This window comes from Drosophila innubila, chromosome X (genome assembly GCF_004354385.1).
Source record: "Drosophila innubila isolate TH190305 chromosome X, UK_Dinn_1.0, whole genome shotgun sequence".
NCBI classification, from domain to species: domain Eukaryota; kingdom Metazoa; phylum Arthropoda; class Insecta; order Diptera; family Drosophilidae; genus Drosophila; species Drosophila innubila.
In genome coordinates, this window is record NC_047626.1 from 31,874,315 (window position 1) to 31,994,370 (window position 120,056).

Below are 120,056 nucleotides of genomic sequence, written 5' to 3' on the forward strand. Positions count from 1 at the left end.
AAAACTAGGGTCTCAGCCCCTTGCTCGCTTGGCTCCCGTTGCTACAGTCGAGCATACTCTACTGTCGGAGACCCCGTACTTACTATGAAAAAAAGTTTTTCATTCTAAGACTTGGATTTCGCCCGATTGGTTTGATGACAGATATATGATATAGTGGTCCGATTTGAACCAACTTTGGTCAGGATATATAAAACCAAGTTAAATGCATATTGTATCAGTTTGGTTGAGATATCTCATAAAACCAAAAAGTTTTTAGAACTAAAACGTGATTTTCGACCGATATAAAAATTTATATATTCAGTTAACAGGTAATATCTTCAAAACCCCTCAGCTAAAATTTATGTTTCATATTCCAAAAAACGCATTTTACGTACTACAACATACTCAAATTTAGTAAAAATCGTTAAAGCCGTTTTGTCGGCAATCTTCAAAATGGAAGCTAAAAAACTTTATTTTACCTGAGTACTTAAGAAAAAAAATTTAAAGGTACGCCTAAAAGCCCTCAAACACACCTTCCAATAATATATAGAGCACATCTTCTATGGTTTAGAAACTTTTGAGGTTTCAATTTTAGCGGGATTTAGCTAAACTAGCGGCTTTTTCAAAAAGTCGTAGAGCAAACATTTCTTGATTTTTGAAATGGAATAGATCCCCATCATTACATCTAAGCTTTTTTTTTAGCGCTTTGATACAAACAGACAAACAAACAAACTGACTTTTCATTTCATTTTGAGAAGTCCACCAAAAATTTCAAATTTATTTATCTTTTGAACCAGTTATCGGATTTGGGAGATCGAGGTATCAATCGACGCGTATTTTTAATTAGAATAAAAAATAAAAAATTTTACCAAAAGACCCCAACAGCCCCATTAGCTGCAATCAGGACATTAAGGACAGTCATAGCAAATTTTCCAAATTAGCTGTATATTTTGCTAGTCGCCTTTCGCACCCTTCGTGCTGCTTTCTTCACTAGCGCGAACTGCCGTCCGCAGTGATCTTACGTTTTCAACACGGCGAACATGAGTAAAACTTAAACAGAAAAAAAGAGTTTTTCAATCCAAGCTCGCAGACAAGACAACAACAAATAACATACGGATTAGAGGCGCGTCGCTCGCGCAACAACAAAACCCATGAGAATGAGAGCGCGAGACAAAAACAAAATCGTTAAAGTTGTTGTTTGTCAGTTTGCTCGCGAGAGCAGCGACAAATAGAAAGAAGAGAGAAAGTTCTACGCAGTGCATACACACTTAATTCTTTGCATGTATTGGTATCTTGTATGCTGGGTGCCGTTCATGTATACGATCGTCGTTTTCCTATCTTCTGAGCAAATGAAAAAACCAAACGTGCCTGGTGGGCATAGGGCTGGGCATGCCTGAAGTACGGGGTCTCCAACAGTCCAGTATGCCCCCAAGCTTTTTTTTAGTTTGACCATGCCCTCACCTTTTTTGCCCATCATGCTGGAAAAACAGTTTTTATTGGGATAATTACACATTTGCAACATGTGTATTTTTAAGCAAACGGCAAAGACCGTCAAAAATTATGAATAACATAGTATTCTAGATGATTTTGTTAATAATTTTTTAGCTCAACTTTTTCTGTTTCTGTATAAAAGTAATAAACCACAGAACATGAATACAGCTATTAGTATTGAACTAAAATACACATCGATAACACGTGTTACAAAAAAAAAAATCAAATTTTTCAATTTTTTCATACTTGCGCTCACTAATACGCCCATAGCTTCGTCGAATGTCCACCGATTTTACTTTTTGGAAAGAAGAAACTTGGGTATTTAAAAGCATTATTTGTGCTTTTTTTTTTTAATTTTTGACTTTGGTGATGTTTTTTAACAATATTTTGTTAGAAACCCCCTAACCTTGTTTTACTATTAAAAATTAACACATTTTTAAGAGTAATATGTGTATATATTCTGAAATCGGTCAATAATTAGCAAAGTTATAATAGATTTTCGAAAGCTTTATGTTTCGCAATATGTTGATGAGCGCGCCATTATAACACTGTCGACTGTCGTAATATTGTTGAACACTTTATAGTAAATTCTTATGGAATTTTTTTAGAGTGAAAGTGTCTCTAAGAACTGTAAAATAAAAAATATATACGTCATTTATAATATCATTTATACTTTTCATACACACTTAAAATTGTTTACTAGATCTTTTTATTTTTTAAACTGATTACACTAGACAACAGTACAAAAATTAAACGAACGATACTTCCTTTTTTTGATAGATTTGGGGTCACAAACTACGATAAACATTTTTTTCCACAAGGAAGTCATTAAAATCGAAAAAAAACGTCGATACAGATAGCAGATACAGATTTTTGGTTTTATGAGAAATCCTAACCAAACTAATACAATATGCATTTAACTTGGTTTTATATATCCTGACCAAAGTTGGTTTAAATCGGACCACTATATCATATAGCTAGCATAGGACCGATCGGTCCAATATTGAGTCTAAGTATGAACAACTTTTTTGTTTTACGAGATATTGTAACCAAACTAATAGAATTTGCATTTAAGTTAGACTTATATATCCTGACCAAAGTTGGTTCTAATCGACCCACTATATCATATGGCTGTCATATGACCGATCGGGCGTAATCCAAGTCTTAGTATGAAAAACTTTTTTTTCATAGTAAGTACTGGGTCTCCGACAGTAGAGTATGCGAGCAAAGCGAGCAGGGGGCCGAGACCCTAGTTTTCTTTATAATACAATTTTTTTTAAATATGAAAGAAATTTAACAACTTAGTTTATATATTTTATTATTTGCCTGCATTAATGATATAGTAACAATGTTAAAAGCAAAAGCAATTCCAAAAATTGCTGATATCCCACAAAAAAAAAAACGGGGTAAAAGTCTAGTGATGAAAGCAATTTCAAGCCCCAAAATTTCTCATATCCAATTTAGTGACGAACAAAATTCAGTTTAATATACAAATTTTAAATAAAAATAATAATTAATAAAAAGAAAGCGAAAATTGGCATTTGGCACTGCGCAAAAAGTAATTTTTATGTACACCCTTTTTACTCACAGTGCACAATGCCAATTTTCGGTTTTTTTTATTTATTAAATTATATTTTTATTTAAAATTTTTAGATTAAACTGAATTTTGTTCGTCACAAAATTGGATATCAGAAATTTTTGGGCCGGAAATTGCTTTCGTCACTAGACTTTTACCTCGTGTAGAGGTTTTTTTTGTGGGATAAGTTCGTTACTGATATCTCAGAAAACGAAATAGTTTTTCATACTAACCTTGATTTCCGCCCGATCGGTTTTATGACAGCTAAATGATATAGGTCATGAATTAAAAGAACAACTCAGATTCATATGCTGTTAGTTTTGTTAAGATACATATCTCAAAGACTTGAATTTTCCCAAGCGAAATGTCCATTTTAAAGATTTATTAAGAACAAAATATAAAACACATTTGTAACAATGTTAATGTACATGAAAAAAAAAATAACAACAGAACAAAAAAAATTTTTTTTTTTAAAACCATAAGAAAACTAGTGGGCCGGTGCTACAGTCGAGCATACTCGACTGTCGGAGACCCCGTACCTACTATTGCAAAAACAAACACAAAAGACCCTTGTATTTTTTTAAGTACGGGGTCTAAAAAAAAACCATAAGAACCGACGACTCAATTTTAAAAGACAGCTCAAAACTTCGGTGGCTCGAGCAATTGAGCCACGCAGGGTGTTGAGTACATCTTGCCAAATTGTCATATTGGTTTATTAACATTAAATGTTAATATTATATGTCATCATAACATTAATAAATATAATATAATAAATACGTCCGTGCCAGGGTTCGAGCTCACGACCGGCTGGCCAACCATCTCCTGAGCTCTGCGACTCAGCACACTACGCCACAGAAGCCCACGGCTGATCGTACGCCAATTTGTTATATAATATGGTAACACAATTTTCATGTTATAAAGTTTAAATTACTGCCAACGCTTCATCATCAAATCAAACAGCAAAATTTATTATTTGAATATTAATTGTTTAAATTAAATACATTTTTATTTTTATTCTCAATTTTTTAGATAAAAAAAATATTAAGAACATCAAACCTTTGGCAAGCTTTCAAGCAGGGAGCAGGGGTGACCCCCTTGTTGAAGCTTGAATTTTGCGTCAAGTGCGAAGTAGGTTTTCTACAAAAACTGTTTTGAATTAGTAATATAAGTTAAAAATTTCAAAGATACAATCGTATCTAAAACTGTAAATTTAGACTATAGACCTGTCTCCAGCAGGCCCGGAAATAAAAATTCCTTTCGAACTTCATATAAAAAAAAAAAACGAGAAGAATTCCTGCAGTTTTTAGACCCCGTACTTTATTTTTTATATCTTGCAGTTTATATAGTTTGACAGGCATTTTTATTTCCTGGTCAGCTGGAGTCAGGCCTTATATAATAAATACTTTTAAGAAATTTGGGATCTGTACGCGAATCACGAAAATTACTTACTTTGTAGGGATAGGACGGGACAAAAGTTTAGTGTGGATGATTTGTTTATATTTACTATAATGGCTTAAGTCCAGGCCACAGGAAAGCAGTCGATATCTCCGCGGACTAGGATCCACGGTATAAAATTATATCCAGTGTCACGGGCACCTTTGACGTTAAGGAACAAAGAGCAATTTTACTAGCCGTTAGCACCTTTTCTATTTAGCTGACTTCTTTTTTACATGTTTACAAATTGGGTGTTCGTTAAATAATTTTTGTATAATACCGTCTAAATATCATTTCATCTTCTTATGCTTCTTCTATTTATTATATATGTATATTTAATTATGGATCAGTCAGTGAGTGCATGTGTAAATTAATAATAGCCCTTGTATACAAAAAAGTAGTTGTACGATTAAGTATTAAGTACCTAATTACTTATGGTTACAATAATTTGTATATCTACGTGTATGTATAAATATAAATATCAATAAAAAATATATGTAAATATATACGATTATATATGTATTTGTTTAAGAATTTTCTTCGAGCTATTTAATAATGACGGTTCAGGCCAGGCAGAAAAGCTTTCTCCAGAACGAGGGTGTGGGCGGTAATATTGTGGGAACTAATCCCTCCCAGATAGCTGCATCAAACACATCCTTGACTTTGTCCTATAATAAAAAGAAAAAATTAAATTCAAAAATTAATAGCTCTTTAACTACTTGCTTAAATCTTAGACTGTGTATTCATGAATTACAGATATATTCGTAAGCTTTCAGAAAAGTTAAATCTTATGAAAATCGGTTTATAAAAAACGGCACGAAAAAAAGCAAAATTTTAAAAAATTAAAAAAAAAAACTTTGCCTTAGAAAAATATTGGGCTTTGGCCCTTCTCGCTTCGCTCGCCAGCCCCCGGCTCGCTTCGCTCGCTTCAATTCAGATTTGGGCTGTTGCCTAGTGTTAGAGGTTGGCGCGGGCCTCATTTTTCAGGACCGACACGGCCCGAGCCCGAAACTTACGATTAAAAATGGGCACGAACCCGCATGACACATGTTTTGTGCGGCCCGAGCGCAGCACGGCCCAGCCCAATCGGCAAAAGTTTCAATAAAAAGTGATTGATAATTTTTCAAATTTCAAATTCTTATTTCAAAATAAAATTTTATCAATGTACGAACCTAACAATTTCGATCTTCTTTCGTTTAAAACATTTCCAGATGTCAAAAATTACATTAAGATTAATATGTATTCATGTAATTATTTCAAATTCTTATTCAAAAATAGTATTTTATCAATATTTGAACTTAACAGTCGAAAGTCAGACACGAGCCCGGCCCGGCCCGACCCGAAATAAGGTTGTTAGGCCCGACCCGACAATTTTTTAAAAAGGCCCATGGGCCACGACGTTCGGAACGGCCCTTTGAATCAATATGTAATTATATTTATTGGATTGAATAACTTTCTAGTTTTATTATTTTTAATTGAATCGAATAGCTTTGAAGATACAGGTACAAGGCTCGAAGGTATAATTTGTTTTAATGTGTTGCTTACGATCTCCAAAATCTGGTATATTCAAACAGACGGATAGGCAGGTGTTGATGTTGCTTAAGAATAAGCTTAATGGGGTCGGACATGTGGACTTCTGCCTAACAAGGAATTATACTTCTCTACCCTTGAGTGACGAGTTTAAAAAATTCATACACAGAGGGAAAAAATTAAGTATTTCGTGCTTGAAACTAGGGTTATTATCAACAACCCTAGTTTCAAGCACGAAATACTTAATTTTTTCCCTCTGTGTATCAATATATCGATATTTTTTCCAAAACTGATATATTTATATCGTAATATTTTTTTTTGTCCAAATATCGAATATGCGATATTTTTTGGCATGTTTTATGATATTTTTCCGTTAGTCACTCTGTAGTCCAAAAATAGTGAGTTGAAGTTATATCTCAGCTTGCCGGCTGCTTCATGGATAAGTGATCCCTTGAACCGCCTTTATAAAAACTTTTTTAACGCGATCTAACGTTAACAGTGATTCAGATAAGCTCGCTTTTTAAACTCGTCGCTAACTTTTTACCCCGCTTTAAATATACGTATAAACACTTATCGCTTGAAAAATGTATTACAAAACCAACTGTTACTCATATACAACTACTAAGTGCCATTGAAAATGCAACGATATGCTAAATATTTAATTAATACACAATAATAACATAATAAAGTCGCAAGTATAAACACTTTAAAAAAAATTGTAAGAACTTACGGCTTAAGTTAAATCAGGTTTATCTGCTCTATAAACATGGTAATATACTAAAATCAATGCTGTAAGCAATGTATCTTATTACATATTAAAATTAAACAATGTTATGTATGCTTTATATATATAATCTATAAATCGTATCATTTTTTCTTGTTGGCCAGAGTATCACTTTTTACCTGATTAAATTATCTAACTCATAAGCGTGGGTGTTATAAGCTTTCAGTTAGTGTGAAAGCAAGTGAAGACTAATAACAGAAAGTATTCTGTCATAGTCTTTAGTTCTTAGTGTCCGACAAACTACTCCTTATTGCTGGCAAGCTAGAACCAGTTGAGAATTCTAAGCAAGCGAACACAAAAATTATGTAAGAATAAATAAACTCAATTCAAGATTTGACGAACTTGATCTGTGTGTCGAGCCGGAGTCCGGATCTTATATTAAGATTTTCATACTCATTTCTAGTAATTTAAGAGTTTTGCTTGATTCAAGATTCCTTGTTCTTATATAAAGAAGGTTTGTCATTTGTTAAAGAATTTTTAAACTTATTTACAGTATTTCGTACTTAAATCAAGTAAAAACTTTAAGTATTGAAAATACTTAACTCGAGTTCATTCGAATTTAATTTCAGTACTGCTTTTTTTTCTCTGTGTAGTCAGTCAGTATTAACACCTCCTTTGGGAAAGCAAGCGACGAGTGCAATGCATACCTTACAAATATATGGCTTTGTTCTGCACTCACTCGGAAGTGCTAAAGCAACGGCAGCAGCAGAACATTTACAACATTGCCAGAAAGCCCTTGCTTTTACAGTTTCCAGGCCGAAAACCGCACATTTATGATTATTGTGTATACATATATATATATATGTATATACATAAATGTATGTGTCTACATGACTGAAAAAAACCGTGTAGCACATTGCCTCAAAGGCAAACACCTCCCAAGCATCATCGTCTTGCAGAGTTTTGCTTTTAAAGTGTATGCATACAGACAGCGACAAACCAAAGGATTTTTTTCAATTATTGTTTCTTCACACTAGTCGGAAATGCCGTTTTTTGTTTGCATAAATAACCTTATTAAATGTTTATTTTTAGACAGTTTATTATACTACCTCTAATTATATAGTATTTTTAACTATATTTATATTAAACATGAGTTAACATGAAGCCTTCAAGCCCACGTACTCAAGCAAAGGGTCTGATTCTTACTCTTCAATAAAAAAAACATGGCCTTTAATATTTTGGCAGCCTATTAAAAAGTCGATTTGCAGTGATAAACTAGTGGGGAAGGATACACAGTTGAGTAGATTTGCCATATTAGGAATCTCTTTGTCTTAAAATGTCCTTTAAAATATTTGTTTTATTTTCTTAATAATTAATTACTTCCTAGTCCTATTAGTTTGCATGATTATAACGTAAGGTACTAGTCATATTTCATTAACTTGAATAAACAATCTTTAGTATGCTGACAATTGATATTATATTGTTTAATTTTTATACCCTGTTCCCATCACTAAATTTAAGGTTTCTTAGCGCTTTGAAGCAAACAAACAGACAAACAAACTTTTCATCTCATATTGCGAAGTCCACTAAAAATGTGTGGCAGACCCCATAAAGTATATGTATATATTCTTGATCAGCATCAATAACCGAGTCGATATAGCAATGCCCGTCCGTCTGTCTGTCTGTCTGTCCATCTGTCTGTATGAAAACTTAGATTTCAGAGACTATAAGAGCCAGAGACACCAAGCTTGGTATGTAGGTTCCTCTTTATTGCAGGCAGATCAAGTTTGTTTCCTTTTTTGGATCGGACCACTATAACATATAGCGCCCATAGGAACAATCGGTCGAAAATCAAGCTTAAGTATGAACAAATTTTTTGTTTTATGAGATATCTCAGCCAAAAAAAATACGGTACGCATATAAATTGGTTTTATATATCCTGTTCAAAGTTGGTTCAAATCGGACCAACATATCATATAGCTGTCCTGGGACCGATCGGGCGAAAATCAAGTCTTAGTATAAAAAACTTTTTTGTTTTATGAGATATCGTAACCAAACTAATAGAATATGCATTTAAGTTAGTCTTATACATCCTTACAGAAGTTGGTTCAAATCGGTCCACTATTTCATATAGCTGTCATAGGACCGATCGGGCGAAAATCAAGTTTTAGTGTGAAAAAACCGAAGTTGGTTTATATCGGATCGGTCATAGAACCGATTGGGCGAAAATCGTAACCAAACTGACAGAATATGCTTTTAAGCTGGTCGTAGACGTTCTTACCAGTTCAAATTGGAGTAAGTAGTCGAAAATGTGATGAAGCGCTCTGTAAGGGCGTCGAGTGACCTTAATGTTTTTGAATATTTTACAGTCTTTGCTATTTTTCATAGTAAATACGGCAGGCATGCCCAAGCCCAGCATTTGGCTGGGCACACACCAAAACTCACAAACAAAAACACAAATACATTGAAGCGATCAGGTTTTTTGTTGCTCCGAAAAAAAGTTATCGCACAAAAAAAACCTCAACACGAGGTAAAAGTCTAGTGACGAAAGCAATTTCAAGCCCCAAAATTTCTGATATCCAATTTTGTGACGAAAACAATTCGGTTTAATACACAAATTTTAAACAAAAATATAAATTTATAAAAAAAAACTAGTCGGCCGGTGCTACAGTCGAGCATAGTCAACTGTCAGAGACCCCGTACTTACTTCGGCAAAAACTAATAATGGAAAAAAGTTTTTTTTTACTAAGACTTGATTTTCGTCCGATCGGCCCTATGACAGCTATATGATATAGTGGTCCGATAAGAACTAACTTCGGTCAGGATTTTTAAAACTGACTGAAATGCATATGCTATCAATTTGGTTAAAATATCTCACTAAACAAACAAGTTTTCATACTAAAACCTAATTTTGACAAGATCGGTCCTATGACAGCTATATGATATAGTAGTCCGATTTGAACCAACTTTGGTCAGGATATATAAAACCAAGTTAAATGCATATTGTATCAGTTTGGTTGAGATATCTCATAAAACCAAAAAGTTTTTCGTACTAAAACATGATTTTCGACTGATAGAAAAATGTATTTATTCACTTAACAGGTAATATCTTCCAAACCCCCCAACCAAAATTTATGTTTCATAAACCAAAAAACGCGAAATTGTACGTATTAAAACATAATAAAATTTAACAGAAATCGTTAGAGCCGTTTTGTCAGAAATCGCCAAAATGTAAGCTTAAAAACATTATATCACCTGTAAAATGTTACCTGAACACTTTAGGAAAAAAGTTTTAAGGTGCGAAAAAAAGCCCTCAATCACACCTTTCCAATGATATATAAAACATATCTGTAGCTTCTATGGCTTGATTGGGGTTTCAATTTTAGCCTTATTTAGTGTTTTCCCGCTAAACTAGCGGTTTTTTCAAAAAGTCGTAGAACAAACATTTCTAGATTTTCAAAGAGGAATAAATCCCCATCATTACATCTAAGCTTTTTTAGCGCTTTGATGCAAACAGACAAACAAACTAACTTTTCAGTTCATTTTGAGAAGTTCACTAAAAATTTCAATTTTATTTATCTTTTGAACCAGTTAACGTATTTGGGTCATCGAGGTATCAATCGACGCGTATTTTTGAAAGAAATTTTTAAAAAATAAATAATTTTACCAAAAAGCTCCAAAGGCTCCACAAACTGCGATCATACAAATTTTTCCCCTCCCACTTACATCCCCGTATCTCATGACCCAGGTGAAATAGATAAAGTTTTAGTACGCCATTTTGTAAGTTAGGACTAAACCTTTCGATCAATATATAACTTGATCTGATCGGACAGACGTAGCAAATTTTCCAACTTAGCTGTATATATTGTTAGTCGCCTTTCGCACCCTTCGTGCTGCTTTCGTCACTAGCGCGAACTGCCGTCCGCAATGAAAGCATACAATGAATTTGACACCGAATTTTTAATGATTCACATCACATCCTTCACATCACATCAGCATTAGCACATCGTTTATTTAGCAAACTTCAAATAAATTTCAACCACTTTCGATCATCAATTGGACAAGATAACTTAGCAGTCTCCGTTTGCTATCAACCGAATATCTCCAAATACGGGTAAAGTAATTTATGATTTTGCTTTCATAAAAGCTAACAATTAATACCTCAATTTGGGGGACCTTAAATCAATTTTACAATTTTAGAAATAACAAACCATTATAAAATTAAAGTTTAAAGTTCTTAATTTTATTATGTATTTTTAAAGTATGTATTCAGGATGTTATTGTTAAATTCAGACAATATGCGAATAAAATGGCAACGACACAGCATCTTAAAAGTCAAAGAAGTCTAAAATATTTGATTTAACTAAAAAAACATGGGCTTACGTGGGCCTGCCCAAAATTTAAAATTGACTTCCGATAGGTCAACATCCTAAGAGTATTGTCATCCAATTTTTTTCCTCTAGCTCGAATAGTCTCGGAGATAAAAGTGTTCAAACTGGTATACCATAATCTGTCACGAATCTAGTAGTACCCATTTTTATGTATGAGCTAATTATCATGTTATAAGTTTTTATTGTAGTAACATTTAATTCATTTTAGTTAACATTTTTGTCACTGGAGTTGTCAATTTAAAAATACGCGACGATTGATACCTCGGACACTCAAATCCGATAACTAGTTCAAAAGATAATTAATTTATTTGTGTGTTTGACTTTTTGTATCAAAGCGCTTTTATGATGAGGATTTATTCCTATTCGATAACCTAGAATTGTTTGTTTTACGACTTTTGAAAAAAAAGCGCGTGTTTAGCGGGAAAAAGCTATATCCCGCAGTTTCCAAGCGAAATATATGTACTACTATATGTAAGTTTTAGGGCTTTTAGGCGTGCCTTAAAACTTTTCTTTTTAAGTGCTCAGGTAAAATTTTACAGGAGAATAAATGTTTTTTGACTCACATTTTGGCGATTTTAGAAAAATTGACATTCAACATTTTTATCAAATTTTAATATGTTATAGTTAATAAATTCCGTAACTTAGTAATTATTGTTTAAAGTACGGTGAAGATGCACAAATCTGAAAAAATCCATGTATTTTTACACTTAGCTCCCTCAATTTTTATCCGAGTTTGCAGTGTAATACACCGTTGGAAAGGTGTTACTATTCTCTTTTCAACGAAGTATTTGTAGGATGCATAGTTTTAGACATAAAATTGCTTAACTCTATCATTCTCGAAAAAACGGTTTTTTTTACAGTAATTTAAAACTTCGATGTGCAACAAAAAAAACTTGTATGCCACAATGTTACATTTAACAATATCCACAACCTACACTATGTCGCATCCCAGAAGTTTTTAGACTGTTACACAGTGTTACACATTACAATATTTCGGAATTGCGCAAATGTGCGCAAAAGTTGATAACTCTATTTAGAAATATACATACACACTATCACTTGCTAGATCTACTCCACGAAACACAAGTTTGTTGAGGTTAGGTTTTACATAAAACGTGTGCCTACAAAAACACAATATTCAACACAAAACAAAAGCGTATCAGATCAAAGCACTCTGCATATTAATTATTAGTCTAAAAGACAGTAGTGATGTAAATCCAAACTTAAGATTGAGTTTAAAAAAATATTTTCATGTTAGGTAGACATTTATTTATATTAAATGAATGGTAAAGAAAATTTTAAAATATCAAAAAATAGTTTTGGGGTGATAGTGACAGACACCCGATTGAATGTTTGTACATTCAGCTAACTAAAGTCGACCTAAAATGCTATTTTACTAGAGTTTGTCATGGACAGTTTCTGGCCTGTTAACAAAGCTTATCCTTCTGCTAATAGCTTTCGCAGCCCGGCAGCCCAATATAGATCTATAATACAATTTCAGACTTTGACCCGGAACACAGGTCGAATTTTAAAAAATCCGTTTTATTGCTTGATATTATTGTCTCAGCTATGTTGTGAAAAAGATTCAGCATCATTGCTCTTACCGTTCTGGTGATTAGTGAGTTAATCATTGTCAGAACAAAAACTTTTTGTTTTTAAATTAACCCCAATCTTAAGAGTTTTTAATACTTTAGCTTTATCTAAGCTTTTGCTTTTGCTTTAGCGTTACTAAAGTGAATCCGGCACACTGTGCACCGTTTTAACTACAAGTACTTCGTTTAATGCAACGAACTTTTGCTGGGCAAATCTTTGGTAACATCCGTAGCCTGAGGTCCTTTTATTAATATGATGGTGTCCCCAAGCTGACCCGCAACAATCATATCAACCCAACTCATAACTCACCTGAGTGGCTGACGAAGTCTCAATGTATTTGGCGCCAATATTAGTTGCCAAATCCCAGGCGTCTGCATATGAAATTGGCTTCTCACCATTTGTCTGCTCATCCGTGAAAAGCAAAACAGCAAGCCCGAAGCCGATATGAAATCAAAAAAGAATTTCATAAATATTTAAACAATTTGTACACACGAATGCGAATAAGCTGACTAAGGTCTAAGGACAAGCGCTCATAAATTAACAAATCAACACATACGGCACACAACATGCAATAACTTACCTGCAATTTGTTCAGCATATTCGAATTACTTCTCAAATCAGCTTGGGTGCCAACTAGAATAAGAGCCACCTTTGTTTTGGTAAATTTGGGGGCCCATTTCGATTTAATCGACTCAAACGATTCAGGCTTTACTACCGAAAAGCACAGCAGAAAGACATCGCTATCCGGATAACATAGCTCCCTCAATGGATCCAATGTGTCCTGACCGGCGGTATCACAGAGTGTCAAATGTACGGGATTGTCATTCACATTTACATCAGCTGGAGATATACAAAATAAAATTGTTTGTAATTGCAGCCTAAAGTCGCTTAAAATAGAACTTATTAATATATTGTTAAGACTTCGTACTTAAAATGTACAAAGGTTCTATTGGGTTTGTCGAGACATCTTCGACCCAATTAAGTATATTATAATAAAAATGTGCGAGCATGGCTGCAAACCACCCACATTTCGGTTGTTCGAATCATAGAGCGGGACTAAGGTTCGGTTCGAGATCCGGCTTATATACCTACTGAGCCTAAGGTTTTGGAACCTTGATTTCATTAATAAAATTAATCAATTTTTTAATAAAAAAAATGCAAATTTGGTATCACTGCTGACGGCAGCTCGCGCTAGTGACGAAAGCCGCACGAAGGGTGCGAAAGGCCATGCAAATGTAATTATTGAATTAAATGTAAATTCCGAAATAATTTATCTATTTATGGGTCAATCGCTTTGTTTAATACGCACACTTCTCAACTGATTGTTCAGTCTACAGACGGTCTTCAGTATTTTGCACCTGGCGGTCGTTCCAAGCAGCGGAAAATTATGAAATTTAAAACTAAAGCTTGTTTAACCTATATCTACTTATAAAATAAATATCAGCTTGATTGAATGACTATTTCGATTTCGCCTGTTAGATGGTTAAGTTGTCATTTTGTTACAAAATTAAGTTTGTGTCAAATGTGTGAACACTTCACAATTTAATTGCATGCTAACCGAGTTTTGTACTAAGTCAGCATAGCCAACTATTTCGATGAGTTTGCCTATGACCGGCGACCAAAATGTAGGCCAAATTTTTTTATTTTGTAGAAACATCTGTTGTTTGATTTTGTGTTAAATATTTTGCTTGTCTGACCTTACCTTTAATCTAATGTTAATATTTTGTCGAAAACAAATTTTTTGAAAATGCCTGTCGATTGTTACTATATGGTAACGCTAGGATTATTCGGGTTAACGAACAATTTTTACTATGTGATCAATATGATATTGTATATGATAGTATTCCGATCTTGATATCTGTTAGAATTGATTTAGATTAATTTCACATATATATGTTTAGTCTGGCCGTATATATTAAAAAACAAGTTGGTTTTTATACAAAACGTCATATTTAACCGATAATTTCTAAAAGTCAATTATGATATACTTGTTTGATTTGGTTAATATTTTAACAACCAGTTAATAGCACAGTAACACGCCCAACCTGAAAGTTTGGTGCTGATAGCTTTAAAAACGAAAAATTTGAATATCACAAAATCAAACATAAGGGCGGTACAACGCCCACATTTCTAAACCATTTGCTTATTGATATAAGAAGTCGAATGCAAAAAACTAGACCACAATATCTTGTTTCGTTCTTGAGTTATTTATTTATTCTTAAAAAAAGTCAAACGGACGGTGTCACGCACTCTTTCCTAATTCTTAATTCTTTATAGACACATGAGCCGCAGCTTTCTTTGGCAACTAAGTATGCAACGTTTTTGAAGGGGGGTGTCTTTTCGTAATTATCATGTAGAATGAGTATGACATGCAGTCCACTTGCAGCTGTAGCAATGAGATACGTATACACCCACAAACATCAGTATTAGCTGCACACATGTGTAAAGTGCAAACAATGCATATTTAAAGCGCATGCACAATAATTCAAATGGCCAGAAAAGCAGCTTCTAAAGAGGCAGTACATATTAGCTTTGGCTTCACATGCCGCATCCTTTCTCCACCCACAATATCACTCTTTTACCACTAACTGTGGCTGTGCGCTGTCTGAAAGTTAATCACGACTACATACCTTTCAATGCCGCAGCAGCTTCTCTTATTATGTACTTCTCTTGACTCTTCTTCTGCTATGTAAATACAGTTTGTGCTACGTTTTTTTTATCAGCAGGTCATGAATAATAAATTTAATTTTTTAGTGCATAATTATTATGAATGCATTTGTTACAGCATCACTTCATGTTCCAGCGAGCTCTGTTCGCTTCAGACATTGTGTAATAAGTTCACAAATTAAAAAATGCCACATCTTACACTAAAAATTGCTTAATAAAGTGTGTTGAAATACTTTGGTATATTATATATTTGTTTTTTATAGGTGTTCAAAATATTGAATAAATAAATAAACAAGCCTCTTCCAAGGTGATAAGAACCTCATTTGTGTATGTGAGTGTAAGTACATGTTAGGGTATCCAAGGGTCAAGTATCTCGTAGTCATTCAACCTGAACAAAAGGGGTTTTTGCTTGCTTACATTTTTTCCTGTGGAAAACTAAGTGCTTGATTCCTCCTTCTCTTAGATTTTGACTGCACGGTGCAACTATGAAGGTGAAATGCTGCACAATGCAGATGAAAGAAATCAGGTACAAAAGATGTTATTTTTGAACACTTTAAGGCAGAGTAAGAAGGTTGTCTGGTAGTTTTATGTTCTGTTTTTCCTTTTATATATTCATCTATTGTTTTCACTGACTTTTGCCTTATGCAAACTAAGTAAAAGGCGTCCTTTCACTTCAAACTAAAATCCTCAATGTCGTCCGCATTGCTCTGGTAGGCTTTTTGCCATCGAACATAATGACAGTGGTGCAGTGTACAATTTACACTTCCCAAAAAAAACCCCTTTAATCCGAAGCGTCCTGAGCTACTTTTTTTTCGAGTTTCTTCATGAAACTCTCAGGACTGATAAATTAGAGGTCGCTGAATCCGAAAAAGACATTCATTTTGTTCGTCCTTGTCAGGATAATCGACAGGACCATTTTTTCGGATGTTACGAGTACCATATGGTAACGCTGAGAATATTCGGGTTAAGAGGTAAAAGTCTAGTGACTAAAGTCTTTCCATGACCCAATATTTCAATTTAGTGATGAAATTTGGACTTTTTTCTTCTGAACTGAACGAAAAACATTTCAATTGTTTTTTCTATGGCACAGTTTTTTATTAGAATAAGGGTCACTTTTCTTGCCGTTTTTTAGAGGTGCGCCCACATTTTTCATTATTACTTGTGAACGCAAAAACCGATTTTCTTAGCCCAACGTTTTCTGAAATCTAATGAATATATCTGTAATTCGTTTATACACAGTCTAGGATTTAAGCCAGTAATTTTAGAGTTATCGATTTTTGAATCAAGAAAATGATGATTTTTTTAAGCGGACTTTTTTTTTACTTTAGATCTCGTGGGAAACTTTAAGTTATAGTTTATAAAAATCTATGGAAAGACGGAAAAATTATTGGCAAATAAACAAACTAACAAATTTTAATTAAAAGTCAATTTTCGACAGATCGGTCCCATGGAAGCTATATGTTATAGTGCTCCGATTCCAACCAAATTTGGTTGGATGTAAAGGGCAATTTAATATACACATTTTATTATTTTTATTGAGATATCTCAAAAAACACCAAAAGTTTGCATACCAAACTTTGATTTTTTATAGATCGGTCCTATGGCAGCTATATGATGTAGTGGACTGATGTAGTGGACTGATTTAAACCGATTTTGGTGAATATGTGTAATACAACATAGAATACATAATTTGTGAGTTTGTTTTAAATTAGTGATGCAAATCCAAACATTAGGTCGAGTTTTATGTCGAAATCGAGTATCGAGTTGTCGAAATATGGGAAAATAGTAGATCGAGTTGCAAATATCGAGTTTTTTCAAAATCAAAGTTTTTAGTTTAAGTAGATTAAAAAAAAAAAAATAGTTTTTCATACTTAAGTCGGATTTTCTACTGATCGTTCCTATGGCAGCTATATTGAATACACATTACCAGATACACTACCTGTGATATTGGTGGATACTATATATCCCATGAAGTAACATAACTTTTTATACTAAAGATGGACCAATCGTTCCTATGTCAGCTATGTGATATAGTGGTCCGATTTGAACCAGAGAACTGCAACGGGTAAGAGATGTTCGATCATACTCGAACATACCCGTTGCAGTTCTCTGTTTTGAACCAACTTTGGTCGTAATGTGTAAGACAACAACAAATTGATCTGCTGTGAGATTGGTTAAAATATCTCAAAAACACAATAATTTCTTATACTAAAGTCAATACCGCTCCTCAGGGAAGTCAGAAAAATCAACAATGAATCATATCTTAAACGACGCTCAATTAATGCAGCTATGCAACAAGAAGTTTAAACCACAGATTTCATTTTCTTAATTTAAAAATTGATAGCTCTAAACCTACTAGTTTAAATCTTAGACTTTGTTTGAATGAATTACATATATATTCATTAGCTTTTTGGCTTTCTCGAGTAATAATGACAAATGTGGGCGCACCTCTAAAAAAAAATTAAAGAAAACAAGGAAAATTTAACAAAATTCTAAAAAAAACTCTGCCATATCTATATAAAAAAGTCGGTTTGGTTCACTTCAGACTTGTATATACAAAATAGCTTGACTTCACTCACTGATTGATCATTGCACAGCCCAAACCATAAGACCTAGTAGGAAATTTTCACACAATATGGATAGGACAATTTTATCGTGCAACTATTGGGCTCCGCCCCATTCTCGCTTGACTCGCCAACCCCCGGTTCACTTTGTTCGCCTGGGTCGCTGCGCTCCCTATGCTCGCTCCTTTTACCTGGCTCGCTTCGCTCGCTGCTTTGACACGCAATTTATAATTTATAATTTTTCTTTTTTTTTCCTTTTTCTGTATTACTCTCATTTCGTTTTTGTAATTTTTGTCAAGGAAATAAAGTCTTATTTGTCCTGAAAAAAATCTTAATTTTTCGGAATTGTCCACAGTAGGTTAAAAATTCGACTATGTTCCATTACTATTGATTCTTAAAGACGGTTCGTCTGTTTTAACGCTTTGATCTCAGAGACTATAAGAGCTAGGGACTTCAAACTTGGTTTGCACTTTTCTGGATACCGTACGCAGATCAAAACTGTTTATTTTTTGTATCTGACCCCTATATTTAAAGCTGTCATGGGATCGATAGATCGAAAACTAAGATTTGGTATGATATACTTCTTGGTTTTTGACATTTCTTAACCAATCTTACACAATGTACATTTGGCTGGTATTATACATCCTGAGCAAATTTTATTTAAATCGGACTACTATATCATACTCAGTGATGGGCCGCGTAGACTACACCATGTAGATTACACGATTGTCTACGTGTAAACAATTGAGTGACAACTATAAATTGTAAACGTGTAAACAATGTAAACAATGTAGACAATGTAGACAATGCCGACAATGTGAGAAGAGTGAGCTGGCGCACTCAAGGGGAAAAGTAATATAAAATTGTTGAATATAAATTAATTATATTCAATTAAAGTTGGGTAATTATCCAACTTTAGTGTTCATTATTATAATATTATGGTGCACCAAAGTGGAGTTGTATTAAATGGTTTGAAATTAGTTCGATTTGTCGCATGACAGAAGTAATCGAGAGTAGTGCATTTGAAACATATTGTCGAGCTCTAAAAGAATTTAATCGACATTATTAAAGGCGACAGAAATATTAACAAACAAGTGGGAAAGGTTATAGTCGAGATCCCGACTATAGGATACCCGTTACTTAACTTAAATATGTATAAAAGTATTTTTTTTAGAATTTTTTTTTAAGAAAAAAGGATTTTGTTATTTTATATTGCCTGAATCCAGTTGAGAATTCTTAGACACAAGAATGACAGAAAAGTTTGCTTGGCATATTGTGTTGCTGTTGTTACTTAGTTGTCGATTCAAAAAATTTTGAATTAGCAACTTTTTCAGGTTTATAATTTTGCTAAATGTCAATTGGTTAGCGACCTCTTTATATGGTAACCGGTCACTTGACACGCTCAACAACATACTACACTTGCATAAATGCAAGGAGTATGCTCAATACGATTCGATAGATGCCAGTTCCATCATCATTGAAGATTCATCGGTACCATTTGGGTTGAGTCGAGTAGCGATTCAAGCCGAATGTCATATTTGCGTTTGTTGTCTAACAATATTAAAACTATTGCATGCTCTAAGGAGCTAATTTTGCTTCAAGAGCTTCGGCACGTTAATACTGCTGTTCTACTTGTCCGATCTTGCTGCGATTTTATAGGATAATAGATAATAGCAACTTGCAACTCTAATACCCACAAAAACGTATTATCTTAAATACTGTGGGTGTGGTTTTTCGCGATTTGCGAGGGCGGAGGGGGGCGTGATAAAAATGTAAGACAAACTTGACCTGCGTGGTGTGTAGAGAAATCTGCGAGCCAAATTTGTTTATTCTATGTCTTTTAGACTCTGAGATCCGTTTGTTTAAAGAAATTACTTTGAAAACATTAAATCGCCATAACTGCCGTTCTACTTGTCCGATCTTGATGCAATTCAGTGGGATAATATATAATACTAATAGATAACGTTTATTTTCACAAAAAACGTATTATCGTAAAAACTGTGGGTGTGGTGGTTTTTCGCGATTTTCGGGGGCGGAGGGGGGCGTGGCTTAAATTTGAAACAAACTTGATCTGCGTAAGGTATATAGAAATCTGTCTGTCAAATTTGGTTACGCTATCTCTTATAGTCTCTGTGATCCCTTTGTTCAAACAGACGAGCGAAAGGTTTTTCGCTATTTTCGGGGGCGGAGGAGGGCGTAGCTGCAATTTGAAACAAACTTGATCTGCGTGGGGTATATAGAAGTCTGTGAGTGAAAGTTTGGTATCTCTATCTCTTATAGTCTCTGAGATCCTTTTGTTCATACGGACGGACGGACGGACAGACGGACAGACACACATGGCTATATTGACTCGGCTATTGATGCTGATCAAGAATATATATACTTTATAGTGTCGGAGATGCCTCCTTCTCCCTGTTACATACATTCCAACGAACACGATATACCCTTATACTTATTTTTTAAGTAACGGGTATAAAAATACCAAAATTATTAAGAAATATATAATTTTATATAAATATAAGTTAAACGTGTAAATTAATAAAATATAAATATTATACATAATTGCAATTGGGTGACACATTGCATTTAGATTTTTGTTTTTAATTTTTTTAGCAAGGGTTTCAGGCCATTTAAAAAGAGACAACAACAGCAAAAATCAACCAGCAAACCTATGAAGGATACTATTGTAGACATTGTTTATGCATTGTTTACATTAATTAAAAATTGCACAACACTGATCATACTAGGGGCTCCGCCCCCTGGTCGCTTCGCTCGCGAAATTGAATTGTGAAAAAGAGGAGCACTTCTAATATTTTTCTTGAATAAACATCTTTTACGCAAATATAAATTACTGTTCTACTTCAATAATTCGGACACTTGTTAATTAGGACAACCTGAAATTTCGATCACTCAATTTTTTATTTATAAAAAAAATATTTTGTAACCCGGGCACCACACAAATTTATTGATTCTGAAATCCGATGTTTGTATGTAAGAAAAGAATAAAAGTAAAAATATGTGGAAGAAAATGCATTTTAACTGCAGTTTCTGCAATTTAAGAGCAAAGGGTCGTTTTATCAACATTGGGTTTATTCGGCAGGTTTTTTTTATTGAGCAGTAATACCTTTTTTACTTCTGATGGATCAGTAATCAGTACCTGCTAAATGACATGATACCTTCTTATACAAATCAGACTACTACGTTTTTTCACCGTTCTTACAGTTTCCGATTGTTCCTATGACAGCTATATGATATATGTAGGCGGCGGTTCGAATCCCCCTCGTAACAAATTAAAATAACATTTATAAAATTACTAATACAGAATAAAATATAAATACAAGTAAATCAAAATTTAAAAATAAAAAAAATATAAAAATAAAAAATAATTTTCATTTATTTTATTTTTTGATTTTAATTTTAAGAACAGTTTATTCTTAAAATAAGAACTTGGTCTTATTTAAAATGTTCTTTAAATTAAGATGTGTTCTCTTAGACCAAAAATCTTAGTTCTGAGACCAAAATCTTGATTTTAGAACATTTTTTTATCAGTGTATGGCAGCTATATGATATATAGGTCCGATCCAAAAATAAAAACAAACTTGATCTGCCTATGGTATCCAGGAACCTACATTCCAAATTTTAAGTCTCTAGCTTGTATTGCTTCTGAGATCTACGCGTTCAGACAGACGGACGGACATGACTCAATCGACTCGGCTTTTGATCCTGATCAAGAAAATATATACTTTGGGGGGTCTGCCACACCCACTTCTGCCTGTTACATACATTCTGCCAAACACATTATACCCTTTTTTGCCCATTTTCAATGGGCTCAGGGTATAAAAAGACATGTATATCTACTAAAGCTGCATTATAGAAACGTTCATACTTACATCTGTTTTTCATCAAGCAACTTTGGATCAATATGCTATCTTATTTATAAGGTCTAGAAATTCCGGTATCTGCCGTTACAGGACAATTTTTCCTCTATGGTTGTTGCTGCTCTTGCTCTGAATATCCGCAAATTTCAACTTACCGTTCATTAAAATTCGTGAATAGCACACACAAACACATCCAAATAGACACAAAAAAAATACATCTACACTCACATGGCATAAGTGAGCGCAGATGCGGAAGCAGTGAAAGTCAAATGAACCTGCTTTCCTTTATGCCTATCGAGGTCTGTGAAAGCATTGGGCAGAAAAAAGAGATTGTGGTGAAGTTAAAACCCCTGCCTGCAGGGGTTTTAAAATGATTTTTACCTACTTCCGTCAGCTGAGGCAGGGCCCGCACGTCGAAGCAGTGCGTCGCATCCTTCACAAGGAAACTCAGTAAAGATTTTACAAATTGGTTTTCAACAAAATGAAAAATTCATATACGTGGCAGACAGGCCAGCAGCCAAGCAGGCAAGCAAGCAGTCAAACAGTCGAAGGTCGTGTTGGAGAGATGCTGTTTACTTTTGTGTGTGTATGTGTTGTGTGTGTGTGTGGTGATACGACGTAGTGTGTGTATACCGAAAAATACTATTAAATGAACCTGTTGAAAAGCGCAGTCGACGGGCGCAGGCAATCAACATTTTCACATTTTCACGAGTCGCAACTTACCGTTATAAATATCTGATGCCGTGGGCACATGCTGCGGATTGAATCGATTCTCCAGGTATGACAAGATCAAATTGGTTTTCCCAACGGCGCCATCCCCAACCAGTACACATTTTATTGAAGGCGAGCCTTGTTTTTCTAAATAGCCAAACGTAATAAAATAAAAGTTTAGATATGTGCATAAGACAAAAGGAACTAAAGGTGCAGGCCGAGGAAGAGATAAATGAAAACATTAATTGCTTGCAAATTGCAATTAATTAAAAACAAAATTACAGCATCAGCCAACAACAAACTAAGTATGGCAATTAAAAACTTTGTACTGTTTTCACTTAATGTTATTTTTTGTATTGTATTTGCAATTGCAACCATTGTGTGCGTCTTACTTTTGTGCTCGCCATTCGCTACAGCATTTGACACTCCTTCTGCTGCTGCTGTTGCCGCTGTCTTGCGCGATTTATGTTTTCGCAGTAAAAATTTTCCTCCTTTGCCGCTGTCCGCGCTTGTATCGCTCAGCGATTTTTGCTGCAATAAAAACAGATGCTCGTAGATGAAAAAACCAGGGTTCAAAAATAACAGTTATGAGTCAAAAATTTAACTATGAACAAGGTAAAGGATTACACCAAAGTTTATTTTCTTTGACAATTTTTAAGCCTACCAAAAAATCACGGCGGACAACGGCCCGCGCTAGTGACGAAAGCAGCACGCAGCACAGTGGACGATTTGGCCGATTTAACGTAACGAAATGAAAATTTTCGATCTTTATAATCTACCAAAATTGGATTTCCCGCCAATAGCAAAATGTTCAATTAGCTTAAAAATGTTATCTTTGCGTTTTTAATCAATATTTTTGATCAGCTGTGAGCTTTCAAAGTAAACATATGTAAACACAGCTGTGACACAAAGCATTTCCAGCCTTCTTATGGCTGCACAGTGTGCAGTGCACACATTGTCGTCAATAATTGTGACCTTTGAATATGTGTTATATGTATTAAGTTTTTATTTAAAAAAAAAAAAAATTCAAATAAAAATTATTTTTACTATGGGCTTTTGGGTCTAAGTGCATACAAAAAACAAAAATTTGGAAAAAAAAAACCTTTTGTGTGATGTGGTTTTAGTTAGCTCGACGTCTGATTTTAGAGGTCTGATTTCAGATGTCGAGCTGACTAATACCACATCACATCCAAGTAGAAAGGACGCCAAAACCCACTTATATAAAAAATCTTTTGATTTTTGAATTATTCGCTTCGTTACCCTAAATCGGCCAAATCGCCCACTGTGCGAAGAGTGCAATTTATACAGAAACAATCAAAAATTTACTAACACACACATTTGGGCATTTCCATTAGCAGTCTTTGCTTTTTTCATAGTAAGTACGGGGTCTCCGAGAGTCTTGAATGCTCGACTGTAGCATTTTACAATATATAACAATTTATCGGGTTACTATATCATATAGCTGCCATAGGAACAATCGGATGTAAAACAATCTATAGTCTGAATAATTTTCTGTATATTTTTTCAGAATATGTATTTTTTACCATATGTTACACCCTGACAAAATTTCGTCAAAACCGAATGACTATATCATATAGCTGTCATAGGTACAATCAAGCCAAAATTAGTCTTTAGTATAAAAAACTTTTTTGTTTCTTAAGACATATCAACCAAACTCACAGATTGTGTATTTGCCTGTTACACCCTGACCAAATTAAGTCAACATCGGGTAACTATATCATAAAGCTGCCCTTGCTGGAACAATTGGATGGAAATTTACTTTTAGTATAAACACTTTTTTTGTTTGTTGAGCTATCACTGCGGACGGCAGTTCGCGTTAGTGACGAAAGCATCACAGAGGGTGCGAAAGGCGACTAACAATATATACAGCTAAGTTGGAAAATTTGCTACGACTGTCCGATCAGATCGAGTTATATACCTATCGAAAGGTTTAGTCCTAACTTAAAAAATGGCATACTAAAATGGAAAAATTTAAATGATTGCAGCTAATGGGGCTGTTGGGGTAAAATTAATTTGGTAAAGATTTGGTAATATTGGTAAAATTATACTTAAAAATACGCGTCGATTGGTACCTCAATCACCCAAATCCGACAACTGGTTCAAAAGATAAATAAATTTAAACATTTAAGTGGACTTCTCAAAATGAATTTTCGCTTTTTTTTTATTAGCTTATATTTTTATTTAAAATTTTTAGATTAGGCTGAATTTTGTTCGTCACAAAATTGGATATCAGAAATTTTGGGGCTAGAAATTGCTTTCGTCACTAGACTTTTACCTCGTGTATAGTTTTTTTTTGTGGGATATCAGAAGTTTTTGCAATTGCTTTTGCTTTGACATTGTTACTTTATCATTGATGCAGGCAAATAGTAAAATATATAAATTCAGTTGTTGAACGTATCTCATATTTAAAAACATTTTTTTCTTTAATTATAAAGAAAAACTAGGGGGCTCTGCTCCCTGCTCGCTTTGCTCGCGTTGTTTATGAAAAAAAAAGTTTTTCATACTAAGACTTGGATTTTGCCCAATCGGTCCTAAGACAGCTTTATGATATAGTGGTCCGATTTGAACCAACTTTGGTCAGGATACATAAAACCAAGTTAAATGCATATTGTATTAGTTTGGTTAAGATTTCTCATAAAACAAAAAAGTTTTTCACAGTAGAACTTGATTTTCGCCCGATTGGTCCTATGACAGCTATATGATATAGTGGTCCGATAAGAACTAACTTCGGTCAGGATTTTTAAAACTAACCTTAATTCATTGCTATCAATTTGGTTAAAATACCTCACTAAACAAAAAAGTTTTTCATACCAAACCCTAATTTTGACCCGATCGGTTCTATGACAGCTATATGATATAGTGGTCCGATTTGATCGAACTTTAGTCAGGACATATAAAACCAGGGTAAATGCATATTGTATCACTTTGGTTGAGATATATCATAAAACCAAAAAGTTTTTGGTACTAAAACGTGATTTTCGACTGATAGAAAAATGTATTTATTCACTTAACAGGTAATATCTTCCAAACCCCTCAACCAAAATTTATGTTTCATATACCAGAAAACGAGAAATTGTACGTATTATAACATATTTAAATTTAACAGAAATCGTTAGAGCCAAATCGCCAAAATGTAAACTAAAAAACGTTATTTCTCCTGTACAATGTTACCTGAGTACAAACACACCTGAAGCTTTCCAATGACATATAGAACATATCTGTAGATTCTATGGTTTGGAAACTGTTGAGGTTTCAATTTTAGCGGGATTTAGCGTTTTCCCGCTAATCTAGCGGTTTTTTCAAAAAGTCGTAGAACAAACATTTATAGATTTTCGAAAAGGAATAAATCCCCATCATTACATTTAAGCTTCTTTAGCATTCCCACTTTTACCCCCGTATCACTCGACCCAGGTTGGTTAGAAAACGTCGCTCGATCTGATCGGACAGTCATAGCAAATTTTCCAGCTTAGCTGTATATATTGTTTGTCGCCTTTCGCACCCTTCGTGATGCTTTCGTCATTAATTCTATCAGTTTAGTTAAGATATCATAAAAAACAAAAAAGTTTTTCATACTAAAACTTGATTTTAGACCGACCGGTTCGAACCAAAATTGGTGAAGATGTAAGGAACAATATAGAACACACAATTTGTGAGTTTGGTTATAATATCTTAGAAAATAAAAAAGTTGTTCATACTAAAGGTGAATTCGACCGATCGTTCCTATAGCAGCTATATTGAATAGTGATCCGATTTGAACCAAATTTGGTAGGAATACATAACACATTACCAGATATATAACCTGGGCGATTGGTTGATATATTTATGTTAAGAAATAACACAACTTTTTATACTAAAGATGGATTTTCGACTGAACGGACCTATGAAAACTATATGATATAGTCGACCGATGTGGCCGTTCATTTGCCTTACAAGAATTTGTCGTTAGCCACTTTTAAGTTTATTATTATTTTTTACTCTTTTTGGGAAAATATCCATTTTTAGGCATTTATAGATGAAGTACTGCTCGAGTTAAAAGATTCGGTGGAAACCGAAGCTAAGTTTATCAGTGATGAAAGTGGTCGCCTGGACTATTCCGAATGCATTAAAGACTGCATTTGGAAAATGATTGAAGCTGTTAATTTGATGCATGTATTCAAGCCTTCCTAATGCGTCCAATCTTCATTGCCAACACTTGAACCAACTGGTCCTTAAATTCAGTCTTCTTCCCTCCGAATTCTTTAGAAAGATTCAGGGAGTCAACGTTACGTCAAATACAGTATTGTGGAAAGATATTAAGTGCGTTAGGATGGCATCTTTAAATGTTAGAATTGAACTATTCCTCAAATCAATCCTAGTGTGGAACGAGCTAAGCAACCACGATATGATCGGAAGCAGAAACAGTATATCAAAATCAGTTGCCCACAAATAGTTAAAGAATATAATGTTCAAATAAGAGAAGTCGATTTGGTGGACGGCCTTATGGGCCGTTATCACGTTAAGACGAGGAACCGAAACATTATTGTTAGACTTTTCTACCATTTAAAGGACAGGAGTATATATCTTTTGAAAGTGGTCCCTTGCTAAAAAAGGTTACAACCTAAAAAAAACAAGAAGACAAGTATTTTGTTTAATATGCAAGTTTAATCACCCAAAATTACCTTTGGAGATACCTTCAGAAAAACTAATGTATTTTATAACATTTTGCCAAACATAAGTAACTAAAAATAAAGATATTCCATATTTTGCATAAAACCATACCTGCGGATTTTTTTTACGTTCAAACCCACCTGACCGTCTGTAGACGGTCTTCAGAATTTTTTAAAACTTAAGCTTTTTTAACTTATTATAAATCAACCTATAAAATAAATATCAAATTGACTGAATGTCTATTTCGATTTTGCCTGTTATAGGTTTCAAATTCAAAACTATCTCGTACCTATACAAATTTGTTATACCTAAGTTACCAATCGGATTACAAAACTTTCAGAGAACGTAAGCTTAAAAAAAATGTTCAGCTTCAAAACAAAAAAAAATTTTCAGGTGGCAATAATTCTAATAGGGTTGTCGAAAAAACATACTAAATATAACGGCTTACTCTCGAAAAATCTTATAAACGGCTTCTTTCTTCATCAGAAAATTGGTTTTCAGAAATTTTGGGACTTGAAAATCCTTTTGTCTCTAGACTATTAATTTAATTTTCAAAAGTATAATCAAACAAAAGAGCGATAATTTTTTTTTAAATCAGCAGCATGTTTGTTAGTGATATCTTTAAGCATGCGTCAGACGGGAACTTTTAACCGACACTTTTACACCGACGGTAAATTTTGCCTTTCACAATATTCGCATCGGTTTTCACTTAGAGATGCCATCGGTTAATTTCTAATAATATCTGGCTACACTCAATCATTTCTGTATGCATTTTAGTGGCTTGCATTGACCGACGCAAAAAACCGATAGAATAGGAAGCGTTCTATTTTCATCGGTGAGCGTCGTTTTTTAACCGACACTTTAAAATGTTGTGTGTTCACACGACACCGGCGGTTTTTTAGCAAAAAGTGTAGGCAAAAAAATGCTCGTCTGACGCATGCTTTACCGTCCGTTGGGAAAACGGGTGGAAATTGCAATCAACCCATCAGACAATATTTAATCTTGTGTCACTTTTGGGCTGCTGGCTAATTGGTTTAGCAGTTTGTTCGCAGCACCATCAGCAGCCAGGCAGGCAATAAAGAATTAATTAAAAATCAGTTTTTGCTGGACACTGCTGCTTGTAAATAAATAAAAGCGAAAATCGTTTTGTCGAGTGGTATTTTGCCATATTTTGATTTATTTGCTGCGCGTTTTGTACAGTTCGTATTTAGCGCGCTTTGTTGCCTTTTAAAATTGTTGCACTTTAAAGTCTTAATGTTTATATTTGATGTTGATGAAGCTACATCCATTGCAATTTATCAACATAAAGATTAAACAAGTCAGAACTCTATAGTCCCCGACGAGAAGAGACCCGTTAATCAATTTAACTACATATATTTATATTATTTTAACCATGCTTTTAAGTTTTTAAGCATACTTTATTTATTTTATTATTACTCCCTGTTGCAAACATTGCAACAATACAATATACGGTTGCTCTCTACGAGTAACGGATATAATAAGTTTTACTCAACTGTTAAATAGTCAATAATGTCCACTTGATTTAATTATCTGAGTCAGATTGTTGCACACAGTAACCAACAATCAATCTAAAATAGTGTTTTAATTAATTAAATTTTAGTTGATTGAATGATACTGTACTTGTACTATGTGCAGTACTAGGGGGCTGTGCCGCCTGCTAACTTCGATCTCAGAAATTAGGTGTAGTTAAGGGGCTCCGTCCCCTGTTCGCTTCGCTCGGCAACCCGCAACTCGCTTCGCTTGTTATTAACAAATATTTTATTTAATGAGAAATATTATATTCGATTAACATTATTTGTCGCATTCTCTTAACAGCATTAACAACTGTTAAACAAATAACAATCAACAACATTGTGCGAAATGAAGACAAATTTTTTGTAATTACAGCAAATGTCAAAAAAATTCTTCAAACTAAAGGTTAATTTGAATCCGATTACTTCTATGACAGCTATATGACATATCAAATTTCCATCAAATTTGGATCGGATGTATAAGTCAGTCCAAAATAAAAAATTTGTGAGTATAGGTAAGATATCTTAATATCTTATCTTACTTAGGGCTTTCTTGCATAGTCGCAGAACACAAAACAGAAGGCAGTCCGAATTGAGTTTTGTTGGACTTTACTTCGTTGGTAAAGTTTAATAAATTTACCAAAACACATAAAAAATAGATCATTTTGGTTCTAGTTATTCAGTAGAGCATTAATCCTACATAAGGGGTCTGCCACGCTCTCTTCTGCCTTTTACATACATTCTGCCTAGCGCATTTTACCCCTTTTGGTAATTATTAATGGCCATACGGTATAAAAAGTTTATGGGTTCGCCTTATAATACATTTCCAACGATATACGTATAGAACATATCTGTAGCTTTTGTGGCTTAAAAACTCTGGGGGTGTCAATTTTAGCGGCATTTAGCAGGGACCGTAAATAAGTGTTATGCAAGCATATTTTGACTAAATAAATCAATAGGCTCGAATTATGTTAGGATAACATGCAATACACCAACATTTTTTTATTTTTTGTCGTAATTAGGGATCTAAGCCAAAAACTTTTATTTCCGATAAAAAATGATTAAAATCATTTTTATATTATTTATTTATTTATAACGATATGATTCCTAACGCTACAAGACAAAGCTTATAAATTATGGCTCTAGTCACTTATATTAAAGTTTAAAATTACATGTCAGAACTGAAATTGTTAATTTAGATTAACATTGAAATATAATCATTTTATTGTAGTATTTTATGTTATTAAAAATATTGAGTATATTTAAATTTAAACTTTATTTTTTAATATTATTTTTATTATTTATTTTTTATTTATTTATTTATTTTTTTAATATTTTGTTTAGTTTCAAAGATGTGTAGTTAGTTTTGCTCTGAATTGCGCTGCTCCTGAAATAGATTTTAAGTTTTGTGGTAACTGATTCCATAAGCGAAAAGTATGAATAAAGATGTGCCTGTCAGAACTGGTCAACTTATGTTGTAAGCAAACAATATTATTAATTCTCCTGGAGTTGGGAAATCAAATCTTATTAAACAGATAATTCGGCTATTTATTATTAATTATTTTGCGAAGTAAAGTTAAAGCTCTTAAAGTTTGTCCATTTTTCCAAGCTGGAGTCAAATATTTTGTTTGAATAACTTGTAATGTGTTCTCTCCTTCTTATATTAAAGATATATCTTGCGATGTTGTTATTATTCAATTTCTGCTTACACCTAGAATCACAGTTGGCAAAGATTTCCACTCCATAGAAGAGTGTTGGTATAAGATAGTTCTTGGCAAAAGGAAGTCTAATTTTCTCAAGTACAAATCTTAGTGTCATATATATTATTCTAAGTAGTCCGTACGTCCTCCCAACCATTTTTATTATGTGGTCATTCCATGTTAATGTATTGTTCAGAGTGAATCCCAGGTTGTTGACACGATCTACATACTTTATTGCACAGTTATTTAATTTAATCTCCCTTAGCCTGCCAGTATTAATTGTTTTTTATAATTTTATTTATATAACTATGCAATTCGACTTGGAAGGATTAAGCGCTAGTCCGTTATCTTTTGTCCACTCGTCAATGTTTGCTTATTCCCTAGTGGTTATGTCGATGCATTCGTTAATATTACATATTGGACTACTCACATGCATTTGCACATCATCAGCATACATATGAACATTACACACTGACAGAACACTTGGTAGGTCATTAACATAGCTCGAAAACAACAACGTACCTAAAACTGACCCTTGTGGGACACCACGTCTAGTCAACAAAAAGGACGAGAAACCATACCTTGTAATAACAGCCTGACTCCTATTGGTCAAGCTTAGGAGCCTGACTGCCGTACTAGAGAACCCGAATAGTTTTCTAATTTTTGTGCACAGAACTTCATGATTGACTGTGTCAAAGGCTTTACTAAAATCTAGCAGTGTCAAGAAAGTTACTTGCCCATCGTCTAATTTCTTTCGGATATCTTCAGTAACTTTTAAGACCGCTGTTGTACAGCTTCTGTTCTTCCTGAAGCCTGATTGCGCTTCGCTTAGCAGATTGTTTATTGTCAAATGAGTGTTAATTTGACTAGCTATGACGTGCTCAAAGACTTTTCCCAAAAAGGGCAAAATGGAAATGGGCCTATAATCATTATTAGATTTAACAATTCGTAATATCTTGGCAATTTTCCATCGTTCCGGAAAAGTTGAGGTCATAATTGCAGTATTAATTATATGGGTAATGTATATCAAAATATTTGGTAGCAATATTTTTAAAAATTTCGGATCCACTTCATCAACGCCTACTGCATTGGATTTAATTTTTAATATTGATTCTAGAACATCACATTGAGACACACATTCCAAACTAAAGCTATTATCACAGGTATTATCACAGTCAAGGTAGTTGTTTTCCAACACTTCAGGTACTTCAGATTGCACAAATTTTCTGTTTAAATAATTTAAGTCTACGTCACAATTTGGAGATTTTGGCTTCTGTTTTACTATACCAAGTGATTTAATTTTGTTCCATTTCTGTTCCGTCAAATTTGCTTCATTAATTTTGAACAGTAAAAAGAAGATTTCGCATTGTTAATCGTAGTGAGAACTAAAGTTCTCAGCTCCCTGTACCGTACATAGTGATATTCCGTTTAATATCTCTTTCATTGCGCATAAGCCCGATTGCGTTGGAGAATCAGTCTTTTAATTTCTACTGTAAACTAAGGTTTTAGAGAAGTCTTAATTACTTTACTATTTACAGGTACACATGTGTTGTACAGATCAAGTAGTTGATTCTGAAAGTGTTAAATCTGTGCATCTACTGAGGAATAGTTAAATATCATGCTCCAGTCAAGTTTATCACATTCATTATGTAACAAGGTATAGTCAATATTTTTGAAGTCCCTAAACGTTAATTGTTCAAGGTAAATGTCATATGTAATAAATATAAGGTCATGTTTTGAGAAAACTGGCACAGAAACTTGGTCATATATAAGAATTTTCCTTTTATCATTTACAAAAAATACATCTAGCTGTAGATAGATATTTAAGCAGACTTTCATTGGGCTGCTTGCTTTTTATATTTGGTGTCAATTTATTGTTAACATAAATTGCAACACCCCCTGCCTGGCCCTCACGATCAGAACGAAAAACATTATATCCGTCACATATAATCATTTGGTCACACATATTAGACAAGAACCTTGTTTCAGACACACAGATGACATCAACATTTGAGTTAACAAACAAATATCTAAACTCTTCAATTTTTTTTGTCAAACTTTGAGCATTAATGTGACAAACTTTAAGGCCTTTATGTTGCTTAAAATCCTGATAACTGCATGACTGTTCGCTTCCTGAGTTATGTTAGCCTGCATATATACAGTAATCAATATTCATTAAGAGGCGCATGCGTATTTGACTCAATTGAGAACTTAAAAACTGCGGTATACACCATAGAAGCTTACTAAGAGTCTTAAACTTAGGAACATTAAGAGAGATTACTAAAGTAACATTAAAGAGAAACAGCACAATACTTATATTATGCTTGAATACTACGAAAAAAGAACAATTAAGAAACATATATCTGTATTGCCTAATTATTACGAAAGCTAGGCCCAGGTTGAGGCTCGGTCGCTGTATCAGTTTGCAAGAGAGCGGCATCATTGCGAAGAGATAATATCTCAGGCATACTGCCGACGCAGGTGAAGTTCTCTCTCCCACGCACTCGCACATTCATAAGGGAGCGCCGCACAGTGGGACAATCTCTGATTTTGCTGTACAAAAATCATATCTTTTAAACCAAAAAAGATATTTTAAAAATTTTACAAGCATTTAATAAAGAGCTTCTAGAGCTTTAAAATGTGTTTTCACTGCGTAATAGGTTGATTCAGGGCTTTCGGTCAAAGTTGAAAAATATTTTCAGTGCATATTTTACATGTAAAATTAAAAAAAAACTATTTATTTTTTGTTTGAAATATAAATTTCAATCTTTTTTATTCTTTAAACAGCATTGTTTAATATATAAAAAAGTTTTATTACGCTTTTTTAAAAAAAAAAATTTTGTTTTTTTGATAAATCTTGTATGATGCCTGGCATTGCGAAAACGTATTCCACTGCGCTCTTCTTCTTCCATCACCATTTTTATGCAAGGTTGCGTCAGTTTTTGCACTTTTAAAAAAAAAAGGCGCAAATCGGCGCAAACAAAACTGGAAAATATATTTAGAGAATTGATTTCCAAAGCGTCCTGAAGTAGTGGGATGGTGTCCAAACGTGTCCAATTTTTTTAATCTTCCATCATAGTTGAAAAATAGCCTAATTTTAGTGTTTTTTTTAAACATTGCTGCGATAAAAAGTAAACAAGTGAAGAAACAAAATTCTACGGCATTTAATTAGAAACGAACATGCTTTTCAGATGAAATCAAAAATATAAAGATCGGTCGTATAACTTGACAACAAATCAGTTTTAAAGTTATCATTTTTATGAAAATTTGCACATTTATGCGCGCACTAAAATAAGGGTCAACTTTAAGAGGCTGTCACGCCCACAATTTTTACCTGAAATCTTTTGAATTTGTAATCCTTGAAGATTTCTCTATCGAATACATTTATTACTTTTACAATCGCTTTCATCGAAAAAATTATTTAAATACAGTCCCCACCCCTTTCTGGCCCACTGTGCGCTGCGTGTAGACGGCTGTGAGCAGATTAAGCTTTTTCATCTTCATAGCATCTTTAAAAATCTCGTCAGCATCAGAGTCAGTTGCTGCTTCGTGGTTCGCTTATACCCCGCGATTACTTTAAGAAGCGCTATTTTCTCCCGCATGTGCTCGAGCTTCACAATAATAACCGGGTCTACAGTTCCGTATTCCGATCGTTATTGTCTAACCGAAAGATGTCCCGTATTTTGGGAGCTGGTGTTAGGCTAAGTGAAGAACACAGTGTACCAAAAAAAATAACTATTATTTTAAATTTTTATTGAAAAAATCAAGAATATGTGTTATTTTTCAACTTTTAAATAAAAATTATTATTTTATTATTATTTTTTACTTTACTTTACTTTCGTAACTTTTAAATAAAAGTTTAAAAATAATTGTTAAGTTGCAATTTTTATTTTTAAAACTTATAACAGTCACGGTCCCTGGGACTTAGCGAGTAGAACAAACATTTCCAGATTTATTATAGCGAAAAGATCCACATTAAAACATGTAAACTTTCTCAAAACTTTGATGCAGACAACGAAGACGACTAATTTATTTCTTAATTTCGAAAGGACACTTAAAATTTCATGTTTAAATATCTATTGAACCAGTTGTCGGTTTAGAATGACAGAGGTATCATAGCAATGCACAAACAAGCGAAATTGGCATTGTGCACTTGTACAGAAAAATTACTTTTTGCGCAGTGCCGAATGTCAATTTTCGCTTTTTTTATTAATTTATATTTTTATTTAAAATTTTTATATTAAACTCAATTTTTTTCGTCACAAATTCGAATATCAGAAATTGCGTGGCTAGAAATTGCGTGGCTAGAAATTGCTTTCGTCACTAGACTTTTACCTCGTGTAGAGGTTTTTTTTGTGGAATATCAGAAATGTTTGCAATTGCTTTTACTTTTGACATTGTAACTTTATCATTAATGCAGGCAGATAGTAAAATTAATTAATTAAATTAAAAATTAACAAATTTAAAAAAAAAGTTAAAAAAGAAAACTACGCCCCATTCTCGCTTCGCTCGTGTTGCTACAGTCGAGCATACTCTACTGTCGGAGACCTCGTACTTACTATGAAAAAAAAAGTTTTTCATACTAAGACTTGGATTTCGCCCGATCGGTCCTATGACAGATATATGATATAGTGGTCCGACATGATCCAACTTCGGTCAGGATGTATAAAACTAACTTAAATGCATATTCTATTAATATTTCATTAAACAAAAAAGTTTTTCATACTAAAAGCTAATTTTGACCCGATCGGTCCTATGACAGCTATATGATATAGTGGTCCGATTTGAACTAACTTCGGTCAGGATATATAAAACCAAGTTATATGCATATTCAATCAGATTGGTTACGATATCTCATTAAACAAAAAAGTTCCAATTTGGTAAGGGTGTATTAGAAAAACTTAAATACATATTCGATTAGTTTGGTTATGATATCTCATAAAACAAAAAAGTTTTTCATACTAAAACTTGATTTTCGACCGATTGTTCCTATGGGCGCTATGATATAGTGGTCCAATTAAACAAAGAAACAAGCTGGATCTACCTGCAATATTGAGGAATCTACATAAAAAATTTGGTGTCTCTAGCTTTTAAATTGTTCTTATAATTTGGATATGAAATTTTTTTTCGATTGCTATATGTAGATCAAAATAAAAGCGAACTTCGACATCGAATTTAACGCACTTGTAGGGCAAATTTGCCAAAACGCCGTCTTAAACGCCGTTGAATTTGTCATATCTGTGATGTGTTAAAATTTCAAACTTGTATTTTGAGCCGTTTGGCCTGTACAATGCTCAGTCAATTGGACAAACAACTTTATGTATATAGGATAAGGTTTAACAAATTTAAGTTGCTGTCCTTGACTGTATTAAAAAAAGAACTAACTTTCTTCTGTTTTTACACATTATGTACAGCGTTTTGTCACAATCTCGTTAGCTCGACTGTAGCCTTTCTTTTTTTTTTTTAATTTAAGAGTTATATTTTTTTAAATTTTTTGTTAGTGGCATTAGTTGCAATTGCCTTTTTAAAGCATAGGCCCAATTTATTTTTCATTGTTCGAGTTGAATCACAATTGTTGCTAATATAATAGTATTGGCAATGTTGTTGAAGTTGAAAATATTGCGTGATTTTCAATAATATTGGGAACCTCGTTCACAACAAATAACAAAATTGTGGTCAATTAAATGGTATTTCAGCTATTGCTCCAAAAAGTTGTACTGAGAGTAGTGCGATAAATGTCGGTGAAAGGGAGGTTAAAGTGGCAAAAAGACCGCAAATACAAACATTCGCAGTAGTAATACATGTTAGGCGAAATACGGCCACAAAATGAGTTTCCTGTGGCACATTTTTTATTTATTTATTTATTTATGCACGACTAAAAGCAGTTGGCAAAGAAAAAATTACCAAGTATAAAAATTAAGTTAAAAGATTAAAAATACAAATAAAAAATAAATTATGAGCTGTAAAAAAAAAAAAAAAAATTAAAGTTAGATCTGGGGTAAGCAAAAATTATAAATGATCCAACATTTGTTGCTAGGATTGGGGAAAACCCAGAAAAACCCAATCAGATCAATAAAGATAAGTGTTGTTAATAATAATAGAATGAATGTTAGACTAGTATAAAGTTAACTAGCAAGTTATAAGTATTAGTAAGGTCAGGGATTTAACGATGGGTATTGGAAAATTGCGGATTTTAGGCAAGGGAGAGGAGAGAGAGTTCTGAGGAGAAAACGTGAAAGAGGCTATTATAGGACCGAAAAGGTGAGGCGGGCCAGAAGGGTACTAGAGGCAATCTCGCCAATAATCAATTTGTGAAGAAAAACAACACCAAGAGTTTTCCTACGATTAATTAAAGACGGAAGATTGAGAAGACAAAGCCTATGGGAGTACGGTGGTAAACGAAGGTTGGGGTCCCAGTTAAAACGACGTAAGGCGAAAAGCAAGAATTGATTTTGAACTGATCCAATTCGATTCTGGTTTATTTGTTACTGCGGACTCCAAATGCATGAACAGTATTCCAGGATGGGACGAACTAAAGAAAGTTGTTGAAAGTATCGTTAAATTCTTTCGACCAACGTTTAATAAAACCAAGTACTCCTTTGGCGTCATTAACTATAGTGGAGATGTGCAAATTGAAGCATAATTTGCAATCAAATAAAACTTCAAGATCCTTTACAGATTTTATACTTTGCAAAGGGGTATTTTCAATCGTATAAGAACCTAAATGGGGCCTAGTACGACTAAGTGTCATGAACATACACTTTGAACAATTGAGATACAACTTATTGACCGAGCACCATAGTTGCATAGCGTTCAAATCGTCTTGCAGACGATTATGAAGAACGGGGTCAGTGTATGAAAAGATAAGCTTTACATCATCCGCATACATTAAAATATATAAATGAGACAGAATAGTGGGTAGATCGTTAATGAACAGAGTAAAGAATAAAGGCCCCAAGGGACTACCTTGAGGTACACCAGAAGTAACGTGAACCGAACTCGAAATGGTTGACCTAAGAAGCACTTTTTGGGTCCTACCTTTTAAGTAGGTGGAAACCCAACGTCAAAGGCGGGAGGGAAACCTATGCAATTAAGTTTGTAAAGTAAAAGGTCATGGTCCACAGAGTCAAAGGCTTTACTGAAGTCAGTGTATGTGACATCAGTTTGTTTTTTCACTGAAAATTCAACATTTACCAAGGAGGTAAATTCAAGCAAGTTGGTCGTAGTGGACCGACTCTTAATAAAGCCGCGTTGTGCAGGGGAAATTATCGATTCACAGAGATGCTGCAAAGAAGAAACATATAATTTAGGAATGGCTGATAGCTTTGCAATGCCTCTGTAGCTCGAAATATCAGACTTACCACCTTTTTTGTGGAGGCAAATGATACAAGATTCTATCCAAAGATATGGAAAGATTGAAGATTCAAGGGATAGATTAAAAAGCTTATGCAACGGAGCAGCTAAAGAAGAACGGCATTCCTTAAGGAGACAACTAGGAATGTTGTCTGGCCCAGGAATGAAAGAAGATTTTAAAGAGCAAATAGAAGAGATTATAGTGTTATAAGAAATAGAGGGAACAAACATAGTGTTTGATTTAAAAATAGAATAAGGATAAGATGAGTTGGAAGTGGAGATTGGAGAATAAGTGGATTGAAAAAAGTTAACAAATAGTTCAGCGGCTGCAGAGTCGTTGCTGGCATTATCTATCCCATAAAAAAGGAGGAAGGTAAACTGGGGGATTTACGCTTCGAGTAAACAAATTTGTAAAATTGTTTAGGGTCACGGGAAAACTGACTTTTGCATCGAGTTAGATAATTCTCGTAGCATAGCGAGTTTAAATTGGCGAAGTCCGACTTGGCTACTGTGTACTTAGACCAGTCAAGACTCGAACCAGACTTCTTATATTTATTAAAATTTTAAGATTTTATATTCTTTAAATAAGAAAGTCTAGGTGTAAACCAAGAAGGCTTTATAGAACCAGACGGTGGAACATAATTTGGAATGCACACATCTAATAGTGCATGTAGGGTCTCATAGAAAGAACTAACGGCAATATTGATGTCAGTAGTTTTTCTAAAGAGCACCGGTCGGTAGCAAGGATAAGTTCATTAAGCAATGAATAATTTCCTTTGCGAAAACAACGACGAGGTGACTGCTGACATAATAGAGGTGGACTAAAAGGTTTTGAGATTGAGATAGAAATTTCTATAGTCAGGGATACTTAATGGGGATGACCTAGAGACGGCAGTATTTGCGAAGTCATTAATAAAAACCAGATCAAAAATTCAATCATAATGGTTTCTTATTGAATCCATTTGAAACAAGTAAGGATCAAGCAAGTTATCTAAAAAAATTATCTTGGTTTAAGGGAACAAGGTAATTTGTGCTACTGAAAAATGACCAAGAAATTTTAGGCAAATTAAAATTACCCAGCACAATTAATAAGTCGTTATCTTTGACTTGAAGATTAATTTTTTAAATACAGGCAAAATGCTGCAAGTAAACTGCCGGCGAAGCTTTTGGAGGGATATAGGAGCAGGTGATAAAAATCGATCGAGTTGAAAAAGTTACTTTGACAGGAATTATTTCAATATCAGTAGTCACATTAATTGTAATGCGTTCTGACCGAAGTGCCGATTAGTGGCAATAAGTTCGCCACCGAGTCGGTCGATCATTTCTATATAAAAGATTATTATTTGACATAACTTCAGAATCAGATACTGTAGGATTTAACCAAGTTTCTGACAAAGCAATTGTATCGGAATCAATGGACATATTACTCATATATAGATTTTTAAGCTTAGTAAGGAGGCCTCTAACATTTTGATAATGAATACAGGCAAAATCGGGCCACAGGTCTAGTTTTTTGAAGCCGTACTAGCGGGCTCCTGTACGTTGGAACTGCCGGCTGTAAGAGAAACAGACAAGGATTCACTACGCCGTTTGGGCTTAAACTCATGAACAATCATATGTGGTGGCCAAAATATTGGATCACAAATGACACTTAATGAGTCATGAGGGACACTTATTTTAAAAGATGTTATTTTACGGGCCGTAGCAAAATTAAATTTAGTGGTTGAGACATTAGCAGAGACTTTGCTAGAAGTGTATGCCTCTAAATTTTCACAAGTAATGTCCGAGGATAACCCAGACACAAATACTTGCTTACGGAGAGCAACAACATTTTAAATAGGGATCTCAGATGAAGGGGCAACTACGTTATCAGTTCTATTGCTAGGCGTTGCAGTACGAGGAGGTCTACCCTTCCGACCAGATTCAGCCCGCACCAAAGACACGATGACTTGGGCTGATTCAGTTGTCTGAGTGATAGAATCACCTGCAGAAGGTGTAGGAGAATTGACTAGATTAACAATACCCGGAGAGGCCGATAAAGACAAAGTTGCCGAAGCGTCTTTATAGTGACGAGATGCCAATGGAGTCACGGGAGGCTGAGTAACTGGTACATTAAGGTGAACTGCTAAAAATTGAGATTCAGGTGGTGAGTTAAATTTATATTTGCTAAGCAACTCCAGACTAGAGTCAAAATCACTCGAAAGAAGCTTAGCCATTTTATTAAGTTTTGAGAATTGGTTTTTTACAGAATTATACATTCTTGAGAAATAAATTTGTATGTCGATTCATACTGGACAAGACCATTTCACTGCACCACATTCCCTTTTAAAAACGGCAATGATCTTATCATAATCTCGACCTGTAAGACCAGCACACTTTGCATGCATGATATTCTCACACAACCAACAATAAATAAATCTCGGTTGCTCAGAATCATCAGCACACTTGATAGTGCAGTTTTTCTTGCAGCACAACATATTTCCAAAAGGGGTTAAACAGATAAATAAATAGGCAGAATAGGCAGAATTGCGCACGTAAATAGAGCGGGGGCACTCAAATTAAGCTCTAAACAAGAGAGCAAAACACAAAAACAATTTTCTTGTGAGAGCGCGCTGCTAAACAAAAACGAAATGCAACAGCGAACACACACACAAACAAATGTATTAAGATGTGCGAAGAGCCGAAACTGAGATAAGCAGATGTAAACACAAACAAAAACAATCGCTGTGCTTACAATAACAACAAACTTGTGAAAGCGAGGTGTAAAGCAAAAGCCGAAATACACAAACAAACACACGCACAAGAATGTAATTATTTAAGTGAAACTGCAAAACTAAGTTTAGCAAAAATAAAATGCTATATATTAGGACCACAATGCACATATGATTACAGCTTACACAGCAAGTCGATAGCTTGTTCACGTATGCACACTTTTTTATCTAAAAATATAAAAACGGTGTATTCACAGAAACGGATGAAAATTTAAAAGCCAAATAAAACACGTCTGAATCGCTCAAGCAAAGAGCTCTTCGTTCTTAAAATTATAAGGTTGCTGTGTACCAAAAATCTTGAATTAAGTATGAATCGATTTTAAATTTAGAATTCTGACTGCCCATTTCTGCCATTTCTATCTGTCCGAAAGAGTAGTCCGATTTGAACTAAACCTAGTCAGAATATATAAGACCATGGGAAATATATTATACGATACCTCCAGAAACAACTGAGTTATTGGTACTAAACTAGTTAAAGATTGTTTTTACTTAAAATAGTTTTTTTTTTTAAGATTGTAAGGAAGTTAATAATAACAACGTTTCGTACTAGAACCAAGTACATTTTGGGATACTTATATTTCGTTGTCGCAGCTTAGAGTTCTCATCTGGTTTTATCGATGCAAAGATGACGTCAAGCTTGGATAACTGGTAAAATCACCACCTATTCTGAAAGGTCGCTTAACAACAAAATACACCATTATCAAATGGTTTTTAATTTTGGTATTTTGTAGGGTTGTCGAATATTTTTTAAGAATCGAATCGATAATATATTTTGTTTTGAATATATATAAAAATATTTAATATATCAATTTAAAAAATCGATATATCTGATATTTTTATTATTTCCATTTTTCTTACAAAAAGTGATACTCTGCCCAACAAAAAGAAATGATACGATTTATTTATATATATTAAGCACACATAACATTGTTTATTTCTTTGATTTTAGTAGGTAATAAGATACATTGCTTATAACTTTAATTTTAGTATATTACCATGTTTATAGAGCAGCTAAACCTGATTTTAACTTAAACCGTCAGTTCTTACAACACATTTTATTAAGTGTTTATAAGTGCGACTTTATTATGTTATTATTGTGTATCAATTAAATATTTAGCATATCGTTGCATTTTCAATGCTAATTAGTAGTTCTATATACAACCATACGGTCTAAAAGTACATTTTTAAAGTGTTAATACGAATATTTAAGGCGGCGTAAAAAATTAGCGACGGGTTTAAAAAGCGAGCTTCGTTGAATCCCTGTTAACGTTAAATCGTATTAAAAAAGTTTTTACAAAGGCGGTTTAAGGTAACTCGCTTTCAATTAAAGCAACTTAATGCACTGTACAAACGTGGTATATATAATAAGAAACATTGTTTATTACTTCGATATAACTATGTAATGAGATACTAACTTTTTTTATATTCGATATAAATATGTTATATAACTAAGCGAATTTAACTATATAATATTAAAAAAGAACGAGCCTTTAGATCCAATACTTTGATTTCACGGACTTTAAAAATACGCTTTGCGTTATGTGGAGATCTGTCATTCGGCTACGAGAGTCACAAATAACACATTTTATAGCGGACGCCAGCCGCTCCAAAGGCACTGAGCTACCATGGCTGATAAGGTATCTTAAGGCAATTTAAAAAGTCCCGGCATGGACGCCTTGGGCGAATTCCAGAATTGCAAGGAGTCACTTTCCCATGAAGCATCCAGCATGCTGAGATATAACTTCAGCTCACTATTTTCGGGGTCGTTTTCGCTCGCTACCCAGACTACAGAGTGACCAACACAAAAATATCATAAAATATCCCAAAAAATATCGCATATTCGATATTCGGATAAAAAAATATTACGATATAAATAAATCAATTTCGGAAAAAATATCGATGTATTGATATTTTGATATATTATCAACAACCCTAGTATTTTGCCTAATTTTAGTATACATACTAGTGTATATTTGAAGACTAAAATTAATTAATTTAATTATGACAATGTTTTATTCTTGAAACAAGTACATTTTGGATTTAGTTCAAGATTTTTGTGTTCCTAAAGTAGTATGTTTTCAATTTTTACAGACTTGAATTAAACTCAGAACGTACTTAAAAAACGTACCGAAAAATCTTATTTTAAGATTTCCGTACTTGGGAAAACCGAACTTGAAATAAGATTTTTGTTCTCAACTTTAGAAATTCTAGACTTAGACAGCTTTTGAGATCGTTTGTACTTGAATATCGCCTGTTTAAGTACGGAAATCTTGATTTTTTTCTGAGTGTTGATCTAACCGAGACTAAATTCTGTTAAATTCGGTTCTTAACTGCACCTTCTAAGCTTACGGTTAACATCGTAATCATTGTTCACTAATATTCTACCAAATCACACTTGTAGTATGAATAAGCTAATTCAAATGCAAAGAGTTAACTTCATTACTAATAAATATGTTTGTTAATTGGGACGACGAAAAACATGAACAACAACAAAAAGAACAATAAGGAAATCCTCGTTTTGTTCCTTTCATTCCTTGCATCCCAATTTTATTTCTTCTAATTTTTATATTATTATATTAATAGCTTCACTACCGGCCCAAGGTGTAATTAGGAGCATAGCTTGCCGGACTGGCAAATAAAATGTAATTGTAATTTTGTGTGGACTCATTATACATTTTACTTTTATTTTATTTTGTAACTCTTCACATATTGAAAATCAGAAATGTTATTAATTTAAGGCAGCTCTATTTTTCCTTCCTTAATAAAAAATAAAGAAATAGACAATAAAACTAAAATCAATAATGTTTTATGGGCAATCGTACAGGGTATCATATTACCTCGCTCGACTGGAGTCTTTTCGACGGGTTTTTTTTACACTTGGTGTCACAACTTTTGACCCATTTTCAGCTAGGTACCAATAAATTGGGTACTAGAGTCTATTATATTTGTGACAATTATGGTACTTTACTTTGAACACCATTATCTCCGAGACTATAAAAGTTAGAACAATGATATAAAATTAAATACACAAGAGAAATTTTAAAGCTACAGCCTTGACACACAGGATAGAGCGACGAGTGCTGAGGTGCACTGAAAATTTCATCGAGATCGGTTAATAAACCAAAAAGATATTTGAGGAAATATAATATATGGAGGACATATAATCACCTGGATCTCAGAGACTATAAGAGCTAGAGCTACCGAATTCGGTGACAATACTGCTATGTTGCGCGCGCAGATCAAGTTTGCTATAGAATTTTGCCACGGCCCCCAACATTCCTGTAATCGACAAAAACTAAAATATCCAATTAGAAGACTACCATCTTTGGGATGTGTGCTAAAAATTTCAAAGGCAGTTTCTGTCGTTTACGAGCAAAGGGTCTCTTTTTTAACATTGGGTTTATTCGGCAGGTTTTTAGACCCCGTACTTAAAAAAAGTACAGGGGTCAATTGGGTTTGTTTTAACGAATATGTGCGTAACAGGCAGAATGAGACGTGGCAGACCCTATCAAGTATACATATTCTTGATTAGCATCAATAGCCGAGTCGATGTAGCAATGTCCGTCTGTCTGTCCGTCTGTCTGTCCGTCTGTATGAGCGCCAAGATCTCAGAGACTATAAGAGATAGAGACACCAAACTTGGTATGTAGGTTCCTCTATGTTGCAAGCAGATCAAGTTTGTTTCAAAATTCGGCCGCGCCCCCTTTTTCGCCCACAAATCAAAAAAAAAAAATTTCATATCCAAATTATAAGAACAATTTAAAAGCTAGTGACACCAAATTTGGTATGTAGATTCCTCTATCTTGCAGGCAGGTCAAGTTGGTTTCTTTTTTGAATCGGACCACTAAATCATATAGCGCCCATAGGAACAATCGGTCGAAAATCAAGTTTCATTATGAAAAACTTTTTTGTTTTATGAGATATCTAAATCAAACTGATACAATAAGCATATGACTTGGTTTTATATATCCTGTCCAAAGTTGGTTCAAATCGGACCGATCGAGTGAAAATCAAGTCTTAGTATGAACAACTTTTTTGTTTTTTGAGATATCGTAACCAAACTGATAGAATATACATAAAACATGGTTTTATATATCCTGTTTAAAGTTGGTTCAAATCGGACCACTATATCATATTGCTGCCAAACTGATTAAATTTGTGCGAGATTAGCACACATAACAATGATAAGGCTGTGTCTACGACACTATCCTCTGCACTATCTAGGTTCTGAACCCGCTGGCTGACCAAACGCTACTATATGTAAATCAAAACAAACGCGAACTTTGACATCGAATTTAACGCACTTATAGGGCGAATTTGCCAAAACGCCGTATTAAACGGGGAGGGAGCCCCCTTGTTATATACAAGTTTTATAACGTGACTCTCATCTGTCTGTCTGTGTTTCTGTGTGCATTCTTATGTATGCATGTCTTCTTAGTATGATTTACATGCCAAACTTTTAATGGTAAAAATTTGAGCCAAAAGGAAAATGTGTCGCTGGTGCTTCATCTCTAGAGGTGGTAGAGTGGGTTGCGTTAATATGTAAATATTGGATATAAGTACAAATTTGTTTCTTTTTATCATCTACCCTCGCTCTTAAATTCTTGACATTATTTGTAATACATTTGCGATTGGGACGAATGAATTTTCTTATACTTTTCTTTGAGAAGAATGCCTGTTTCTAAACATGTATGATACGCGCTCACTATAGCTGAAAAAATCTGAGCTAAAAAGGGGAAATGATAAAATCAAACATTTTTGGTTGATAAAACCGAGTTGAGCTGAACACTTCAATGTGCGCACTTGCATGAGTGCAGTGTTTTGGTTTTTTTCCTCTCAGCTTTCAGTTCCGTTTTCAGCTATAAGAGGCGCGAGGCCTTACTCAGTAATAAGCCGATAATTTGAATCAACTGCCATGATAAAAGCATTCTCACATAACAACCACTTAGTCCACCCTAACTTGTGTGCTACATTTTATGCAAACGAGGAAAGTTTCCACATTTCCAAAGCCCCAACTTTTTTTGTTTCAGAGATGAAGAGAGAGTCAGCGTCTGGATTATATGTAAAATTTTATTTGATTTCTTTGTCGTTTAAATTATCATTTCCTTTAAATAACTTTTTAAATTACGAAAATTACAGAAAAATATGTAATATTATTATAAAAATTTTTTAATACGTTTCGTCTTGGTGATCTTTAGTCATTTTGGTACGGTATAAATGTCGGAAGATAAATGTGCAATAGCTTTGCAAAAGCACACATAAAAAATATATTATAATTCTTGAATACAATTATTTAAGTCAGTTTGTCAATAAAGGCTATGGGTAAAGGCGATTAAACTCTGGAGCACACGAAAGCAAGACGGCTAAGCATTTTACGGTTCGGACTCATAGCCTGCAGTGGAGGTTTAACATTGGAGTAAATCAGCATGATTTTAATAAAATTATTTAAAAGTTGTATATTTACGAGCATCGAACTGGACCAGACGAAAGCAAAGAATGAGCAAAGCTCCAACTTAAGTTCAATAGGGTTTTTAACCGAAAATTGTTTGCCATTCGCTGGCAACTCGTCGAGGGCTTATTTAGTCTAAGACGCCCACACACAATGTAAAAGTTTGTTACGCAAAAAGTTGATGGGAAAATTTCAACTTTCTTTACACATATACGCTCAGTAAACGGAAAATATTTGTAACCAGTTGGAAATGGCGACGTTTTAATTTAATTTCGCAGCAGAGAGATAAATAGAGAAATGCAAATATGTAGATAAATAGAGATATTTTCGTGTTGCTGACGGGCATACAAAGTATTTGTTGTTAATATAAGAATAATTGTTAGAATTAGTTATTATAATTATTATTATAGAAAAATGCCAGCAACATGCAGTAAATTATTTAAGATTGTGGATAATTAATGAGCATTATTCCACTCCACCCCCTGCTCGCTTCGCTCGCCAACTCCCAGTTTACTTCGTTCGCCTGGGTCGCTCCGTTCACCTGGCTCGCTCCTTTGACAAGCAATTTATAATTTTTCCTTCTATGTTCTCCTTTTTCTTTTTGACTCTCATTTCATTTTTGTAATTTTTTTTGGAATAAACTCTGATTTGTCCTGAAAAAAATCTTTATTTTGCGGAATAGTCAACAGTAGGTTAGAAAATCGATTGTGTCATTACTATTTATTTTTAAAGGCGATTCGATATAGCCCTGTCCGTCTGTTTGAACGATTCGATCACAGAGACTATAAGAGCTAGGGACTTCAAACTTGGTACTTGTACTTTCCTTGATACCGTACTGTTTTTTTTTTTTTTTTGTATCTTACCTCTATATTATAAAGCTCTCATTGGATCGATAGATCGAAAACTAAAATTTAGTATGATATCAATATCCACTGCTGGATATCACCAAAGACAAAAAAGGTCAAGTTCGTGTCCAAATTTGAACAGGTAGCTTCGGAAACAACCATGTCCCCTTAAAAGCTGTGTGAGGTGGAAGTTCACAAAGTCTGTCTTTCGGTTTATCCATTTGTCCAGGTTTCGAATAAGCCTGTAGGTCCAGCGACCCTTTTCTGACGCATCCCATCTAGTTTGCCACTGCCTCAGACTTGTCTCTCTAGCGGCTTTAGCTATTTGGCGGAGCGCCACTTTGCTTCTCCGTGTACACCGTTTTTCTCTCCATCGCCAAGAGGTCGAGTGGTACCATACTCGCGATGTCTTCATATATGTCTTCACATTCGCCGCTTGTGACCACACTGGGGCTCCATACAGCATAGTGGCTTTCACCGCTGTCTGTAGCAGCAATCTGCGACCCTGTTTAGGCCCGCGTGTGTTAAGCATAATACGGTTCAGCGCCTGCTCAATCACTGCTGCTTTCTTTCCAGCGTACTCCAGATTCTCCCTTTAGCTCAATCTCTTAGAATATTTCGAAAACCAAAAATGAGCCAATTTCAATAAAGAAGTGCAACTGCGCCAACAGAAAAATACGCCAAGTGTGGCAACCGTGACTCCAGCACTCACCAATACAAATAAAATACAAATGCTAACAGTTGCCATTCACAGCGAACGAAAATTTAAATTTATTTTATTCATATTAAGAAATAGATAAGCCCAATTGATCTTATCAAAAAAAAAATTTATTACTGCGATGAACGTTATGGTCGCAGCCTGTTAACAACAGCTGTACCATCTGTTGAACAATTTTTATGCTGTTGCACTCCTACAACAGCTTTGACATCTGTTAAACAAACGTTATGATGTAGCCCCTTAATTTTGTTTTTGTGTGAGATTAATAGATAAAGCAAAGATTACAAAGCACAACAAACAGCAACAAAAATTCAGTATGTAGCAAAATATTAGTTTTGAACTCCATTTTGACGCACTTGCAGTTCGAATTTTCCAAAACGCCGTCTTATCAGGCAAAATCGAAATAGACATTCAATTACGTTGATATTTATTTTATAAGTAGATATAGGTTAAATAAGATTTAGTTTTAAATTTCATAATTTTCCGCTGGTTGGAACGACCGCCAGGTGCAAAATACTGAAGACCGTCTGTAGACGGTCTTGTCGGTTCAAGTGGAAAAAATTATGGCCGTTCGTTTGCATCACAAGGGAATATTGCACGTGACTTTTTGCGATAAGTTTTGGCTATTTTTTGCTTCTTCAGTGTATTTTTGAGTTGGTAATCACTTATATAACTATAATAATATGCAATTGAATTAAGTTTAAGTGACTATTATGAAATATATCAATTTATAAGCAGTTTTAAATTAAAGGTAACAGAAGAGCCCGGTACACCCAGCCCTTGTACCCGAGATTCGGGAAGATGGCGTGGGGCATTGGTAGCGTCTACCTTCGCCTCAAAAAACGTCACCCGGAGGACACCAATGCGCATACCCTTAAAGCTGGAGAGGTGGAGAAAGAGCTAGGTCTTAAATCCATCCTTGTAGCAGCCGAGGGTCTGACGATTGGCGACGAAATGGAGGATGCAGAGGACGGCGATCTGACGATTCTAGTCAACCCGTCATGTGAAGCAGACACCCAAGATGTTGAGTGTTTTGCAGATCAATCTGCATAAGAGCAGAACGGCATCGGCGGAGCTCCTTATAGCCCTGGAGCAAGGGTCCGCCGAAGTGGCTCTAGTCCAGGAACCATGGATTGCAGCTGGCAACATGGTGGCCGGACTAAAATCAACCTCACACAACGTTTTCTACGCACCTACGGTAAGCAGAACTAGAACCATCGTACTTGTACGAAAGGATATCCAAGCTTATCTTGTGTCAGATTACAGCACTGACAACCTGACTGTAGTGTTGCTGGAGAACGACAGGAAGCGCCTAATGGTGGCTTTTTGCTACATGGCACACGACAGACCGGCACCACCTGAGGAGCTAAGGAGACTGGCAGACGTAGCGAGCTCCAACGACCAGCATCTTGTCATTGGTACGGATGCCTATTCCCACCATCCGATGTGGGGAAGCCCAGATACCAACGAAAGAGGTGAGTCACTCCTTGATTTTATTCTATCAACTAACCTAGACATAGCAAAGGTGGGCGAGGTACATACGTATGTAGGGCCCACCTCGTCTAACGTGCTCGATTTAACACTAGCAACGGGCAATAGCAACTTGTTATCGGGATGGAATGTCCTCGAAGGACCATCCTTCTCAGATCCCAGGTACATTAAATTCGACTGTACCTTTAACCATATACATAAGGCAACGGCTTACAGAAACCCCCGGAGCACTAGCTGGGAAAAGTTTAAAGCAATAGCCACCAAGAAAATCGCCAAACCGGGTATCATAGAATCCGCTACGGATATTGAGGAGTCTCTAAAAACCATGTCCAAGAATCTCACAGATGCATTTTACGCATCGTGCCCACTTACAAAAACAAAAGGGAAAACCTGGTGCAACCCAGACCTCACAATTCAAAGGAATAACCTCAGAGAATTTGTCAAGATCGCCAAACAATCGGACGAAGAAATTGTACACGAGGAATATAAGCTCATGCTCAGAAGATATAAGACAGACAGGAACTTCTGCGCTGGAATCGAGAAAGTGACTGAAACAGTTAGACTGAGGAAGCCGCTCTCCAAGCAGCCCACTATTCAAAGTCAGCTTAAACTAGAAGAAGGCAAATGGGCGGAAGGCAGTGAAGAGACCCTAGAAGCTCTCATGTCAGCAGGAACGATGTGGGACGACTCATGCCGGAAAACAGCACGCCTAAACTAAAGGGAAATCAGTAGAAACTGCGCTACATTCACTAGAAGCATCTACCAGGTGTGCAAGTTTAAACTGTCGTTTTTGTTATGCAAAATAATCGCTTATTCCAGAAAAACTATACATTTTGTTCATCGTTTTGTACAATTGATGGAAAGAATGCCAAAAGAAATCTTCCCGTTTCGTTTACATCCATTCATCGACCCATTTTTGTATAACATCGAAATTAAAGGAGTGCTGCTGAGCCAGTACGCGTCGTATCGATAAGAACAAATGACGATCGGAAGGCGCCAAGTCTGGAGAATATAGCGGGGGAGGTAGGAGCTCCAAACCAAACGATGAAATTGTTTTCTTGACCACTTTAACTGAATGGGCCGGAATTTTGTCAATCTCCAAAATAATTTTTTTTTGGATTATATCCCATTTTTGTCGTTTTTCGCTAAATGCGTGGCTTAAATCGATCATATGTTATTGGTAACGGACGGCAATGACTTTTTCGCCTAATTTTAGAAGCTCGAGGTACACTCTCTTCTCATCTACCCAAACAAAGCATTTTCGTGATCTTTTTTTAAAAACATTAAATTCGCCACATTTAAAAGAAGAAAACCGCGTTTTTGTGGACATCTCTGGAGCATTCACTACAGCAATAACAGATTGTCTTAAAGCGACCAACACTCACCCAGCCATTATCCCCTGGATAAACAACCTCTTAGGTTGCAGGCGGATACATTCAGATTGGGGCAGTGCCTCTATAGTTAAAGGGGCACACAGAGGCACACCACAAGGTAGAGTTCTATCTTATATGGTGGTTGACAACCTAAGCAAGAGATTTGACAGGAGGGAGCCAAAAATAGCCGCCTATGCCGATGACATTGGCATAATTATTCTGGGTGTCTTTCCGTCGACCCTTAGCTCCGTTATGGAACACACACTCAGGGAGATATGTGAGGTGGCGGAAGGAGTCAGACTCGATATCAATGCGGATAAGACGGACCAAATTCTCTTCACAAAAAGATACAAGGTTCCGCAATGGATCGTCCTGAAAATTAACGAAGTTCGGCTAACACCCAAGACACAGGTCAGATATCTAGGCACGGTGTTGGATAGCAAACTGACATGGAGAGCCAATGTTGAGGAAAGGGTGAAGAAAGCCACCATTGCGCTATATGCTTCCAAGAAGATGTTAAGCTGCACGTGGGGTCCCTCACCTGCTCTGATGCATTGGATGCACATCTCGGCTGTGCGACAAACCCTGATGTACGGAATCTTAGTGTGGTGGCAAGCCTCCGAAAAGAAAACCTACGTTAAGCTAATGGAAAAGGTTCAGCGGCAGGCAATGCTCTTCACCAAAAGCACACTGAGATCCACACCCACCAAAGCACTCGTAACAATACTCGGAATCGAACCCCTGGATATCTACGCACAACTATCTGCGAAGTCAGTCCAATGCCTAGTAACGTGTGGTAACCTATCACTACAAGGTTACGGGCACAGCTCCATCGGGAGGAACATGGCCAGATCATCTGACTACTACAATCCATCACTACACACAATTGACATATTTGTCGACAGCCAGGCGGCAATAAGATCCATGCAGTCGTCAGTCGTAAGTTCCAAAAATGTCCTGGCAAGCAGGGAAGCACTCGATACATTTAGAATGACCAGTCAGTGTTTATCCTCTGGATTCCCAGCCACCAGGGTATTGATGGAAACAAAATGGCAGATGCTCTTGCAAAGGAGAGCGTCAGGCTGGACAGCACCAGCGTTACAGAAGACGTGCTGGTTTCACTGAGAACGCTACACAGTAATCAGGAGTGGACTAAGATTGACAGCAGGTGGCGAAACACAACCACCTGCAAGGTATCTAAATTTATGTGCAAGCAGCGCAACGCTAAGCTCAGCCACTACGTCATGCATCTTCCTCGGAAGAACTGCAGGCTACAGGTGGGCATATTCACCGGTCACTGCCTTGCGGCAGCGCATGCCATCAAGCTTGGTATCACCAACAATAATAGCTGCAGAAAGTGCGGTGAGTCTGGGGTCTTAGAGACCCTAGAACTGCAAGACAAGAGAGCTACTTGCCTTCGTCAAAAGAACATCAATCCTACAGGATTTCAAGATACCGTTATGATCATGACACACAAACTTCCGGATCTCTAAGGGCCTTACTGGCCTATGACTTGGCCCCGCGAGGGCCGTCCGGCTTAACCTAACCTAACCTAAGCAATTTTCTTATTTCAAATTTCGCAAAACGCCGTCTTATCTATATATGTAAAGTTCTTTGTTCAACTGACTGAGCATTGTACCGGCCAAACGGCTCAAGATACAAGCTTGAAATTTTAACACAACCCGATTATGACAAATTGATTGGCGTTTAAGACGGCGTTTTGGCAAAATCCCCCTACAAGTGCGTTAAATTCGATGTCAAAGTTCGCGTTTATTTTGATTTACATATAGCAGCGTTTGGTCAGGCAATGGCCTCAGTACCTACGTGGTGCAGAGGATGGTGTATAGATGGCGCAAGAGGTCTTTTTTACTTTATTAATATTTTTTAAAATCAAAAACAAAATATTGCAACATTTTGCATTTTTGTTGTTGTTTGTTATGCTGCTTTATCATTGTTATTCTTTTTATAAATCTCGCACAAAATCCCAAAAGACTGCAACATAAAATTTGTTTAACAGATGCCAGAACTGCTGTTAACAGGCTGTGTTAATAGATGATTTAAATAAAATATTTTTTTCTTTTTAAATTTTTCTTATCAAAAACAATGTGTTGCTACATTCCGTATTTTTGTTGTTGTTTGTCTTTGGTTTTGTTTAAACCAAAGAAAACTAAACCCAGGGCTGCAGCATATCATATTCTCTTAGCAGCTGTTAAAGGTTATGTACGGAAAGCAAGAATTGATTTAGAACTGATTCAATTCGATTCTGGTTTATTTGATACTGCGGGCTCCAAATGCATGAACAGTATTCCAGGATGGGACGAACTAAAGAGACGTAAAGGAGTTTAGTGTTGAAAGTATCGTTAAATTCTTTCGACCAACGTTAAATAAAACCAAGTACTCCCTTGGCGTCATAAACTATAGTGGAGATGTGCAAATTAAAGCAAAATTTGCAATCAAATAAAACTCCAAGATCCTTTACAGATTTTATACGTTGCAAAGGGGAATTGTCAATCGTATAAGAACCTAAATAGGGCCTAGTTCGACTAAATGTCATGAACATACACTTTGAACAATTGAGATACAACTTATTGGCCGAGCACCATAGTTGCATAGCGTTCAAATCGTTTTGCAGACGATTATACTGGTACATCATGTCGCTGTCTTTTTCGCTGTTTCTCTCACTGCAAAGCACAGCACTGCACTGCACTGTTTGCTCTCCAATTTTGTAGAGCCATGTGTCATAATTAAAAATTCAGCAAATTACAGCCACAAATGCTAAACCCTTGTTGTGAATTGTGCACATCCCCCTAGTCGCAACGGCAGCGACATGCTTCAAATGTATCCAACATGTTGATGCGACGAGACTTTTGGCTTCGACTACTCATGACGATGACGATGGCGACGACCCCAATTTCGCACTTAACAGCACAGCAAACCGCATTAAGCTACTTGTGGTGAGTGTAACAATGTTGCAATGCCGAAGGCGTAACAGACGATGCAACTATGGGAACGAACAATTTTTTTCTATTTTGAATTCTGTTAAATATTTATCACCATTTGATTGAGTCTTGTGGAATATCATGAATTCAATGTATTTATTACAAGTCCAATAAGATGATTAAAGTCATCTAGGTAAAAGGTCTAAATCGACAGAAATGATTGATTATTCAAAGTTTGCAAGTGAGTTTTGTTTAATGCTAAATTTTTTTTTTTAATTTAGCGTTATCAATGCAATTTACTAAAGTTCTTGTTTTGCAATTTACTGAAGTTCTTGTTTCGATCTCTATATTTATTAGTTGTTGTAATTATTTTCGACAAGCACCAAATACAGAGCAAAGTCCTTAAAATTGCCTACTAATCCTATTCATAAGGAAAACCAAGAATAAACAAGGGGGCTCCGACCCCTGCTAGCTTCGCTCACCTACCCCCGACTCGCTTAGCTCGCGGTGAGGTGCGGCAACAGTCGAGCACGCTCGACAGTAGGATACCCTTAGCCCATGTACTCATTTTCAAAAGTTGATTTTCGACCAATAGTTCCTATGGAAATTATATGACTTATAGAGAAAAATTAAATTAACTTAAATGCATATTCTAACAGCTTTGATTAGATATCTCAAAAAACAAAAAACATTTTCATACTAAAAGTTGATTTTTGACCGATCGGTTTTATGACAGCTTCGACCAGAATGGACAAAACCAAGTTAAATGCATATTCTATCAGTTTGGTTAAGATATCTCATAATAAGTCTTCATTTTTGATTGAGCGTCTCTATTGCATCTATATGATATAGTGGCTCGACTTTTACCAAACTTATTCAGGATGTATAATACCAGAAGATGCATATTCTCTCAGTTTGGATCTGATAACTCAAAAAACAAAAAACTTCTTCATACTAAAACTTCATTTTCGATGTATCGTTCCTATGGCAGCTATATTTTCAATGGGCTCAGGGTATAAAAATGACACACGCGAAACTATGAACAACTTTCGGTTTTCTTAAATCACTGTGTTTATCACTGTAGACTACGTTATTAATGCACCACTGAACTAATATATCACTCGGTATTATATTAAGCGTATTTAAAATTAATTAGAAATTGATAAATCGCATATCGTAATCGTAATCGCTTGGAATCGATGTAGAATGTGTCAAGCAAAAGTAGCCACAAACCACAACTTTGCTCAGCCTGCACTCTGACAGCACTCTGGCAGCACCCATATTCCTCTCTTAGTCTCTCCCTCTCATGCAACAAATTCGAGCCTGCCAAACAAAGGCTGCTGCAGTGCGCACCAAATTTGTAATAAAAGACAATGTCCAATTTTATGAGATTTTTAAAGCGGAAAATGTTAAGTTTTTTTTACAATGATAATAAGCAGATACTTATTATATATATGTGTGAGGAATCGGAAATATTAATAATTAAAATTATTATTTTGCAGCTTTCAGTGATCGGCAAAGATGCAAAAAGTAGTGCTGCAAAATGATCGCTTTTCCTCTCATGCAATTTCATGCATAGCAATCAGCTTCTGTCCGACTATATTGAAAATTGTGACGTCATACGGAATTTTGCCATGCAAAAATACATATTTATATATTAACACAATTATATTTTAATCTAATTGTATATTTGTATATACATATATTATACATCAACAATTTCATTACATGATATTGATGATATCATCACTTATCGCTCGATTCTTACTCTGTACCCAAAAAAAAATGGGTACTATTTCGGACTGGCTTTGTGCGCGTCTTGCATATGAACATATCATGCTGTCTCGCTCGCACGTTCAAATTGCCATGCAAATGTTATTATTGAATTAAATGTAATTCCGAAATATCTTCTCTATTTATGGGTCAATAGCTTTGAAATGTTTAGGGTCGTTTAATAGACTTACTTTCCACCTGATTGTTCAGTTAAGAAATGATATCTTAAAAATTGCGCCTGTAAATCATTTTGTGCGATTTGTGGGCGAAGGGGGCGTGGCATCCAAAATAAGAAACAAACTTGACCTGCGTATGCGTATCCAGGAACCTACATAAAAAGTTTGAAGTCTCTAGCTCTTATAGTCTTTGAGATCGACGCGTTCAAACAGACGGACAGCCGGACAGACAGACGGACAGGGCTAGATCGACTCGGCTGTTGATCCTGATCAAGAATATATATACTTTATGGTGTCTGTCACGCCTCCTACTGCCTGTTACATACATTCTGCCAAACGCATTATATCCTATTTTGCCCATTATCAATGGGCTCAGGGTATAAAAACCTCTCATTGCGAACTTCTAAAACTTATTTAATTGTAAACAAAAAAATTATTGTAATTTATTTATAGTTTTGATGTAATAAATTATAATTTACGATAGTTTTGTGAACATAGTTTTAATCGCTTTGTCGCAAAATGTATTACACACGTTAAATTTAATAAAAGATACTTCAGGTAGATTAAAAAATATTTTTTTTCGGATGGGTGTCAACCCTTTTTTTGTGGTAGCTCTGCAAAGTCGGCTGATTTTTCATAAAGCGTGCTTTTGAAATTTGGCGCACAATGTTTGGTGACTTTTAATAGCTAATAAATAAGCAAAACTGTTAAAAGTGAAATCAGTTTGATATGGATAAAAATTCCTGAGGTATTTAAAATATATATCTGCTGTCATAATTAAATTTATATGTGTTGTGTTGTTGTTGTCCACTGTTATTGTTGGTATATTTTTTTACTCAAAAATCTCAACAAAGAAGTTGTGTTCCGTGGACTATTACTTTTGTGGTGCACGCTGGTGCAAGCAACTAAGGATGACAAGTTTTTTGTTAAGGTCTATAGTCTATAATGTAATTATCCTTTTTTGCTAATTTTTGCTCCTTTCCTTGCAGAAAGTATCTTTACTTGGCCAAATTGACACATTTTTTTTTTTAATCTTGCTTAATATGGGTAAAACTTGTACAAAATTTCAAGTGCATAGTTTCACTTTTAAAGTCTTGGCAATATGTCAAATTTATTGCCCAGAGCCGATTGGGGGTGGGGTGGTCAAATTTCCAAAAAATATTTTTTTAAAACTATTTTAGGCTATCTAACTTACACAAAAAATTTTAAGTCTCTAGCTTCATATTTAGAGTTTATGACGCCTAAATCGAAAAATCGATAATAGTGCATTGGGGAAAATATTGTTTTACAAAATCAAATTTATTAAATGCTTTCATTTCTCAGTAGAAATTCTTCAATGAACAGGATATGGAGAATCTGGTTAATGGTTAAAGTCTATATTGCTTAAGACTCTTTTTTTGCAATTAGAAATGAACTGTTAATTAAATTCGATTGTTAAAGAACTTTATTGAAAAATTCGAATGCTTAAAATTTAATTCAACTCAATTGGGTGGGATAAATTGGAATTTATATTTAGATTACTTAGAATATGTGTAACATATAATTTTATTCTATGCAATCTTTGCCCGATGGTCGAGGTAAAAATAGAATTGGCTTCAAATCAAAAGAAGATGTTATAAATAATAAGATGATATTGTATTGTTTTTCATTTATATTTTTTTTTTAATTGTTTTTTTTTTATTACTTTTTTTTACTTTGTTTTTTTTCTTTTAATTTATATTGTATCAAATTTTTGTTTTATTTATGGCAGTTCTAGTGGTGTTCGAACCCGGGCCCCCGAACTAAAAAGTTTTGCCACACTTGTCTGCCACACTCGGCGACTCTAACCATTGAGTCAAGGAAGCTGAATTTTTTTGCTTAACAATAATGTAGCAATTGATTTCAATTTTATGTTTCGAAAAAGCAGCGGTCAGTTGACGCCGGCAGAATTAGTACAACACTAACAATAAAACGTCAAAAAAAATGGCAACAACATCAAGTAAACGTTAGGGAAAATCACAAACAGGGAATTTCAGTTCCACTGGGTTACTATGGAAAGAATTAATGAATTGGTAAAATTTATTCAATTAAATTAAAGTTCTATGTTTTTACTGGCAATTTTAAAATTCGATTTTGAACTCTATGCACGTGAAATGAAAATGATTTTATTTTCTAAAACGCTGTATCATGAATTGATGATACGATATAAAAGCAACATCTGTAAAAACTAGTGGGCCGGTGCTACAGTCGAGCACACTCGACTGTCGGAGACCCCGTACTTACTATGGCAAAAACTAATAATGGAAAAAATTAAAAAATATTTAGTTAACTTAAATGCATATTCTATCATATTGGTTACAATGTCTCATAAAACAAAAAAGTTTTTCATACTAAGACTTAATTTTCACCCGATTGGTAATATGACAGCTATATGATATAGCGGGTCCGATTTGAACCAACTTCAGTAAGGATGTATAAGACTAACTTAAATGCGTATTCTATAAGTTTGGTTATGATATCTCATAAAACAAAAAAGTTTTTCATATTAAGTCTTGATTTTTGGCCGATTTGTTCTATCACAACTATATGATTTAGTGGACCGATTTGAACCAACTTCAGTCAGGATATAAAGGACTAACTTAAATGCATATTTTATAAGTTTGGTTATGATATCTCATAGAACAAAAAAGTTTTTCATACTAAGACTTGATTTTCGGCCGATTGGTTCTATGACAGCTATATGATATAGTCGACCGATTTGAACCAACTTCGGTCAGGATATATAAGACTAACTTAAATGCACATTCTATAAGTTTGGTTGTGATATCTCATAAAACAAAAAAGTTTTTTATACTAAGACTTGATTTTCGCCCGATCGGTCCTATGTCAGCTGTATGATATAGGAGTCCGATTTGCACCAACTTCGGTCATGAATTAAAAGAACAACCCAGATTCATATGCTGTAAGTTCGGTTAAGATACATATCTTAAAGACTTGATTTCCGTACGGCATCCATACCGAGTTTGAAGTCTCTAGCTCATATAGTCTCTGAGATCCACGCGTTCAGACAGACAGACAGACAGACAGACAGACGGACAGACAGACAAACGGACAGACGAACATACAGATGAACGGGCAGACAGACGAACATGGCTAAACTCACTCGGCTGTTGATACTGATCGAGAAAATATATACTTTTGGGGGTCTGCCACGCCTCCTTCTGCCTGTTACGTCATTCTGCCAAACACATTATAACCTTTTTCTTTACTATTTTTAAAAACAATTGATTTTGTGAGCCCGTAGGTACCGCTTTTTGTAAAGCGTTTTTCTTTCAGTTTTTAATTCAACGGATCCTATTATTAAAAGTTGGCAGCACTGCTGTTAACACACCTCCTAACTTGCCTTTGGGCGAGACTCTCATTCTCATAGCGTTGTTGTCGTCTCATAATGCACTTGCCTGACCTTGAATGCTTATTGAATTTAAAACTCAAGAATTTAAAGCTTAGAAAATGTTCAGTTTCCCAAACAACTTTTTAATCAAATAATGCATAATACTCTCATTAGTCTTCGTGAATTTTTAGCTAGCTCGCGCCCTTGAGTGAAGCTTAGCAGTTTCAAGAGTCAAGGTATCGGAAAAGAGAAGCCAAAACGTCACCTCATGGTCATATCGTAGATCCGATTGGGCAGTAGCGCAGGCCCGACAGTTGGAATTCAAATATGTCCAACAGTTGGCTCCACTCCATTGCTTATCCGGTCAGTCAAGCAAAATCTCTTCGTTGCTCTTTGACTCTGACTTAGGCCGAAGATGCCCTTGCCGAACACTGTATAAAATTTTCGAGTAATTGTTTCAATGACAATATCGGTCAAGCTACCCAGAAGCATATTCTCTAAGATTGGTTGATATATTTCAAAGAACAAACAAGTTTTTCAAACCAAGACTGGATTTTCGACCGATGGTTCCTAGGGAAGCAATAGGATATAGTGGTCTGATCTAAAAATAAAAACAAACTTTTTACAAACTTTGAAATCTCTAGCTCTTATAAAGGGTGTTTTTTCTAGAGGTATAGAGCTTCGAATTGAAATAAAACACTAGAATATCTTTTGAATATCCATCAATTTGGCTTTATTGGAAGGATAATTTTATGCCATTAATCTTTAAATATGATTTCTGGCATGTGGTCGCCGCGGCTGGTTCGAATATAGCCAAGTCTAGATGTCAAATTTTCAAGCACTTTTTCGAGCATTTGTGGTCGCATGTCGGCAATAACGCGACGAATGTCTGCTTTCAAGTCCCCTAACGTTTGTGGTTTGTTGGCGTAGACGAGCGACTTAACATTTCCGCAAGAATATAGTCCAATGGTGTCAAATCACACGATCTTGGTGGCCAATTGACAGGTCCATTCCGCGAAATTATGCGCTCATCAAATTTTTCCTTCAATAAATCGATTGTGACGTGCGCTGTGTGGCATGTAGCGCCGTCTTGTTGGAACCATATCTCATCCACATTCATGCCAACCAATTCGGGAACAAAATAGTCGGTTATCATGGCTCTATACCGGTTTCCATTAACGGTACCTGACTCTCCAGCATCATTTCGGAAGAAGTATGGCCCAATGACTCCACCAGACCATAGAGCACACCAAACAGTCAGTTTTTGTGGATGTAATGGCGTCTCAAGGGTCTCATGTGGATTATCTTCACTCAAAATACGGCAATTTTGCCAAAAATGAGCCTCATCACTGAACAAAATTTTGCGATGAAAATCAGCATTTTCGGGCCATACACCTAAATCACGAAAATCTTCCACAAAGTTGATGGACAAAGCTCCAATTGTTGTGCACGGTGGCGAATCGATTCATTCGGGTCCTCTTCAACACTTTGCTCTACAGCGGCACTTGTTTCTTCGGTGCGCACTGTTCAACGTCTCTGCGGATGCGTATTATCACATAGAGTAAACGTAGTACGAAAACGATCCATGGTTAACCAAATTAATTGCTCTGATGGACGGACGATTATGTCGACCATAAAATGGACCGCAAGCTCCGGTAAACTTCGCGAACTGAACCATTATTTTCGAAATAAATTTGCACAATTTGCAAGCGTTGTTCTTTTGTCAATCTGTTCATGATAAACTGTCAACCAAACTGAACATAATTGACATTAGAGTTGCCAGATTTAACAAAAAAAATGTCAGCTTTATCTCTACTCGAAAGACCAACCTCTAAAAAAACACCCTTTAGTTTCTAATATTGAAGCTTTCAAACAGACGGAACATCGGACAGACAGTTAGGCAGACGGATGGGGCCAAATCGACTCGGCTGATGATACTGATAAAAAATATATTTTGTTTATTGAGTCTTAAACGCCTCCTTGTGCCTGTTACTTCATTCACAAAAACACATGATACCCTTTTATTAATGGGCACACATTTTTTTAAGTGTTTTTTATTTCGTCCGATCTATCATGTATTAGAAAGAAATTCTTACTAAGAATATTTAATTTATTTCTTGGGATATCTCAACCATTTGATATAGTTCTATTCATTCTGACCAATTTAAAAATTTAATTTTTGAAAGACAATTTCTTATTTGTACACAAAAGCAGCGTGCTCAATAGAAATGTTAATTAGATTCCATTGAGAAGTTTAACTCTCGTTTCGCTTCAAATAAAAAAACTGCATAAAACACATTAATTAAATTTATCTGCAATGACGTCGTTTTGTTCAACTTTGACTAGACACTTTCCTGTTTGCATCTGCACTTAGCCAATTGGCAACTTGAAGAGCTGCGAATACTAATTGCCCTTAAAAGCCAGCATGCGATGGCCAATTTAGTTGGTGAATTACGAGAACAAAGATTCACTGATGACTACTTACCAAAGCTTTGTGCTCCTTGATGGGCGTGACGTTTATCACAGTTTGGTTGAGAATGTTCTTGATGTTGTTGGTGGTGCTGTTAACGCTACTGATACTGCAATGGCGACGAAGTCCATAAACCGTTTGCTGTTCTTCGTGTGAGATGCCAAAGATGAACGGTCCGGTCGATGAAACAGTAGGAACAGTCCCCGCTTGACTGCCTACAAAATTCACATTGCGACGCGTGCAAAAGTCATCCTCAAAACGTGACGACGAGTGTGGCAGGCAATGTGTGTGACTTTGCGATTGTGTAAGTTGTTGTTCCAGGTAATAATCAGCATTTTGATAGCTAACATTGCCATAACGCGGTGGCGGTGAACCATTTGCTGCAGAGTTGGAACTACAATTCGATTTCGTTGTAGCCGTCGAGCTGGTGGAGGATGAGATTGCCTTTAAGGACTGCTTTCGCTCCTGCTGCCGACTGTCGAAACAAAAGTCACTGGACTGCACCTGGACTGTTGGCGATGGCGGGCTACCATACGGATATCCAATGTGGGCACCCTGCAGATGTTGGTTGTATTGTTGAGAGAGCGCATCGAAGTCGTTGAAGCCGTGTAATCCCTTAACGCTATCGCGCTTCTGTTGCTGTACATAGGGCGATACGTAAGCGCTACCGGTGGCATCGGTGACATTACGCTGCGGTGGCAAAGGTGGCGCTGGCGGTGGTATGCCTGCCATTGGTGTAGCTGATGTTGTTGTTGTTGACTGTTTGTTCTTTCCACCAGCCATTACCAGCATGAGCTGAGGACGACAATCGCCAAGCAGTGGACGCTGTGAGTTGTTGTATGGATGATTACGTTGCATGCATCTCGAATTTAGCAACGTGTTGTCGTCGTAGTCGTCAACAAGCTCATCGTTGCTGCATCCGTAGCTGTGTCCATAGATGGTCATCGCTGTTGTTGGCTGATCAAGATGATGATCGTAGTACTTGATAAGCTTCATGTTTGCGTTGGGTGGCGGCGGCTGCTGTTGTAAATTGTGTCCACTGTGACCATGATGGAAACTATTACCAACGACACTGTCAGTTTCATTGCCAGCGCTGTTGCTGTTGGATTTGCTGCTGCTGCTTCTGCCAAAGAGTTTGGCCAATTTGACAGTCATATTTGTGAGACGTTTGCTTCAGCCAGAAAACTTTTTTAATTAAAATGTTGCCCCAACACCAAAGATATGGACAGTTGCCAAGTTCCACAGTTTCTGTTGCAGTTAGGGATCTAATTTCACTCCAGTTTTATTCGTCCTGCTGAAAAATCAGAGAACAAATATTAAAGATGTAGTTTAACTATCTTCGCAAAAATCGATATTTAATGTTTAAATATGTAATTTCATTTCTTATCCTTTCAGTTTTATAATAAAATTTATATAGCATTTATTTTAACTTTGAATTCAAATCAGTTACCTATATTTTATTGTATTTTAAAATTGGAATTACTTTTTGTCAACTGCACTTAAATTTACGTTGCAACGGGGTCGTGTCAATCGTATATAAACCTAATTAGGGATTTGTGCGACTAAATGGCATGTACATTATAGTGGATCGATTTTTATGGGCCCAAGAAAATTAAAAAGTACGTAGTCTACGGTAATTTATAAGATGTTTTCATCAAAAAAACATTTCTCTTAAATCAATTCCTAGTCCCTGCTGTTAGAGTCGAAAAATTACTTCTCTTTTTTCATTTTTAGCGGCCTCCATAGCCCTTTAAGTTAAGTATTTCTACTAAAAAATTAAAGAATTTCATAAAATTTATTTTTTTAAATAATATTACCTCAAAATATCAAGTGGAATACTTAAGTCTTAAGCATTCAAGCAATATCAAAGATGACTTGGCCGAATCGGTCGATGATAGTTGAATACAGTTGAATATAGTAATTAAAAAAAATAAACTTAAATAAACTACTTGAAATAAATGGTTAATATGGTTAATTATAAATTTTCTTTATTATTTCCATTTTTATTAAAATAATCGTATGTAATACATTTTGAGACAAAGCTATCAAAAGTATGAGCACACAAGTATCGAAGGTGTAGAAAATCATTTATTATAAACTATAACTATAAAACTATACATTTTGTACAACATTTTTTTTTTTTTGGTAACAATTAAAAAACTTCAACATTTATCTGCTGTTAAAATTTGGAAGCGATGTATTCACCCTAGCTTGCGAAAACTAAAAAAACACATCTCCTAAACAGTTTATTTTTTGTAACTTACGATATTTTGCAAAAAGGGGTCAATATGGGCAATTCTCTAATGTCAAATTTGACATTTGTACGCATTCAAAGTGGAAACAAACATATGCCAAAAACATTTTTTTCTTTTAATTGGACAAAAGGCGAAACGCTTTTGATTACCCAAATAATTGGGGCTAAGGTTTATTTTAAGCAATTGTTAGTTTTTAAATGCGACAAATGCGACGTGAATGGCATTCTCATCGTTCGCCATCTACCAAGCAACGCTTTAAAGATGCTTTACGCAGGCTTAGCAAAGCTCTAAAGCGAGAAGAAGCAAATGCCCAACGCCGCTACAAAGAGCAACTATCGCCAACCAGTACCAAGCATCCTTGGTGGAGGGCTCACCCAACGCTGAGAGCGCTGATCGGAACTCCTCAGGCTGCTGGGCCCGTAGCAACAAAGACAGAGCTAACACATTTGCCGCAAGAAATTTATTTGTACTATCATCCTGTACATCTCATAGTCCAGGCTAACCTGAACCACCTTAATTTCGTCCAAATGAAATTGTAAAAGTCATAAAAGAACAGATGAAACCAAAGAAAGCTCCAAGCTGCAATCTAATAACTCAAAAAATGATCATTGAACTTCCAAACTGTGCTATTTCCCTCATCTGTAAGCTTTTCAACGCGATTACAACACTCGGCTACTTTCCAAAATAATGGAAGAAATCGGTCATTATAATGATACCAAATTCTGGAAAAGATCATACAATACCATCATCGTATAAACTTTTATAAACTTTTGAAAAATGGCTCTTTACGCGCATAATTCCTCATCTGAGAATACACAATACAATCCCAACTAATCAATTTGGCTTCCAAAAAAAAACATGGAACTATCGAACAAGTCAATCGAATAACATCAGAAATACGCACAGCATTCGAACATCGGAAATACTGCAGCGCAATATTCCTCGACGTCTCCCAGGCTTTCGATCGAGTGTGGCTTGATGGCCTCATGCATATAATCAAAACGACGCTCCCGTTGTACACTCATAAGCTACTCGAGTCGTACCACTACAATAGAGTCTTCGCAGTGAGATGCAACACTACTGCGTCTGATGATTATATTTTAAAAGCTGGAGTTCCTCAGAGAAGTGTATTTGGGACCAACACTATACGTTATATACACAGCAGACATCCCCACAAACGAGCGGCTAACAACATCTACGTTTGCCGGCAATACCGCAATCCTTAGTCGCTCCGGATGCCCTGTTCAAGCAACAGCACGTCTAGCTGAACATTTGGCGGTAGTTGAAAAATGGCTAGCCGACTGGCGTATTAAAATAAATAAACAAAAATGTGAACACATCACGTTTACTCTCAACATGCAAACATGTCCTCCGTTAACACTGTGTAATACGCAACTTCCACAAGTCAAAAAAGTAACGTACCTTGGCGTTCATCTTGATAGGCGGCTCACTTGGCGTCGTCACCTTGAAGCAAAGAAAACGCAGATTAAACTGAAAGCCAAACCTTTATTGGCTTTTGAACCCTCGATCTCCTCTCAGCTTGGACTACAAGGTACTACTGTACAATTCCACCATAAAGCCAGTGTGGACCTACGGCTCCCAGCAATGGGGAAACGCGTGCAGTAGCAATATCGATATCATCTAGCGAACACAATCGACAATCTTGAGGACTATCACTGGGGCACCATGATATGTTCGATAGGAGAACATTCATAGAGATCTGAACGTTATATACGTTAAAGATGAGATAGCACGACAAAAGGCGAACTACAACATCAAGCTATCCTTGCACCCAAATCCTCTTGCTCGACGCTTAACTCGGGTTTGCAGTCGAACCACCCTTAATACCAGTTTAATACCTGATTTCAGCAAAAGCTGAGGGAATGCTTTAATGGGACTAATTTAAAATATTATGCGTTGATGTAGTTTATTTTACCCTGTGACAACTAAAAAAAATCGTTCAAAATAAGCAAGGAGCTGCCCTTGCACTTGTTTTCAAAAGCTAACTAGATTAGAAATAATATAATAATAATAATATTTTAAACTTACATTTTTTGGCGGTCAAAGTAATTGAATATTTTTGTATTTAATTTACAAGCGGTTAGTCACAAAAATATTGTTATTTTCCCACTTATCAAATATAATACTAACACTTTGGGATCGAATTTAAAAACTAAGACAAAAATAACGATACATTTTAGTAAATTTTTTTGGTGAACGGTAGCAACTCTTTGTTGCCGCTCTCGTTTAGCGCGTTTACTCGGACTTAATACTCCGAAAAATGAAATCTCTCAAAATTCTGTGTCACCTACAGTTTGGTATGAGAGATTTGCAAATGGAGTTCTTTATTCCGCGGTCGATTCGCATCCAGTGTAACTAGCCCTTAAGCATTTAATATGAATTGGCTTCGGGCGTTAATTCACTTCTTATAGTGTTATAAAGCCCGCAAAAAAGTGACTTAAAACCCGACGGGCGATATGACACTTTTAAAAGTGACATTTCGCCCGAGGACCTTATGACACAAAAATTAGTGGCAAAGCATCCCGCGAGCGTTATGACACCGGGTGTTATGACATGTACCCCGGCTCATGTCTGACATAAAGATACGAAACACATCTTAAATCGCCGAGCTACAATCAAAAATATCATAAAGTCTGATCGCTTTCATATTTTTTAAGATTTATCCTACTTAACAAGAACTTTTTCCTTCAAATCGCGCCAGTCCGGGCCGAGCTGTGCTGGTTTTCGCGTTTTTTAAATCGTAAATTTTTGGCTCAGGCCGTGCCGGCTCTGAAAAATTAGGGTCATAGCCACCTCTATCCCCAACATTCACACACAATGACTCTCAGTAATAACATTATCGTCTGACTGTCCGTTCTTGTTATTTAATCAGCGCACACTGGGGCCGCAGGCCGAAAAACATGGCTATAATCATTTTTTTGATGAAAGCGATTGTAAAAAGTTAGATATGCATATCGAAATCTTTAAAGATAACGAATCCAAAAAGATTTTGAAATTAGATAAAAATTGTGGGCGTTACAGCCTCTCAAAATCGGGCGCATGTTATGCGACCGATCTTTATTTATTGGATTTCACCTGAAAAGTATATTCATTTCCATTAAAATGCTAAAGACATTTTTTTCTTCACTCGTTTACTTTATTTATAAGCAATTTAAAAAAAAAAAGCTATAAAATAATGCTAATTTAAACTTTGATGGAAGATAACAAACTGCCGCCACATCAAGCCGCTATGCCACTACTATATAGATTTGTCTGCATTCATCTGCATTTGCGGCAATAAAGTCAATACAACTGATGCAACCTAGCAATAAAATGGTGATCAAAGAGGAAGAGCGCAGTGCAATTGCATACTTTTCGTTATGCCAAGCATCATACGAGATTTAAAAAAAAAAAAAAAAATTTTGTAATTAGCGTTAGAAAAAGTTTTTGAATATTAAACCATGTTGTTTACAAAAGAGATAAAATATATATTTCGGAAGAAAAAATTGATTTTTTTTTTAATTTAACATGTAAAATATGCACAGAAAATATTTTTTAACTTTGACCGTCAATCACCCTGTGTAAGCTGTCATTTAAAAGCTTATTTGCATATGCAACGCGAAATGAGAAATGGCCCCACTGTACAGTGACGCAAACAAAACTCGTTGCAGCCTAAAGTTGCTGAGAAAAAACCAAAATACCTACACGTTTTATTGTAGCAACCAGCAGCAGAAAATGTTTTCAGCCTTCAGCAGCATAGCACCATTTATACTAAGCCTAATTTTGACCCGATCGGTCCTATGACAGCTAAATGATATAGGGGTCCGATTTGAACCAACTTTGGTCAGGATATATAAAACCAAGTTGAATGCATATTGTATCAGTTTGGTTGAGATATCTCATAAAACCAAAAAGTTTTTCGTACTCAAATGTGATTTTCGACCGATAGAAAAATGTATATATTCAGTTATCAGGTAATATCTTCCAACCCCCTCAGTCAAAATTTATGTTTCATATACCCAAAAAACGCAAAATCTTAAGCTCTACAACAAAATCAATTCAAAACAATCGTTAAAACCGTTTTGTCAGAAATTGGCAAAGTGTAAGCTTAAAAACTTTCTTTCACCTGTAAAATGTTATCTGAGTACTTTAGAAAAAAAAAGCCCTCAAACACACCTTTCCAATGATATATAGAACATATCTGTAGCTTTTATGGTCTGCAAACTGTTTAATTTTAGCGAGATTAAGCGTTTTCCCGCTAAATTAGCGGTTTTCCAAAAAGTCGTAGAGCAAATATTTCTAGATTTTCGAAAAGGAATAAATCCCTTCTTTAGCGCTTTTATGCTAACAGACAAACAAACTGACTTCATTTCATTTTGAGAAGTCCACTAAAATTTTCAAATTTATTTATATTTTGAACCAGTTATTGGGATTTGGGTGATAGAGGTATCAATTGACGCGTATTTTTAATTAGAATTTTCAAGAATTGCTAGTTGCCTTTCGCACCCTTCGTGCTGCTTTCGTCACTAGCGCGAACTGCCGTCCGCAGGGGTAAATGATTATAGAAATATATAATGTCAATAATGAAATACAACATATCTACATATGGTATGTTATGTCACGTAAGCATTTAATTTGGATATAAAATTAGGAAACCAAATTATGAATTCTTTTATTAGGAAAAAAAATATTGGGACGATAAAAATTAGGAGAGATCAGTTTTGCGGATAACGTTCTTAACCCTTTCGTCCCTAACGTTGCCTGTGGACAACTCGGATGTTTGCCAGATAACTTATGATCTTAAGATCCTTATGTTTTCGTTATATGATTCTTTTTAATATCGTAAAATATTTATGTTTACTTAAAGGGTGAGTAAATAAACTCACATATGGAATTTTTTTAACGAAGTTATTTTCAAATGGAAAATACTGTGAAATTTTCGAAGACGTTTTAAATTGAGTAAGTTTTTTTGGTAATCGTTAAAAAAATTTTAATTTTAAAAATGCGATTGTTTTCAGAATAGATTAAACTTAAAGGCGTAATAGTTGAAATTGATAATATTAGCATAATTTTCAAGAACTGAATTTTTTAACGTCATCAAATGTCCTGTGGTACAATTCAAAGCAAAAAAAAATGTTTGACACCACAGGAAAAAAATTGGGGGCAAAAGGGGTAAGAAATAAATATAAGGAAAAAAAATGGGACATAAAAATGAATAAACCTCAAAATGAAAAATATTTTAATAAAAGTCGCGCAATTTGCAAAGTACTTTAACTCTCTGTTTTGTGACTAAGATCAAGGTATTCATACTGACGAACAGACGTTGCAACGTTGTCAGAAATCCAATATTTTCTGTACTTTTTGGGTATTTGGATAAAAATAATTTATAATAATAATAATTATTTGACATTTATGTTATGTTCATATGAAAGTAACATGCATGTTTTACCGTCTAGTAAATCATTAACATAAACCGGATAACATTACATATAATTACACACTAGACACAATGGACGATTTGGCCGGTTTGGAGTAACGAAATTAATAACTCAAAAACATAAAGATTATTTTCCAAATTTTATTTATTATTGTATTTATTCACATACAATCTTAAATTTCATCCAGTATTTTTGGGGCATACAATTTTTAAGCTAAGAAAATATTTTTTTTTTGTGTTTTTGCGATTCTTTGACATTAAAATTCTAGAAAAGTTCGAAAAAAGATTTCTGACATATAAGCTATACATAACTATAATAGCTACCCGTCGTTAAATATATTAATTCGTTTTGGTTTGAATAATTTTTTGTAGTATTTCCCCAATCCTTGCAAAAAATGTTAAATCAGCTTTATAAATTTTTTGCAAACAGATTCAGATTTTCTTATTCGTTTTATATTAAAATTATTAACTGATAAAATTATTAATTGATAATTTTTAATCATTTTTTTTATTTAATTTTAATTTAAATTTGTCGACTGTCATAAGTTGACAGTTAACAAAATAAAAATAAATGTAGAGATGGCTGAGTTATTACCACATGAATAAATCTAGCAAGCCCGATTTCAAATAAAGGTTTATTTTCGACCGATCGTCCCCATGGCATTTTATACCATGTCTGGTTTAGTGGAAAGTACTTTTATTTATATTGAAATAAGTAACGGGTATACTATGTTTGGGATCTCGACTATAGCCTTTCCCACTAGTTTTTTTTTTTTTTTTTTGGAATTTTCACTTGATTTTGATTTTTGTGGTACCCTTGAACACAAAATTTATTTTAGTTTAAAGTTCATACTTGCAAACATTACTGGGGACGGCAGCTCGCGCTAGTGACGAAAGCAGTACGAAGGGTGCGAAAGGCGACTAGCAAGATATACAGCTAATATGGAAAACTTGCTACGACTGTCTAATCAGAGCGAGTTATAGACCGACCGAAAGGTTTAGCACTAACTAACAAAATGGCTTACTAAAAATTTTTCTAGTTCATCTGATTCATGAGATAAGGGGGTGTAAGTGGTAGGGTCTAAACTAAAATGATTGCAGCTAATTGGGCCGTTGGAACCTTTTGGTAAAACTTTTAATTTTAAACAGATTCTTATCAAAAATATGCGTCGTTTGATACCTATCATTTAAATCCGATAACTGGTTTAAAAGATAAATAAATTTGAAATTTATAGTGGACTTCTCAAAATGAAATAACAAGTCAGTTTGTCTGTTTGTTTGTTTGTCTGTATCAAAGCGCTAAAAAAAAGCTTAGATTTAATGATGGGGATTTATCCCTCTTCGAAAATCTAAAAATGTTTCTTCTACGACTTTTTGAAAAAAAGCCGTTAGGAAAACGCTTAATCCCGATAAAATTAAAACCTCACCAGTTTCTAACCTGTAGAAGCTACAGACTATCCTATATATATCGTTGAAAAGATAGTTTTGCACAGTGGTCGATTCTGGTCAATCTGGCAAGTAATAATTAATAACTTGCAAACTAAATATGTTTTATTTTTTTTTTTAATATTTTTATAAATTTGTAAATAATCCAAGCTATTTTTACAACAATTGTTTTATTTTTTTTTCTTATTAAAAAAAAAAAATTTTCAAAAAAATGTAATAGATTTTATTTGTTTTTTTTTTTAATTCTTCAGAATTATATATTAAATTATTTACAGAAACAAAAAATAAAAAGAAAAATAAGAAAAAAACGGTATTTAATAATAATTATTCTACGATAATTTCTATCGGTTTCTTGACATTTTCATCTAATTAATAAATTAGCACAAGCGTGCTTTTTAAATCGGAATAAATTAAAGATAAGCAGAAAGAAGCAAGCCGTTATGACACTGGACGATGCATAAAGGACCATTATTAGAAACACATAAGGATTTAAGCCGAATACAGCCGAATATCATAAGTTAGTTAGTTCCACGAAAGTCTCGGGTATGTTAGTCACAATACTCTAAATACATGTACAGAGCACACGAATATTTTTTTTATACAATACAATACCAACATCGTTCAAATTTATTCAATAAAGTTATGAAAACATAACTTTTCACAGCGAAATGCAAAACACATTAAAAAGGCACGAAAATGAATTCCGGTATGGGCAGAAAACTATAGTAAGTTTTGCACGCCCACGACTGCTTGACTATCGATAGAAAAAATATTTGAACACTGGAAAAAATATTGGCGGGGTGTTAGTTAGCAAGAAAATAATAAATATCAGCAAAATTTCTTTTTTTTTTTTTTTTTTTTTTCATAAAAAATTTGTATATTTTATTTAAACTGGTTTTCTGCTACCATTAGTGGCAACTTAATCTAGTTTTACATTTAAGGGAAGGAACAATTGATCACAGGAGATACATATATAGAATTATGTTATTTACAGTATATTATTTACAAAATTTACAAATTAATGAAGGAACCTAGTAGGGAGATCCAATGGATGGCACCTTTTGAGTCTTCTCTTTCTGGGTTTGGTAGTTAGTCGTCTGGCTAGCGCGTTAGGATGACCACCAAGGCGTTGAACGTAATTCGAGGCCTGTAGTTGCATAACATCGCCCACTTTAGGAACCTTTAAGTCTCTTTCGATGTCCCTATTTCGCATGTACCATGGTGCGTTGCATATTCGCCTCAGGATTTTTGATTGGGCAACTCTGATTTTGTTTAAGTTTGTTTTTGCCGCAATGCCGTAAATTTGAAGTGCATATTTCCATATGGGGCTTAATATGGATTTATAAATAGTGACTTTGCTGTACAATGACAGCTTATTTCTGGGAGCCAGTAACCACGCCATTTTTCTGGCCTTTGCCATTACCGATTGTCGGACCATTGTTGTATGTGCTTGGAAATTGAGTTCCCTGTCCAGTACAACACCTAAATATTTGTGGGAGCTCTTGTGCATAAGGGTGGAGCCCAGCATCGTAATGCCGCTGCACGACAATGTCCTTGTAGCAAAGGTAACATTTGCGCATTTGCTGCTGTTGACGCCTATATTCCATTTCGCAGCCCATTTCTCAAAGCTGCACACGTATTGCTGCAAGGCTTCCGTAGCTAGAAAAATGCTTGGACTTCTGGTCAACACAGCAGTGTCATCCGCGTAGGTTGCTATCAGCACATCGTCCTCGTCTAATCCAGTTATAACGCTTGAGGTAGGCATATCGGCTGTAAACAGAGTGTATAGCGTAGGACCAAGAACGCTGCCTTGAGGGACGCCTGCGCAGATTGGGCGCTTCGAAGATATTGCGCCGTCGACAACTACTCTGAAGCTTCTGTTCTTGAGAAAGCTACTTACAAGTTGGAATAGCTGCGGCGTTAGGATGTTCTTGAGTTTAAAGAGGAGGCCATCATGCCACACCCTGTCAAAAGCTTGCTGAATGTCCATGAACACAGCTACTGAATACATTTTTTGCTCCATTGCATCTAGGGCAAAATTGACCACACGATGAAGTTGCTCCGGCGTGCCATGACCTTGTCTGAATCCAAACTGCCACTTTGGAATTCTTTGAATCACGGGGTCGAGCTGCAGCATACGGTTGAGGATTACCCTTTCCGTCATTTTCCCTAGCGCTGAGAGCAGACTAATTGGTCTGTATCCATCAACTTCTGTGTGTAGTTTCTCTGGTTTTGGTACCATAGTTATCAGTGCGGTTTTCCAGCTGTTTGGGAAGTGACCCAGCCTGAGTATACTGTTGAGGAGCAAAACTATAAACAGCAGGGCTTTTTGGGCATGAGTTTTAAGGTCTTGTTATCTAAAGATCCTCTCCGGTGATTTTTTGGCCTTCAGATTCTTGATTTGCTGCACCACCTCTTGCAGTGTGACTGGCTTTGTAGGCAAGGACATTTGAAACGGCTCATCCAAACGTAGCTCAACCGCCCTTCGAATAACCGCAGATGATAACCTAAGAGGCTTGAACCTTTCCTCTAAGCTGTCTGCAAAGATTTCGGCCTTCTGCTGACTTGAGTAACACCAACCACCTGCTGGGTCTTTAATTGGAGTTTTCGGAATGACAACTCGTTTAAAGCGACTCGTTAGCTTCCAGAAAGTATAGTTAAAGGATGCATCTGGACCATCAGCAAAATTTCAATTTTGAATTTTGTAGTATTGCCTGCCATATAAGCAGAATCGACCAGTGTGTTTTGAGGACATTTAGGCGTACCTTTAAACTTTTTATCTAAAATACTCAGGTAACATTTTACAGGTGAAATAAAGTTTTTAAGCTCACATTTTGGCGATTTATGACAAAATGGCGCTAACATATTTACAAGTGATGTAAATCCAAATTTTAGATCGAAATAAAAAATCGCCACAAATAAGTATCGAGTTGTCGATGTATCGGAAAATAGTAGATCGAGTTGCAAATATCGAGTTTCTTAACAAATTTTTTTTTAATTTGAAAACGCAATTGTAATACAAAAATAAACGCATACTTTTATTAAAAATCCTATTCTTATTGTATCGTTTTTATGCCTTATTCAATTTTGACAATATTGTAGGTTATTTATTACGGTCGTTCATGAAAAATTTAACGACCAAACTCAATTCTACAAAATACTTACGATGAACCATCCTCAGTAAGTTGTTGATTTTTTTATAATCAATTTAATCGCATTGATAGATCGTCAAAAAATCATTGAGTTGAAGTACTCGATAATCGCTTCCGCGATAATCGAGTTGTCGATATTTCGATATACTTTTACATCACTACTAGTTACTGTATATATATAAATTTAATGAGAATTGAGAGGGGACAGCAGGAACAAGGCAGGCGTAACAGCATGAGAGTGCACCTGACAGGTTTTTCGTTGCACAAACAACAAGTGTTGCCAGACATTTTGGTTTTGTTTTGTTTTGCGTTGCTTAATATCCAGTGTTGCCAGACAGTTTAGTTTAGTTTTTTTTTTAAGATTTTTTTAAATGGGAAAGAAATTGAAAAAATAAATTTACATATTTTTCTATCTGCCTACATTAATAATAAATTTACAATGTCAAAGTTACAATTACAAAGTTACAATCACCAAAAAAAAAAAAATCTACACCAGGTTAAAGTCTATTGACAAACGCATATTCTAACCCAAAAATTTCTGATATCAAATTTTGTAACAATAAAAATTAAGTTGAATATGTATAAACATTTTATATAAAAAATAAATTAATAAAAATAAAACAAAACACGAAAGTTAATATTTTGTTCGTCACAAAATTGGATATCTGAAATTTTGGGTCTAGAATATGCTTTCGTCACTAGACTTTTAACTCGTGTAAAGGTTTTTTTTTCGATGATATTGATTACACAACGCATAACAAATATCAAAAAATTTCCTCGAGTATCGTATGTATTTTTTTTCAATTGAGGTTTGAATGTCAAGTTGTTATAAGACTTATCAGACCTGTTACGGTTCTCACTATTAATTTTTTAGTATTCAATAACATGCATTATTTACGTTGAACTTGGGCAAAGTATTTAAAATAAATGGCTATTCACTTAATCGGACTTCAATTCAACAACTCAAAATTAATTCAGTTTGCAAAATTGTGCTTGTAAAACTAGCTTCAAGATCTGCGGTGCTCAAAGAGACGAAATTGCCACAAATGCGGTAGTTCTTTTACGCTTTGGGTATCGAATATTAAAAGTAGAAAAACAATCATTTTGGTTTTAAGCAACATTAATCGTTTAAATAAAAAAAAGACAAGTGTGTGCTAACATGAAGACGAGCAGTGTACTTATGAAATGATTACAGCTAGAAATGTTTGGTTTAACTGCTCTATTTCTGTACTGTGAAATTGTGCCACTAAAGTCTGTCTCTTGTTTAAAAGCAGCGCTTCAAAGACGCACAGCAAGGAAACAGAGAGTCGATCCAGGGTAATTTTGCCGTATACCAGGATCAGTCGTCAACCACCTGATAAGAAAAAAGTCAATTTTCTTGCAGACTTGTAGGTCAATGCAAATTGAGAAGTAACAGAAGATGTGGCACAGTCAACTCATTGGGGTGAACAGTCAACGACAAAGTCAGCAATTTCGAAAAGTTATTATGGTCACTTTAAAACATTTTGTCTTTAAAGTGTATCACTGCGGACGGCACGTACCACTATAGCATATAGATGTCATTGGACCGATCGGGCGAAATCCAAGTCTTAGTATGAAAAACTTTTTTTTTCATAGTAAGTACGGGGTCTCCGATAGTAGAGTATGCTCGACTGTAGCAACGCAAGCCAAGCGAGCAGGAGCCCCCTAGTTTTCTTTATAATTAAAAAATTGTTTTTTAAATATGAAAGAAATTCAACAACTAAATTTATATATTTTACTTTCTGCCTGCATTAATGATAAAGTTACCATGTCAAAAACAAAAACAATTGCACAAAAAAAACCTCTACACGAGGTAAAAGTCTAGAGACGAAAGCAATTTCAAGCCCCAAAATTTCTGATATCCAATTTTTTGACGAACAAAATTCAGTTAAATATACAAATTTTAAATAAAAATACAAAGTGATAAAAACAAGAATTGGCATTCGGCACTGCGCAAAAGATAATTTTTATGTACAAAGAAGCTCACATTTTTTGCGCACAGTGCACAATGAAAATTTTCGTTTTTTTTTATTACTTAATATTTTTATTTAAAATGTTTATATTAAACTGAATTTTGTTGGTCACAAAATCGGATATCAGAAATTTTGGAGCTTGAAATTGCTTTCGTCACTAGATTTTTACCTCGTGTAGAGGTTTTTTTGTGTCTCAGCTTATTTCTGATGTTGCTGCCAGCAACAAAAACACTACATATATACACGTGAACATTAAAAATATGTGTGTATTAGTACACAGCAGAAACATATCTCACATTCCTAGAGCTTTTGTCGTACTCCATCCTCCACTTGAACTTGTTCCTTCTTCCACTTTCTCCGTCCTGCTGTCTCTATCAGTTGCTTACCTTGTTTGCATACTTTTGGGAAAAATCTAAAGCACAACTTTGCATGGCGCTATGAGTCAACTGACCATTTTTTTCGGCTTTAATTAATAACTCTACTCAAGCTGTTTTTTCTAGTGTTTTCTGAAGTGATTGTGTTGATGGCGCCAATTATTATTAATTTATTTCTCCAGCAACACTTTTCCATGCACTTTTCACAGATACAGGGTAGGCCATTTAAAGCTGACCCATGTGATTTTGAAAAAAAAAAACATTGTTAAAACAAAAATTTTTTTTTCAGTTTGAAAATTTATTTATTATGTTTCAAGAAGATATGTTCCACCTAATATTTAAGATGGATATCGCGTAAATGAACAACCTTAGCTTTGATATCAAAATGCACTATTTTTTCAGTATTTTTCATGACATTGGCCAATATTTCAGACGATATGGCGGCTATTTCAATTGAATTTTTGTAAGTATGTATTTTTATGCGGGAAGGAGGCGAGGTAGACCCCCAAAGTATATATAATCTTGATCAGTATCAACAGACGAGTTGATATGCTTATGTCCGTATGTTCTTATGAACTAGAAGATCTCAGAGGTGGTAAGAGCTAGGCGTACATTTGGAATGTAAACTCCCTATAATTTCAGGCAGATCAAGTAAATATTACAATTTTTCCACGCCCACTGTGGGGGCGTAGTACCGAGCTATAATTAAATTAATTAATTTATTAATTAATAAAACTTTTGTTTTCCAAGTGAAGGCATGTTTTGTAAATTACTTTAAATTTAATTCACAAAAGATCACTCAAACTGCAGTGGTTTAATTACGGCTTATAGAAAGATGCATGATGCCGTTCTTAAAATAGTTTTGAATTTTAAATGAAGCCTCAATATCACGTCACGTCGAGCAGGTTTGCTAATATACCCAGCCGATTCTGCACCACTGATTTTAATGCTTAACCCGAATCGTCTTGAGCAACTTTTTTTTGAGTTTCTTCATGAAACTTTCAGGGCAGATAAATTAGAGGTCGATGAATCCGAAAAAAACATTCTTTTTGTTCGTCCTTGTCAGGATAATCGAAAGAACCATTTTTTCGCATTTTAACCATATGGTAACGCTGGGATATATTTGTACTAGGAACAATCGAGGGCAAATTCACCTTTAACAAAAGTTGGTTTTATACATCCTGAAAAAATTTGGTTCAAATATGCTTACTGTATTATATAGCTGCCATAGGAACAATCATATTTTATAAGCAGAACAGTACCGAAACGCGATTAAAATGGTTTGAAAAAACCTGTACCCTGTTCTCCAAGCGTTTCCATATGGTAACATGAAAATAACAAGCGTAAATTTACCGAAACATAGTGTTTTTTTCGAATTTTTTTATAGTGAAAAAGAGCACTCTTTTACCTTTCTAATGATGTGTGCATTGCATATAGTTCAGTACTAAAATTAGTTAAACGATTTAAATTTACTTGCGACGAATTGCCAAATGCCGTTATTTTTCCCTGCAGAATATAGTGAGCAACTTAAAGCGCATTTTTTGATCAGCTTACTTCGAGAGATCGTTTCAATCAACTTTTTATCGGTTTGAGACAATAAATTACTCTTAAAATATCATACAAAAGTTAATCTAATGTTAATATGTTGTCTAAAAATTAAGTTTTAGTAAATGCCTATTGCTTGTTACCATATGGTAACGCTGGGAATATTCGGGTTAATATCTAATCGGAAGCTTAACTTATCAAATTGTGTAAGCACAGGAAGTAGGAAAAACAATTGGGGTGTTCACTTATTTAAACAATTTTATATAAGATTGTGAAAGTATAATGATCTTGAGTGATTTTCTAGTAATGTTCGAAAATTCACTCTCACCTCTGGAGATAAGCTTTTAAAGAAGGCTAGATTTTAAATATTAAAAAAAGTTCGAAAACAGAAAAAAAAATTTTGAAATTGTGGTGACAACTAGGGAATTAGGAACATTTGGGACTGCGCAAGCATAAGCTAACTTTTTCTAATTTTTTGCATCCATTATGCTTAAAAATTTGTTCCTTGATATTTTTTTTTAATTGATTGTTTTAATTTTAAAAATTGAAAATTTTAAATCTCAAGTTTTCACTTTTAATCAACTTCTTATATCATAATTAGTATAAAACAACACTTTAAACTTGATTCTAAGACGTTTCATTTTCTTGTCAAAAATCATGGGAAATTGATGAAGAATTATGACATGTAAAGCTGCTATATCCAAAGTCTGACCAAAGTCAAACAATCAAAACTAAACCGATTGCTGCCTCCTGCCCATACCTGCGTATGCCATGGTCATTATATTATTTAAGTTTTGTTTAAAAAAAAACTGATGGGAAATACGTGCTATTATTTTCCCCAGAACGATATATGTGCAAGTGTGTATGTGAATGCAAGTCACAGGTATCCTGACATTTCAGTCGGCATTACCTCTTGGGAATTACCTTGCTTATTGTTTCAACATTTTTATCAGCCCCGAAAAACGAAACAGCACTGAGAGCTACAAAAGTGGGAACCTAGCAGAGTAAGTGACGGAGTATGCCAAAAGCTAAAAAGCGAGTATTGCATATATACAAACATATGTTTATATATTTACATTTACATACGTACATGTACATGTACGTATTTCACTAGTGCATTTGTGCATAAATCCCAATTTAATCCGTCCGGCTTTTAGTTTGTACATTTTTCAACTCGACTTGTATGCATTTTTTTTTTATTTCCTCATGATACACTCGCATGCAAGGATGCATAATTACATACTTCAGCATACATAAGTGCATAGGAAAACCCTGTGGTCAGTAGATTCCCCGATGGTTTGAGAAATATTTCTTAAATTATGTAAATTTCTAATCTTAAGCTACTCGATAAAATCTATCGGTAGATAAAAAAGTGAGTGTTCGAATAAACATTTTTCAATAATTATTGAACTTATCATGAAGAACTATAATTTTATATTAACTTGATGAGAAATTTTACGCGTGTGAAAATAATAATAAGACCTCGAGTCAGCTTATTATTTATTTACAAAATGAAAAGGCCGATAAGTAAATCAAAAGCTTACCATTTTAAAAATGGCGACTAGGATTGAATTTTGGGAAAATTCCATACTGCATAGTAAGTAGGAAGAGTATAGGTACACACGTCACGTGTATGTAAAAACAATCTCACAAAGGGCGTGCTCAGCATTCAGATATTTGATCGGATTTGCTCAAAAGAATTCTAAACCAAATATCGATATGAGGCTTCGATCGATGGTTTAACATTTTTACGTCGACAGCCTAATTCTGAATTTAAACAAACCGCCTATTTTGGATAGTCATGGGGCCCCAAACGACGAAAAACATTTGTTTTTTTTTCTATGGCAGAGTTTTTTATTAGAAATTTTTAAAACTCGGCTTTTTTTCGAGACGTTTTTTAGCGGTACGCCCACTTTTGTCATCATTACGCTGGAATGCAAAACCGATTTTTAAATGAATAAAGCTGTAATTCATCCATACACAGTCTAAGATTCAAGCCAGTAGTTTTTGAATTAAGAACATTTTTTTTTTCAAGCGTTTTTTTAATTAAAAATTCAAGGAAAACTCGAAAAAAAATTTTGAACTTCGGTTTTAATTTTTTTTGCAAAGCTGCATTAATTGAGCTTCGTTTAAGATATGATTCATTAAAATCTATGGAGAAACGGCGATATAATAAAATTTTATATCTATGCATGTTTTTCTTGATTTTTATGAATTTCTTGTAGAGCGGCATGACCTTTAGTATGAAAATTTGTTTTGTTTTTTAAGATATCCTAACCAAGTTCACAGGAAACTAATTTGCTGTTGTCTTACACATGTTGACCACATTAGTCTAAAATCAGATTACTATATCATATAGCTTCCATAGGAACGATCCGTCAAAAATCCATTTTTAGTATGATTTAGTTGTGTTATTTCTTGAGATATATGAACCAATCGCACATGTGGTATATCCTGTAATGTGTTATATATCCCTACCACGACGCTCAATTAATGCAGCTTTGCAAAAAAAAATTAAAACCGAAGTTCAGAAATTTTTTCGAGTTTTCCTTGAATTTTAAAGTAAAAAAGTGATATAGTGGTCCGATTTCAACCAAATCTATCAGTTCAGTTAACATAACTCAAAAAACAAAAAAGTTTTTCTTACCAAAGGCTGATTCTCAACCGATCCCTCCTATGGCAGCTATATGATATAGTTATCCGATTTAAACCAAATATGGTCATAATGTGTAAGACAACAACAAATTGATATTCTGAGAGATTGGTTAAAAAAAAGCTGAAAAAAAGCTAATCAAAAAATCATCATTTCATAATTCAAAAGTTGATAGCTTTAAAACTGCTAGTTTAAGTGTAAGACTGTGTATGAATGAAATATAGATATATTTATAAGCTTTAAGAAAAAGTAAAGCTATTGAAAGGTTTTTAAAGGTTTTGGCACTCACAAGTAATGATGACAAAAGCGGGCGCACCTCTAAAAAAAAAAGTAAAAAAAAAAAGCCAGATTTTTCAAAAAAAAAAAAAAAAAAAATAAACAACTCTGCCATAGGAAAAAAAATGTTTTTCGTCGTTTGTCGCCCCAAATCTATCCAAAAAAAAGTGCGTTTCGTTCGTTTAATAGCCAAAAAGATAAAATTTGCTGCCTAGTGTTATCGCTTACTATCAATTGTCAGCTTACAAGTATTTCTACTGTAATTTCGTTACAGGGGGAAATATAAAATATGCGATTCTTTTGATACCTAATCGACAAGCATAATTTCAACAATAGGGCATCCATTAAGCAATGCGTAAAAACAAATTTTTAAGTAAGAAGAAGCTCAACCTTTTTGCGAATGGTGCAGAATGTAATTTTTTTTAAATTTATATATTATTGTTTTAAATTTATATCTTAAATTAAATATTTTTCGTCACAAAATTGGATATCAGAAATTTTGGGGCATGAAAAGGCTTTCGTCACTAGACTTTTACCTCGTTAAGAGGTTTTTTTTGGAAGAATTAATTTACACAAAGTTGATAGAAGCCCTACATGGTTCCTCTCACAGTAGGAAAAAAAACCGCTGCAATAGCCATTTCTTCTTTAAGTCTATTAAATTTCCAGTCGATAACACTGTACAAAAAAATTTTTATTTTTATTGGAATTTAATCAGTTAATATATGACCGGACTCAAAGATTTCCCCCTATTTCGCTAGAAATCAAACTGTTTCATTACTCCTTTGAGTTATTATCATGGTTTTATAAAAATAAATTGCTTAAGTTTTGCATGATGCTTCCCTTTTTATTGGTCTCTAACATGTAAGGTGTTGATTTTTTTGTAAACTTTCTTCAGCAAAGTTTTTGAAAAGCTGCAAGCAACAAGTTTTGTTAACATACCATATAAAGGGTGTTTTTTAGAGGTTGGTTTTTCGAATAGAGATAAGCTGAAAATTTTCCGTTAAATCTGGCAACTCTTATGTCATTTATGTTCAGTTTGGTTTGCCATTTTCTCATGAACAGGTTGACAAAAGAACAACGCTTGCAAATTCTGCAAATTTATTTCGAAAATAATGGTTCAGTTCGCGAAGTTTACTGCAAGCTCCGTCCATTTTATGGTCGACATAATCGTACATCAAAACAATTAATTCGGTTAACCATGGATCGTTTTCGTACTACGTTTACTCTATGTGATAATACGCATCCGCAGAGACGTCGAACAGTGCCGCACCGAAGAAACAAGTGCCGCTGTAGAGCAAAGTGTTAAAGAGGACCCGAATGAATCGATTCGCCACCGTGCACAGCAATTGGAGCTTTGTCCATCAACTTTGTGGAAGATTTTGCGCAAAAATCTTGGCTTACGACCTTACAAGCTCCAGCTTGTTCAAGAATCAAAGCCGCGAGACCATGCAATGCGTCGTGATTTAGGTGTATGGCCCGAAAATACTGATTTTCATCGCAAAATTTTGTTCAAAGATGAGGCTCGTCTACGCCAACAAACCACAAACGTTAGGGGACTTGAAAGCAGACATTTGTCGCGTTATTGCCGACATACAACCACAAATGCTCGAAAAAGTGCTTGAAAATTTGACATCTAGACTTGGCTATATTCGAACCAGCCGCGGCGACCACATGCCAGAAATCATATTTAAAGATTAATGGCATAAAATTATCCTTCCAATAAAGCGAAATTGATGGATATTCAAAAGATATTCTTGTGTTTTATTTCAACTCGAAGATCTATACCTCTAAACAAGGGGGCTCAGCTCAATTAAACCAAATTTGGTCAGAATGTAAAAAACCAACTTAAATGCATATTCTAATATCAGTTTGGTTAAGATATCTCATACTTAGACTTCATTTTTGATTGAGCGTCTCTATTGCAGCTACATGATATAGTGAACCGATTTTAACCAAACTTGGTCAGGATGTATAATACCAGCCCAGATGCATATTCTATTAGTTTAGTTCTGATAACTCAACAAATAAAAAACTTTTCTATACCAAAACTTCATTTTCGATGTATCGTTTCTATGGCAGCTATATGATATAGTGGTCCGATCAAAAAATAAACATTATACCCTTTTTTGTGCCCATTTCCAATGAGCACAGGGTATAAGAACAAACTTGATCTGACTATGGTATCCAGGAACCTACATACCAAGTTTGAAGTCTCTAGCTCTTATGGTCTCTGAAATCGACGCGTTCAAACAGGCGGACAGACAGACGGTCATAACTCAATCGACTCGGCTATACCTCAGGGTATAAAAAAGAAAAAACACGCTTTACCGAAAATGGAGTTTCGGAGGTCGTTTAGATAAGTTTGTCGAAAAAACAAAATTTTACTACATTACGAAAAAAATATTAATGTTAACTAATTTTGACTATAATAATAAAAATTAAAAGAAAAATGGTTGAGTATCTTGTAGCCTGAATATTTCAAGAGACTTTGATGAAGAAGGTTTATCCAAAAAATCCAGACTTTACTCGTTAAAGATCATACAAAACTTAAATAATGCATTTGTATGTACAAAACCGCGATAATAACTCAAAATAGTCATGTTCTAGTTTGATTGCACCGTTTTGTCCGGTCTTGTCTTCTTTTCGAATTACACAGTGAAATTTTTGTTTTTTTTTTATTACGGCTGCAGACCGGCTCGCTACCGAGCCTTGCAGAACCGGTTCGGTTCGCGTTTTTGAACCGGACTTTACTCTGCGAACCCAAACCGAACGACATATTTAAATTATAGGTTCGGTTCGAAAACAAAATAATTATATAAGATTCATAATTTTCTAATATCGCGCAACTATTTCAGACTTTGAATAATAATCATAAAATAATAATAAGTATTTAAATTATAAAACTAAGGTAAGTTATTAATAAAATTTAATTGTATTAAAAAAAAATGAAAAAAAATAGTTTCTCTAATGTTATTTGTGCTTGTTTTTTTTTTTTAGAAATAAAGTGGCTTAACTTAAAGAAGAAGACATCTCCGATCCTTTTATTCTTGGTCAGCATCAACAGCCGAGTCGATAAAGCCATGTCCGCCTGTCTGTCTGTGTAAGCGCCTAGATCTTAAAGACTATAAGAGATAGGGCAAACAAATTTGCTTTACATTTACATGCTTTACATTTTTGTCAGGCTCCCTTCCACTCCCGAATATCACGAAAAAACCAATACAAGCTCCTAAAAGTATGTAACGGGTATTCCGACTAGTTTATAATACATATTTTAAGATGTATTTTTGGAAAAACTTTATTTCATATCATATTCTTTTAATACTGATAGGGACGCGCTAGGGACGAAAGCAGCACGAAGCTACTAGCAATATACAGGGGTAGTCAAAAGTATTTACACAAAACTAAAGTTAAATCTACTCGCTATTAAAAGTTACTTCATTTAAATTTTGGCATCAATGGAAAGGTCTTCAAAATTCCGTTTGTATGATACAAAACCTTCCTTAGCCCACTAGGTACCCATTGAAAATTTTGAATATATGTGAAAATCTACTTTTTTACTTTTTCCCTAGGGCTGAAACAAAAAATGTTTTGATGCAAAAAGTTTCTCCAAATAATTCTAATAGTAACTGCAACAATTTTTTTTTTTTCAAAAATATCGTCGCTTTTATTTTTCAAGGCTGCAAACCGGTTCTGAACCGAACCTCGTAGAACCAGTTCGATTCGGGTTCTTAAGCAGCCTGAACCGGATCATGAACCGAACCCTTCAAATTATTTACTTTGCGAGCCCGAACCTAAGCCGAACCCATTTCTAAAATAAAAGGTTTGGTTAGAATAAAAAATAATTACATAAATTTTATGGTTTTCTAATATTACGCAATTATTTGAGACTTCGGATTAAAATAAGTCATATTTAAATTTTGAAATAAATTCAAATTAGCATCAAAATTTTATTTCTTAAAAATAAAAATTAAATTAGTTCATAATGTAGAGAAAAATGTATAACAATACAAATATTTTTTGTATGAAATACAACCAAGGCTCGAACCCAAACCTTGGGTTCAGGGGGTATATAAACCAATTCGCGAACCGCACCGATGTCTTGCTCTATGGTTCGAACCGCCGAACCGAACCTCTAACAAAATTTTGGAGGTTTGCAGCCTTGATATTTTTTTATGGTATTTTGTATGGGATGATCTCAGGAATTGTTTTAACGAAAAGGAGGAAAATGTGCAAAAAAAAAAGGTAATTTTTAGCAAGTTTCAAAAAAAACTTTTGCTAATTCACCTGGGTCATGAGATTAGGGGGTGTAATTGGGAGGGGCAAAATTTGAATGATTGCTGCTAATAAGGCCGTTGGGGTCTTTTGTTACATTTTTTCATTCTTATCAAAAATACACGTCGATTGATACCTCGATCACGTAATCTGACAACTGGATCAAAAAATAAATAAATTTTCAAATTTTTGTGATCTTCTCAAAATGAGATGAAAAGTTTGTTTGTCTGTTTGCTTGCATCAAAGCGCTTAAAAACCTTAGATTTGATGATGGGGATTTATTTGTCTCCAAAAATCTAGACATGTTTGTTCTACGACTCCTAGTTTGGCAGGAAAACGCCAAATCCATAGAAGTTACAGATGTGTCCTATATATCGTTGGATATGTACTTTAAGGGCTTATTGAAAAATTTTAAAAGATGACACATGACATCTTTATCAAACCTCAATGTGTCATAGTCAAAAGCTCGGCATTCGAAGCTAAAATACCTTTTTTGCGCAGTGCCGATTACCATTCTATTTTTATTTATAATATTTATTATAATTTTTAATATTAAATTGAATATCATTCGCAACAAAATTGGATATCAGAAAATTTTGGGTCATCTAGACACTAGACTTTTACCTTTTGAAGATGTTTTTTTTTTTAAATTTTATACTAACAACATTTTTTTATTTGCATGAAATACATAAGACAATATCTTTGCTTCTTTCGGAGATATTCATTAAAAGTAGCTATTCTATCGGTTTCACTGTGGCTTGGTCCAACATAAGCGAAAACAACAAAAAAAAAAATGGGAGGGCATGAAAACGGAAGAGATTTATGTAAGAGAAGGTGCAGTCGAAAGCAACTCCAGTAAAAACAAACACAGCCAGGTTGGTATTCATAAGGCAGGCAGGCAGGCACACACTGGAAAATTCCTAATTCATACAAAGCAGCCGCAAAAACAGCTACTGCGCTTTCAGTTGTTGAGCTGGTGTCGTGACCGGCTTGGTTCATCTCTTACCCGGCTGCTGCTGTTGTTGTTGTTTTTGTTTTTTTTTTTACTTACCTGTTTACTGCCTTTGAACTCTTAATGAGATTTTTAACGCAGAGAATTGCATAGATGGAAACCTGATATAATTATGAAATTTGCATGCACTAAACAGCAATGGAAGCCGGATTAATATAAAAGGTGATAGACGAACACCTAAGAGAAAGGACAACAATAATATGTACGATTAAAATATACATAAAATGTTCGAAAATATCGAAATTTTATTTTAATACCATATAAATTTTATGTATATGTACACGTTTATACATAGTGTTCTTAAAAAGCACAAAGGTTTTATTAAGTTTGTCAAAAGCAAAGAATACAAGTACTAAATTCAGGCCTGTTCCGAATTCGGAACGTCTTTTAAAAGTAAAAACGAAACGAAAACGAACGTTTTACGGAATTGGGAACAGAAAATTCCAATTCCGACCGAAATGGACTTGTTTTTACTTTTCGAACTCGGTTTCGAAAACGTTTCGATAGCAGTAAGTCATCGACTTTATCAGCTGTTTTAGCCAATGAAGAAGCAGAAAATGCTTAAATAATATAAATTGCTATTTTAATTCTGCAAAATGCCGCTAACTATGGTTATTGGTTGCTTGCATTTTTGCATTAAATTTTTTTGTCACCAGCTGATTGCCTGGCTTGTGCATATCGACATGAGCCAGAGTTGTCATGAATTCAATAATAAAAACATTCAATCTTCAATTTTTCTCTTAAATCCGATTGTAATTACTTAAAACTGTTTTTGAAAATTAATTTTGAATATTTCATGTTAAATATAGCACATGGAAGCTAAATTAGACTAAAATTTCGTTGTTTGAATTTTATTAACAAAAAGTAAAGTGGAATTCAGAACAGCTCGGTTGCCGCTCGATTTCGTTTTGTATGCACTATTTTATAGATGTTTATAAAAACAATCATTTAAAATATACTTCAACTTTAAACAGTTAAACAGTTAAACTGTCATGTTAAAAGTTTCTAATAATGTTCAAGGTTTTTTGAATTTTCAGTTTATTGTTTAAGGGAATTATTTTAATGATTCATGTAGCATTTACTTTTTATTCCGCTCGCTCAACAGCACACGTCTTGAAAACGACATTAATATTCAATATTTTTTTTAGTTTGTCCATCATACTGGAAAAACAGTTGTTTTTTTTTTGATAATTTCACATTTGCAACATGTGTATTTTTAAGAAAAAGGGCAAAAACCGTCAAAAATTATGAATAACATATTATTCTAGATGTTTTTGTTAATAATTTTTTAGCTCAACTTTTTCTATATCTTTTTCTGTATAAAAGTAATACTCCACAGAAAATGAACACAGCTATTAGTATTGAACTAAAAATACACATGGACAATACATTACAATATTTCGAAATTGCGCAAATATGCGCAAAAGTTGTTAACTCTATTTAAAAATATACATAAAAACACACTACCACATTAGCAGTTTTTGTACACTTCAACCCCCTATATCTTATGAATCAGGTGAGTTACCAATAGTCTAAATATGCAATTTTAGCAGATTTTTCATTCTTTCTCTATACATTTTTGGTCGTCTTTTGCACCCTTCGAGATGCTTTTGTAACCAGCGTGGTCTGCCGATCACAGTGATAACTCAAGAAGTAACAAAGTATTTCAGACTAAAAGCTTATTTTCGACCGATCGTTTTTATGTCAGATTTACAATCTGCGAATTTGGTTGAGATAACTCAAATAATAATAAAACAATTCATACATTATCTTTATAATATAGTCCATCCAATACGAAGTATTACAGTATTCTTCACAAGAGAATAAATAGTAAGAAATTATACCCTCGAGAGAAGCCGACTGTGAAACTGTGCGTCGTTGATATCTTCTTCCTTTGTCCCGAAACTGCAAAATTTTTAATCATACTCGATCTGTTTAAGATATATTTTACAGGAAAATAAATACCAAATTTATCGGGTCTGTTCCGAATTCCGAAAACGAGTGGAATTGCCGAAAATCGAGTTGATTGCTGTTTCGAATTCCGCAAATCGACAAGAATTGTCGTTTTCAAAACGTGTGCTGTTGAGCGAGCTAAATCAAAAGTAAATGCTATAAAAAACATTAAAATAATTCCCTAAAACAATAAACTGAAAATTCGAATAACCTTGAACATTTTCGGAATCGTTTAACATCACTACTTTAACTGTTTAAAGTTGAAGAGTATTTTAAAAGAATTTATTTACAAACATCCATAAAATATAGCATACAAAACAAAACCGAGCAGCAATGACTAAACCGAGCTGTTCTAAATTCCACTTTACTTATAGTTATTAAAATTCGAACAACGAAATTTTAGTCTAATTTAGCTTCTATGTGCTATATTTAACATGAAATATTTAAAAATAGTCTTAAGTAATTCTAATCGGATTTAAGAGACAAATTAAAGATTGAATATTTTTATTATTGAATTCATGACAACTCTGGTTCATGTCGATATGCACAAGCCAGGCAATCAGCTGGTGCACAGTGCACAATGCCAACACTCGTTTTGTTCAAACGATCAGATCGATCATGGTACTCGAGGCTCGAGCGATCAGGTATGGGTAATGAATCGGTTTCAGATTTTTCATAGGTCGATACATCGATGTACCGATGGTTTTTACATCCCTACTATAGAGCTTTCCATGCGCGATCAAACAAGTCTGCAAACATATGCATGTATGTACGTAGATATGTATGTACATATGTATGTATGTATGTACGGGTTTTCATAGTGAAAGTTCTCATTGCGAGTTGAGTTTGGTGTTTTATATGTATGTACGTTGTTGTATTTTTTTTATTTTGATATGCAGCGACGTGTGACGACGAGACGCAACGTACGAACAAGCTCGTGCGTGTTCATTCATGCACACTCCCTCCCAACCCTTTGTTTCAGAGTTCAACTTACCCAGAAACCATTTCTAGTAAATTTGTTAATCCAGTTTTCGTTGTTGTTGGTGTAGTTGTTATTGATCAACTTTCAATTAGTTCTTGATATGGTTAAATTCAAAAAAAGTACACTCAACAAAATATACATATGTATGTATGCTTGCAATGCTTCTTCACGGTCACAAAATTTTAAGTTTTCAACATCGATGATGAAAGCGACACCGGTTTCAGTTTAAATTTTTTTGTTTGTAGGTACGTATGTAATTAATATAAACTCACGAAACTCGCTCACTTGCCAAAAGATCGCAACCAACTGACGGCAAACTAAGCGAGAAGAAGCAAAAGAAGAAGAAACACACCTGCACTCAGGTACAAACATGAAAATGCCTATGCTGCTGTTGCTGCTCTGACTGCGACTGCGCATGCGTCGCTGTATGTGTACGTTTGCGTGTATGTGTTACTTGTAGCTTCGATTGTGACGGCATGCAAGTGTTTACAACAAAAAAAAACAGCTCAGTAACTTGTAATATCGTTGCAGCCGATAAACATAAGGCATGTATGTTGTAGTTGTCCCATAAAATCACTTAAAATAAATAGCAACAAAATTCAGCAAGCAATGAAACAAAAAGAAAACAAAAAATTAACGTACGAAAAACACAAACACAACGACAAACGCAAGCGTAACCCAAACTGTCGACGCTTGCAAAAAACTCGAAACTGTTGATCGTGTGGCCCTCATAGAGAAGCATCAAAATGCCAACAACGAAAAAAATAAATACAATGAAAATGAAAAAATACTAGATTTCAGTAGATGTGAGTTGTTCATGAGTACCGTTGGGTTTTCTAGATCAATTAGCTGAATAAGCTCACTCGTTCATTCTTGAGTCGTAAACTAAATCAATAATATTCAGGGAAGCCACAGAAATCGAAACAACCAAAAATCAACTTAAGGAGATTTTAGGTGATACAGACCCCAGTTCAAGATGATTTTTAAATCTCCATCATTTTGGCCGGAGATTAAATCAAGTTCACTAATGTAATTGCGACATCATATTCTGCGGCAATTTCTGACAGCCCGTGACGCTAGTCAAAGTGTTCACATTGACGTCACTTAAAATGTGCTTCACAGCGCTGTGCCAAGCCAAAATGACTGCCGTCAATGTGAACACTACTTGTAATTTTCACACAGCGCCACGGCATCAGAAAGTTCACAAAAATTTATCATTGAACAAGCTCGTGCGCAATAAGCAAGTTCCACAAAAAGAATAAAAACAAACAAGTGGCACGCTTTTTCGTCCAGCAAACAAAATTAATTGTATTCATATTTATCAAATAATGATTATATGTGAGCTTTTCACACAACTTCGCTAGCATCCCTTCCTTCTTGAGGTCAAATTATCATTGGAAATTAAAAAATAATTATCCAAAAAGGAAATCAATTTCAAGATCACATTAATTTAATATTATCACTGCGGACGGCAGTTCGCGTTAGAGACGAAAGCATCAGCTAAGTTGGAAAATTTGCTACGACTGTCCGATCAGATCGAGTTATATCGCTCTTTTTATTAATTTATATTTTTATTTAACATTTTTATATTAAACTGAATTTTGTTCGTCACAAAATTGGATATCAGAAATTTTGGGGCTAGAAATTGCTTTCGTCTCTAGACTTTTACCTCGTGTAGAGGTTTTTTTTGTGGGTAAAATGTACAATTAATCCATTTCAAAACACAAGAACTGCAAAAAAAAAACATAATAAGTCGTGCCACAGTGTCCCAAAAGAACCAACTTGCTCGATATGCTTGGCACGGGAAAAAAGGTTCATTTGAGCTGGTTCTACTAAAACAGCGGTCAAACTATTTTCTGTCAAATCCGTGCCAGCCTCTGGCACAAAAAATATGATGCACGGAATGACACCGGTGTTCACATTGAAAGTGACACATTTTTTGTGCCACTTGAATTTTATGTGTGTTCAAATGCGTGCCCCTATGTAAGCCCACCATTAGTGGTTTCGAAAAGCTGAATAAGTTCACTCGTTCATTTAAATGAACCGTGCATTAGAACTTGTTCTGAACGAAACAATACAATTCTAGCAAAAACATGTATTGTGGGTTGGTCACCCCTGGTCACACCGTACAGAGTGTTACGCAGAGCACACAGTAGTCCGACGAGCTCGTTGTTAAATTGCTAAATAAAATTAAAAGACATGAGTTGTTGTTAGAAGCAAACAAAGCTCATTGCAATAAGCGCTTAACACATACACATGGCAGATACACTATTAGTTAAAATTAATAGTTAAAACTGACACAAATTGCCATTTGTGTGCAGTGTGCTTTATATTTTTTCACTGTTTTTATCGATTATTTTTGTATGTGTATTGGGACTGTTGCTGGCGCGCGAACACGCACACTCATTAGTATACAAAGAAAAATAAAAACAAAAACAAAACAGTTGCTGCATTTAGAAGCGGAACACAAGAACAACAACAAAGACAAATACGGAAGCACAGGTAGGCGAGTGATAAACCGTGTTTCTTTTTGATAATGTCTTGTAAAACAGAGAATAGCAGTAGTGTATCACTAATTAGGGGCAGCAGCCCTCAAAGTGGTAAGTGGCAAATCAACCCCCTCGACTGGTTTACCCTCTGATTAAATTGCTTTTCAACAGAAAGTACTGATAAGATGCAACGAACTGCAGCAAATGGGAAGCATAAACCACCGAAACAATTGTATCCACAAGATCAACCACAACAACATCCACAACAACAACAACAACAACAGCAGCAGCCAGTGATGCCACTTAATAAACAGGCCATGTCTGCGGACGAGCGAAAAGCCACCAAGAAATCTTTAGTCATTGTCGTTGCATTATTTGTTGCCAGCTTAACAGCAATGTTCTATGTCTATGCAATATTTCCCGAATTGAACGCGTAAGTCACAAATCAAAGCGAAATTCAATTAATAATATGTTGTCACCTCTGTTTGTGTCCCCTGAGCTGTGTGTGTGTGTGGAGCTTACACCTAACCAAGTCACGCCACTTAGAACTCACACACTGACACATGTACACAAACTGAGATACATTCACAGGCAGACAAGCTTACACCAAGTTCGCACAGTGTCACAGACAGTATTGCCAAATCAACCTTTTTCCGGACAGATTTGTGACTTTTTAAAATAAATTTTTCTGAAACATTCCCTATCCGGAAATCGAAAAAAAGAGAGTGGCATCCATGTTAAGTTGACTCATGATCTGATTTATGTTTGCTTAAAAACAATTAAAAAGTTGAAATTTTGATTTGCACTGTTTTTCCGTCTCTTTTTAAAATATTTGTTCTATTTTTGTCATTTTTTTGGAGTCCGTCTATCCTGTTTTTCTTATCGAATTATGGCAGCACTGGTCACAGACCGTCACAGTGCCAGAATCCGATAGATCCTAATAAATATCCAATTTACGCTTCCGATCCTTTGCAAGTATCGCTTTTTTTTTTTTAATTTGGAACCCTAGATGCAGAGCTGTGTGCAATTGTTACATTTATCTGTGACGCAGTGTGAACCTATCGTTAATGCTTTGCTTTATGATACAATAATGTAAGGTAGCTAAAACAGTGGAAGTATGCCAGCGAAGAAATAAATATGTACGTTAATCAGAAACTGTGTGCGTGAGAGCAAGAGAAAACATTTCATAGCCTGCTTACATACTGAACAGTATAAAACAGCAAAAATCGAGAGCGCACACCAATTTTGCCACTTTAGCATTTTCCAGGCTACATTTGGCGTATTTTCAGCTGAATTGAACGCTTCAATGTGCGCACTTGCATGAGTGCAGTGTGTTTGATTTTTTCCTTACAGCTTTTAGCTCCGTTTTCAGCTAAAGTGGGCGCGAGTCCTTAGCCTGTTTATATTTTAAAATGCTTGTCACCCTATTTTAGCCTTAAACCCGTACAGCGTTAATTGCAATGAAATATGTGCCCTGAGTTATGGCACACATGATAACTATCTCAGTCCCGACCTATCCTATAAATTTTGGTGCATAAAAAGTGTTGGAACCAATCTTTGGATGCATTTGTAGATATATTTGCATTAACTTGGTTCTTTTGAATAAGAACCTTGTTCCAAATCGGTATTTCCAATTTCCTTAGATCGGATAAATAATGCCAAAACTATGAATCAAGGGAGTCACAGAAAGCGAAATCAACCGAAAATCCCTAAACTTCATAAATTTTTGTGAGATTTTTAATTGGTTTCATTTTCTGTGGCTCCATTCAATATGCTTTCAGCTCTTAAGATTTACTAAGAGGAGAATAGTACAAAGAAAAAAAAAGAATATAGATGGCATACTAAATGTATTAATATTTTAAAATAAAACAAGAATTTAAATTGCTTTTTGAGACTTCTCAGATGTATAGTATTTTAATGTCTAGCTGAGAGCAATGTCTCCTTAAACTTGTTCAAAGAGATATTTTAGAATTTATTGTCAATTTCTATAAATTTTACATCAAAATATCTCTGATATAGTTATTAAACCTATTAACAAGACATAGAAAAACCGGTCCTTAGTTTAGCAATTTTTTAATTTCAAATCTAAACTACTTTTACTGTTAAGCTCTGTCAACACTGGCGCTCACTGAGATGTCGCTACTTTATATTATTGTATCATGCATAATTACACTCGTGATCAACGTTCTTTGTGCTCATTTCTCTCTCTCGATATGTATGTATGTATTCTCTTTACAGCTCTGAGAAGCAACATTTGAAAATACCACGTGACATACAAGATGCTAAGATGCTTGCCAAAGTTTTGGATCGCTACAAGGACATGTATTATTTTGAAGTAATGTTCGGCGTTGTGGTCGCTTATGTATTGTATCCTTTTTTACGACAACATAATCGAGTCAAATCAACAATCTAAACATTTTATACTGTCTATTAACGTACTTAAATGTGTATGTATGTATATACCCGATTAGATTAGAACAATGGCTTTTTACTTATAACCCTGGCTCACGTACTTATAACCCTGACCCCATTTTAAATAACTATCAAAATAGACAGAAAACGATCGTTTCATGGTCAACACCGAGGCACGAACACAACCACTCACATACATACATATGTACAATACTAATTCCCAGCAGTTCCAGACCTCAAAGAAAAGTTGGGGAATCCATGTGGACTCCTCGTGTAACTCTGCCGAAAAATCCCTAAGCATTAAATTGAAAAAAATAATACATATATTTCAAAATTTTTGTTTTTTTTTTTTTTAATATATGAAACATATGTATATATTTTTTTAAGAAATGACAACAACATCAGGGACAGCGTTAGGGACAATCAAGCAAAGGGAATTTTAGTTCTGCAGGGCTTCTTCAATATTATGCATGGCCATGCTTATTAGCATTGCAAGTAGGAAGCACGAAAATGAAGAACGACAACAATCAACAACATCAAATACATACATACATACATAAGTATGTGTGTGTGAGCATGGCACACATTCGCGACCAGCTGATGGCGTTGTTGTTTTCGTTGGAGAATTCCTCTTTGCACTCTATCTCATTGGATAATACTCGTGCCTCAGCTCTCAGCTGCGGAAGCAAAACTCTCCTGCTGCTGACTCACACAAAAAGCTCTCTCTCTCTTGTTTGTGCTCTCGCTGTGATTGGAATTATCGTCTATTCGACGCACGTTTCTGTAAACAAAAGCATCAACCCAGTGGGAAGTTCTGCACTGAGTTAAACGCTTACCCAGTAGGAGCGCTCGGTTACTTTCAGGTTGGAAGGCATACGATAACTATGTATTAGTAAGTGAGATCTTGTGTGTAATCTTCTAAAACAGCTGAGAGCTGAACTAGTCAGATGTTCCGAATTTATTCGTATCAAGGAATCAAACCGAAACCAATATCGGTTTCAGTTCCGGTCCGTCCCGAAACAACTATTGCGGTAAACGGTTCTATTTCGTTTTTTCTTTTCGGTTCCGGGTTCAGTACCGGCACATACCGGTACAGCAATTAAATTAAAACAAAAAGTAATTTAATCCTATAAACAAAAATATATTACCAGATTTGTACATACATACGTATGATATGTTTATATTTTATCGAGATAAACCTAACTTCAATTTAAAGTTTTGATACCCGTTACTTAAAAAATAAGTATATTGTGTTCGTTGGAATGTAGGTAACAGGGAGAAGGAGGCATCTCCGACCCTATAAAGTATATATATTCTTGATCAGCATCAATACCCGAGTCGATATAGCCATGTGTGTCTGTCCGTCTGTATGAACAAAAGGATCTCAGAGACTATAAGAGATAGAGTCACCAAATTTGGCACACCGATTTCTATATACTCACGCAGATTAAATTGTTTCAAATTTAAGCCTTTCCCCCCTCCGACCCCGCAAATCGCGAAAAACTACCACACCCACGGTTATTAAGATAATACGTTTTTTTGTGGTATTTAACGTTATCTAATAGTATTATCAATTATCTCACTGAATCGCATAAAGATCGGACAAGTAGAACGACAGTTATGGCGAATTAAAGTTTTCAGAGCAAAACAAATATTTTCTTTAAAGTACTTTTATATAAGAGAAGTAAGTAACGGGTATCCTATGGTCGGGATCTCGACTATAGCCTATCCGACTAGTTTTTTTATAGAAAGCAAAATAAGAAATTGAAAGAAATTAAGTCTTTATAGCTACTATAAACGTTTTTTAAATATTATTTCTTAAAATCAGAAATAAATGAATTGGAAAACAAGTGACTATTTTGTCAATATGACTCATATTATAAAATTAGACGGCAAAAAGCTGTAGCTTTTGAACTACATATGTTAGGTGAAATATCGGTCTGAAATGTGAAATATGTACATATGCTTAACACTTCAAAGATAATTTAGACCACAAAATAAAAGTAGGCGTGGAATGAGAAAGGGCGTAATTTAACAATGGATTGCTAAACCGCTTATTAAATATTTACATAATCAGAGATAAAAATCAAATTTGGTGAACTCGATTTTGTCTTTCAGTAATTTTTTGAAAATTACCCCAACTTTGGAAACTTTGCTAAAAATATAAAACCTTCTTTATAAATTACCTTAACCAATTATTAATCGAACCTTATCAAAATTTTTGCCAAACGAAACAACGCGGAAATTGAATTTTGACACGTTCTTTAGCCAAATGAGCCATAGTGTATGATGAACGCTTCATTTGCCATTTTCTGTTGTTGTACATTTGCCATTTTTTGTTGTTGTACATTTGCACGCGTTTACTGCTTGTGGAGATAAGGGATTACGGTATGCGGGTGCAAGTCCCATTGTCAACTTGTGTTTTTTACCTATAAATAGCCGACCATCCCTGCCAATTGGCAGTTTGTCTGATGATCTGTTTTTAGCCCAATCTATCTTGGCATAGGCAAAATACTTAGGTATCTCACATAACTATTTGTTTCATGTGTTTAAAAAAAAATACTCGCGTACCTATATTTAATACAGCTTATTAAATTGGTTGCCTTAACTTAAAGATTTTTATAGCCTACAAACATTTGCCATTCCTGGTTCGTTATTCCTGTCGATCTTACTTGGATTCTTATATAAATTTCCGATTGCCCTGTTCCTAATTTGCTTCTGCTCTGCGCTGGGCGCCACACTGTGCTACACGCTGTCGAATCTGGTTGGACGCCGACTCATACGACATTTCTGGCCAAAAAAGACGAACGAGTGGTCCAGGCATGTGGAAGAGTATCGCGATAGCCTCTTCAATTATATGCTTTTTCTGCGCATGACACCAATATTGCCCAATTGGTTCATTAATCTGGCATCACCGGTAATTGGTGTACCACTGCACACATTCGCCTTGGGCACATTTTGTGGCGTCGCTCCTCCATCGGTGATCGCCATACAGGCGGGCAAGACGTTGCAGAAAATGACTAGTTCAAGTGAAGCCTTTTCCTGGACTTCGATGGGTATATTGACACTTTGCGCATGTGCCTCCCTGCTGCCTGGGCTCCTCAAAAATAAGTTCAAGAAGAAGAAGAAGGCGTAAATCTCCAAGTTCCTGGAAACTGGAGCCGAAGTGATCTGAGCATAAAACTAAACGTACCAAAAAGCGGAGGAAGATATCATCAGATATATTGATTTGGGTTGTTTTACAATTACAAACATAACATAAAGCACATACACATATATTCTCTATTATAATTTGTCTATGCATTATGTGCTATTTCCAAAAACACCAAACACATTAAATGCATGGGTACCATAAAACACACTGTAATTACAAATGCAAGTTGTTATTAACAAAACAAACAACACACATAAAACTCCGAGAATCAACTATTTAAAATATTTAAGACGTCAAATATTTCTGTTATTTTTTATTTTAATTTTTATTTAAAAAACAACTTTTGCATTATATATTTTCAGAAATTGTATTAAGTTAGTGAATATTTTTTGTTTAGTGCTATTGCAGTATTTACTAGAAATATTAATAATTAAACCAATTAGCAAAAACCAATAAATTTAATGTGTGCGAGTAAATACAAGCTGAAAAAAAAGTTTTTTTTTTTTTTAATTTGCGTATTATTTATTATATCGACCCCTTTTTGCGAAATGGTTGTAAGTGGTTATATCTTGCGGAGAGTACGGGAATTGGCATCCAAGATGAAGCGATTTGACCCCGCTGGAGTTTTTCTTGTTAAGTCACAGACGACAGTTCGCGCTAGTGACGAAAGCCGACTAGCAATATATACAGCTAATATGGAAAATTTGCTATGACTTTCCGATCAAATCGAGTTATATACTGATCGAATGGCTTAGTCCTAACTTACAAAATGGCTTGCTAAAACTTTTTCTATCTCACTTGGGTCATGAGATAAGGGGGTGTAATTGGGAGTGGTAAAATTTTAATGATTGCATCTTATAAGGCTGTTGGGGCCATTTGGTAAAATTTTTAATTAATTAAAAATTCTGATTAAAAATACGCGTCGATTGATACCTCAATCACCCAAATCCGATAACTGGTTCAAAAGATAAATAAATTTGAAAATTTTATTGTACTTCTCAAAATGAAATGAAAAGTCAGTTTGTCTGTTTGCTTGTTCGTCCGTATCAAAGCGCTAGAAAACCTTAGATGTAATGATTTGGATTTATTCCTTTTCGAAATCTAGAAATGTTTGTTCTACGACTTTTTGAAAAACCCTTATTTTAGCAGGAAAACGCTATTTTCCAGGTGATATACGGTTTTTAGCGAACATTTTGGCGACTTCTTACAAAACGGCTCTAAGGATTTGAGTATGTTGTAGTACGTAAAGATTTTGCGTTTTTTGGTATATGAAACATAAATTTTGGTTGAGGGGCTTGGAAGATATTATCTGTTAAGTGAATATAAACATTTTTCTATTGGTCGAAAATCACGTTTAAGTACGAAAAACTTTTTGGTTATATGAGATATCTCAACCAAACTGATACAATATGCATTTAATTTTGTTTTATATATCCTGACCAAAGTTGGTTCAAATCGGACCACTAAATCATATAGATGTCATGGGACCGATCGGGTCAAAATTAGGTTTTTGAATGAAAAACTTTTTTGTTTTATGAGATATTTTAACCAAACTTAGAGAATATGCATTTAAGTTCGACTTATAGATCCTGACCAAAGTTGGTTTTAATCGAACCACTACATCATATAGCATTCCTAGGACCGATCCGGCGATATCCAAGTCTTAGCATGAAAAACTTTTTTATTTCATAGTAAGTACGGGGTCTCCGACTGTAGAGTATGCTCGACTGTAGCAACGCGAGCGAAGCGAGAAGGGAGCCCTCTAGTTTTTTTTTATAATTAAAGATTTTTAAAATTTTTTTAAATATGAAAGAAATTCAACAAATATATTTGTATATTCTACTATTTGCCTGCATTAATGATAAAATTACAATGTCATAAGCAATTGCAAAAATTTCTGATATTCCACCAAAAACCTCTACACGAGGTAAAAGTCTAGTGACGTAAGGAATTCTAGCCCCAAAATTTCTGATATCCAATTTTGTAAATAAAAATATAAATTAATAACAAAAAAAAAAAGAAATTGCTAGAAATGGCTTTCTTCACTAGACTTTTACCTCGTGTAGGGGGTTTTTTTTTTGTGGGATATACTTTACAGGGTCGCCCACGCCTTCTTCTGCCTGTTACATACTTTCACAAACTAAATATACCCGCAAAGGGTATACAAATTTTAGTTTTATTGGTAAAAAAGAACCCCCTCAAATAGAGGCCGATTTATTATGAATTTAGCCGTAAAAATTAGTTTCCATACAAAATTGCCTATTTTTGTTGCCAAGGAAAAAAATCAAAAAAGTAGATTTTACATGAATTAAAAAATTTCAATGGGTACTTAATGGGTTAAGGAAAGCTTTGTATCATTCAAACGGCATTTCGAAGACCTTTCCATTGAAATGTACATATATGAAGTAACTTTAAACAGCGAGTATATTTAACTTTAGTTTTGTGTAAATACTTTTGACCACCCCTGTATGGCCAGCAGGCAAAGAACTAAGGACTACGCTTTAATATCATGTTCTCCTGGAATGACCATACCTATATGGCAATTGAAAAACGTGTGAATTATTGCGACAATTTTATGCAACGCAATCGTTTCTCCCAAAAACATCCGGTTAGGAATGAATGCCAAAAAATAATAGTAGTGGAAAATTACCGTTGGATTTCAGACACCCATAATTTCTTCGTTTCGCACTTTATTGGGTTAAAGATACCTGTTATTTACTAGTTTCTAAATTAACAATCAAAAAGTGTAAATACCATTTGTTGCCACTATAAAAACATCAAGTGAATTTTAATTAATAAATTTGTAATGTATTAAGTATGTATGTATTTTAATATTAGTTTTTGTCGAGTTACAGTTTGGATTTGTTCCTTCAGTGTATTTTAATTATTATATTTAATTGCAAAGTAAGCTGCGCTTCACCTGAATGGCCCTTTGACCGAACTCGGCTTAAGTATGTTGATGGACTTCCATGTTTTGGTGTTTAAATAGATGGTATACAATTAGTGTGGTAGCTATTTAGTTTAGGCGCATTACAATAGAGTTATATTCGTTTAAACAAGACTTTCAATAATTTTATCTATAAATATATTATTCAATTATTTGCTCGGCTTTGGCTGTGCGTTTTTAAAAAATATTGCCTTTGCGAACGTCCAAAGAGTATTAAAATACATATATGTATTTGATATGCTTACATATTTGTAGCATATAAACTTTTGGTTACCTGCACTTCAAGCCCTTAAACAATTTGAAATATTAATCATTATACATAGGTATGTACACGTATGTATTGTTTGTATCAATATACTTACATTGTACATTTTACTTGTTTTATTTATTTTATGTAACTGCGGGTCACTTTTCGTTTTCAATGTGAATCTTCTCAATTATAGCAAAAATAAGCTCTTTATAATATACTTAAGTTACATACTTGATTTGCTTAACCAAAATTATTTAATGCTTGATTTATTGTTCTTCATATTACTTTTGTTGCTGTGGCTTTTATTTAATTTTTGTTAATGTTTAAAATTGCTCATTGCTTTTTTCTCAAATGACAATAATCGATAAGAGCGCAAATTTTGTTTCGCACATTTATTGTAAGTATACACATTATTTTGACGATGTTAATTAAATGCATTTCGTTTTGTTTATTGTTTTGTTTATAACAGGCATTAAGACTATGCTAAGTGTTTGACTTTATTTAAGGTAATGCGTTAAGATTATCTATACAAAGAAAATAAAATTTAACGAAATCTCATCTCGTCTTACTCGTACAACGAATATTTGTTTTTGGCATATTTGCAAAGTATAAATGTAGTTAATAAAATAAATTTACAAAAAAAAAATTAGCATATCATAAACGGTCAGGCTTTCTGTCCAACTTGTTGGCGAATAAATTCCACTCAATTCTTATAAGTTCTTGACCTAACCATCGCTCTTTTTCTCTCTCTCTCTCTCTAATCAGAATCACACACACGCACACACATTTTTATGGCTTGTCTTTCGACGTATAGACTTAGCTATGTATAAATATGTTAAGATTGCGGTAAATAAAATATATTTAAATTTTTAAACTTGATATATTCCAGAACAGTATTTTTTAAATCACTCTCGTACACAGACACATATACAAATCCCTAAGTTCAGTCTTTTTCAAATACATCAAGAAAATAAAAAAATAAAGAGCAAAGGAAAAGTAAATATGACAAATTATTATGGCGTTAAAAAAAAATTAATTAATTTCTATGCTCAGGGTGCTTAGTTTTATTGGATGATGTGTGAGAATGTAATTTTCAATTTCCGAAAGTTGAATCTTATTGATTGGACTTTTGAGTTTGCTTAGCATACTGAAAGTATATTTTTATAATTCAACTGGGATTGCGGTTTGGGACAACACAAAAGACATGTGAGTCCACAGTGTGTGCTGGGTGGTGCACGGTCATATTAAATATAAATTGGCGTCTCTTGGCCAGTGAGCAATCGAAACATGGACGTGGGCATCGTTTTCATTAAGATCTGTAAGAAAAACAGTTTATTGAAAATACTATATATATTTTTTAATGTCACTGACCTCGCCCACAGATGAGGATAGCAATTTGACGATAGTATCGTGTGGTACAGCCACCACACTCTGATTGTTGATCTCGATAATGCGATGACCAACGCGCACACCGCCGCGTTCTGCAATGCCGCCACGCAGCAGGCTGCAAATCTGTTAAATAGACGGAAATTGAAAGTAATAATGTAATTGAAGGTGAGAATCATATTATAAATTCAGCTTACCACGCCGTTTTGCACGCTAAAGCCTAGCTGAAAGAGCGCCTTAGGACGTAGGATCTTAACCTCAACGACTGGCGGGCAGGGCACAACGGTGAACTTGACGGCAGTTTGATTTTTGGCATTGCGTATATAGCTTTGGCAGGTGGACAGCGGCAATCCAACGAGGCTCATGCCATTAATGGCTATTAACTGATCGCCAATATTTAATTGGCCACAGCGTGCGGCTGCGCCGCCGGACATTAAATTGGCAATGACCACCGTCGGCAGCATTGAGCCCCAGCCGCTTTCCACGATGACAACTCCAAGTATTTCGCCTTTAGCCTTGGGAACCACTACTTCCTTTTGTAGCTCTTTCTTTGCAAATATCTCGAGCTCGTCGCCAAAAATCTCCTGACTGTTAAGCACTTCTTGGTAATCCATCTCCTTGGCTAGATTCTCATTCTCAATGCCATTTGCTTTCAGGAACTCCATGTAGGCCACCTGAAAAGCCTGACCAATAGACTGAGCTATGAACTGTGCCTCGTCGCTCTCAAAAACATGACATATCATTTTAGGCGTTCGATTGTGCTTGTTGGAAGAACCGCTCTCCTTGTTGCTGGTATTTTCTTTCAACGTTTCGCCATCGGTGATCTCTCCAGGGCCTGGACAGGTGATTGTTTCAAGTCCAACTACGGCGCCATTGGGTACAAAACGTCGACGCGCCATTAACACAACTAAATCACCAATGTCAGCTATGTAGGAGATAGTTCGCAGAGCATGATCCATCATAATCTCCTTCAGATCTGTGTTGAGCACCATTATCTTCTCAGTCGAAATGAATAGATCCACTTCAGTGTTGGGCTGACTTTCACCCTCAGGTGCCTGTCAATAAACAAAAACAACAATCATGATATATTTATTTAAATAAGTTTGTCTCTATTTAAATCTGCAAAGGGACTATTACAAAAATTACAAGAACCAAACCTACTTTTTTGGATAGATTTGGGTTCCCAAACGACAAAAAACATTTTTTTTTCTATTGTGAGATTTTTTTTTAGAATTTTTTAAAAGTCTTTCTTTTATTTATTACCTTTTTTCAGAGGTGCGCCCACATTTGTCATCATTACTCGAGAATGCCAAAACCGATTTCAAAAAGCCTTACTTTCTCAAAGCTAATGAATATATCAATAATACAAAATTTAAGATTTAAACCAGTAGCTTAAGAGATATCAATTCTTGAATTGAAAAAATTTAGATATTTTTTTTAAGCATTTTTCTTAGCTTTTTTTACTTTAAAATTCGAGAAAAAGTCGAAAAAAATGTATTACATCACTGCGGACGGCAGTTCGCGATAGTGACAAAAGCATCACGAAGGGTGCGAAAGGCTACTAACAATATACACAGCTAAGTAGGAAAATTTGCTACGACTGTCCGATTAGATCGAGTTATATACCGATCGAAAGGTTTAGTCCTAACTTACAAAATGGCATACTAAAACTTTTTCTAATTCACCTGGGTCATGAGATACGGGGGTGTAAGTGGGAGGGGAAAAATTTATATGATCGCAGCTTATGGAGCCGTTGGGGCTTTTTGTTAGAATTTTATATTTTTCAAAAATACGCGTCGATTAATACCTCGATGACCCAAATCCGAAAACTGGTTCAAAGGATAACTAAATTTTAAATTTGTAGTGGTCATCTCAAAATGAAATAAAAAGTCAGTTTGTTTGTTCGTCTGTTTGTATCAAAGCGCAAAAAAAGCTTAGATGTAATGATGGGAATTTATTCCCTTTCGAAAATCTAGAAATCTTTGCTCCACGACTTTTTGAAAAAACCGCTAGTTTAGCGGGAAAGCGCTAAATCCCGGCAAAATTGAAACCTCAACAACAAACCATAGAAGCTACAGATAATTTCTATATATCATTGGAAAGGTGTGTTTGAGGGCTTTTATGTGCACTTTAAACTTTTTTTCTAAATTACTCAGGTAACATTTTACAGGTGATATAATGTTTTTAAGCTTACATTTTGGCGATTTCTGACAAAATGGCTTTAACGATTTCTGTTAAATTTTAATACGTTGTTGTTAAATTTTGGTTGAGGGGTTTGGAAGATATTACCTGTTAAGTGAATAAATACACTTTTTGGTTTTATGAGATATCTCAACCAAACTGATACAATATGCATTTAACTTGGTTTTATATATCCTGACCAAAGTTGGTTCAAATCGGACCACTAAATCATATAGCTGTCATAAAACCGATCGGGACAAAATTAGGTTTTAGTATGAACAACATTTTTGTTTAGTGAGATATTTTAACCAAATTGACAGCATATGAATTGAAGTTAGCTTTAAAAATCCTGACCCAAATAAGTTCTTATCGGACCACTATATCATATAGCTGTCATAGGACCAATAGGGCGAAAATCAAGTTCTACTGTGGAAAATTTTTTTGTTTTATGAGAAATCTTAACCAAACTAATACAATATGCATTTAACTTGGTTTTATATATCCAGACCAATGTAAGTTCAAATCGGACCACTATATCATATAGCTTTCATAGGACCGATCGGCCCAATATTAAGTCTTAGTATGAAAAACTTTTTTGTTTTACAAGATATCGTAACCAAACTAATAGAATATGCATTTAAGTTAGACTTATATATCCTGATCAAAGTTGGATGGTCATTTGAACTATTAAATTTGTTTCTATATATATAGCTATATTAATTTCTCATCGTTAAGTATGTTTACCGTTAAAATCTATGGAAAGTCGGCTCAGTTATTAGCATATAAATAATGAAACAAGTTTTTCGCAAAGGTTGATTTTCGACTGATCGGTCCCATGGCAGCTATATGTTATAGTGGTCCTATTCCAACCAAATTTGAACAGGTTGTATAAGAACATAAGAGATTTTTAATTTAAAAGTTTGAAACAGATAACTTAAAAAATAAAAAAGCTTTTCGTATTAAAGGTTGCTTATCGACCGTTCGTATCGATCGTTCCTATGGCAGCTATATGATAGAGAGCTCCGATTTCAGCCAAATTTGGTAAGGCTGTGAAGAGCAATTAAATATACATAATTCATGAGTTTGATTGAGATATCTTCAAAAATAAAAAAAGTTTTTTTTACTAAAACTTGGTTTTGTACCGATCGGTCCTATGGCAGCTATATGATATAGTAGACCGATTTGAACCAACTTCGGTAAGGATGCATAAGACCAACTTCAATGCATATTCTATCAGTTAAGTTAAGATATCTTAAAAAAAAAAAAAGTTTTTCATACTAAAACTTGATTTTGGACCGGTCCTATGGCAGCTATATGATAAAGTGGACAGATTCGAACCAAAATTGGTGAAGATGTCAAGGACATCATAGAGTAAACAATTTGTGAGTTTGGTTAAAATATCTTAGAAATTAAAAAAGTTTTTCATACTAATGGTGGATTTTCGACCGATCGTTCCTATAGCAGCGATATTGAATAGTGATCCGATTTGAACTAAATTTGGTAGGGATATATAGCACATTTCCATTTTTGAGTAATGATGACAAATGTGGGCGCACCTCTGAAAAAAGTATTGAAAAAAGACAAATTTTAAAAAATTCTAAAAAAAAATCTCATTATAGAAAAAAAAAAAGTTTTTTGTCGCTTGGGGCCCCATATCTATCAAAAAAAGTGGATTTGGTTCTTGTTATAGTCAAAAAGTTCAAATTTGTTGCCTAGTGTTATGAAAGAACACTAAAATTCAGTTTTGTTGCTTACCAAAGCCTAAACATATCAAGGAGTATGCAGCATGAGTTTATTAAGGGATAATGGGAGAGAAAAGCGAGACGCATTATAGACATTGAGCAATTTACCGAGCACACATTCTAAAGGAGTGGAAATGGAAAACTAGTTTTGATCTGGCTGGAAAATACGCACCTTAATGCGCGATACTGCTTCCTCGGCCTGCATCATTCGCGTTGACTTTGTGGGCTGACCCTCGCATACTAGCTGAGTGGAGCCCAAATACCGAGCGCGAAAAAGAACACCCTCGATTAATACTTTGGGTTCCAATAAACCTAATGAATATGAAAATAATCATTTTAAGTTTAACAACGTTAAGTTAAAGAATCAAATATTTTTATTAAATAAAATGGTAAATTTATAGTTTAATTTGCTTAGCTAATTTGTTATTAAGCCCTGGTCAGGTATATTACGTTTGTTAAAATTATGCATGTAGACGTGGCATACTGCATCAGCATTAACACCCGAGTCGATAGAGCAATGTCCGTTTGTCAGTATATGCGAAAGGATCTCAAAGATGGTAAGAAGCAGGAAATTTAGAATGTAGACTCCTCATATTTTAACGCACTGATGGATGAAATCAAAAAAATAAAAACAAAGCTCTCATCACCTGAATGAGTCGCCACATTATAGGCAAACGTTAATCCCGTGTTCAAGACTGTTTGCACATAAACCTTTTTTACGTTTTAAATCTTTTTTCGTTGATTTATAATCGGCCCCCCTCGACTAAAGCTTGTTATATCCGTTACTTAAAAATAAGTAAAATGGTATATTGTGTTCTTTAGAATGTATGTAGAAGCAGGCATCTCCGACCCTATAAAGTTTATATATTCTTGTTCAGCATCAACAGCCGAGTCGATATAGCCATGTGAGCACCTAGATCTCAGAGACTATAAGAGATAGAGCAATCAAATTTAGAATACAGACTCCAATTGCGTTGGAGCAGGTCAAGATTGTTTCAAATTTCCGCCACGCCCTTTTTCGCCACCGAAAATCGCGAAAAACCACTACGGTCACAATTTTTAAGATAATTCGGTTTTTATGGCAATTAACTTTATCTATTATTATTATTTATTATCCCACTGAATAGCAGCAAAATCGTACAAATAGAACGGCAGATATGGCGAATTAATGTTTTCAAAGTAAAACAAGTAATTTCTTTAAAGTACTTTATATATATTAAAATAACAAGCGGGTATCCTCGACTATAGCCTTTCCGATTAGTTTATTATGAGTATGCGCGGACTACAGTCTGCGCTAGTGACGAAAACAGCGTGACGGGTGAACAATTTACGACTGTCCGATCAGAACGAATTATATACCAATCAGAAGGTATAGTCTTAACTAACAAAATTGCATACTTTTGGCAACTAACGTGGTTCATAAGATAAGGGGTTTTAAGTGATAAGCGCAAAATGTAAATAATTGCAACGTGTGGGGCTGTTAAAGCCTTTTGGTTCAAAAGATAATTAAATTTTAAAAAATTTAGTTTTTTTTTGCCTTAACAAATATAAAAAAAAGTGGCATACAAAAAAATTGCTTTTTAGCGCAGAGCAGAATGCCAAACTGTTTTTTTTTTTTTTTTTGAATTAGTTATATATTTCATTTAATATCGTTGGTCGTAAAATTGAATCAGTAATCTTGGGACAGGGAAAGGTTTTTGTCACTAGACGTTTTACTCGCATAGGGTGTGTTTTTTAAACATTTGCACATGCAGTTTTATAAAGAGACACTAGTTTTTTTGATCATCATATCTGCTAGGCAAATTAAACTATAACACTAGGCAACAGCCCAAATCTGAATTAAACCAAGCCGACTTTTTTTGGTAGATATGGGCCCCAAACGACGAAAAACATTTTATTTTTTCTATGGCAGAATTTTCGTTTTAGAATTTTGTAAAAATTTTTCTTTTTTTTTCTGGCCATTTAATGGGCGCTTACTTTTGTCATCATTACTCGAGAATGAACCGATTTTCAAAAGCTTTACTTTTCCTGAAAGCTAATGAATATATCTATAATGAATAAATCTGAATACATTCAGTCTAAGATTTAAGACAGTAGATTAAGAGCTATTAATTTTTTAATTAAGAAACACTTGTTTTTTTTAACATTTTCTATTTTAAAATTAACGGAAAACTCAAAAAAAAAATTCTGAACTTCGGTTTTAATTTTTTGCAAAGCTGCATCAATTGAGCTTTGTTTAAGACATGATTCATTAAAATCTATGGAGAAACGGCGATATAATACAATTTTATATCTATGCATGTTTTTGTCGATTTTAATGACTTCCTTGTAGAGCGGCATAAATTCTAAAACTCCGCCATAGAAAAAAAATGTTTTTCGTCGTTTAGGACCCCATATCTATCCAAAAAAGTGGGTTTGGTTCAATTCAGAAGAAAAAATCCAAATTTGTTGCCTAGTGTAATATAAAAGAAAGATAGACAGAGTATAGAAAAGAGAGAGAGAGAGAGAGAGAGAGATACATCCACTTACATGGCAAGCACCACACCCAAATATATAAATAAAAATTTCAATATGCAGCGTACGATAAAAGAAAAAATACAAATGTCAAAATTGATTTAAGAAGTACAACAATACACGCCATGATACATTGATATAAGGTAGCGACAGCAGCAAATGTATGAGAGCGAAAGCAAAATACGATAATAAGAAATTGTGTGCGGGAGAGCGAGACAAAACGTTTCATAGCCTGCTAGTCTGCTTACATACTGAACAATATATGATAGCAAAAATGAGAGCGCTCTCTGTGCTGTCACTACCAAATATAATTGTATCATGATACACACTATGTACAGACGTTTCAAAATAATAAGACCAGTTTCCATTATTATTGATGTTATTGAGTAAGGGACTCAAACATCAGACTTTAATTCAATGAAGTATCATTGGAGAAATGTCAAGAATGAATTGAAAAATACTAGGCTACAAAATGATTTAGAATTATGGCAAGAAAAAAAGGATCGGAAATAATTATCTTCATATCAAATATAAAGACCTCGGTGTGTACTCACAAAGGGTTAAAGTTACTGTAGGAATCGATGATACCTCGATTTCATTCCCTCAGAATTATACGATTCGGACATATCAGGAATCAGGGTTTAAGTCCCTTTAAATTTAAAAAGTATATAATTTTTGGTCAAGATATGCTGTTTTTATTATTTTTTCATACGTCTGTAGATTGTTTGATGATCGTATTATGGGGCGTATCTGCAGAGTAAACTCCACATATATTCGCACATACATACACTACTTACCCTCTTTATTACGCGATTTAGCCTTTTTATCGATGTTGGCCGAATCCTTGAAAGATTTTATGGAACCCGTGGGGCTCTTCGAGTATTGAAGCTTTTCCGGCGAACTGAGCGTAACGTTCATATCATCAACAATTTGGCATATATCCGGAGAATTGGGCGTCAGTGAAGTGCCTATACCCTGCCGAATAGTTGCCGTCGAGTAGCCTTGCGCCTTTGAATTGCTATTGTTGTCACTTCCATTTACGTTATTGGCATTGTTGTTAGCTAAGCCATTGGCATTGCTATCGGCAGCGACGGACAATTCCCTAGTCTGTAAGCAATCAATAATAATCAATTAATCAATCACTTTTTACGAATCTCTAACAATTGTCGGTGCTCCTAAGACCAAGCTGTCAAATGTCAAAAAAAATTGTTAAGAGATACAAATATATACAAATTTAATTTAATTTTATTATCTTACATCCTAGCACTGAAAGGATTTCCAAATAAAGTAAAGCACTAGTCACAACAACTGTACCGTTTTTTTTGTAGTTTAAATATTTCTTAAATTGAATAAAAATAAATAAAATGAATTTTGGAAGGATGTTGTTAGTTAAGTAAAACATACCTAAAATTAATATTTTGTTGTTGTTTTCGAATGCCCTTTTCATCAAAGTCTCTAGCGATTTGTGGAACACGACTGAGGTATTGATATTTTTAAGTATTAGCATACCTGTTCAGCAAAGAAATCCTGTTGACCCAATAGCCGGTCCGTTTCCAAATCTGTGTCGGCTTCATCCTCTTCCAGACGTGTAGCCGAGGCGTTCTTGCGTGGCACCCATACTGGCGAATCTGGATCTACGGCCAATATTTCATCGCAAATTTTTAATTTTTCGGGCTGTGTTTTTGCACGCTGAAGAGCCGATCGTATTTCCATCATGGTCTCTTGTATCTTTCTTGGTGATGTACCGCTCACAACAGCTGATGAAGATGATAGTTTAGTTTTTGATTCTGCCCCAGCGGCATAAACTGGGTCGTAGTACGTTTCCACGGGACTGTGGCTATCAGCATTGACGACATTCAACGCCATCTGCGCATCTTCGGTGTGTGGCGGCGGCGTTGGCGTGGCAGTCGGTGAAGCGGACAACAGCTGGGGCGTTGGCAACGCGGCAGTCGCAAAATCGTTTGACTGCAAAGCATCTGTTGCCGCTGCCGAGACCAGACTTGCTGAATTGTATTCATTGGGCAAACGTTCACAGTCACTGTTGCCGTTGTGCTCATGCTCGTTAGTGATTTTTTGTTGCTGCTGAAGCTGTTGCTGTTGTTGAGGTTGTTGCTGCTTGTCGCAGACTACAGAAACATTGTTTTCAGTATCTGATGCATGGCCACTGCTAAGACCATCCTCTAGCACGGGCATGCTAGTGTACAGTTTGCCATAGTCGGTTGTGGCACAGTTAATGTCATTTGACAGGCTATCCATATCACCGCAGTTTGAATCGTAATCCGTCGTTTCCGGTGAAAGCGTAAAGTTACGCGAGTGACGACGCAGATTGGCCTCCATTTCTGTGTCGGCCAGGTCACCACTACTTCGGCTGTTTGAGTCTATATACAGCTCGATGTCGTTGTGCTCCTGGTAGGTATTGTGCTCGCTAGACTGCAAACAATAAACAACATACATGAAGAACTTATCAGAAAGAACCCGGAAACATTCCAACCATTGCAGGGCGCATATTACGCATTTCATTTTGGCATTTGCATAAAATTTTGTATTATATTATTGTAGTATGTATTGTGTAGTCACAATCAAACTAACTTTAAAATATTTATTTAATTTTTTTATCTTTTAGAATTCAACTTTTAGTTTATACTAATGCAATTTATTTTATATACATTTTTTTAAATCTTTATTTCAAATCAATTTCCCTAATTTTTTTAATTTTAAATTAAATTTAATTTATTTTGGTCAACTGCTGTTAGTTGACATAAAACAAAGAAAATAAGAAAACAAAACAAAGGAACAAAATGGTTAACCAAACAGAAAAAAAAAGTTTTTTTTTAATAAGACATTGGTGCAATTATAAATTGACAATTTTATTTTAATGTTAATAAAAATTTGATGATGTTTACCGGTGGCCCAAACCATCACTGCGGCCAATGCAACACCAGAAAATAACAAAAAGTCGATTGGTCGATTGTTAGCTCTCTGAGATTTTGGTGTTCATTCAGACAGACATGTTACTGAACATTACACTCGGATAATAAACTTGAAAGTTTTTTCAAGAAACAATTTTGAAAAGTGCATAGGAAAAACCTAAAAGACCCTTTGTACTTTGTAAGCACTGGATCTTAAAATTAGTTTGACAATATATAATAAGGTCAAGTTCGCAAAACTTATTACCAACCAAAAAAGAATTATGTTCAATATGTCAAGTACTTAAGTAAGTATTTATATTTAGTTGGGCTTTAGTTCAATGTATGGTTAATAATTTTTTTTTTTTTTTTAGTTTTTAAGGTCTCGATTTTGAAATCGAAAAATAACGAACGCCCTAAAATATACCCAAAACATTTTCTCTGGGGTGTACTCTATATCAAATGGGACTATTTGTGTGAATTTAAAATTTGTTCGCTTAAAACTGTTTTCATAAATTAGTTAAATAAATAAATATATATGCCGACCACTGTATATCTCAATCATAGCGCAAACTGAATAAAAATGTGATTAGTCAATATGGCATTTGTCTAGTGCAAATAACTTTTTTAATGAAACGCATTTCATTTTGCAATTGGACAACCGACGTTACAGCCTCAATAAGTTGACGGAAAGTGAGTTGACGCTGACTCACCTGTATCCTGGACGAACGATGTACAATGTAAAGCTCGTCTTTGGGGATTCTAGCTAGACGCTGGCCAATGTAAGCCTGCTCGATATGTTTGTCTATTTCGCAGACGCGCGGTTGCATGTCCTGTTAGTAGATAAATATAATATGTTATTGTACATTATAGGGATTTTATAGGTTTGATGACTCACAGAACTGGCCACATCGTCACCACTTTCTGTCGTGAAATCTGTAAAACGCTGTTCGTCATCGGGATTCGCTTTGAAGAACTCCTCCAGCACTTTGCGAGTCTCTGAGAACTCGTACAGATAGTCAAAGGTTGGAGTCTTCGAGGACCCTGTTGCGTTCGTCCCCTCATGATCGATCAGATCAATCAGATTACCCACGGATGTCTTGTCAGCCATGCTGCCAATAACGTTGTTATTATTCGGGCGATGTGTGATTGGTGAGACGCGCTGCGGAAAACCGGGTGGTCGCTTGGGAAATCCAGCACCCTTGGCAGACATTTGCTGATTGCCAAATCGACGCGGTGAGCCCTCATACTCAGCTATAGGCAGCTGACCAATCATTTTGGTGACCTTCAGAATATCCTCGCTGTTTTCCCTGTCAGAAGGAGCCAGTGCCGCGGGTTTGTTCATCCAGTTTGTGTCGATGTCATCAAATACGACAATCTCTCCGTCCCGCAGACAATGACCATCGGCCTTACCCACATCCGTTGGTGAGCCGGGACTCGCTAAGCCGCCCTACAAAATCGTTTTTTATTTTTTTTTTGGTAATGCATTTGGGATAACAGACAGAACTTACCTCCGGTTCAAACTGACTACTTCCCGGACTGTGTCCTACGCGTATCTGATGTGGATGAGGACGCTGGTAATAATATTCAGAATGATGCTGCTGGGTACCCAAATATCCAGGCAGTTGATGAGGCGGCGACCGTTGCTTAAATGTCTGGTGATGCATGGACGAGTATTCAAGTTCGGCATTCATATCTGGTGAGTTTAGCACTGTGCTAGCTGGTGTCACATTCGGGCTCCGCCTCCGCATTTCCCATACGTAACGCTCCTGTGATGCTGAAGTTGTGCCAGCACTGCCATCGCCAAATGTCATGTGCAACCCCGTGTGTTGTCCACTGGCAACATGATTTACATTTGCGTCCATAGAGTCGTTGCTACTGTCGCTGCAGGAATTCATGCTGAGCGATTATGTACACTGGCCTATTAGAATTTATCTGTGGATGCGACTACACTGTGTAAGTCGACTTCGGCTACTTTTCAGCAGCCAGTGATGATATCAACTGCCGCTGACATGCTGACAATGGCTGAAAAGATCAAAGCAACGATTATTAATTAAACGATTTTTTCTGTACATCTCTCAAATGATGATATAATACTCTGAATAGCCAAATGAATCACAGCTAATGTTATTACTTTCCATCAGCTTTAATTGCAGCTGCGGTTTTTTTGGGTTCAGGGAATGGAGTTGTGCTACAAATTTAAAACAATTGTACAAATGTTTTCATTTTTCTTTAATTTATGACTTCAGAAGTTGTGTTTGTTGTAGTGCTCACTATTGCAAGTTTCGTGTCCGCCGCTGATATACAATATATTTTCTTCTATAGCTTCCCATTATAAATCATCAATTCATCGTCATTGCACATTTCGCGATTTATCAATTACACTGGCCAAGTAATTTATAGAACGTTCTCTTTATAACCACCCACTGACTAAAAACAAAGCAACCGGCATATTTTCTTTTATTTATTATGCCCGTTACTTAAAAAATAAGTAAAAGGCTATATTGTGTTCGTTGGAATGTATGTAACAGGGAGAAGGAGGCATCTCCGACCCTATAAAGTATATACAGTGGGGAGCAAAATTTAGTACAAGTTCACAAACTTTGTCTTTCGGCGTCTACAATAACAAAACTATAAAAGCAACGGGCAAAAAATTATTTTTTCCATATTTATTACATTATTTGTTAGAAATATTAGTAACTAGCAAACATAAAATAGTTATTTTCAAGAAGTGGAAAACAACTCCCATGTACTCTTTTTTGCCCTTTTCGTGAAAACTAAAGATATTTAATAATTTAAATTATTTCGACATAGAAAAAAGGTTTTCTTGACTTAATTTATAAACTTTGGTACATTCTTTACCATATTCTCAAATATCTGTTTTGGAATTCGATTCCACTCCACTTTTACACGGCTCTAAAGATCGTCCTTGGCGGATGGGGCTAAATCATACTAAGCAAGTCGTTGTTCAATATTTGAGCCGAAAGAAAAAGTTTGTGAACTTGCACTCATTTTTGCTCCCCACTGTATATTCTTAATCAGTATCAACAGCCGAGTCGATATAGCCATGTGTGTCTGTCCGTCCGTCCGTATGAACAAAAGGATCTCAAAGACAATAAGAGGTAGAGGTGCCAAATTTGGGGCACAGGTTTCTATAAACCCCACGCAGATCAAGTTTGTTTAAAATTCAAGCAACGCCTCCCTCTGCCATCGCAAATCACGAAAAACCACCACAGCCACAGTTTTTAAGATAATAAGTTTTTTGTGGTAATTACTGTTATATATTATTACTATCTATTATCCTATAAATCGCATCAAGATCGGACAACTACAACGGCAGTAACTGCGAATTAATGTTTTCAAATCAATACAAGTAATTTCATTAAAGTACTTTTATATATGTATATTGAAATAAGTAACGGGTATCCTATGGTCGGGATCTCGACTTTCGGACTAGTTTTTTTTTTTGCACTGTGCGTCAGTTTTCGACAGGGTGCAAGAGGCCTTTGGGACTGGTAAAAAAGAATTTGCTCCTCGCATATGCACATATGTATGTGTGTATACATACATACTTGTGCGTGCGCGTGTATTAACATTACTGTATACACTTGTGTACGTGGTATTGGCATAGAGTATTGTTAAAAATCAATATATCTCCTTGTTTTTGGTGTACGTAGTAGTCACCACCACCCATTAGTATTAACATTCAACCTGCCCACCAGTTATAGCAGCAGAAGTAACAAATACAACCATAACAACAACAACAAGAACAATAACAGCAGTCTAACAATGTGTATTTGGCTTTTTTGGGTGGCGTTCGACTTCGATTGACATTAAACTAGTATTGCTGCACAAGGTTTCACGATATCAGCATCAGCTGAATTTCCCAAAATCTGCATTATTATTAAATTCTTACAGATGCCTTATAAGTTTATTACCAATTAATACATCTTATTCACTTTCTATATGGTAGTAAATTTATTTATTAGAGCAGTTCCAAACTTTCAGCACAAGTTCCATTGAACGGATCCGTAATATGAACTAATGAGCTCGTTAAGTAATTTTGGCACGAAAAATGCTCAGCTATCACAGGGATTCCTAACTTTGTATTTATTCCAGTTCCACAGCTACCCCGTTACAAAAAATTAGTGATGTGCAAACATCGATGTTAATCGATGTATCGACTTTTGAACATGCAAAATTATGGTGATATTCCTGAAACAGATGCGTAATTGGGTTCGTTACAGATTTGAAGTCGCCGATCAGCTGTTCACAGCTGCTTCATACAAAATATGTAGGGTTGCCAGTCAAAATAAAAAATTATACGGAAAGTAAGGTAACCCTAAGAGATTTCACGAAATCAGGTCTGAGGCTGATTTCGCTTGAATTTCATTTCGATTATATAATGTGATATGATAATAATATGTGAGACCGTGCAATTCGATAACATTATTTGGCCACACTTGGTGTTTACTTACATTTTGTGGTGATTTTTAATTGGAGAATTTTGAAAGTTTCTTGCATTTCAAGAATGGATAATTTCACTGCACTGTGAGCAAAAAGGGTGAACTTATTTGTACATAAAAATTACTTTTTGCGCAGTGCCGAATGCCAATCAGGATATATAAGTCTAAGTTAAATGCATATTCTTTTAGTTTGGTTACGATATCTCTTAAAATAAAAAAATTTTTCATACCAAAACTTAATATTGGACCGATCGGTCCTATGACAGCTATATGATATAGTGGTCCGATTTGAGCCAACTTTGATCAGGATATATAAAACCAAGATAAGTTACTGTCGGAGACCCCGTACTTAACATGAATAAAAAAGTTGTTCTTACTAAGACTTGGATTACGCCCGATCGGTCCTATGACAGCTATATGATATAGTGGTTCGATTAGAACCAACTTTAGTCAGGATATATAAGTCTAACTTAAATGCATATTATATTAGTTTGGTTACGATATCTCGTAACACAAAAAAGTTTTTCGTACTAAGACTTAATATTGGACCGATCGGTCCTATGAGAGCTATATGACATAGTGGTCCGATTTGAACCAACTTTGGTCAGGATATATACAACCAAGTTAAATGCATATTGTATTAGTTTGGTTAAGATTTCTCATAAAACAATAAAGTTTTTCACAGTAGAACTTGATTGATCCAACTGTAGTCAGGATATATAAATCCAAGTTAAATGCATATTGTATCAGTTTGGTTGAGATATCTCATAAAACCAAAAAGTTTTTCGTACTAAAACGTGATTTTCGACCGATAGAAAAATGTATTTATTCACTTAGCAGGTAATATCTTCCAAACCCCTCAACCAAAATGTATGTTTCATATACCAAAAAGCGCGAAATTGTACGTATTACAACATATTACAAATATTTGTCAGAAATCGCCAAAATGTAAGCTAAAAAACTTTATTTCACCTGTATTTCAAATGTAAAATGAGTACTTAAAAAAAAAAGTTTAAAGGTAAGCATAAAAGCCCTCAAACACACCTTTCCAATGATAAATAGAAATTATCTGTAGCTTCTATGGTTTGAAAACTGTTAAAACTGTTTCAATTTTGCCGGGATTTAGCGCTTTCCCGCTAAACTAGCGGTTTTTTCAAAAAGTCGTAGAACAAACATTTCTAGATTTTCGAAAAGGAATAAATCCCAATCATTACATTTAAGCTTCTTTAGCGCTTTGATGCAAACAGACAAACAAACTGACTTTTCATTTCATTTTGAGAAGTCCACTAAATTTTTCGAATTTATTTATCTTTTGAACCAGCTATCGGATTTGGGTGATAGAGGTATAAATTGACGCGTATTTTTAATTAGAATTTTTAAGAATAAAAAAAATTACCAAAAGGCCCCAACGGCCCCATTAGCGGCAATCATTTAAAATTTGCCCCTCCCACTTACACCCCCTTATCTCATGACCCAGGTAAGTTAGAATAAGTTTTAGTATGCCATTTTGTAAGTTAGGACTAAGCCTTTTGATCGGTATATAATTCGATTTGATCGGACAGTCGTGGCAAATTTTCATTGTTAGCTGTATATATAACCCTTCGTGCTGCTTTCGTCACTTGCGCGGAATGCCGTCCGCAGTGATCAAATCAGTGCGCAAAAAGGGTCGTTCCTGAAACTGAGTCAGATTTGATTAAACCAAATCGAAATCAAATCTGAATCTGTTTCAGGTATCCCACAGTTTATTAATATACACATATGGAGTGTTTGCAAAACAATTTATTGACTTTGGGTAGGTACTCACATCGAATTGATTCCGTTCGCAAAGTCAAACTCCATAAAAAAAAAAAAACAGTGGCGGAACGCAAGGCAAAAGGCATGAAAAAAGAGTTGCCAGATTAGGTGCGGCGCTTGTCAACACTATAGGCAACAGCTGATATTTCTCAGTCGACTGACCATTTATATGTGCTGTTCAATATGAGGACAGCCATTAGAGAAATGTCAGCTGTTTGTTGTGCACTCAAGAAATAATACATTATATTAAAAATGGCTGAATTTAAAATGAACAGAACACGCTTGGACTTCTTTAAATCAGATAAAGATAAAGTTGATAAAAAAAAGTGCAGAAGTACACCATTTAGCCAGTTCGGGGCCCGGGGTAAGAAATATTGGGAGCCCATTTTTCGAAAATTTTTTATTCCCTCTCTTAAATTAATTATAAAATCTCAAAATAATGGCCTTTGACCTTCAAAGCACTAATTCTTTAATGATCTCCTCGTAGCTTATTGTGCTGGCTTTTTCGTGATCTATGGAGATAGTCTTCGCTTATCCTAAATCTTAATATATTATATTTATATATAGTGTCTTTCCGTAGATTTTGTCTCATTTGGTGGCATGAAAATTGGCATGAACAACTTTGATAGATAGTGAAAGCGGCATGACATTACGCAACGACTTTTTTGGGCGGTATTTCCATTTCGAACACAACGCCCAAATGCAGTTTTGGGCGTTACTACCTTGATCATAAAGTTCCCAGAATTTATTCAGGAATTTAAAAATACAAGATTATACATAAAAATCGATATTTTTCCTTTTAAATTACTTCCCATCGACTGCAACACACTATGCCAGCGCTTGATACAATCCTAAACACCTTTACTATATTAGATTTGCGGTATGGCTAGAAAAAAGGACCCAACTTTAATTCAATCGAATTTTAATATTCAAATTTGAGCAAACACCAAAATTTTTTCTCCATTTTTACGAAATGTAACAGTCTTTTTACACTGAGACCGGTATGACGCCGTAACAAAGAAAACCGGTATAGAGCCTTTAAGTAGGCCTTTACCATAAAAAAATTGGACAGTTAGGTTCAAATATACAGGATTTTAGGCGAGCCCGTATTATTAACGGCGTCATTAATGACGATTTTTTGACAAAAGTTGGCAGCCCTGGCTAAAAATTGATTAAGAATCGATTTACCACCACACAAAAAGGCCAGTTAATATTTGAAATATTCCTTGTAAGCCGTGAATTCCTCATTAATTCAATCATGCATTCAACTAGTCGTCGGACATACATGATGGATCCGTTATATACATTTAAATACAAACTTTGTGTACAATTTATAATAAATTTATTAATGAGCAATTTACAATTTGACAATTAGACTTCAAAATATCGACCTTTTCATCAGTGTAAACTTTTGGCTTACCAGCCTTATAGTCAATTTACACTGAGGCCGGTTGCTCATTACTAAATTTATTATAAATTGTACATAAAGTTTGTATTTAAATGTTTATAACGGATCCATCATGTATGTCCGACGACTAGCTGAATGCATAATTGAATTAATGAGGAATTTACGGCTTACAAGGAATATTTCAAATATTAACTGGCCTTTTTTTGTGGTGGTAAATCGATTTTTAATCAATTTTTAGCCAGGGCTGCCAACTTTTGTCAAAAACGTCGTTAATGGCGACGTTAACGATACGGGCTCGCCTTAAAGCCTTTATATTTGAACCTAACTGTCCAATTTTTGTACGGTAAAGGCCTACTTAAGGACTCTATACCGGCTTTTTCGTTGCGGCGTCATACCGGTCTCAGTGTAAAAAGACTATTAGTGTAAATTGACTATAAGACAGTCTATCGGAGGCCCTCGAACGCAGGGCCCCGGGTCCTGGAGCCAATTGCCCGTTTTTGAATTCGGATAGTCTGTGGAACAACGAATGTTTGGAGACAAGTTGCAGGTGCTTCAAAAGCAAAGGTCTAAAAATCTGATAATTACAACTACGTGTATGTTGCTAAAAACAATTCGAAGTTACTTGGTGCACTATTTATTTTAATTTGCATAGTAATACAGACTTTAATTATTACCTTTAATCATTACTTTTTTATACGTTTTGTAACGTTTGAAATGTAGAGCCATTTGTGTATTGTTTTTGTTAGTAATTTAGTGATGATACTTTCTCGATTTCATAAAAAAATTCAAAATATCGAATCATAAACGATGAAAATTGAATAGTTCTATCGAAACACTGTAAATATTCAGAAAAACACAAAGAAGAAGAAAAATTGATGATATTAGCGTTTTTCTTTACGTTAAAGAAACTTGTAAGTCCCTCGAAAATGGCTAAATTGGCATCAGTAATACCAATGTAATAAAATGGATGTATTATAGAGGTTGGACGATACATCGATGTATCGATGATCAAAAGAAATTTTGATTATCGATTCTCTAGTTTTCGGAGTCGATGTTAATATCGATACATCGATCCCCAACATCGATTCTTGCTATACATTTTTTACCTTCTCTAAAAGCAGCAGACAAAAGCGTAATTACCGCGTTTTTTTATTAATTCCATAAATTTAATTGAATTTATATGTTTAGTATTCGTACGTGTGGTTTATTATTGTGGTGGAGGTGAAAGTACAAAATAGCGGCCAAGCCAGCCTCCAATAGAGCTGATTCAATCATCATGCTAAACCAATATATGACAAAACCAAAGGCGGAGGAGGATGTGGATCCCCTGATATATTGGAAGGTACAAAACATCGGTGAAATCGATGTTGGCTAACATCGACAATCGAAAAAATCGATTGTTGCTAAATTCGATCTTTTCCAACCTCTAATGTATTATGGTACCACCACTAAGCAAATAATCTATAGAGAAGTCATTTCATACAACGAAAATGTGCACAGACATTGAGTCCACGGGTGAAATTTACTACGGATATGAAAAAAAGGAAGATTTTTTTTACCATCTCCATAGTAAATTTCACCCGTGGACTCAATGTCTGTGCACATTTTCGTTGTATAGCCTAGTTTACACTCGGATCGAACTGAAATCGCTGAAATGTTATGTACAGAATTTTGTTATTTTTGTTATCGATATACGTATTTAATTTACCGTGCGCTTTTAGTGAGCCCTTTTAAACGAAATCAGCTGTTCATAATCAAAACAAAATGACAAAATTTAATTTAACCAAATAAAATGCAGGAAAGCGTAAAATTAATTATGTTTGTTATTTGTATTTATGCAATTTCATAGTTATGAATGCTTATTGCATATATTCAATTTTATTTAATTAA

The 120,056-nt window shown here is 34.8% G+C and overlaps 3 protein-coding genes across 7 annotated transcripts; 1 reads left to right on the forward strand and 2 right to left on the reverse strand.

Annotated features, from left to right (window-relative positions):
- Positions 1 to 4,668: 4,668 nt before the first annotated feature.
- Positions 4,669 to 88,837, reverse strand: LOC117784746. Its single transcript, XM_034622558.1, has 7 exons — positions 88,530 to 88,837; positions 61,182 to 62,460; positions 22,931 to 23,069; positions 22,551 to 22,685; positions 13,299 to 13,558; positions 13,028 to 13,120; positions 4,669 to 5,148 (listed from the first exon to the last, which is right to left on the reverse strand). Exons 2-7 carry the CDS (start codon positions 62,319 to 62,321, stop codon positions 5,044 to 5,046), a joined length of 1,872 nt encoding a protein of 623 aa, XP_034478449.1. The 5' UTR covers positions 62,322 to 62,460; positions 88,530 to 88,837; the 3' UTR covers positions 4,669 to 5,043.
- LOC117784790 (transmembrane protein 41 homolog) lies at positions 88,382 to 96,617 on the forward strand. 4 transcript variants are annotated; one of them, XM_034622621.1, is made up of 6 exons: positions 88,382 to 88,395; positions 90,839 to 91,019; positions 91,070 to 91,117; positions 91,178 to 91,439; positions 93,245 to 93,373; positions 96,044 to 96,554. In XM_034622621.1, exons 2-6 carry the CDS (start codon positions 90,881 to 90,883, stop codon positions 96,552 to 96,554), a joined length of 1,089 nt encoding a protein of 362 aa, XP_034478512.1. In that variant the 5' UTR covers positions 88,382 to 88,395; positions 90,839 to 90,880. The 4 variants fall into 4 exon arrangements, with proteins under 4 accessions (XP_034478512.1, XP_034478520.1, XP_034478503.1 ...); XM_034622629.1 differs by lacking the exon at positions 88,382 to 88,395 and having other exon boundaries at positions 90,602 to 91,019; positions 91,178 to 91,244; positions 91,275 to 91,439; positions 96,044 to 96,617; XM_034622612.1 differs by lacking the exon at positions 88,382 to 88,395 and having other exon boundaries at positions 90,603 to 91,019; positions 96,044 to 96,617.
- A 2,827-nt stretch (positions 96,618 to 99,444) lies between these two features.
- On the reverse strand, positions 99,445 to 114,525 carry LOC117784718. 2 transcript variants are annotated; one of them, XM_034622529.1, is made up of 10 exons: positions 114,437 to 114,525; positions 112,010 to 112,523; positions 111,397 to 111,948; positions 111,212 to 111,331; positions 109,102 to 110,022; positions 108,390 to 108,699; positions 105,251 to 105,390; positions 101,353 to 102,210; positions 101,141 to 101,281; positions 99,445 to 101,085 (listed from the first exon to the last, which is right to left on the reverse strand). In XM_034622529.1, the coding sequence occupies exons 2-10, from the start codon at positions 112,394 to 112,396 to the stop codon at positions 101,014 to 101,016; spliced, it is 3,501 nt and encodes a 1,166-aa protein (XP_034478420.1). In that variant the 5' UTR covers positions 112,397 to 112,523; positions 114,437 to 114,525; the 3' UTR covers positions 99,445 to 101,013. The 2 variants fall into 2 exon arrangements, with proteins under 2 accessions (XP_034478420.1, XP_034478427.1); XM_034622536.1 differs by lacking the exons at positions 99,445 to 101,085; positions 101,141 to 101,281; positions 105,251 to 105,390 and having other exon boundaries at positions 102,085 to 102,210.
- Positions 114,526 to 120,056: the final 5,531 nt, after the last annotated feature.

Coding starts and splice junctions, on each gene's coding strand:
- LOC117784790 (XM_034622621.1), top strand. CDS start 90,881: ATGTGTATTGGGACTGTTGCTGGCGCGCGAACACGCACACTCATTAGT. Junction 91,020..91,069: donor AGACAAATACGGAAGCACAG/GTAGGCGAGTGA, acceptor CTTGTAAAACAG/AGAATAGCAGTAGTGTATCA. Junction 93,374..96,043: donor GTTGTGGTCGCTTATGTATT/GTATCCTTTTTT, acceptor AGATTTTTATAG/CCTACAAACATTTGCCATTC.
- LOC117784718 (XM_034622529.1), bottom strand. CDS start 112,396: ATGAATTCCTGCAGCGACAGTAGCAACGACTCTATGGACGCAAATGTA. Junction 111,332..111,396: donor GTGACGATGTGGCCAGTTCT/GTGAGTCATCAA, acceptor ATCTACTAACAG/GACATGCAACCGCGCGTCTG. Junction 101,282..101,352: donor TTAGCGTGCAAAACGGCGTG/GTAAGCTGAATT, acceptor TCTATTTAACAG/ATTTGCAGCCTGCTGCGTGG.
- LOC117784746 (XM_034622558.1), bottom strand. CDS start 62,321: ATGACTGTCAAATTGGCCAAACTCTTTGGCAGAAGCAGCAGCAGCAAA. Junction 22,686..22,930: donor AGCGAATGGCGAGCACAAAA/GTAAGACGCACA, acceptor TTGGCTATTTAG/AAAAACAAGGCTCGCCTTCA. Junction 13,121..13,298: donor ATATGCTGAACAAATTGCAG/GTAAGTTATTGC, acceptor ACGGATGAGCAG/ACAAATGGTGAGAAGCCAAT.